Raw genomic sequence first — 133,468 nt, 5'->3', positions numbered from 1 at the left:
GTGTTTTCTTCTCAGGTAGTCCACAGCTTCAGAGCTGTCACCAAAGGGTATTAACAAAGCAGGGGTAGTTACAAGTATATGCTGTCCCACTTGTAGTAAGTGGTTAGCAAATAGGCATTATATATAGTCACTCTCAATTTTGTTCATAATGTGGTTGTAATTGCGTTTCATCCCATGTAACCCAAAGTCTTCATTGTTCTAAAAAGGTATGCTGTGTATCAGCATCAAGACATACATTATTTTTGTTATTTTTCTGTGACTTTCAGGTGGCATTTACACATTGTATTAAATTGCAATTCCATTTTTTGAGTTGTCTGGATCCTCAGTATTGAATTTGGCATGCACTGTGCAAGAGCAACTTACTGTTCATGGTTTCATGGGGTTCAGGTATTGACAATTAGAATGTGTGCTTCTGCAAAGACTTTGCATTGCATTTTTTACATGTATTTCTGGTGGGGGTTTTTTGTTTTGGTCTGGTTTGGTTTTGGGTTGTTTTTTTTTAGTATATATATTTCTGTAGTACTTTTTGTGCTCATTTCTCCTATTTGTGCCAGACAATGTTTTAAAAGACTACTTAATAGCAATGATAAAGGATATTAGGAGTTCCTATCAGATGCTGTGGACATCATTCCAGTTTTGCAAAAAGCTTTAAATGACCCTAAACTGACAGTATGTGTCCGTGGCATTCGAGGAAAGACAACTTTGTAAACTGTAGATGGAAAATCATCTTACTTTTACCTTAAAGTGCCTTTTCCTTTCCTGTCTTTTCCTTTTTTTTTATTAATTGATCTATGAACATCTTTGCCAGTTTCTTAGGGCATCATTTCCTAAGTGCAAATAGGTCTGTGTTTGACTCCTTCTCTGAAGGGAGTAGCAGAATATAACCATAACATACTCTCCAATCCCACACTAAAAGCTGTAATGCTTTGTGTAACTGTTTCATCAACTGTTTGGGTCAGGGAAGTAATGAAGCACCGGGGAACTTCATCTCTGTTGTTTAAACTGCTTGCTTCAAAGTTTGGTTTGAATGTCTGTCATAAACCCAGAGAAGTTCTCTGTTTTCTCCACATGCTCATCAAGCAGTTTCTGTCTTGAAAATAATGAAGAGGCCCTCAGCAAGAAATTTGTGTTTCAGAAGTCTTCTGTACCAATGTTAGATACCTGTTCATCAAATGATTCACAATTCTTTATCCTTTCCAATCCATTCATCCAAATCACTGCTGCTGATACTGCTTAGCAGATTATATATTAGTGTTTTTCAGATTGGTAGCTGGAAGAGGATGTATCTTTTTGACAAATTCTTCCCCAACGGCTGGTTATGTAAATGCCATTTTTCCTGGGAGTAATGAATACTGACTCCCAGTTTGACTTTTGGTGGTGTAACCTTGCACTTTGACAGCTGAATGTGAGGGGATCGCAGTACCATTACAAGTTGAATCTTGCTGAAGTCTAGTTAATCATCATCTGTTAACATCATCTCCCTCTCAGATGGTGGGGCTGTAGTGCAAAAAGGGAGCTTGTGACAGGAAAATCAAGGGTAGAAGGACTATGAGGAAGATGTTAGAAGAAAGCTCCCTGAGAGTTGTGGAGACAGTAGTTTATAGGAGTGAAGTGGACTTCCCCTTCAAATACGCTGTGGATCTCACAGATTCCCCAGTGCTTGGCTTAGGCTCTGAAGCCTAAAGGGAGAGAATGGTCAGAAGGGAGTTGCAAGAGTGAAGAATCAAAGAGAGAGTGTTCTGGGGCTCTTCATAGCAAAACATGTCTGACTCGCACTGCTGCTGAATTGTAGTTCTTAGTGCAGTTGAGGCAGAGGTTCTCTACTGCGTGTGTCCTGGGTTCAGCAGCAGCAGTCATTTTTCTCCTTCTTGGTAGGTGGTGCAGTGCTGTGTTTTGACTTTCGGCCTGGGAACAGAGCTGATATCAATGATGTTTAAACCCAGTGACTGGGTTTAAACCACGACAGCGTGCTAGTTAAAAGCAGGTAATAAAATCACAGCAACTAGGTAAGCACAGTGGCTTAATACACAGGTATGGATTGAGACAAGGAGGTACAAAAAGAGATGTAAACCTTTTTAAGTAAGTAAATTCAGTTTTAAGTAACATGAAGTTTGAGGGCTTTGTAACAGAAGCAGTGGGAAATAACAGAGGTACATGTTTCACAGAAGAAAAAGTAGAGTGCAGCTGAAGAAGAACATAATGAGAATCCTTGTAGTAGGTAAATCGTAGTTGGTGTAGGTTTATGTCCTTATGACCTTAGTACAAAAATAAGGGTAAGAAAAACAGGACGTGTGGATAAAGAGTATCTGAAACCAGAAGGTGTCCAGGATGGGCTGCAGCTAAGCTAACTGAGAAGCAGAAGGACAGGATGGTTATGTCTGCAGTGTTAACAAACCGAGTAAGCTGGTGGAAGCAGCATCTACTGCACGTGCTTCGGAGGATGCCAGAAGCGATGAAGATTGTTGGAAGAAGTCAACGACCCCCAGAACAGCACTACCACGTTGTGGTGCGCGTGTGGAAATGAGCGCGGGATTATGTAAACTGCGTCTCGGGTGGTTAATGAATATGCAGGACCTTTAATGAATATGCACGTCAAGCAAAGATCTAAGCACGGTCTGCTTGAGGTTCGGCACAAACACGCTAGGTGGAGCTGTGCCCCTGCAATAAAGAACGCCCGCTCGTCGACTTGAGCCTTGTTGGCAAGTTCTGAGCGAGTCAGGATCCCTGGGATCCCCCCCAGCACCAGTATAGAATACACTGGGATTCCTCCCAGTATGGCTATGGGATTCCCTGGGATCCCTCCCAGCACCAGTATGGAATACACTGGGATTCCTCCCAGTATGGCTATGGGATTCCCTGGGATCCCTCCCAGCACCAGTATGGAATACACTGGGGTTCCTCCCAGTATGGCTATGGGATTCCCTGGGATCCCTCCCAGCACCAGTATGGAATACACTGGGATTCCTCCCAGTATGGCTATGGGATTCCCTGGGATCCCTCCCAGCACCAGTATGGAATACACTGGGATTCCTCCCAGTATGGCTATGGGATTCCCTGGAATCCCTCCCAGCACCAGTATAGAATACACTGGGATTCCTCCCAGTATGGCTATGGGATTCCCTGGGATCCCTCCCAGCACCAGTATGGAATACACTGGGATTCCTCCCAGTATGGCTATGGGATTCCCTGGGATCCCTCCCAGCACCAGTATGGAATACACTGGGGTTCCTCCCAGTATGGCTATGGGATTCCCTGGGATCCCTCCCAGCACCAGTATGGAATACACTGGGATTCCTCCCAGTATGGCTATGGGATTCCCTGGGATCCCTCCCAGCACCAGTATGGAATACACTGGGATTCCTCCCAGTGTGGCTATGGGATTCCCTGGGATCCCTCTCAGCACCATTAAGGGGTTCCCCATGGTCCCACTATAGGACATACTCCCTGCCACCCCCATGATAGGAACCACTGGCTTCCCTCCCAGTACGATTAAGGCATCCAGCACCATCATTCCCAGTCCCTGTATGGAATCCATGGGCATCCGTCCCGGTCCCTATATGGGATCCATGGGTATCCCTCCCAGTCCCTGTGTGGGATCCATGGACATCCCTCCCAGTCTCTGTATGGAATGCGTGGGCATTCCTCCCATTCCTTGTATGGGATCCAAGGGCAACCCTCCCCGCCCCTGTATGGAATCCATGGGCATCCCTCCCAGTCCCTGTACTGGGTCCATGGGCATCTCTCCTTGCCCCTGTATGGGATCCATGGGCATCCCTCCCTGCCTCTGTATGGGATCCATGGGGATCCCTCACACCCATTGGGGACCCCAAGTCACCCCCCATAGGAGACCCAAGGGTTGGGGGTACCCCAGTGCCCCCATATTAAACACAGGGATTCAGGGGACCCCCCCCAAATCCTCCCCCATACAGAATCCCCAGACCACCCCCAGTGGACCCGAGTTACCCCCCATAGGAGACCCAGTGGTTTGGGCGACCCCCAGCCCCCCATATTGGACACAGGGATTCAGGGGACCCCCAGTCCCGCATACGGAACCCCCAGACCCTCCCCCATGGGAACCCAACCCCCCCCCCCATAGGACCCAGGGGTTGGGGGGAACCCCACTGCCCCCCTTAGGGACCCCCCATTCACCCCCATAGCGGGCCATAGGGGGCGTGACCTCGGGAGGGGGCGTGTCCGTCACCTGCTGACGTAACGAGGGGGGGCCTCGGGGGGGGGGGTGAGCGCCGCTTTTTCCCTGCACCGTTTCCTGGAGCGCCTGTGACGTCACGCTTCCGGTTCACACACCCCGTTGACCCCTCCATAAGCCCCTCTGTAGCCCGTATAGACCCCACAGACTCACTATAGACCCCCTATAGACCCCATAGACCCTTATAGACCCCACAGACCCCCATAAACTCCATCGAACCCCTATAGACCCCATCGACTCCCCATAGACCCCCTCTAGACTATATAGACCCCTTATAGACTCCCGTAGACCCCTTTAGACCCCACTGACCCCCATAGGCCTCATAGACCCCATAGACCCCCTCTAGACTCCCTTTAGACCAGTATAGACCCCCATAGATCCCCTATAGACCCCATAGAACCCCCATAGGGCCCCCCAGAGCCTCACCGAATCACCCAAAGACCCCTATAGACCAGACAGACCCCTCCCATACCCCCCCCCCCCGTGGTATCCCTTATAGACACCATAGACACCCCCCTCCCAGTAGCCCCACAGAGCCCCCCTACAGACTCCATAGACCCCCTATAGCCCCTTTGCTCCCTGTATCCGCCCTATGATCCCCATCCCCTCCCCATCCCCGCTCCCTGCCCCGCCGGTCCCGCCGCTCCGGGCGGGGCTCCCTCCCTCCCTCCCTCTCGGGCCGGACCGGCCGGTTCCGCCGCGTCGCCCCGAGCCCCCCCCGGCCCCCCCCCGGGGCCACCGGGACCGGAAAGACGGGACCAGGGAACCCCCGGGACAGGAGCGGGACGGGAGTGGCCGCGGACAGCGGAGACAGGGGCAGGGGACAGCCCATAGGGGACACAGGAACGGGGACACCACATAGGGGACACAGGGACAGCCATAGGGGACACAGGGACACCACATAGAGACAGGGGCAGCCCACAGGGACAGGGAATACCCATAGGGACAGAGGCACACTCATAGGGACAGGGAACACCCCTGGGGACACAGGGATGCCCTATAGGGACAGGGGATACCCCATGGGGACACAGGGACACCCCATAGGGACAGGGGGACAGCCCATAGGGGACACAGGGATACCCCATAGGGACAGGGGACACCCCATAGGGACAGGGGGACACCCCATAGGGGACACAGGGATACCCCATAGGGACAGGGGACACCCCATAGGGACGGGGGACACCCCAGGGGGGACACCACATAGGGACAGGGGGACATCCCATAGGTGACACAGCAACACCCCATAGCGACAGGGGACACCCCATAGGGGACACAGGGACACCCCATAGGGACAGGGGGACACCCCATAAGGGACACGGGGATACTCCATAGGGACAGGGGACACCTCATCAGGGACTCCTCACAGGGCCAGGCGCACACCAACAGAGACAGGGGACAGCCCATAGGGGCAGTGGACGCCATATAGGGAGAGCAGGACACCTCATAGGTGACACAGCGACACTCCATAGCGACAGGGTACACCACATAGGGGACACCATATAGGGACAGGGGGACACCCCATAGGTGACACAGGGACAGCACATAGAGACAGGGGACACCCCATAGGGGACACAGCATCACGGGGACCCCCAGGGGACAACAAGAGACCTTGTGACCCTCCAAAGGGGGGATCCCTCATGTTCCCCATCCCAATGTTCCTATGTCCTCTTTGTCACAAATGTCTCCCCATGTCCCCACATCCCTCATGCCCTTGTCCCCGTGTCCCATATCCCCATGTCCCCGCCCCCTGTCCCCGTGTCCCCCTCCCGCTGTCCCCAGGCCGGGGTTGGGCTCCCCCGTTATTTCCCAACGCGGCGCCCGACCGACCGGCTCCGACACCGGCTCCGGCACAACCGGTCGCACCAGTCCCGGCACCGGCAACACCTCCCGGGGCGGGACCGGCGGGGCGACGCTCGGCAGCGGCACGGACACAGCGGCACGGACACAACCGGCACCCGACGGCGCCCGACGGCAGCCGGTACCCGGCGACACCCGGAGCCGGGCAGCGGTGCTGAGACGGCGGCACCGCGGTGACAACGGTGACACCCGGAGCCGGGAGCGGCCGGGAGAGGGGATGGACTGAAAGCGGGACCGAGCCGGGACCTGGGGTGGGAACGGGCCAAGGGATCGCTGATGCTGAACCCGAGCGAGGATTGGGGATCTGGCAGGAAAAGCGGCTGGGAATCCGGGATCCGGCACCAGGGCTGAGCAAGGATTTGGGAGCAGGCAGCAAACCCCAGCTGGGAGCTGGTGCTGGAATTGAGCAAACAGCTGGGATCTGGTGTCAAAATCGACCCGGAATCTGGGATCCGACATCAAAATTAACCAGGAATCTGGGATCACCATCGACCAGGAATCTGTGATCTAAAACCAAAATCAACCCTGGAGCTGGGATCCAGCACTAAAATTGACCAGGAATCTGTGATCTGGCACCGTTATTAACCCAATTATCATGTTCTGGGCTCACAACTGAGCAGGGATCTGGGATCCATCCCCACCTTCCATCTCAAGCACTGGGAATCCAGTACCAAAACCCATCAGAGGCCAGTGAATCCCTTGGGATCCCGATTGGGATCAGGGCTGGAACATCACCGGGTTCCATTTGGATCCATCGGGACCCATCAAGATTTATTGGGACCTATTGGGAGCCATCAGGATCCGTCGGGATCGGGCAATGCCTCGCGCCTTCCTGGTGAAGAAGCCGAGTGTGGCCTCGGCCAAGCGCAACTGGAGCGAGCTCCCGGATGAGCAGCGTGCGGAGATCTACGTGCCCAGTATGGGGGAGCCCCGAGACGGGGGGGGGGGGGGGGGGGCAGGGATCGGGGGGGACTCGGGTGTCATGGGGGGAACCCAGGAATCTGGTGGGAAATTGGAACTGCGAGACCGAGGCATCCAGGCACGACCTCGGTATCTGGGGGGACCCGTTGCTGGGAGATGGGTACTGGGGGGCTCCAGGCTTTTGGCGGGGATCCCCGTGTTTGAGGGGGTTCTGGTGTTTGGGGGGGATCCAGGTATTCGAGGAGCCCCAAGGTTTGGGGGGAGCCCAGTGTTGGGGGGTGAGACCTGGGTGTTTGGGGTGGTGGCAGCATCCAGAGGGGATTCATGTGTCTGGGGGTGGCCCAGGCTTTTGGGGGGGACCCCCGTGTTTTGGGGTTGGGCAGGAATCCAGTGGGAGATGGGTACTGGGGGGGGGGGGCTGAGGCATCCGAGGGGATCACAGTGTTGAGAGGGGACCCTGGTATGTGGGGACCCCAGCTTTGGGGGGGCCTCGGGTGCTTTGGGGGTACCCAGGCTTTGGGGGGACCCCGATGTGTTGGGAGGGTCCGAGGATGGCTCCGGCTTTATGGGAGGACCCTCGGCCTTTGGGGGGGAGGGGGGGGGCTGTTTACCCCGTGCCGCCCCCCCCCGGGCTGTGGGGGGGCCCCAGGAAGCGTCGCGGCGATGATTAACCCCCGTAATGACAGAGTCGGGGTTTGGCCCCGCCCGGGTGGGGCAGGAGACACGCGGCCGACACCACCCCGGGGGGGGTGCCCAAAGCCATGGGGCACCCCTCAGCTATGGGGCACCCCCAAAGCCATGAGGCACCCCCAATCATGAGGCACCCCCAGAGCCATGGGCCCCCCAAACATGGGGCACCCTCAAAGCCCATGGGCCACCCCCAGAGCCATGTAGCCCTCCACAAAGACTATGGTGTCCCCCCAAAATCATGGTGCCACCCCTAAACCATGGGGCACCCACAAATCATGGGGCCCTCCGAAAACCCATGGGGAACCCCCAAAGCCCTGGGAGGGGCTATTGGGGTGTCTGGACCTCAAGGGGGGGGGAATTGGGGTGTCCGGGGGGTGGGGATCGGGGTGTCCGGATTCCCGGGGTGATGCAGGAGGGGTGTGGGGGGTGGCGTGTCCCCCCCCAGGGCCCACGCGGGTGACACCCCGTAATTTGGGGTGTCGTGGCCAGAGCCGTTGGACCGGTTGGGGGAACCCCAAAGAGGCGGGGGGGGCGGGGAAAAGGGGAGCCCCCCTCGGGTCCTGCTGCAACGGGGTGGGGGGACCTATTGGGAGGTTATATCGGGGGGGGTCACATTTGGGGGTGCCCCATTGCAGGGTCAGAGGACAGGGGGTCTCCATTGGGGTGCAAATTGGGGGGCATTAAGGGGGTCACTTTTAGAGGTGCTCATTAGGGGGAGTCCAATTTCGGGGTACCTATTATGAGGGGGCCATTAAGGGGGTCCCCATTACAGGGTCCCTATTGTGAAGGTGCCCACTGGGGGGGTCCCACTGGGGGCTCCCATTAGGGGCTGCCCATTGGGGGGGTCCCCATTACAGGGTCCCCATTGGAGGGGGTCACCTTTTGGCAGGGTCCTATTAAGGAGGTCCCCATTATGGGGTGCCCACTGGGGGGGTCCCATTGGGGGTCCCATGTGGGTGCTATTTGGGGGTGCACCTCCCCTCACCTCTCTCCCCCCCCCCCCCAGTCTTCCTGGGGGGCTGCCCCCTGCGCAGAGACCCTGAGCCCGCCCTGGGGGAGGCCCCCGCATCACCCGTGTCCCCCCTCGACATGACGCTGCCCCCCCCGGCCCCCCGCGCACCCCCCGGCCCCTTCCTGCACCCCAAGGGCAAGGTAAGGGGGAGGTCCAAATGTGAAGGGGTCCTGGAAGTTGGGGGAGGGAATGTGTGGGGGGTGTCCCCAATATGAGGGGATCCTTAAGGCTGAGGGTCCCCAGTATGGTGTGTCCCTGATGTGGGGGATCCCCAGAACTTGTTGTCTCAATGCTTGGGGGGGGGGGGGGGGATCCCCATGACTGGGGGGCCCAAAAGTGAGGAGATCCCCATAACTGGTGGTGGGGTTCACCAAGGTGGGGGGTCCCCACTATGGGGGGGTCCGCATAACCAAGGGTGCCCAGGCTGGGGAGTTCCTCATGACCTGGGGGTCCCCAATGTGCGGGTATCCCTAAGGCTGAGAGTCCCCATTATGGGGCATCCCTATGGGTGAGGGTCCCCAAGGGGGGGGGGTCCCCATGACTGGTCTTTGTGTGTGTACATCCTGGGTTCAGCAGTAGCAGTCATTTTTCTCCTCCTTGGTAGCTGGTGCAGCGCTGTGTTTTTGACTTTCAGCCTGGGAACAGTGCTGATAACACCGATGTTTTCAGTTGCTGCTCAGTGTTTACCCTGGCCATGTTTCCCCTGACCATGTTTCCTCTGGCCATGTTTCCCCTTACCCCCTCATGCTCTGCCAGGGAGGAGGGCTACTGCTAAACCTAGGACAGTGTATCCCCTCAATTTACACCCCCGTCCCCTCCTTCGGCAGGTCCCCCCCAGCCCTCTGGGTGCCCCCATCCCCACGGCTCTCCCCATGGTTGGGGGGGTCCCGGGGGGGGTGCCGGTGGCCGGGGGGGTTCCGGGGGGAGCCGAGCTCTTCTCCTGCCCCGTGTGCCAGAAGAGCTTCGGGTTCCAGCGGATGCTGAACCGGCACCTCAAGTGCCACAGTGAGGTGAAGCGGCACCTCTGCCCCTACTGCGGCAAGGGCTTCAATGACACCTTCGACCTCAAGCGTCACGTCCGCACCCACACCGGTGCGATGGGCGGGATAGGGAGGGAATGGGGTGGGATAGGTTAGGATGGGGATGAGGATGGGGGTGGGATGGGATATGGATAAGGATGTGATGGGATGGGGATGAGGACGGGGGTGGGATGGGATACGGATAAGGATGTGATGGGATGGGAACAGGACAGAGGTGAGGTGGATGTGGGACAGGATGAGGGTGGAATGAGGTTGGGGATGGAATGGTGGCAGGGATGGGATGGGGGTAGGAATGCAAATGGGATAGAGACAAGGAAAGGATGGGAAGGGAATAGGAATGAGAGTGAGATGGAGACAAGGAAAGGATGGGATGGGGATAGGAATGAGAAAGGGATGGAGACAAGGAAAGGATGCGATAGGGACAAAGATGGGATGGGATGGGATGGGATGGGATGGGATGGGATGGGATGGGATGGGATGGGAAGGGTTGGGATGGGATGGGATGGAATAGGATGGGTTGGAATGGGATATGACAGCATGTGATGGGACGAAGAGAGGACAGAGATGGGACAGGGATTAGGATGGGGACAGGAATAGGATGGGGATGGGGGTGTGACAGGGATGGAGACAAGGAAAGGATGGGATGGGGATAGGAATGAGAAAGGGATGGAGACAAAGAAAGGATGGGATGGGGATAGGAATGAGAGTGGGATGGAAACAAGGAAAGGATGGGATAGGGACAAAGATGGGACGGGATGGAATAGGATGTGTTGGAATGGGATATGACAGCATGTGATGGGACGAAGAGAGAACAGAGATGAGACGGGGATTAGGATGGGGATGGGGGTGTGACGGGGATGGAGACCAGGCTGTGGGTTGCGATGGGAGGGGATGGAGATGGGGCCGTTCCCTATGGGAAGACCCCCCCCTCACCTCCCCCCCCCAGGCGTGCGCCCCTACAAGTGCAGCCTGTGCGAGAAGGCGTTCACGCAGCGCTGCTCGCTGGAGTCGCACCTCAAGAAGATCCACGGCGTGGCGCAGCGCTACGCCTACAAGGAGCGGCGAGCCAAGCTCTACGTGTGCGAGGAGTGCGGCGGCACGGCCGAGAGCCAGGACGGGCACATCGCGCACCTGCGGCAGCGCCACCCGCACAGCCCCCTCCTGGCCAAGCTGGCGCGCAAGGCGGCCACCAACCCCCCCCCGGGCCCCCCCCGCATGGCCCCGCCCCCTTGATGTGGGGGGGGGGGTGTGAGGAAATGGGGGGATCCCCCCCAACACACACACACACGCAACCCCCCTATGTGGGGTGCTGGAGGGCTCTACATCGCTGAGGCCACGCCCCCGTTTGGGGCAGGGACACGCCCACTTGGGGAGGGGTGGGGTGGTGGGACCCCCCCCACCCATAGGGGTTAAGCACAGACCACGCCCCTCAATGGGGAAGCTCCGCCCACCGCGGGGCGCTCACCACACCCCCTCCCCGGCTGGCCCCGCCCCCCCGGTGTATCCATAAAGGTCGAGATCGAAAAGAGCTTCTCGAGGTGCTGTGGAACCCCAATAGATGCCTACAGACACTCCATAGTCCCCCATAGCCCCTATAGGCACTCCATAGTCCCTCATAGCCCCTATAGACACTCCATAGTCCCCCATAGCCCCTACAGACACTCCATAGTCCCCCATAGCCCCTACAGACACTCCATAGTCCCCCATAGCCCCTACAGGCACTCCATAGTCCCCCATAGCCCCTATAGACACTCCATAGTCCCCCATAGCCCCTATAGACACTCCATAGTCCCCCATAGCCCCTATAGACACTCCATAGTCCCCCATAGCCCCTACAGGCACTCCATAGTCCCCCATAGCCCCTATAGACACTCCATAGTCCCCCATAGCCCCTATAGACACTCCATAGTCCCCCATAGCCCCTACAGACACTCCATAGTCCCCCATAGCCCCTACAGACACTCCATAGTCCCCCATAGCCCCTATAGACACTCCATAGTCCCCCATAGCCCCTATAGACACTCCATAGTCCCCCATAGCCCCTACAGACACTCCATAGTCCCCCATAGCCCCTATAGACACTCCATAGTCCCCCATAGCCCCTATAGACACTCCATAGTCCCCCATAGCCCCTATAGACACTCCATAGTCCCCCATAGCCCCTATAGACACTCCATAGTCCCCCATAGCCCCTATAGGCACTCCATAGTCCCCCATAGGCCCTATAGGCACTCCATAGTCCCCCATAGCCCCTATAGGCACTCCATAGTCCCCCATAGCCCCCACAGACACTCCATAGTCCCCCATAGCCCCTACAGACACTCCATAGTCCCCCATAGCCCCTATAGACACTCCATAGTCCCCCATAGCCCCTACAGACACTCCATAGTCCCCCATAGCCCCTATAGACACTCCATAGTCCCCCATAGCCCCTATAGGCACTCCATAGTCCCCCATAGCCCCTATAGACACTCCATAGTCCCCCATAGCCCCTAGAGACACTCCATAGTCCCCCATAGCCCCTATAGACACTCCATAGTCCCCCATAGCCCCTACAGGCACTCCGTAGTCCCCCATAGCCCCTATAGACACTCCATAGTCGCCCATAGCCCCTATAGGCACCCCACAGTCCCCCATAGCCCCTATAGACACTCCATAGTCCCCCATAGCCCCTATAGACACTCCATAGTCCCCCATAGCCCCTACAGGCACTCCGTAGTCCCCCATAGCCCCTATAGACACTCCATAGTCCCCCATAGCCCCTATAGACACTATAGAGCCCTCTCCATAGACCCCAGAGTCACCTAGACCTCATACAACTCTACTTTAGTTGCCTTACACCCCTTACAGACATCCCATAGCTCCCATACCCCTCCTATAGACACCCTATAGCCCCTACAGACACCTTAGACCCCCTCATAGCCCCTATAGACACCTTAGACCCCCTCATAGCCCCTATAGACACCTTATAGCCCCCTCCATGTACCCTCGAGACACCTAGACCTCCTATAACCCCACTTTAGTCCCTTTAGCCCTTTGCAGACATCCCATAGCCCCTCTATAGACTCCCTATAGCCCCTTGCAGACATCCCATAGCCCCTCTATAGACCCCCTATAGCCCCTATAGACACTTTTTAGCCCCTCATAGACACATTACAGTCTTCCCCATAGCCCCTAGAGACACCTATAGAACTCCCACAACCCCTGGAACTATATGACTATAGCCCCCATAGCTGCCCCATAGCCCCTTACAGACACCCCGCAGCACTCATAGGCCCCTATAGCCCCCACAGGGTGCATGTGTTAGTCCAGTCTTTATTACCCGCGACCCCCCCCAGCGCGATGGGGGTGGGTGGGAAAAGGGGAGGCCGGGGGGGGGGGGGGGGGGGGGGGTGTCACCCTCACCCCTCCCCCTTCCAGGTTTGTTCCCATCGTCCAGTGTCATTCCCGCCCTTTGGTCACAGGCTTCGGCTCCTCCCCCACCCCCCCATTGCCCCCCCCATGGGTGGGGGTGGGGCGTTTGGCAGCAACGAAAGGGGGGAGGGGCAACAACACTCCCCCCCCCCCCCGAAATCCGGGTTCCCCCTAAGGCAGCATGGCAGGGACAGGGTTAATAAAGGGGGTGGGGCTAAGGGGGGACAGAGGCTGGGGACCCCCCCAGTGTGAAGGAACCCCCAAATGGGTGAACCCCCAAACAGGGGGACCCCAATTGTACCTCCAATTAAGTGATGCCCCCCCCAATTAAGACGTGAGCCCCCCTCAAATAAGGGCTGATCTCCCCTAAATGGGTGACCCCCCCCCAAGTTAAGCAATGACCCCTCCCAATTAAGGGGTGCCCCTACTTATGGGTTGGACCCCCCCTAAAATGGGGTGCCCACTAATTGAGTGATGCCCCCCCCAACTAACAGGTCACCCCCTCAGAGGGGTGACCCCAACTAAGTGCTCACCCCCCATTAATGGGGACCCCCAACGAAGGGGTTCCCCCTAGTTAAGCACTGACCCTCTTAATTAAAGGGTGACCCCCAATTAAGCTCTGAGGCCCCCTAATTAATGGCTTCTCCCCTGTTGTCCCCCCTCGCTGTACCGCTTTCCGCCACCAGGTGGCGCTACCGCGCTTAGGCCAGGGCGCGGTGTTGGGGGGGGGGGGTCAAGTCGGTCTTAAAGGGACAGTACTCCCTTTAACAGAGGCGTCATTTCGGGCGGGGGTTTTGGGGGGTCGGTGGGTTATTAGGAGGGGGGATGCAAGGAGAAAGTTTGGGGGGGGGTCCCTGTGCACCCCCCTACTTGATTTCCAGGATGAGATCGTCCCCTTCCAGGCTCATGCCGGGGCGCACGTGGACCCGGGTGATGGTGCCGGCCATGGGGGCTGTCACCACGGTCTCCATCTTCATGGCACTCAGGACACAGAGGGGGTCCCCCTTGGCCACCTGCGCCCCCTCTTCCACCCGCACCTCCACCACCTCGCCCGGCATCGGCGCTCCGACCTGGCCCTTGGCCCCGCGGTCAGCCTTGGGGTGCACGTGCATCTCCTGGGGGGGGGAGAGATCAGGAAGAGAGGGGGGGGTGAGGAGTCCCCAAGACCCCCCCATGTCCCACAGGACCCTCCCTGTATTCTCCTCCCACAGCCACCACCAGGATCGCTGGGATCCCACAAATTCCTAGCACTCCCCCATGGTTCCTGAAGCACCTGCAAGCCCCTCATCATGCCCCATTGCCCCCCCCCAACTGCTTCTTCAGCCACCTAAACACCCCCAAGCCACTTTAACAACCCCAAGTCCTCCCAGATGCTCCCAACCTTCTCCTAACCCCACAAGCCCCAAAACCCCCTTCAAAACACCCCAACCCCCCCCCAAACCCCCTAAATCCCCCATTAATCCCAACCCCCCCCAGCCCCTCCCCATGCCCACCCCCCCACCTTCATGGCCTGTGTGTCCCGCACGAGGATGGAGCGCAGTTGCCCGTTGAGCTCGAAGAAGACCTCGCGCTGCCCCGCGGTGTTGAGGTCCCCCAGCGCCAGCGCCTTGATGTGCAGCGTCTTGCCCCGCTCCAGCTCCACCTGCGTGAGAGGGGGACACGAGGGGTCCCGGGTGCGTTGGGAGGGGTGCAAGGGGGAGAAAAGGCTGTTGGAGGGGTGCAGGAGGGTGTGCGAAGGATGCTCAAAGCTCTGCCCAGAACAGCTCCCACTCCAGGCTCTGTTTTGTTGCCTCCCAGTAACACCCAGTTCCCTCCCAGTGTCCCCAGTCCCCCCGCGCTGCACCTCGAACTCCTCGGCGATGGTGGGCCCCTCGAGGAAGAGGCGGGTGCCGAGGCAGGACACGGGCCCGAAGGTGCTGGTGAAGGTGCGGAACTCATCATAGACCTTGGGGTAAAGCGCGGCCGAGAGCAGGTCCTCGGGGCTGGGGGGGGCCCCGTGGCGGGACCCCAAGTCTTGCGCCAGAGCCTCAAAATCCAGCGGTGGCAGCGATGCCCCTGGGCGGCCCTCGATGCGGGGCAGCTCCTTCAGCACCTGGGGATGGATTACCATGGCAACAGGGGGGTAGTCATGGCAACGAGGGTGAAGCCACGGTGACCAGGGGGTGGAGGCAGCAAGAGGGACCACAGCATCCTGTTGCTAGGGGTGTTGCTAGGGATATGCTGCTATAGGGCTTGGTGCCATGCCAGCTGGTGCTGGGAGCCATTGGTAGGGTTGGCTGCCATGGCAACCAGGCATAGGGACCCATTGCTAGTGGCAGGTGTAATGGCAACCATTGTTAGACCTGCTGCTATGGGGCTGTTGCCATGGCAACTGATACAGCAATCTGTTGATAGGGGTTGGGTGCCATGGAAACCATCATTAGACCTAGGGTTGGGTGGAATGGGGACACCTTACTATGGAGCTGTTGCCATGGAAACTAGTGCTGGATCCTGCTGCTAAGGATCCAACACCATTATGATGGATGGATGAGGGATCCATCACTATGGAGCAGGTGCCATGGCAACCACCACTAGGACCTGTTGCTAGGGCCCAGTGCCATGCCTAAAGCCTCCAGGAAGCCCTCCCAGTCCATCCCAGTGCTCCCCAGTGCCTCACCCGGGAGCGGAAGGGCTCGGGGAAGCCGCCCGGGGGGGTGCCAATGTATCCCTGCAGGAATTCCACCACAGAGAGCGGGAAGGAGAGCTCGTCTGCGCGCGCTTCCACCTCCTCCCGCGACAGCCCGTTCTGCACCATGAACTGCGCCAGGTCCCCCACCACTTTGGAGGACGGGGTCACCTGCAACGGCCCAAAGGTGTCACCCTGTAGTGTCACCCAATGGTGTTACCCAGGGGTGCCACTCAGGGGTCTTGCTTGTGGAAAACCCAACCCATGGAGCATCCAATCCACGGAGAATCCAACTCATGCAGCACCCAAGACATGAAATACCCAACTCATGGAGCACCTGAGTCATTAAGCACTCGAGTCATGGAGTTAATACAACACATGAAGTACCTGCCCCATGGAGCTCTCAACCCATGAAGCACCCTATCTATGGAGCATCCAGCCTATGGAGCACTTCACTCACGGAGCACTCAACACATGGAGTCCATTCCACCCCACGGACATCATCCTATGGAGACCACCCACTCCATGAAGACAATCCCATGGAGACCACCCACACTATGAACACAACCCAATGGAGACCACCCACCCCATGAAGACCCCCTATTCCACATCAACTGCCTCCATCACCACCACCCCATGAAGAACCACCCACCCCATGGAAACCACCCCATGGAAACCACCCCATGGAGACCACCTCATGAAGACCGACCCCATGAAGACCCCCACTCCCTCCCTTACCTTGATGAGGTCCCCAAGGAGCTTGTTGGCCTCGGCATAGGCCTTCTTGACCTCCTTGAACTTGTGGCCCAGCCCCATGGCGTGGGCCTGGAAGTGGAGGTTGGTGTATTGCCCCCCAGGGATCTCATTCTCGTAGACGTCGGCGTTGCCAGACTTCATGGTGGCCGTGCAGTCGAAGGCGGCGTAGAGCGCCCGTGCGCCCTCCCAGTACTCGCTGTACTCAAACACCTTCTCCAGCGAGATGCCTAAGGCAGGACATCCCCCTTGGAGCCACCAGTGCCTGGGGACCTCATTGGGGCCACCACGGGCAAGGGTGGTGGTGGTTGGGTGTGATGGGTGCGGTGGTGGCACTGTGGGTGTAGCGGTGATGCTGGGAGTGTGGTGGTGGGGTTGTGGTTTATGTGTGCAGCGGTGTGGCTGTGGCGGTGTTGCTATGAGCATGGTGGCATCAACATGGTCATGGTGCCACTGGTTAGACCATGGTGGTGTCATCGTGGTCATGGTGCCATGGTGCCTACTCTGTAACTATACCCCCACCTCCCTGACCATGTTCCCATTACTAAGACCACGTTGCCATTGCCAAGACCATGGTGGCACCTCCACCTCCTTGACTACATTGCCACTACCAATACCAAGGTGGACCTCCATAATTACGTCCCACCTCCCTGACCCCACTGCCATTACCATGACCACGGTGCCACTACCAACACCATGGTGGACCTCCATAACTACGTCCCCACCTCCCTGACCCCACTGCCATTACCATGACCACGGTGCCCCTACCAACACCATGGTGGACCTCCATAACTATGTCCCCACCTCCCTAACCCCACTGCCATTACCATGACCACGGTGCCACTACCAACACCATGGTGGACCTCCATAACTACGTCCCCACCTCCCTGCCCACGTTGCTACTACCAACACCATGGTGGACCTCCATAACTACATCCCCACCTCCCTGCCCACGTTGCTACTACCAACACCATGGTGGACCTCCATAACTACGTCCCCACCTCCCTGCCCACGTTGCTATTGCCACGGCCGAGGTACCTGTGTCAAGAGGGGTGCCGCGGGCGCAGGCCACCAGCGCGCCCATGCTGGGCTGGGAGGTCATCCCAGCCATGGCGTCCACGGCCACGTCCACCACATCAGCGCCAGCATTGGCAGCCGCCAGCATGGAGGCGACGGCGGCCCCGGCCGTGTCGTGCGTGTGCACGTGCAGAGGAACCTCTGGGAAGCGCTCCCGCAGCGCCGTCACCAGCACCCGTGCGGCACCTGGGGTCAGCAGCCCCGCCATGTCCTGCCCCACAGAGGAGTCAGAGAGGGGTCAGGGAGGATAGGGAGGGGTTATGGGGGGCACGGGGCACATGGGGACATGAGGGGGGCAGCGGGGATATGTGGGGCATTGGGGTCATAGGGGGTAGGGGGGATAGGGGAACATAGCATGGGGGGTCATGGGGCCCCTCATCTCATCTCAACCTCCAACTCCCACAGTAGCTGCTGTGTCGCATTCTGGGGGTGTTGGGGGCCTGAAATTCACCCCTCAGCCCCTCCAGCAACCCCCAGTTCCCATCTCATCCCCTCTAGCACCCCAAATACCCCCCCAATCCCCCCTCCCATCCCCAAACTCCCCTCTCTGTCACCCTAAGCTCCCCCCATAGACCCCTCCTCACCTTGATGCAGAGGATGTGAGTGCCGGCAGCCACCAGCTCCCGCGCCAGGTCCAGGTAGTACTGGAGGCTGTACTTGGTGCGGGTGGGATCAGCCACGTCGCCGGTGTAGGAGAGCGCGGCCTCCACCACGGCGCCTGCTCGCCCGGCAGCCTCTATCCCCAGCACCAGGTTGGGCAGGTAGTTGAGGGCGTCGAACACGCGGAAGATGTCCATGCCGTTGGCCACGGCCACCTCACAGAACCTGGGCAGCACCAGAGGGGTTATGGGGGTCCCTGAGCACCTGCGGGCTGGTGGCACGTCCCGTGGTGACCCACTGTGTCCTCATGGGTGCTCGTCACACTGGGTATATGTCCTGCCATTGCTCCAAGCGTCCCCATGTTCTTCATGTCCCCCAAGTCACATCATCCCCTCATGGCCCCCATGTCCCATCATCCCTCCATATATCTCTATGTCCTTCATGGTCCACCTACACCCATCCCTTCGTCCCTCATTTCCCCATGTCCTCCGTCTCACCATATCCTTCATGTCTCCTTATCCCTCCATGTCTCCCCACGTCCACTGTGTTCCGTCTCCCCCCATCCGTTCACCCCTCCATGCGCCCTCACGTCACCATATTCCCCCATGTCTCCACGTCTGCTCATCCCCCATGCCTGCTCATCCCTTCACATCTCCCCATGCTCCAACAGGCCCCCCCGGTGTCCCCCGGTCACCGGTTGACGACGTTGTCGGGGTAGTTGGTGTAGCCGACGGCGTTGGCGCCGCGCAGCAGCATCTGGAAGGGGATGTTGGGGACGAGGCGCCGCAGCTCCCGCAGCCGCTCCCAGGGGCACTCGTGCAGGAACCGCATGGCCACGTCGAAGGTGGCACCTGGGGGGCAGAGGCTGAGCGCTGCTGCACCCCCCCCCCCCCACCTTGAACACCTTCACCCCCCTTCCCACCTCTGCCCCCAGTGTTAAGGGCTCCCAGGGCAAAGCCCCGCCCCCTTTAGGACCCAGAACTGCTGCAGCCACGCCCCCCACACCCAGGCCACGCCCCTTCCCCCTGCCTCCCATTCCCCACGGTCATCCATAGAGAACCCCCCCCCCGGCCACCCCCATTCGCAGCTCCCCAGATAAGCCACGCCCACTTTTGCACACGCCCCATTCCGACCACGCCCCATTCGACCACTCCCATAAGAAGCCCCGCCCCCTTTTGCACCCTCCCCATTCAGACCACGCTCCCCCTTCGAAGCCCCGCCCCTTCGGCCACTCCCATTCCCTGCTCCCAATAGAAGCCCCGCCCCCTTTTGCACCCTCCCCATTCCGACAACACCCCCCCTCGAAGCCCCGCCCCTTCGACCACTCCCATTCCTACCAGCTCCCCAGAGAAGCCACGCCCCCTTTTACAACCTCCCCATTCACGCCCCCGCCCTTCGAAGCCCAGCCCCCTGAGCCATTCCCATTCACAGCTCCCACAAGGGAAGCCACGCCCCTTTATAGGCCCCGCCCCTCTGGGCTTCACCCGTTCCCGCCGTGCACCCCCATGACCACGCCCCCCCCCCCGAGGCCCCGCCCACCTCCCCACGTCTCCATGCTGCAGAGGCCGCTGAGGCTGTGCGCGGCGAAGGGCGCCACGCGCGCCAGGTCCCTCGTGCGCACGCGCGTGGCCAGCAGCGACTGGTGCGCGTCCCGGAACGTGGTGTCCGTGAGCAGCAGCCCCCGGTGCGCGCGCAGCGCCCGCGAGAACGCGCCCGGTCCCTCCCGCTGCAGCACGGCCCGGAGCCCCGGCGGGGGCGGCCCTGGAATGGGGGGGGCACGGGCACGGTGAGCGTAGCGCGCGCGCGCACCGTGCACGCGGCAAGCACACGTGGTAACGCGCGCGTGCGCCTTAGTACAGGCTATGTCATGCCAAGCACATGCCAAGCGCATGCCAAGCACGGGGCTCTCACCCATGGGTGTCGGGGGCGGGGTGGGCTCCATCAGCGCTGCCTTCGCCTTGACTGGGAGAGGGGTGCTGGGGCCGTTCACCATCACGTGACCTGGGGGAGGGTGCATGGTTGGGGGGTTTGGACCCCCCCAAGGGACTCCTTAGAGCCCCCCAAGAACCCTCCAAGGACCCCCCCCAGGAGCCCCCCAGGACTGCCCAAGAACTCTCCCAAGCCCCACAGGGACCCCTTAGAGCCCCTCAAACTGCTTTCAAGCACCCAGCGCCTCCCCCAGGCCCCCTCCCAGCCCCATACCCAGGTAGTGCAGCAGCTTCTGGGCCCGGTTCTGCCCGGGGCGCAGGTGGAAGAGTTCGGGGTTCTCATCAATGAACTGGGTATCAGCGACACCCCCCAAGAACTGGGGGTGCGCCAGGACGTTCTGCAGGAACGGGATGTTCGTCTGCGCAGGATGCGCCCGTCAGTGGCTGAGGCATGAGGGGCACCAGCACCATCCTCGTGCAAGGCACAACGGGGGCACCGGCACCACCCTCGTGCAACACACGAGGCCCACAGCACCCTGACACCATCCCCATGTAATGCACAAGGGGCACAGCACCCTGACACCTTCCTTGTGCAATGCACGAGGCCCACAGCACCCTGACACCATCCCCATGTAATGCACAAGGGGCACAGCACCCTGACACCTTCCTTGTGCAATGCACGAGGGCCACAGCACCCTGACACCATCCTCGTGTAATGCACAAGGGGCACGGCACCCTGACACCATCCTCGTGTAATGCACAAGGGGCACGGCACCCTGACACCTTGTGCAATGCACAAGGGCCACAGCACCCTGACACCATCCTCATGTAATGCACAAGGGGCACAGAACCCTGACACTTTCCTTGTGCAATGCACAAGGGGCACAGCACCCTGACACCATCCTTGTGCAGTGCACGAGGGCCACAGCACCCTGACACAATCCTCATCATAATGCACAAGGGGCACAGCACCCTGACACCTTCCTTGTGCAATGCACGAGGGCTACAGCACCCTGACACCATCCTTGTGTAATGCACAAGGGGCGCAGCACCCTGACACCATCCTTGTGTAATGCACAAGGGGCGCAGCACCCTGACACCATCCTCGTGCAATGCACAAGGGGCGCAGCACCCTGACACCATCCTCGTGCAATGCACAAGGGGCGCAGCACCCTGACACCATCCTCGTGCAATGCACTGGGATGCTAGGACAGTGCACAACCCCATCATGCAGTCCACGAGGGACCTCCCACCGCCCCCCACACTCCATGATGAGGGGAGTCACACAAGACCCCCCTGCCGTGCATTGCCCAAGTGGCTCCAACAGCCCCTTGTGCACTGCATGAGCACCGCAGCGTGTCAAACACCCCCAACCCAGAGCACCGCACACCCCAGCCCCTGGCACACTGCACAAGTGCCCTCCAACTCCTTGTGCATTGCACCAGGGCCTTCGTGCACCAGAGCAGCGCCCCTCCAACCCCCCCATGCACCACACACGAGCCCCTCAAACCCCCTTGTGCATCGCACACGAGGCTCCCATCCCCTTGCGAACCACACAAGAACCCCCACCCATCCCGGTGCCCCCCATCCCATCACCCTGCTCCCCCGCCCCTCGGGGGCCGACCTTGACACCGCGGATGCGGAACTCAGCCAGGGCACGGCGCATCTTGGCGGCGGCCGCGGGCTGGTCGTGGCCGTGGGCCACCACCTTCACCAGCAGCGAGTCGTAGTGCGGCGAGATGAGCGCGCCCTGGAAGGCGGAGGCGCCGTCCAGGCGGATCCCCATGCCCTCCCCGCTGCGGAACACCTGCGGCGGCACCCGGGGTGCCGAGAGACCCTTCAGAGGCTGCTGTGGGCGCTGGGGTGTCCCAATGGGATCGTCCCAGTGGGGTGCCCCAGGCGCTCACCTCGATGCGGCCGGTGTCGGGCTGGAAGCCACGGGCTGGGTCCTCGGTGGTGACGCGGCACTGGATGGCGCAGCCGTTGACACGGATCTTGTCCTGCTCCAGCCCCAGCTCCGGCAGTGACCGGCCCGCGGCCACCTGCAACTGCGCGTGGACCAGGTCCACGCTGACGGGGGGTCACAGGGGGGCCCAAGAACCCCCAGTGCTGACCCACACCTCCCCACAGGGCAGCCATGGACCCACATCTCCAACAGCCTCAGCAGATGGAGCCACATCTCCCACCGGCGTCTTCCCAAAGACCTGGCACCCAGGTGCCCCCCTCATCCCTTTGCACTCCCCAGGACCCGGTTTTGGGGTGTCCCCCCCGCACGCACCCCGTGATCTCCTCGGTGACCGTGTGCTCCACCTGCAGGCGCGAGTTGACCTCGATGAAGTAGTAGCTCCCGCTCTGATCCACCAGGAATTCCACTGTTCCTGCGTTCTCGTACCCCACCTGCAGCCCCCACACACACCTTGTCAGGCCGGAAACGGGGGCACCCCCAAAGGCCTGGGTGCCCCTTTGGGTGCCCGTTGCCCTGATGATGGGTGCAGCCCCTCACATGGCTCTTGGGTGTTTCCCCAATTCCTGTGTCTCCCCCATGTTCTCCCGGGTCTCCCCATGGATTCTGGGTGACCCCCATGGCCTCCTCCCTCCCAGTTCTTGTGTCCCCCCATGTTCTCCCCTCGTGATGGGTGCAGGTCCCTTCCGAAACTCCTGCGTCTCCCCATTTTCCCTTTACATCCTCCTCCCCCCCAACTCCCGGGTCTCCCCCATGGATCCCTTGGTGTCCCCACATTCTCCTGGGTCTCCCCACGGATTGCGGCGAGACCCCATGGTCAAACACCCCCCCCCCGGTTCCCTTAGGTCCCCCTCATGGGTTCCTCCCAATGGGTCTGCGGCGCCCCCGTGCGGCGGCGCTCGGTACCTGCCGCGCCAGGCGCACGGCGTCGCTGGCGAGGCGCTCCCGGAGCTGCGGCTGCAGCCGCGCCGCGGGCGCGATCTCCACGACCTTCTGGTGCCGGCGCTGCACCGAGCAGTCCCGCTCGTGCAGGTGCACCACGTGCCCGTGCTGGTCCCCTGCACCGGGACCGGGCCGGGGTCACACCGGGACACGGGCACCCCCCCCCATCCCAGCCCCATCCCGACACCCCAAACCCCGCTTTGGCTCTGGGGACACCCCCGAATCCAGGAGCAGCCGCAGAAAAAGCTCCCAGGTCCGTAAGGACCCCCCAAAGACCTCCCCGAAAGCCCCAAGGACCCCCAAAGACCTCCCCAACAGCCATAAAGACCCCCTAAATGCTCCAAAAGACACCCCAAAGTCCACCCAGACACCTCCCCAACAGCCATAAAGACCCCATAAATGCTCCAAAAGACACCCCAAAGTCCCTTCAGACACCTCCCCAACAGCCATAAAGACCCCCTAAATGCTCCAAAAGACACCCCAAAGTCCCCCCAGACACCTCCCCAACAGCCATAAAGACCCCCTAAATGCTCCAAAAGACACCCCAAAGTCCCTCCAGACACCTCCCCAACAGCCATAAAGACCCCCTAAATGCTCCAAAAGACACCCCAAAGTCCCCCCAGACACCTCCCCAACAGCCATAAAGACCCCCTAAATGCTCCAAAAGACACCCCAAAGTCCCTCCAGACACCTCCCCAACAGCCATAAAGACCCCCTAAATGCTCCAAAAGACACCCCAAAGTCCCCCCAGCCCACCCAAAAGCCACAAAACCCCCTCCAAATCCCCAGGTAACCACCAGAAAGCCCCCAGAGACCCCCTCAAAAGCCCCTCAAAAGCCCCAAGGAGCCCCTAAAAAGCTCCAAAGACCTCCCAGATCCTGCTCAGATCCCATAGGGATCCCCCTGGACCCCCACCCCCCCACTCCGTACCCAGGATCTGGACCTCGATGTGCCGCGGGCGCTCAATGAACTTCTCCACGAACAGGTCCCCGTTGCCAAAGGCGGCCAAAGCCTCGGAGGAGGCGCGGGAGAAGCTCTCCTCCAGCTCCTGCAATGGAGCGTGGCTGGGACAAGCCTGGAATGCCGGGAGACCCGCGGGCCCAGCACCCCCACACACAACGGGGGTGCCCTGCATCACCCACGGGTGCCTGCGCGCACCCCACATGGGTCCTCCTAAACCCCGGGGAGCATCCCAGGGATTTGGGGATCCATGGATTTGGGGGGGGGGGGTGGGGGTGTCCCTTGGGATGTGGACATCGGGGTCCCACGGGGGGGGGCTCCTGTGGGGGAGGCTCAGGCCGGTACCTGCGGTGCCCGCACCACCCTCATGCCGCGGCCGCCGCCGCCGTGCGCTGCCTTGAGGATAACGGGGAAGCCGGCGTCCAGCGCGAAGTCCCGCGCCTCGGCCAACCCCGACACCGGCGATGGCGTCCCCGGCACCACCGGCAGCCCTGCGGGGGGGGCGGGAGGGGTCACCCGCCGCACACAGCACCCCCGGCACCCCCAGAGCGCCCTATAACCACCTCCAGCATCCTGTAACTCCCTAGAGCACCCTATAATCACCTATAGCATCCTATACCCCCCTAGAGCACCCTATAATCACCTACAGCATCCTATAACTCCCTAGAGCACCCTAGGGAGCACCTATAGCATCCTAGAGCACCCTAGAGCACCTATAACACCCTAGAGCACCCTAGAGCACCTATAGCATCCTATACCCCCCCTATAGCACCCTATAACCACCTATAGCACCCTGTAACTCCCTAGAGTGCCCTATAACCACCTACAGCATCCTGTAACTCCCTAGAGCGCCCTATAACCACCTACAGCATCCTATAACCCCCTAGAGCACCCTAGGGAGCACCTATAGCATCCTAGAGCACCCTAGAGCACCTGTAACACCCTAGAGCACCTATAGCATCCTATAACCCCCATAGCACCCTATAACCACCTATAGCATCCTGTAACTCCCTAGAGTGCCCTATAACCACCTACAGTATCCTGTAACTCCCTAGAGCACCCTATAACCACCTCTAGCATCCTATACCCCCCTAGAGCACCCTATAACCACCTATAGCACCCTGTAACTCCCTAGAGCACCCTATAATCACCTACAGCATCCTATACGCCTCTATAGTGCCCTATAACCACCTATAGCATCCTATAACTCCCTAGAGCACCCTATAATCACCTATAGCATCCTATAACTCCCTAGAGCGCCCTACAATCACCTATAGCATCCTATACCCTCCCAGAGCACTCTACAACCACCTATAGCATCCTATACCCCCCTATAGCACCCTATAACCACCTATAGCATTCTATATTCCCCTAGAGCATCTGGTAAACCTAGCGCCCTATAACCACCTATAGCATCCTATACCCCCTTAGACCATTCTATAACCACTTATAGCATCCTAAAACCACCTATAGCATCCTATACCCCCCTATAGCACCCTATAACCACCTACAGCATCCTGTAACTCCCTAGAGCACCCTATAATCACCTATAGCATCCTATACCCCCCTATAGCACCCTATAACCACCTATAGCACCCTGTAACTCCCTAGAGCACCCTATAATCACCTACAGCATCCTATACGCCTCTATAGTGCCCTATAACCACCTATAGCATCCTGTAACTCCCTAGAGCACCCTATAATCACCTATAGCATCCTGTAACTCCCTAGAGCGCCCTACAATCACCTATAGCATCCTATACCCTCCCAGAGCACTCTACAATCACCTATAGCATCCTATACCCCCCTATAGGACCCTATAACCACCTATAGCATTCTATATCCCCCTAGAGCATCTGGTAAACCTAGCGCCCTATAATCACCTATAGCATCCTATACCCCCTTAGAGCATTCTATAACCACTTATAGCATCCTATAACCCCCTATAGCACCCTAAAACCACCTATAGCATCCTATAACTTCCTAGAGCACCCTATAACCATCTACAGCATCCTATAACTCTCTAGAACACCCTACAATCACCTATAGCATCCTTTACCCCCCTAGAGCATCCTCTTACCACCAATAGCATCCTGTAACTTCCTATAGCACCCTACAACCACTTTTAGCATCCTATACTCCCCAGAGCACTCTACAACCACCTAGAGCATCCTATACCCCCCTACAGCGCCCTATAACACTCTGTAACACCCTCTAGCCTCCCAAACAATCCCATACCGCCCCATAACCCCCCCCAATATCCCCCTTAATGTCTCAAATAACCCCATAGCCCCCCCAATAACCCCTTTACTCCACTACAGTCCCCCCAAACAATCCCATAGCCCCTCAGTTGAACCCCTATCCCTCTATATGCCCCAAATAACCCCTTTGCCCGTACATACTCCCCCCAAATAATCCCTTTACTCTCACATACACCCTCCAAACACCCCATTTACCCCCCTATACCCCCCCAAACAACCCCATACCCCCCTATAGCCCCCCCATGCCCCCCTCCCATGCCCCCCCATCCCCACCAGCAGCGATGGCAATGGCTCGAGCCTCCACTTTGTCCCCCATCTGGCGCACGACGGCTGGGGGGGGCCCCACAAACCGGACCCCCGCGTCCAGGCAGGCCTGGGCGAAGGCAGCGCTCTCGGACAGGAACCCGTACCCCGGGTGGATCGCATCCACCCCATTCTCCTGCCATGGGAATAGGATGGAGGGGGGGAACAGGGATGGGGGGGACAGAGGGAATGGGGGGGGGAAACATTGATTGGGAGGGTCATGGGGATACCCCAGGCACATCCCTATGGGCCCCCCATATGTACCCCACAGCAGACCCGGGTACATCCCAATGGAGCACACGTGTCCCCCTCATCCCATGGGACCCACGTATGCCCCCCCAAAGGAACCCAGGCCCATCCCTATTGTGCACATGTGTGTCCTCCTACCCCACAGAACCCAGATATACCCCCACAGGGCACCCAGGCCCAACCCTATGGATCTCCCATGTGTCCCCCCATAGGGCACCCAGGCACATCCCTATGGAGCACATGTGTCCTCTCACCCTATGGAAACCAGATATGCCCCCATAGGGCACCCAGGCACATTCCTATGGGTCCCCCAGATGTACCCCCATAGGGCACTCAAGCAGTTCCCTATGGGTCTCCCAGATGTACCCCCATAGGAGAGCCAGGCACATCCCTATGGGTCTCCCAGATGTGCCCCCATAGGGGAGCCAGCCACATCCCTGTGGGTCTCCCAGATGTGCTCCCATAGGGCACCCAGGCACATCCCTGTGGGTCTCCCAGATGTGCTCCCATAGGGCACCCAGGCACATTCCTATGGGTCTCCCAGACGTACCCCCATAGGGGAGCCAGGCACATCCCTGTGGGTCTCCCAGATGTGCTCCCATAGGGCACCCAGGCACATCCCTGTGGGGCACACGTGCACCCCCCACCCCATAGGGCTGCCCCCCGTGCCGGGTACCTGTGCCACACGGATGATGTCGGGCACGTGCAGGTAGGCCTGCACGGGGGGCAGCCCCCGCCCCACCAGATAGGCCTCGTCCGCCTTCTGCCGGTGCATCTGCCCCGTGTCCTGCTCCGAGTACACGGCCACGGTGCGGATCCCCAGCTCCGTGCAGGCCCGGAACACCCGGATGGCGATCTCACCTGCGGGAACAGCCCAGCCCGTTGGGGACACCCCACTGGGGACATCCCTACCCACTGGGGTCATCCCATCCCATTGGGGACATCCCATCCCACTGGGGACATCCCTACCCACTGGGGTCATCCCATCCCACTGGGGACATCCTTACCCACTGGGGTCATCCCTACCCACTGGGGTCATCCCATCCCATTGGGGACACCCCATTAGGGACATCGCATCCCATCGGGGACATCCTATCCCATTAAGAACACGGGGACATGGGGAACAGCCCAGCCCACTGGGGACACCCCACTGGGGACATCCCTACCCACCGGGGTCATCCCATTCCATTGGGAAAACAGAAAAAAGGGGGATAACCATTGGGGACACCCATTGGAGACATTCCAACCCCTTGGGGACATCCCATCCCATTGGGAACACCCCACTGGAAACATCCACTGGGGACACCTTGGCGCAGGGGGGACATCGGGACCCAGTGGGGACACCCCATGGGGACACCCGGGCTGGGGGAGGACCCAAGGGCCATGGGGGGATGGAGGGGACAAAGTGTGGACCCAGAGCACAAAGCTCAATGGGTGCGAGGGTGCCCCGGGGGCCATGGGGGGGTCCCGGGTGTCTGCACTCACCCCTGTTGGCCACCAGCACCTTGCGGATGGGCTGGTAGCTGACGGGGCGCCGGGCGCCGGGGGGGCCCCGCAGCAGCCGCAGCCCCAGCAGGGCCCGGCCCCCCCGGGGGAGGCACAGCTGAAACATCTGGGGGGAGGGAAGGGGGTCACAGACACGGGTTGGGGAGGTCACGGGTCAGCGCTCCCCCCTCAATGGCACAACCCCATACGAGCCAGTGGAGAATCTCCCCCCCCTTTCCCCCTCCTCCTCTTCCCCCCCCCCCCCCCCATTTCCCAGAATGGATCCAAACATCACCTTTCCCCCAGTGCCCTTTGACCTCCCCCCCCACCCCCCATCCCGGGCACAACCCCTATAGGAGACAGCAGAGAATCTCCCCCCTCTCTCCCCCCCTCCCCCCGACCTTTCCCCCACTGCCCTTTGACCCTCATCCGGGACCCCCCTCCCCCTCCCCTTTGCACAACCCCTATAGAAGACACCAGAGAATCCCAACCCCCCAACATCCCATAAAGAACCTGGATCTCCCCTCAGCCAGCGTTAATGGGGGCGGGGGGGAGGCACGGGACAGACACGGGTGTGCAAACCCCCCCTTGCACAAGCATCTCCTTGCACAAGTGGCTCTTGCCACGAGCACAAGGACCCCTTTGGCACAAGCACCTCTTGCACAAGGACCCCTTGCACAGGCACAGCACCTCCATCGCACCCCTTTGGCACAAGCACCTCTTGCACAAGAACCCCTCCAGCACAAGCACCTCTCTTGCACAAGCACCTCTCTTGCACAAGCCCCCCCCCGTACATTCACATCACCTTCACTGCACCCCTTCGGCATAAGCACCCCCTGCACAAGGACCTCCCTTGCACAAGGACCCCTCCAACACAAGCTCCCCCCATGCACACCCACACCCACCACCTCCATCGCACCCCTTTGGCACAAGCACCTCTTGCACGGCCCCCCCTTGCACAAGGACCCCTCCAGCACAAGCACCCCTTGCACACACACTCACCCCCTCCATTATGCCCCTTTGGCTCAAGGACCCCTTGCACAAGGACCCCTCCAGCACAAGGACCCCTTGCACAAGGACCCTTCCAGAACAAGGACCCCTCCAGTACAAGGATCCTTCCAGCACAAGCACCCCTTGCACAAGGACCCCTCGCACAAGGACCCCTCCAGCACAAGCCCCCCCTTGCACACGCACCCACCACCTCCATCGCACCCCTTTGGCACAAGTACGTCTGGCACGCCCCCCCCCCTTGCACAAGATCCCCTCCAGCACAAGGACCCCTTGCACAAGGACCCCTCCAGCACCAGCACCCCTTGCACACGCACACCCCCTCCATCGCGCCCCTTTGGCACAAGCACCTCTTACACAAGGACCCCTTGCACAAGGACCCTTCCAGAACAAGGACCCCTCCAGTACAAGGATCCTTCCAGCACAAGCACCCCTTGCACAAGGACCCCTTGCACAAGGACCCCTCCAGCACAAGCCCCCCCTTGCACACGCACCCACCACCTCCATCGCACCCCTTTGGCACAAGCACGTCTTGCACGCCCCCCCCCTTGCGCAAGCACCCCTTGCACAAGGACCCCTCCAGCACCAGCACCCCTTGCACACGCACACCCCTTCCATCGCGCCCCTTTGGCTCAAGCCCCTCTTGCACGCCCCCCCCCCCAACCCCTTCTTCTTCACAAGCACCTCTAGCACGGGCACCCCCCCCCCCGCACGGGTACCTCTGCCCCACCGGTCCCTCGCTGCGGCTCTGCCCGCTCCCTGCGCACGCCCGGCCCCGGCTCCAGCCCCCGCTGCCCCCCGGGTGAATCATTGACCGGGGGGGGGCAAAGTCCACGCGGACCCAGAGAGCCCCACAGGGACCCAGAGAGCCCCACAGGGACCCGCGCGGCCCCGTAGGGACCCCTCATTCAGCCGCATGGAGCACGTGCAGCCCCAGAGGGACCCCGCACAGCCCATAGGGCACACATGGGGTGCATATACACCCATACAAGCCCATATAACCCCATGGGGCGCACCCAGCCCCACGGGATCCCACACAGCCCACATAGCCCCATAAGGACCCGTAGGGCACATACAGCCTCACATGACCCCCATGGGGCACACGCACCCCACAGAGCCCCACATGACCCTATAGGGCACATACACCCCATACATCCCCACATGACCCCATGGGGCACAGGCCCCCCACAGAGCCCCACATGACTCCATGGGGCACACGCAACCCATACAGCCCCACATGATGACCCCATAAGGCACATTCACCCCATACAGCTCCACATGACCCATAGGGCACATTCACCCCATACAGCTCCATAAGGTCCCACATAACCCCACTCAGCCCTGTATGGCCCTGTGAGGCACATACAACCCTGTGCAGCCCCACACTGCCCCACTGGCCCCATAGATGAGCTGCCCAGTGGGGCCAAACTGGCGGCACTGGTCCATACTGGGCTCTGGGGGGGTCCCAAGCCCTAGAGGGGCTCCGGGCCCTATGGGCGATCCGGTCTATGGGGGGCACCAGCCCCTATGGGGGGTCCCGGGCCCTAAGAGGGGATCCTACGGGGGGAAGGGGTCACGCGGGGCCGTGGGTCACGTGATCCCCGGTGTGTCTCTCCCTCTCTCTCCCCCCGTCAACTCACCGCTGCGCGACCGCAACCACCGCTTCCCCCCGCGTCCCGCTAGCCCCGCCCCCCTAGCCTCCTATTGGTCAGCCCTCGACACGCCCCCTTCGTACCGCTACTTGCCCCGCCCCTTTACCGGAAAGAACCTCTTCTTATTGGCCCTCCCCTCCGAGCCCGCTCTACTATTGGTTAAAAGCTCTGCCATCCCGCCGTAAGACCCCGCCCACCGCACGGCTGCGTCACGGTCGGCCGGAGGCTCTGCTGCCGGCGCTTGATTGGCTGAAGGCCGAGCGGTGGGCGGGGCCACAGGGGAGGAGGGGGCGGAGCTTTGTGACCGCAGCAGTGCCCCCCGCCCCCCCCGTTGTCCCCTATAGGGGCTGAGGGACGCTCCCCCCACCACATGGGGGCGCCCTACGCACGTGCTCGTCTCTATAGGCCCCGGCCCGCTTTCGGGGGTCACCGACAGCGAGCGCTCCACGGCCTGGTTTGACCGACTCTGTATAGCCCCACTATATAGCCCTATATAGCTATAGGGCCTGGCTACCCTATAGCTCCCCCCACCGCCCTTAATCTGTAAGGGACATCATCTGACTCACAGCAGCCTCTAAGCCTCACCCATGCCGTCACCCTACCCCCCTCTAGAAGGCACCCTATGGCGCTATAGGGTAGTCTATGGGACCCCCTCATACCCTCTTTGTCCCTATAGGTCGCAGCCCCCTATAGACACCGCGCGCAGCGCAGGACTACAGCTCCCATCATGCCCCGCGCGCCGGCAGCGTGGTTGCCATGGCGACGCCTTGCCGGCCGCATGCGTAGAAGCGCGGGGGCTGCGGCGGGCGGGAGGCGACGTGCGCATGCTCAGGGTGGGGGGGAGGCGCATGCGCGGTGCCGCCGGCAGTCGGTGAGGGACGGAGGCGCTGAGGCGCGGCTCCGCAGCGCCGCCATGGCCGAGCCCGGCCCGCAGTCCCCGCTCGTGTCCTCGTCCTCCGAGCCCGGCCTCCCGCAGCCCCATCGCGGCGGCTGCGGCACCGCCGGAGCCCTGTCGTGCGCCGGTAAGGGCTCAGCGCGGCTTGCGGGAGCTGTGGGCGTGAGGGAACTGCCGGGGCGGTGCGGGGGGGGGGTAGATGGGGCGGAGGAGGGGGATGAGGGGAGCTCTGAGGGGGAAGAGGCGTTGGGGAGAAAGATATTGGGGCAAGGGGCGTGTATGAGGGTAGGTGCAGTAGATGGAGGGTTATGGGGGGTAGATATGGGGAGCAGAGGCCTATATGGTGCAGCTGGAGGGGAAAGAGACCTATATAGGGGTAGACATAGGTGAAAGAGGCCTATATGGGGGAAGGTATAGGGAAAGAGGTCTAAATAGGGGTAGGTATAGGTGAAAAAGGCCTATATGGGAGCAGGTGTAGGGGAATCAGGTTTATATGGGGGCAGGTATAGGGGAAAGAGGCCTCTGGAGGGCCAGATACGGGGTAATCAGGCCTTTGGGGGGGTAGATATAGGGGAAAAAGGTCTATATGGGGGCAGATATGAGGGGAAGAGGCTTGGGGGCAGATACGGGGAGGAGAGGCCTTTGGAGGGCCAGATACAGGGGAAGGAGGCCTATGAGAGAGCAGATATGAGAGAATGAGGCCTATATAGGAGTAGATATTAGCGAAAGAGGCCTTAGAAGGGGTAGATATACCAGATAGGGGGCTGTAGGGGTGCAGATGTGGGGAGCAGAGGCCTTTGGGGGACCAATACAGGGGAAAGAGGCCGCTGTGGGGGCAGATATGAGATGAAATGGTCTTTAGGGCTGCAGATGTGGGGAGATGGAGCTTTGAGAAGGCAGATATAGGGGGAAGAGGCCTTTTGGGGGTAGATATAGGGGGCAAGAGGTCTTTTCATGGTAGCCATAGGGGGCAGAGGCCCATATGTGTCAGCCATAGGGGGCAGAGGCCCATATGTGTCAGCCATGGGGGGCATTGGCATATCCCCCCCCTCATCGCTCAGGATCGGGGTGAAGTGGGGCCGTTGCTGCAGGTTTTGAGGTGTCTTGGGCTGCTCCGTCCGTCTGCCCCGTGGGGGGGGAGGGGAGTCCCTTTGCCCCCCCCCTTGAGCCCTCTCCCGGGGTCCCCAGTTGCCGCCGTTGCGCCCCAGTTCCTGTCATTTCCCCCCCCCCTTTTTCCCCTCTGGATACCCCAAACTTTGGGGTTTCACCCCAGATATCGCCTGGGGGGGATTCAGCGCCGAAAGCAGGGGGGGGAAGTGGGGGTTTGGGATGCCCTGATGCTGTTTATGCTCCGGATCCCTGCTGCAAAAAGGGGGAACCCTCCCCCAGGTTTGGTCAGAGATGGGGCTCCATTGATGGAAGAGACACGATGGCATCTCAAAAAGGGGGAAAACCTGGATTTCCCCCCCCTCCCCGAACCCCCCCAGGAGCCTCCCATTGCATGGGGACAAGCATGAAACCACCGGCACCGCCTTAATGTGGGATAAACCGATGGAAAAGGGAACTGAGACTCCAAGCAGGGGGTTTAGGGGTTCTCAAGCCCCCCCCCCTTCCACTTAATCTGCCCATTTTGGGAGTGAAGAGGCAACGCTGGACCCATTTTGGGGGGGCTTTCACGCCAAAACCCCATAGATACCTTATAGAGACAGTGGAGACATGGAGGTGGAGCTGCGCCGCAATGAAGCCTTAGGTGGGGGAGGAGGTTGGGAGGGTTCTGGGGGGTCGGGTTTGGGGGGACCCCCGCAGGGCTCTCACCTCTGTGTTCTCTTGCAGATCCCCCCTCTGCTTCCTCCTCCTCCTCTCAGCCCGTTTCTCTCTTTGCAACCGCACCAGGCAAGTGCCCCCCTCTGGACCCCTCCTGCCCCCCAAGATGGGAAATGTCGGGGGGGGGGGGGGGCAAAGCCTGAACCTTTAAACCAAACTCCCCTGGTTTGGGGTTCCCAGTGACACAGCTTGGGGGTGTGGGTGGGGGCTAAAATCTGCCCCTGTTTGAGGGGGCTTTGCTTGGGGCTCATTTTGGGGGGGCAAGGAAGGGTCCTGAGACCCCCCCCCAAATGTTTCTGGTGGGGGAAGCCCCCCCTCCCCCCCCAAAAAAGGGACATTTCTCTTCTTTGCTTGCTGCTTAACGCTGTATCTTCTGCTTCTTGGGGGTGCTGCCCCACAACTTCCCTCCCCTCCTGCCCCGCAGCTTCCCCCCCTCTTATCCCCTGGCTGCTGCTGGTGCTTTGCAACCCCCCCACCCCCCCACCCCAGGGTCCCCCCAGGAGGATTTGACCGTTTCTCCATGGTTTGGCCTCAAACCCCATTGGAGGCACCTGCGCCGCGACCCCTGCCCACCCTGTGCATGGGACTGGGGGGACATGGGAATGGACATCCCAAAACCCGCCTTGGATCAACCCAAAACCCGCTTTGGAGACTCCAAAACCAGCCCTGGATCAACCCAAAACCTACCCTGGAGACCCCAATCCCTTCTCCCCACCTTGGAGGACCCCAAAACCAACCATGGATCAACCTAAAACCCTCCTTCAAACCCTGGAGCACCCCAGAACCAACCTCCCAACCTTGAAGCATCCCAAAACCCATCTTGGACACCCCAAAGCCACCTCCCAACCTTGGAGGACCCCAAAACCATCTTTAGAGCACCCCAAAGTCCGCCTTGGAGTGCACCAAATCCCTTCTCCTAACCTTGGAGCCCAAAACCAACCTTGGATCAACCCAAACCCCTCCTTCCAACCTTGGAGCACCCTAAAACCCACCTTGGAGATCCCAAAACCCATCTTGGAGGACCTGAAAACCTGGCTTGGAACACCCCAAACCTTCCTCCCCACCTTGGAGGACCCCAGAACCAGCCTTGGATCAATCAAAACCCTCCTTCCAACCCTGGAGGACCCCAAAACCAACCTTGGAGGACCCAAAATTCCTCCTCCCCATCTTGGAGGAGCCCAAGCCCTACCTTGGAGACCCCAAAACCCACCTTGGATCCACCCAAACCCCACCTTCAAGACCCCAAAACCAACCTTAGAGGACCCCAAATCCTTCTCCCTGCCTTTGAGCCCCCCAAAACCCACCCTGGAGCACCCCAGAGCCTGCCTTGGATCAACCCAAAACCTTCCCTTCAAACCCTGGAGGACCCAAAACCCCTCCTGCCCATCTTGGAGACCTCAAAACCAACCTTGGAGGACCCCAAAACCTGCCTTGGAGACCCTAAAACCAACCCTGGAGCACCCAAGCCCTCCCATCCTGCCCCAATAGCAGTGGTTGGGGGTGGCTGCGCCCATACTGGGGTCCCCCCTCCCCATCCCTGCAGCCCCAATTTGGGTGTTTTTAGCCCCAAATCGAGCCTCCCCCATCTTCAAGGCCGGTTTTGGGGTGGGAAGGGCCCCCTCTTTGTGCCGGCGCAGGACCTGCTGCCCCCCCCCCGCATGGCTGCACCGATGGACGGGGGGGACCCCCCCATGGGGTGCATGCGGGACCCCCATTCCCGGAATTCCCACCCTCCGTCTGACGTTTCCCCCCCCCTCTCTCCGGCCCCAGCGGCTGCGGGGGGCGAGGAGGAGCCTTTGTCCCAACCTGCCCCCCCTCATCCAACGGGATTCCCGCTCCGAAGGAACTGGATTCCCCGGAATCGCCCTTTGAGGTGGTGCCGGATCGCGCCGCCTTCGACCGGGAATACGGCCCCGGGAGCATCCCGATGGCGGAACGGGAAGTGCTGAGCCAGATCCCGGAGGATCGAGTCTGCGACTTCCCGGTGAAAGCCCGCACAGGGAACGGCATTCCCGGCCTTCCAGCCAAGCTTCCCACTGGATTATCCCGACAAGCATCCGGCACGGCCGCGGCCTTGGAGGAGGTGTCCAAGTGCGTGCGGGAGATGCACAGCTTCACCAGCGAGCTGCTCAGCTGGGATTTAGTGGAGAGGAATGGGGGGAACGGGAATAGCGCCGGGAATCCCGGCCCCGCCGAAGCCGACAGCTCGGGCGACTCGGACGACACCGTCATCGAGGAGGCGCCGATGGAGGAAGCGCCGATCCCGATCCCACCCGGAGCCAGCCCCGTTCCCAACCCCGTTCCCGCGGCCCGGGACTGGGAGGAGGAGCGCCTCACCCTGAGGGCGCTGCAGGAGCTGGGGGAGCCCCCTCGGGTGCCCCCCGATCCCAGCGGGAATGTGGCTGAGCCCCGCCCCGCCGCGGGGCGGCCGCTGCTCCTCCAGCCCAGCCTGGCAGGTAAAGCACAGCCTCCGGCCCCCAAACCAACCCTTTTAGACCCAAAACAGCGCCGAGTCACCCCCAAAGCAGCGCGGGGGGAAGGGGGGCTCCAGCCCCATAGTGCTGCCTCTTAAGGGGGGTGGGAGGGCGCCTGTGTCTGCCTCGCGTTTTGGGTTGAAAAAGGGGGATTTTAGGGTCCAACCCGCCGCTAGATTGGGGGGCATTAATTAGTGCCTGTGATTGGGGGGGGGGTATTTAATACCTATAATGGGGGTGGGTAATTAATGCCTGTAGAGGGGGGGTTATTAATGCCTGTATTGGGGGTTGTTAATTAATGCCTGGGGGGGGGTATTAATGCCTGTAATGGGGGGGTGTTAATTAATGCCTGTAATGGGGGGGGTGTTAATTAATGCCTGTAATGGGGGGGGTATTAATGCCTGTAATGGGGGGGGGGTGTGTTGTTAATGCCTCTAATGGGGGGGTGTTAATTAATGCCTGTAATGGGGGGGTCATTAATGCCTGTAATAGTGAGGGTTACTTAAGGCCTGTAATGGGGGGGGTAATTAATGCCTGTCGGGGGGGGGGGCAGTTAATTAGTGCCTGTGTTAATGAGGTACAAAGGGGGGGGTCGCTGTGGGTCGCTGTTTCCCGCTCCATGTCCCGTGTCCCCTCCCCCTTCCCCGCAGCGCGGGAGCTGTTGCTGTGGCGGGACCCGCGCCGCTCCGCGCTCGTGCTCGGCGCCAGCCTCGCGCCGCTGCTCTCCCTCGCCGCGCTCAGCGCCGTCAGCGTGTGCGCGCACGTGGCGCTCGCGCTCCTCTGCGTCACCGTGAGCGCGCGCGCGGCGCGCGGGCTGCTGCAGGCCCTGCACCGAGCCGAGGAGGGGCACCCCTTCCGGTGAGAAGCACTTCCGGTTGGTTTTTTTTGGGGGGGGGGGTGTCAGCGATGGGGACCCCCCCATTTACCCTCGAGGCACCCATAAGGTGCTGGGGCGCCCCTCTGGGGTGGGTGAAGGGTTTGGGGGGTACGAAGGGGGGAGCTGGGGGGTCATTGGGGTGCGAAGGGGGGGCATCTCAGAGCTGGTCCCCAAGGCCTTCCACTTTTGGGGTGCAATGGGGGGTTGGGGTGCAAAGGGGGCTCTTAGGGAGTGGAGGGGGTGTTGGGGTGTAGGAGGATTCATGGGGGGTTAGAAGGTGATTTTGGGGTGCAAAGGGGGGGGGTAGGGTGTGGAGGGAGGTGGATGCAAAGGGGGATTCAGGGGGGGTTAAAGGGTGATTTTGGGGTGCAAAGGGGGGGTTAGGGTGTGGAGGGGGGTTCTGGGGTGCAAAGGGGCATTCAAGGGTTAAAGGGTGATTTTGGGGTGTAAAGGGGGGGTAGGGTGTGGAGGGGGGTTCTGGGGTGCAAAGGGGCATTCAAGGGGGGTTAAAGGGTGATGTTGGGGTGTAAAGGGGGGGTTAGGATGTGGAGGGGGGTTCTGGGGTGCAAAGGGACATTCAAGGGGGGTTAAAGGGTGATTTAGGGGTGCAAAGGGGGGGGTTAGGGTGTGGAGGGGGGTTCTGGGGTGCAAAGGGGCATTCAAGGGGGGTTAAAGGGTGATTTTGGGGGTACAGGGGGATTGGGGGTGCAGGGGGTGCAGTTGGGGTCCCCCCCTCCCCTAACTCTCCCCTCCCCTTGCAGCACATACCTGGAGAAGGACATCACCGTGTCCCAGGAGACGTTCCGCGCCGTGGTGGCCGCCGCCACCCCCCCACTGAACCGGGCCCTGCGCCTGCTGCTGCGCCTCTTCCTGGTGGAGGACCTGGTAGATTCCCTCAAGGTAATAGCCCCCTCTGGGACCCCCAAATCCCTCCTTTACCCTCCGGGACCCCCCCACCCTCCTTTAACCCCCAGTACCCCCCAAATCCTTCCTTCCCCCCCCCCCCAGGAACCCCAAATCCTTCCTTTACCCCTAGGGACCCCCCTACACTCCTTTACCCCCCAAATCCCTCCTTTACTCCCCTGGGATTCCCAAATCTCTCCTTTACCACCCCGGGACCCCCCAGATCCCTCATTTACCCCCCCTGGAACCCCAAAATCCCTCCTTCCCCCCCAGCTGGCTGTGTGCATGTGGCTGCTGACCTACGTTGGAGCTGTCTTCAATGGCATCACCCTCCTCATCCTCGGTAAGAACCGGGCTCTGCCCCCACTTCCCCCTCAAAAAGACTCCCCCAAGTGTGTAATGTAGGAGGGCAATAATAACATTATGGGGGGTTCCTTCCCCCTTGGTGATACTGAACCCCCTTTTCCTCTCACAGCTGATATCTTGGCCTTCAGCCTCCCACCCCTCTATGAGAAGTACAAGGTGAGCCCCAAAGTGACCAAGGAACCCCCCAAAATACACCTGGAATGGCTTCAAAAAGAAAGGGGATGCCCCCAAAATGAAGGGGGACCTCGAAATAAGGGGGGGGGTACAATAGAACTGGGGGCTCCCCCCTCAAACTCTCCCCTCTTCCTCCCCAAAGGTGCAGATCGATCAATACATGGCCATCGCTCGCAGCCGTAGCAAGGACCTCATGGCCAAGTACGTGATGATGGGGCCCTCCCAAACTGTGCCCCCCGCCCTTTATCCCCATGGCCCCCACTATCTCCCAACCTCACCTCTCTCCTTTCCCCTTTCCCATAGGATCCAGGCGAAAGTCCCGGGCTTGGCCAAGAAAAAGCCGGAATAAATCCCCCCGGGGGGGAGATATTGGGGTACCCCCAGTTGGTGCCCCCCCCAAGCTCATTGCCCCCCCACCCCCCAAGCTCGTACAACCCCTCCGTATCTCACAGTGGCGTCCGTTTGTCCCCCCACCCCAGCACCCCCAAACCTTGGACTTGGGGCCTCTCTGTGGGGCTATTTGAGGGGGGGCCACACTCCAACCCCCACCGCCCCCCCCCCAACGCATCCCCCCCTTATTTTTTTAATGTTGATTAAGGTGAAATGTCTGTAACTGCTGTAAACGGGGGAGGGAGGGGGGCAAAGCCCTTCCCCCGCCCCCAAATCGCACTGCGCCCCCCCCTCCCCCCCAAACCTCCAAATCTATGGGGGGGGAGGGAATTGGGACCCTCCCCCAGAGCCGCCTGTGGGGACGTGGCATCAATAAAGCACCACGATGGGTGGTTGTGCCCCCCTCTTGTCACTGTGTGGGCCCAAATGTTCCCCCCCACCCACAGGTCAGTCCGTGTGGGGACGAGTTTATTATGGGATGCATGTACAAAAGGAACACATACACATAAATAGAGTGATGCTGGGGGAGGGGAGGGGCAGTGACACTGGGGGGGACACACACCCCCATAGGTGCCACTTTGTGGGGGGGTCTCAGTGCCACCTCCCCCCCCAGTGTCCCTGCCCCGGGCTCTCAGGTGCTGCAGGCCGGGGTGGCCCCTGGGTGCAGGGACAAGAGGGGGGGGCCCCGGTGGCCACAGCCCCCCCTTGCACCCCCTTCCTCTTCCTCAGCAGTGGCTCCTTCCTCCTGCTCAGGGCTGGGGGGCTGCAGTGCTGCGGACACAGCGCCTGTGGCCCCCCCACACCCCATTTACCACCGGTGACCCTATTGCTTCTCATGTCCCCATAGCTCCCGAGTGTCCCCATTGTCCCCATATCCCCACAGCTCCCACTGCCCTCATGTCCCCAACAACCCCAGTGTCCCCATAGTCACCTGTATTCCCATTGCCCTTGATGTCCCCATGTTATCCCCATTGTCCCTAGTGTCCCCCTTGTCCCCAGTTACCCCTGGTGCCCCCATATCCCCACAGCCCCCACTTCCCTCATGTTCCCAACACCCACAGTGTCCCCATAGTCACCTGTATTCCCCATTGCCCCTGATGTCCCCATTTATCCCCAGTGTCCCCATCAGCCCCAAGGTCTCCAGTGTCCCCCTTGCCCTCCCCGCGCTCTGACCCGCTGGCGCTCGGCGCTGCCGCAGGGCTCCGGGGTGCGCGGCCAGGACGTGGCGCCGGATGTCCCCGAGGTGCAGTGAGGGCAGGGCCCGGGCGCACAGGAGGCAACGCAGGCGCCTGCCCCCCGCCTCCAGGTCCAGGAGCAGCTCGGCCCGGAGCCACCCCCGGAGCGAGTCCCCGGTGCCCGCGGAGGGGACCCGGGCACCGCCGGCGGGGGCTTTGGAAGCGCTGGGGCGGGAGCGGGGGGCTGCGGGGATAGGGGCTGGTGCTGGGGACACAATGGGGACATCGTGGGGACACGTGGACGGCTTTGGGGACACCTTCGGGACGTGGTGGTTTGGACGGGGGGCACCGGGCTGGGACGCGTTGGGGGCTCCGTTGGCACGGAGTGGGGGGTTTAGGACCCAGCGCATCCCTTGGAGCGGGTTCAGGCGGGCCGGGGGCGGAGCTAAGACGGGGTGGGCGTGGCCGGTTCGTGCCGGGGTGGGGCTTGTCTTAAAGACGTACTAAAAGGGGGCGTGGTCTGGGTAAAAGGAGGTGGGGGCGTGGCCAAGCTGTAAGTGGGTCTGTACTAAAGGGGGCGCGGCTCAGATGGAAGGGGGTGTGACCCCACCTATGGGGAGGCGTGGCCTCTGCTAAAAAGGGCATGCAGCAGCTTGAGGGGGCGTGGCCACATTTAAAGGGAACGTGGCTCCACTTTAGGGTTCCCCCCATTTAAAAGGGGTGTGGTTCCACTTTGGGGTCCTTCCATTTAAAGGGGGTGTGACTCCACTTTAGGGTTTCCCCCTATTTAAAGGGGCCACGGCTCCACTGTAGGGTCCCCACATTTAAAGGGGCTGTGCCTCCACTTTGGGGTTCTCCCCATTTAAAGGAGCCATGACCACACTTAGGGGTCCACACTTCTAAAGGAGATGTGGCCACATTTATAGGGCCCCAGCTCCAGGGTCCCCCATCAGCGCTCCCCACATCTTAGGCTCCTGCCACAGCCCCCCATTACCTGTCCCAGCGCCTCGGGGGGGTCCCTCAGGATGGGGGTGAACCCCCAAATGTGCCTCCCAGGAGCGGAGCACGAGCTGCTTCTCGCGGGGTCCCCAGGCTCCGGAATAGGGATGCTTCTGCCGGATGTGGCGTTTGATGGTGCTGAGCTTGAGGGTGGCGAGGGCGCTGCCGCACACGAGGCAGAGCATCCCGTGCCGCGCCGCATTGAACTCCATCAGGTACTCGGCACGCCACCGCTCGTGGTAGTACCGGCGGTGATCCCGGCCCGGGATCCGGCTCCGACCCGGGCGCGAGGCTCGGGCGTCGCAGTGATCCAAGCTCCGGCGGCCTCCCCGCGGGCCCGGTGCTGGCGGGGAGGCTGCACAGGGCAGGAGGGAGAGGGATTTGGGGGTGTCTGTGGGGATGGAAGGGATGTGGGGCCTCAATGGATGGGGTGGGGAGGAGATTTTGGGGGGCTGCATGGACTCGTGGATGTCATGGATGGGGATCCCCAGGGAGGAGGAAACGTCTGAGAGTCCCTGGGGGTGTTTTGGGGGGATGCTGATGGGGGAGGTTTTGGGGTCTTCCAGGACAGCAAAGCCTTGGGGGTGTTGGGGGGGATTTGGGGGGGCTCTGGGGCTGGAAGGGTCTCGTGGGGTCTTGAAGGAGAAAGAGGGGCTCTTAAAGGGGCAGCGCACGTGAAGGGGCGGGGCTTGTCAAGGGGGATTTAAAAGGGGTGGGGCTTGTCAAGGGCGGGGCCCTTAAAGGGGCAGGGCGGCAGGGATGTGGATGGTTAAAGGCGAGGATGCCTTAAAGGGACAGCAGTACCTCAAAGGGACAGGAGCATCTTAAAGGGACACGGGTATCCCAAATTGGATGGGGCATCTTAAAGGGAGAGGAGCATCTTAAAATGACAGAAGCATCTTAAAGGGGCAGGAGCATCCTAAGGAGACTGGGGCATCTCAAATCGGATGGGGGTATTTAAAGTAGCACCTTAAAGTGAAAGGGGTATTCTAAAGACATCTTAAAGAGGCAGGGCATCCTAGATGATGACAAGGGCTGTCAAAGGGATGAAGACACCCCCAGGGCCGGGGCATGTCTTAAAGGGCCAGCATCGCTCCCATTGTGCATTAAGGGGTCTCCTTAAGGGGTCCGCACCCCCCTCTCCCCCCCACCCCATCTCACCTGGGGGGTCCGGGCGCGGGCCCGGGCCGGGGCCGGGGTGGGGGCTCGGGGGGTCCATGGCGGGGCCCGGGGCGGCAGCGGCGGCGGCGGGCAGGGGCCAACCGGGGTGGGGAAGCCGCCGTGGGGCCCCTGGGGCTCCTTTAAGGGCTCCTGGGTAAATTTAAAGGGGCCGCACGCCTTTCCCATCCCCCCCGCCCGCCCCCCCCCCCCCCCAATAAAACCGCCACTCCCCGGGGGGCTGTGGGGAAGGGGGATGAGCGATGAGTTGGAGTCCGGTCTCTGCTCACCCCCTCCCCAAAGAGCGTGGCCTCTATAGAAAGGATTTTAAGGGGGGGGGGGCCAGAAGGGAGTGGGGGGAGCCCCTGGATGCTCCCCCCCTGCAGCCCCCCTCCATCCCCACGCCGCCCTTCCCCGCAGCATCGCACGCGGTCCTTGGGGAGCCAAAGAACGGGGAAAAACACCGGAATTCCCGAACCCCCTCCGCGGACCCCCCCATTCCCCACTGGGGTCTCCAGTGAGAACGGGGAGGGGGGATTCGGCTCCGCTCGGGTTTTTCCGTCAGTGAGCGGGCAGCCCCGATGGCAGCCGAGGGGTGTTCGTGTCTTTACGGATCCACTCGGGGAAGGGCGGCGGAGGCGGAGCTCGGCTGTTTCCGCCGCTGTCAGCGGAAATTGCCGAAGGTGGCTTCGAGTCTTTGCGCGGGGCGGGGGGAGGCATCGGATGAGCCGACTGTCTCCGGAAAGAGCCGAAGAGCAGCAGGAGGCGTGTCGGGTGTTTCCGGCGCGGCGGCGGAAATGGCCGAGGGCCGGCGGCGGCGGCCATGTTGGGAGCCGCTGGGTGCTGCTGAGGAGGCGCCGGTGTGAGGCGGCCGCGCCGGGCGCACCCGCCGCCCGCTCCCCCCCTTCCCCCGTTCTCCGCTCCCGGTCCCTGCCCCGACCCCCCCCATGCCGCTGGCCTGGCCCCCCCCCGCTCCCTGAGCGCGGCCCGGGCTTCCCTTCCCTCTCCCCCCCCCCCCCCTCCCCGCACACCGCCTGCCGCGGCTTCCTTCTCCCTATCGCGATAGTCGCCGGCGGCTGTGGCGGGGGGGGGCTCGCCATGTCGAGCAGCGGTCGCAGCCCTCTGCCTACTGTCAACGAGAGAGACGCGGAGCAGGTACAGCCGGGGGTGGGCAGGGCCCCGGGGGGAGCGCGGTCCGGCGGGGCTGGGGCCGTTCCCGGGGGCGATGCGGGCCTGGGGCCGGGCTGTGAGGGGAAAAGCGGGGATCGAGGGGTCCGGGAGCCTTTTATGAGGGGAAAGCGGGCTCGAGGGAGGCGAAGGGTCCGTTTTGTGAGGGAAAAGTGGGGCTCGAAGGGGTCGGGGTCCGGTTTGTGAAGGGAAATGAGGGTCTGGGGGGCTCCGGGGTCTGTTTTGTGGGGTGTGAAGGGGCGAGGGGGGCTTTGGCTGAGGGGAAAGGGGCTCTGAGGGCGTTTTGTGAGGGGAAAGGGGGATCTGAGGGGCTCGGGGGTCTCCTTTGTGGGGGGCAGAGGGGGATTTGGGGTGGTTTTAGTGAAGGGCAGGGGGGGTCTGGGTGGGCCCGGGTCTGTTTTGTGAGGGTGAGGAGAGGGCTCTGAGGGGAGCCGAGTGATTCTGTGCGGTGAAAAGCGGGTTTGGATGGGAGCCGGGCTGTTTGCGAGGGGAAGGAGGGTCTGAGAGGGGGAAATAGGGGTCGGGGAGGGGGGCAGGGAGGGCTCTGAGGGGCCCCTGGGCCATTTGGTGAGGGGAAAAGGGGGTCCCGGGCTGTTTGCTGAGGAGAAAGGGGGTGGCTGAGGGGCTCTGGGCCGCCTTATGAGGGGAAAAGGGGCTGAAGGGGCCTGGGGGGTTTTCTGAGGGTAAATGGGGGCTTTGGGGGGGCCCTGGCGCCCTCCATGAGAGCCCAAAGCGGGGTCTAACGGTGCCCTGTGCCCCCTGCAAGGAGGGGGTGGGGGACAGCTCCTCACAGCCCCCCCCCCATGGCCCAGACCCCCATGAGGGATGTGGGGCCAGGGCTGCCCCTTGGGGGCTCCGCTGTGGGACCGGGGGTGCTTTGTGGTGTCCCTGAGGGGCAGAACAGAGGCACCCCCTCTGTTATGGGGGGGGGGCACAGGTTGCACCCCAAAGATGTGGGGCAGCTGGGGGGTGCCTGCCCCACATATTGCCCATAGCGGTGGGGTCCGGTGCGTGCTGTGGGGTTCGAGGTTTGGGTTTCACCGTTGTCACAGCCTCTGTGTGTGTCGTGTTCCCCCCCCCCCCCCGTGAGCGCTTCAGTGGCTGCGCGAGCGGGGTGTGGGGGTGGGAGCCCACCCCCTTCCCTGCTGTGCCCCCCCAAAACGGGCTGTGGGGGTGGCAGCGCTGCACAGCACAGGGGCTGGGGGGGGGGGGGAAGGGGCTTGGGGGAGGGTACCCCAAAGGGATGTGGGGGCATCGGCACCGCTATTGATAGAGGAGGGGTTCACCCTCAATGTCTGTTGGTGGGGGCAGTGAGCCCCAAATCCCTTTGGGGGGGCAGTTGGAGTGGGGTGTCCCCCCCTTGGGTTTGAAGCTTCTCATTTGGGGTGACCCCACTTATGGCTCGGGGGGGGTGGGTACAGCTTCCCCAGAGCTGCACGGCACCCCCAGTTTGGGGGGGGGACACCCCAAGTGGTGGTGAAGGACCCCGTTGTGATGCTGCATTGGGCTTGGGGGAGGATTTTATGGGTGCCCCCATCTACGAGGACAGAGGTGGTGCCCCCCTGGCCCCCCCCGTCCGCCCCCAGCTCCGTGGCCATCACCATGGTGTTGGGCCACCCCCTCCTTGCTTTGGGCCTTTTCCCTGTTTTTCCCTGCTGTTACATAAGGAACAAGAGGAATGATTTCTGGATGGGGAGGAATTGGGGAGGGGGCAGCAGCAAGGGGGGGGGGGGTGTCTGTGTCCGTCCCATCCCCCAACCAGAGCTGGAATTGGGGTGTCTTCCCCCAGCTCCCCCCGTGAGCTCCATCATGTACTATGGGCTGGGATGTGAGAGAGACCCAAAAATAACTGAGTTGTCTGACATTTAGCACCAAAGCTTCTCTAGCATCTCCGGGGGGGCACAGGGACCCCCATGAGCTGCTCCAGCACCTCTGGTGGGGGGACACAAGGACCCCCCAGGACCTGCTCCATCAGCTCTGGTGAGGGGGCACAGGGACCCCCCCCCCAAAGCTCCTCCAGTGGGGGCAACACAGGAACCACCCCCCGAGCTGCTACAGCACCTCCAGCTGGGGGGCACAGGGATCCCCATGAGCTGCTCCAGCACCTCCGGGGGGCATAGGGACACCCCTAAGGCAGCTCCAGCACCTCCTGGGGGGGGCACAGGCGCAACCCAACCCGGTGCTGGTGCCTGGTTACCGGCATCTCTTCCTGCTGGGATCTTTAGATCCAAAGGGTGACATCACCCTGGCCCCGGTGACATCACCCTGGCCCCAGTGACATCACTTACAGGCACAGTGATGTCACTCCTGGTTCCTGTGATGTCACCCAGGCACCCATGACGTCACCTCCCATCACAGTGACATTGCCCCTGACCCCTGTGTTGTCACTCCCAACCCCCGTGACATCACTTCCACCTCCAGTGACGTCACCCTGGGCCCTGTGATGTCACCCCAGCTCCAGTGACATCACCCCTGGACCCTGTGATGTCACCCCAACCCCAGTGACATCAGCTCCAGTGACGTCACTGTGACCCCTGTGATGTCACCCCAGCCCCTTTGACATCACCCCTGGCCACTGCGCCATCACCCCCCCCACCACTCCTTTGCCAATTCCCACCACTTTGCCTCCAGCTCCATCCTCTTCCTGCCCCAACGTGTCTCTTTCCCTTTTCCCACCCCATTTTCACCCCAAACCCCCCCCCAACCCCTGCTTCCCGCCCCATCCGGCGTCATTCCCAACCGGTCAAGCCGGTTCGGCGCTCCCGGCGCTCCGTGGGGAGCTGAACTCCCGGAGCTTCCGCCACGGCCCCTGGGCAGCGCCCGCACCGCCGCGGGCTCGGCCGCCTTGGGGTCGCCCACGGTGAGTCCCCCCATGGAGCCGGTTGGGACAGGACGGGACAGGGGGAAACTGAGGCCCTGGAGCGCCACGGCCCCCACCCGGGAATGGGGGGAACGGGTGCCAGCGCCGCCGCACGCCCCTGGCTCCGGCAGATGGTGAAGCGCTCTCCCCGCCCCGTTGCCACGGCAGATTTTTGGCACAAAACCCCCGTTTTCCTTCACTTTTTCCCAGCAGCCTCAAGCAAAGTGTTGGATCTGGGGGGGGAGGGGGAAAATCCCGCCCCCCCCCCCTTCAGCCCAGACCCCAGAACAGCCTCTTTTCCCCCAGATCCGGGTGCCCGGTTGTGCCATTGCCCGCTCTGGCCACCCCCCCTTACCCCTCCCTCCTGCAGGTTCCTTCCCAGGGAGGGGGGAGCACCCCAAGACTGTGCCCTCCCCCATCCCCAGCGAGGTCTGGGGGGGCTACGATGTCCCTCATCCCAAAGGGGGGGTTGGCTCCACTTCCTCACCCGCTCACGCGCTCCCGTTATCTCCGGTGTCACCGGAGTGGTGACAGCACGAGGGGGGGTGACACCGCTCGGCGCTGGCGCTTCCCTCCCCATGGGGGCACCCCCATAAAGTGCCCCTAAACCCGTGTTTACTGTGGGGGGTGCTTTTGGGTTGCAGCGTGGTTGAGGTTTGGGGGTTCCCCCTTGGTGGAGGTTTGGGCTCCCCACCTTGTTTTAGCCATGGGTTGAAGGTGCCGCCGTTCATTTTGGGGTGAAATGAGGGTGTTTTGAGGAGGGGGCAGCCATGTCTTTGTGTTCCCCCTTCTGAAGAAGGGGGTGAGACCCCATTGCCCGACCCCCCCTCCGTCGTCCCCCCAAAACCCCCCAAAGTCAGCCCGAAACCACGGCGCTTGCGTCAGGTATCAGGGGCGGCTCCCGGCCTGCCCGGGCGCGGCACATGGACACGGCATTCCCGGACTTTGCTCCTCCAGCCCCAGCACCACCGCCTCTGGAACCCCTTTGGGAATCGTACGGGGGGGGACACACCAAACCCCCCCCCCCCCCTTCCCAAGTTCATTGTCCCATCGGTGTCCCCGCAGCCCGGGGAGGGGAAGGGCGTCGGGAAGCCCAACATGCTGCGGGGCCGGAACTCGGGCAGCGCGGCAGAGGAGCAGCCCCACATTGGCAACTACCGGCTCCTCAAGACCATCGGCAAAGGCAACTTCGCCAAGGTCAAGCTGGCCCGGCACGTCCTCACCGGCAAGGAGGTGAGTGCCAGGGACAGCGCTGCTGCTGCCACCGTGGCACCGGGACCGGCGCCTGCGCCTCGGCCGCGAGTGGGGACAGCCCTGGGCTCGTGGTGCTCGCCTTTTGAGGGCCACCGCTGGGATGGGTTCGTGGTCCTTGGCCTGTGGGTGCCACCGCGGCGTGGGGACGGTTATGGGCTCCTGGTCCTCACCCTGTGAGTGCTGCCACAGGGATGGGCTCATGGTCCTTGTCCTGTGAGTGCCACCATAGTGAGGGGACAGCTCTGGGCTCCTGGTCCTTGGCCTGTGAGTGCCACCATGGGATGGGGATAGTTCAGGTGGTTCTCATCCTGTGGGGACAGCTCTGGGTGCTGTGAGTGCCGCTATGACACAGAGATGGGCTCCTGCTCCTCAGCAGTGAGTGTCACTGTGGTGTGGGGACAGCTGTGGGCTTCCAGTCCTTGCCCCATGAGTGCCACCACAGGGATTGGCTCGTGATCCTTGTCCTTTGAGTGCCACCACAGTGTGAGGACAGTTCGGGTTCCTAGTCCTTGTCCCATGGGTGCCACCACAGGGATGGGCTCATGATCCTTGTCCTGTGGGTGCCACTACTCGGTGGGAACACTTGTGGGCTCCTGGCCCTGAGTGCCACCGTGGTGCAGGGATAGCCCTTGCCCCGCAAGTGCCACCACAGTGTGGGGACAGTTCTGGGCTCCTGGTCCTTGTCCCATGGGTGCCACCACAGGGGTGGGCTCGTGATCCTTGTCTTGTGGGTGCTACCACATGTGGGGACAGCTCTGGGGCAATGCTGCTCCCCTGCCCCTCACCTCTCCAGCGCCAGCACAGTGTGGGGATGGCTGGGGATATCCCTGACACACACACCCCACACTTCCCCCCACCCAGGTTGCTGTGAAGATCATTGACAAGACGCAGCTCAACTCCTCCAGCCTACAGAAGGTCAGAGTGCGGGGCCTGGGGTAGAGGGGGCACAAGGGGGATATTGTGGCATCTCCCACCCCCTCATCCCCCCTTTTCCTCCCTGTTTACTCACAGCTCTTCCGGGAAGTGCGAATAATGAAGGTCCTGAACCACCCCAACATAGGTGAGCCGCCCGCTACCTGCGCACCAGCACTTCCTGTGTCCCCCCATCACACCCCACCGCCCTTGGGGGGGGTCTCCCCTTTCTTCAGCCCCACTTTGTCCCCTTTGCAGTGAAGCTCTTCGAGGTGATCGAGACGGAGAAGACGCTTTACCTGGTCATGGAGTACGCCAGTGGGGGTGAGCAGCAGGGGGGCAGCAGGCAGGGAACCGGCAGAGGGGGTGCAGCAGGCAGGGACCAGGCAGAGCTGCCTCTCACCCCCGTTGTGCTCCCCCCCAGGTGAGGTGTTTGACTACCTGGTAGCCCACGGACGCATGAAGGAGAAGGAAGCCCGGGCCAAGTTCCGACAGGTCAGGAGGGGAATGTGGGTGTGACACCCCCCCAGCAGGGTTTGGGGACCCCCCTGTGTCCCCAGGGGGCTGGGGATCCCCCCCCTGACACCCCCCTCTCCTGCAGATAGTGTCAGCCGTGCAGTACTGCCACCAGAAGTTCATTGTCCATAGGGACTTGAAGGTGAGGAGACCCCCACTTGCACCCCTTGACACCTCGGGATGTCCAGTAGCACCCAGGGTGCTCCTGACCCCAGGGTGGCATCTGGGTGTTCCTGGGACCCCCCCAGGGCAGCACCCAGACATGCCTGAGACCCCCATGGCTGCACCTACGTGTCCCTGGCACCTGCTGGGAGGTGCCAGCAGCACCCAAAACCCCCCTAACCCCCTTTTGGGTGCTCTCCTTCTGGGCCAGGCCGAGAACCTGCTGCTGGACGCCGACATGAACATCAAAATCGCTGATTTTGGCTTCAGCAACGAGTTCACGTTTGGGAACAAGCTGGACACGTTCTGTGGGTCCCCCCCGTACGCAGCCCCCGAGCTCTTCCAGGGCAAGAAGTACGACGGGCCTGAGGTGGACGTCTGGAGCCTGGGGGTCATCCTCTACACCCTGGTCAGTGGCTCCCTGCCCTTCGATGGGCAGAACCTGAAGGTAAGGCCCAGTTTTGGGGGTCCCGGGGGGATCCCTTGGGGGGGTTGTGGTGTTCCAATGGGTGTTTCCCACCTCAGGAGCTGCGGGAGCGGGTGCTGCGGGGCAAGTACAGGATCCCCTTCTACATGTCCACCGACTGTGAGAACCTGCTCAAGAAGTTCCTCATCCTTAATCCTACCAAAAGGGGCACCTTGGAGGTGAGGGGGGTGGTGGGGTGGGCAGGACAACCATGGGAGCACCCCCAGCAGGGTCCTGGGCACCTCCAAGAGCACCCCAAGACCCCCAGCATGGTGCAGGTGCATCCAACAGTATGGTCCTGGGCAACCTTGAGACCTCCAGGGCACCCCCAGCATGGTCTTGGGAACCCTCAACGTGGTGCTGGGACCCCCCAGAGTGGTCTTGCATGGTCCTGGACACCCATAGCACCAACCAGGGACCCCCGTGTGATCCTGGACACCTGTGGGACCCTCCAAGCACCCTCAGTGTGGTCCTGGGGACCCCCAACTTGATTCCAGCTACCTTGGACACCCCCAACCCCCCCATGTGATCCTGGTCACCCCCAAGAGCACTCGGGACCTTCTGGTCACCCCATGGTGGTTCTGGGACCCCCAAGCCCCCCCTTTGGTGTCCTGCCCCTCGCTTGCAGCAAATCATGAAGGACCGCTGGATGAACGTGGGCCACGAGGACGATGAGCTGAAGCCCTACATGGAACCTGTGCCAGACTACAAGGACCCCCGGAGGACAGGTAGGGACCCCCCCCACCGTGATGTTTTGAGGGGTAGGGGGTCCCCCATATGTGGGGGTCCCGTTGAGGCCTGTGTCCTCCCCCTCCCAGAGCTGATGGTGTCCATGGGGTACACGCGGGAGGAGATCCAGGAATCCTTGGTGGGGCAGAAGTACAACGAGGTGATGGCCACCTACCTGCTGCTGGACCACAAGAGCTCGGAGGTGCGGGGCCAGTGGGGACACCACAGGGGTGCAGGGGACATGGGGACAAGAGGGAGAGGTGACCCAGGGGAGAGGGGATGTGGGTGGGATGGAGCAGAGGGGGGACATGAGGAGGGACATGGGAATGACAAGGGACAAGGAGGGGACATGAGGGTGATGGGGACAGAGCAGGGGATGTGGAGGGGATCTGGGGACAAGGAACATGGGAATGACAGAACACGGACGGGAGCACAGTGAGAGCATGGATGGGATAGGGAGCAGAGGGGTTGACATGGGAATGACAAGGAACATGACAGGGCTGGGGGGACACGGGGACAATGAGGACAGAGGCACGAGGAGTATGGGGACATGGATGTGACAGGGAGCAGAGGGGCTGACATGGGAATGACAACATGATGGGGCTGAGGGGACACAGGGACAATGAGGACGGAGGCACGAGGAGTACGGGGACATGGATGTGACAGGGAGCACAGGGGCTGACACGGGAATGACAGCATGATGGGGCTGAGGGGACACAGGGACCATGTGGCACGAGGAGTGCGGGGACATGGATGTGCTGGAGCAGAGGGGCTGACACGGGAATAGCAAGGAACATGATGGGGCTGAGGGGACACAGGGACCATGAGGGAGGCATGAGGAGTGCGGGGACATGGATGTGCTGGAGCAGAGGGGCTGACATGGGAATGACAACATGATGGGGCTGAGGGGACATAGGGACCATGAGGCACGAGGAGTGCGGGGACATGGATGTGCTGGAGCAGAGGGGCTGACACAGGAATAGCAAGGAACATGATGGGGCTGAGGGGACACAGGGACCATGAGGGAGGCACGAGGAGTGCGGGGACATGGATGTGCTGGAGCAGAGGGGCTGACACAGGAATAGCAAGGAACATGACAGGGCTGAGGGGACACAGGGACCATGAGGCACGAGGAGTGCGGGGACATGGATGTGCTGGAGCAGAGGGGCTGACATGGGAATAGCAAGGAACATGACAGGGCTGAGGGGACACAGGGACCATGAGGCACGAGGAGTGTGGGGACATGGATGTGCTGGAGCAGAGGGGCTGACATGGGAATAGCAAGGAACATGACAGGGCTGAGGGGACACAGGGACCATGAGGCACGAGGAGTGTGGGGACATGGATGTGCTGGAGCAGAGGGGCTGACATGGGAATAGCAAGGAACATGACAGGGCTGAGGGGACACAGGGACCATGAGGCACGAGGAGTGTGGGGACATGGATGTGCTGGAGCAGAGGGGCTGACACAGGAATAGCAAGGAACATGACAGGGCTGAGGGGACACAGGGACCATGAGGCACGAGGAGTGCGGGGACATGGATGTGCTGGAGCAGAGGAGGGGGTGAGCCCCGTGGGGCCAACAAGGGAACATTGAGGGAGCAGTGGGGGGGGGGGGGGGGGGGTGTCACCACCCTGCCCGTGCCATCACGTCCCTGTCCCCATCCCCAGCTGTGCCCGGTGCCAGCGCGTCCCTGGCCCTGCACGTGTCAGGTCCCCATCCCAACGCTCCCTCGGTCCATGCTCCCCCATGTCCCCACGTGTCCCCCTGTGCCCCCCCCATGTCCCAGTGTACCCCCTTGTCCCCGCAGCTGGAGGAGAGCCTGTCCCTGAAGCCCCGGCCTGCCCCGGAGGTGGCCAACAGCTCGGGGCCGTCCCCGGCGCACAAGGTCCAGCGCAGCGTCTCTGCCAACCCCAAACGCCGCGTCAGCGACCAGGGTGAGCCCCGCCACGGGGTGAGGGGGGGGACAAGGGGGGTACCCCCATCCCATGGTGGAAAGGGGGGCTCCCAGGTATGGATCCCTTGGGAGAAGGGGGTCCTGGAGGTGCAGAGATGGGAGGTCCCTATGGGGTGGGGAAGCGCACATCCCTGAGGGTTGGGGTGGGGGTGAGGCGGGAGGTCCAAGTGGGGTGATGTCCCCATGGGCCCCCCCCTCATTTTACCTTCCTCCTCCCCCAGCCGGCCTCTCCATCCCCACCTCGGCCTCCTACTCCAAGAAGACGCAGGCGGCCAACGCGGAGAACAAGAGGGGGGGGACAGAGGAGGAGGGGGGGCGCCGGGCGGGCAGCACAGCCAAGGTGCCCCCCAGCCCCTTGCCCGGCCTGGAGCGAGCCAAGGGCACCCCATCACCCTCTACGGTCAGTACGGGGGGGGGCACCCATGTGTGGCACCGGGTGGGGTGCGGGGGGAGAATCCTTTGTGTGATGGGGCCGCACCCCTGCAGAGTGCCCTGGTTCCCATGAGGGACCCCAAACACCCAAGTCCTCCATTGGAGGGGGGGTCCCCATACCACCCCCTCCCCCCTTTTCATGTCTCCATCATGTGACCCTCACCATGTCCATCCCCCCCCAACAGAACAGCGTCCTCTCCACTGGCACCACACGGAGCCGGAATTCGCCACTACTGGATCGAGCCAGCCTGGGCCAGAGCTCGCTGCAGAACGGCAAGGACAGGTACAGACCCCCCCCGCACCCCAAACCCTCCCGACCCCCACACCCCATCCCACCCCCAGCCCCCGCTTTTCTCTCCTAGCCTCCCCACGCCGGGCTGCCGGCCCTCACCCGCCGCCCCCCCGGCCCCCGGCGCCCCCCCCCGCGCCCGCCAGCACCCGAAAGCCACCGACGCCAACTGCGACCCCCCCCGGCCCAGGCAAGGCCCCCCTCCCACCTCCTTTGTCCTATGGGGGGGTCACCCTCTAGGGGGTTTTGGGGTGTTGTGGGGTGGCAGTGGTTCCCTCGGGTGCTGTGGGGCACCTGCATGTCCCCAGGGTGCTGTGGGGTGCCAGCATGTCTCTAGGGTGCTATTGGGTGCTGGCATGGCCTCTGGCTGCTGCTGGGAGCAGTGGGGTACTGTGTGTCCTTGACAGGTCCCCAGGCGGCTGTGGGGTGCCAGCACATTCCCAGTATGCTGTCAGGGGTCCCTGGGGTGCAGTGGGGTGTCCTTGAGATTCAGTGAGATGCTACGGGGTGCAGTGGTGTGAACCCGGGGTGCTGGTGTGGCCGTAGGGTGCTATGGGGTTCTGTGGGGTGCTCGTGTCCTTGGGGTGCTGCTGTGTGCTATGGGGTTCAGTGGGTGTCCCTGGGGTGCACTGGGGTGCTGGTGTGTGCTATGGGGTTCAGCAGGTGTCCCTTGGGGTGCAGTGGGGTGGTGGTGTGTGCTACGGGGTTCAGTGGATGTCCCTGGGGTGCAGTGGGGTGCTTGTGTGTGCTATGGGGTTCAGCGGGTGTCTCTGGGGTGCTTGTGTGTGCTATGGGGTTCAGCGGGTGTCCCTGGGGTGCTGGTGTGTGCTGTGGGGTTCAGCGGGTGTCCCTGGGGTGCTGGTGTGTGCTGTGGGGTTCAGCGGGTGTCTCTGGGGTGCTTGTGTGTGCTATGGGGTTCAGCGGGTGTCCCTGGGGTGCTGGTGTGTGCTGTGGGGTTCAGCGGGTGTCCCTGGGGTGCGGTGGGGTGCTGGTGCGTGCTGTGGGGTGCTGTGTGTTGCCAACCCCTCCCTGCTACATGTTGGGGTCCCCGGGCTGCCGTGTTGCTCCCCTTGCCCCCCATTAACCCCCTTCCCTTGCCCGCAGCGCCCCCGGGCGGGTCCCGGCCGCCTCCCCCTCTGCGCACAACGTGAGCCAGGCCGGGGGGGAGCGGCCCAGCTTCCCGCGGGGGGTCTCGAGCCGCAGCACGTTCCACGCGGGGCAGCTGCGGGGCCGCGAGCAGCCGGGCCTGCCCTACGCGCTGCCCCCCGCGCCCCCCGGCCTCGGGCCCCCCCCATCGCCCTCCGGAGCCAGCCAGGGCCGGCGCGGCCCCCCCGGCTCCAGCCTCTTCAGCAAATTCACCTCCAAGTTCGTGCGGAGGTGAGCACCTGGGGGTGGGAGCGATGGGGGCAGCCCCGTGTGTGTCCCCCCCGTGTGTGGCTCCTCTGCCTGTGACCCCCGGGCTGCACACGTGGACCCCTGCGGGCCCTCTCTGTGCGTGTGTCCCCTGCCCCGTGTCCCCTTGTGCCTCCAGGGCTCCTCTGTGCATTCCCTTGTCCTCATGTGCGTCCGCTCCATGTGTGTCACCGGACACGGCACCCTGGGGACCCTCCGTGTCCCTTAAGGGGTCCTCTGTGTCCCTCTATCACCCGTCCAGGGCCCCTCTCATGTCCCCCCCCCGGGGATGCTCTGTGTCCTCTCCATGTGTTCCCTTGTCCCCATGTGTGTCCCTTCCGTGTCCCTGCCCTGCCCCAGGGGTCTTCTGTGTCCCCTCTGTATGTCCCTCGGGGGGGGGGGGGGTCTCTGTGTGTCCCCATGCTCCTGCATGTGTGGCCCCCCCCAGGATTCTTCCATGTCCCTTGTGTTCTCCCCAATCCCCTCCTATCACCCCACTGTGTATTCCCCCCCCATGTCCCCTCCTCCCACCCCTTTGGGGACGCCCCCCCCCCCCATGTCCCCTCCTGTTCCTGGGTCACCCCATAAAGCCAGGGAGGTGACAGCTTGGGGTTGTGGTGGGGATTCATCCCAGCTTCTCCTGCTGCCCCCTTCTATTTGGGGTGGAGGGGGGGTGCTGAAATGAGGGTGGGGGGGTGACATCCAGATTGGAGGGGTCCCTCCCCTCTTCCCTCCCTTCCCCCCCCCCCCCCCAACGTCGCCCTTCTCTTCTGTTTGTCGTTGTAGAAATCTGTCTTTCAGGTTTGCCAGAAGGTAGGGTGCTGGGTGCTGGTGTCCCTGTGGGTGCTGGTGTCCCCTGGGTGCTGGTGTCCCTTGGGTGCTGGTGTCCCTGGGTGCTGGGTGCCACCCCCCCGCATGTCCCCCAAGCCCCCCCATTGTCACTGCACGGCCCCGCATGGCCCCGGCCCCGCTCGGCTGCTGCTGTTGTGTCCCTGTGTGTGTGTCCGTGTGTGTCCCCCTTGTCCCATCCCCTGTCCCCACCCCCGTGCTGTCTGGGTGCTGGGTGGGGGGGAGCTGCTCCCATTCCCTCCCCCCATCCCCCCCCTCATTGATTTCACCTCCCCCAAAATTCTTGTTTCTCGAGGAACCCGCACGAGCCCGAGAGCAAGGACCGGGTGGAGACACTGAGGTGAGCGGGGGGAGGACGTTGAGGACACCCACAGCACCTCCATAGTGCTACTGGTGCCATCCATGGGGCACCCAGGACCTCCGTAGTGCCCCTGGTGATGTCTGTGGGGCCCTTGTGCCACCCAGGGGTTTCCATAGTGCTCCTGGTGGCATCCATGAGCCACCCAAGGCCTCTGTACTGTTCCCAGTGACGTCTTTTGGGTCCCCAACACCTCCATACTGGTCCTGGTGTCTGTGGGGTCCTTGTGCCACCCAAGGAGTTCCAGTCCCTGACTCCAGGGAGTCACGGTGACACCCAGGATCCTCCATACTGCTCCTGGTGCCATCCGTGGGCCACCCCATTGATCCTGATGCCGTTGCCAGGCTCCACCACCCCCCTGATCCCATTGTCCCCCCCCTCGCAGACCCTCGGTGGCTCCGGACAAGGACCCGCGGGACGGCGCCAGCCGCGACGTCAAGCCCCGTTCCTTGCGCTTCACGTGGAGCATGAAGACCACGAGTTCCCTGGAGCCCGGCGAGATGCTGCGGGAGATCCGGAAGGTTCTGGATGCCAACAGCTGCCGCTGCGAGCCCCAGGAGCGCTTCGTGCTGCTCTGTGCCCACGGTGCCCCCGGCCACGACTCCTTCGTGCAGTGGGAGATGGAGGTTTGCAAACTCCCGCGGCTTTCCCTCAACGGCGTCCGCTTCAAGCGGATCGCCGGAACCTCCATGGCCTTCAAGAACATCGCCTCCAAAGTGGCCAATGAGCTCAAGCTCTGAGCCCCCCCGAGGGCGGACACGGCAACTGGTGTCAAGCACCATCGACCAGCGGCAGCAGGCGGCAACCGGTGTCAACTGGCATCGACCAACGGCAACTGGTGTCACCCACCCCTCGCCTTGGGGATGACGCCATGGCTCGAGGAGGAAGGGAACCTCCAAGGGACCTCTGGGGCCGTTCTGGATGGATTTTGGGGACCTCTGGGGCCGTTGGGGCATGGGATGGGGCCATCCCGAGCGCTGGGGGTGGCTCCAGGGGGCCTCCTTGGTGGTCCAGGGACCTCCTCGAGCTCATCCCAGGTGGCCGAGGCACCGCTGGGGACATTGTGACATAGGACGGGGCTACCTGGGGACTTGTGGGGACATCCTCAAGAGACCTCTGGGGCGTTGTGGGTTTTGGTGGCTGAGACCCCTAAGGGGCCACCCCCGTGGGCATCCCTGGGGGCCCGGGGACATCTCGCATGGTCCAGGGCCTCGTGGGGGTACCTTTGGTGGCCCAGGGCCATGGGGGGGATCCTGGTGGCCCAAGGCCAAGGGGGAGTGCTCTGAGGTCACGTGGGGACAACCCAGAGTCTCCCTGTCTCCAGGTGACCCCACGGTGGCCTTGGGGGGTCCTGCCCTTCCCTCTGCACTCAGGAAGGCCCCTGGGGGGGGGGGTGGGGTGGGGTGTGATCACGTGACCTGCTGTAGCCCCGCCCCCCTCCGCAGGCCCTGCCCCTGCCCGGCCCTGGGGGGGGCAGGTTCTAGAGTAAAACCTTTCCAGAAAGATCCTTGACTCTGAGTGATGCCACCAGTATGGACCAGTACAAACAAGGGCTCCCGGTACTGGCCCAATACAAACCAGTGCTTCCGGTGTAGATCAGTACGGAACAACGCTCCCATGTTGGACAAAGACTCCCAGTACAAGCCAGCACTGCCACTGCAACCCAGTGCTCCCAGTTCATCCCAGTCCCCTCCCAGTGTTCCCAGTGCTCCGGCTCTAGTAAAATACCTTTATTGCAAACACACGCTGGGGGTCCCCCCGCCCAGCAGGGGGCGCTCAGCGGGGCGGGGCGTGCCCGGCAGCGGGGGGGCGTGGTCTGGTGGCGGGGGCGTGGCCAGGCCGGAGCAGAGGGGGCGGGGCCCGGCCCAGCGGGAGCCCCGGCGGGGGGGGAGGGGCCGGGCGGAGGAGGGGAGGGGGGGGCTGCGGGGGGCGCGAGGGGGACGGCGGAGGGGGCGGGGCCGGGCGAGAGACCCCGGTGATCTGCACCTGCGGGAGAGAGGCGGGGTCAGGCGGGGGCAGGACGTGATTGGCCCCCGCTGGGGTGGGCGGGGACGGGAGCGGGGTAGGGAGCGAATGGGACAGAGCCTGGGGGAGGAGCCAAGTCACAGTGGGCGGGAAAGGAGCGAAAGGGGGCGTGGTCCCCATTGGGCGGGGCTTGTCCCTGTTGGGGGTGAGCCGGCGCAGAGCCACGGATGGGGCAGAGGCGGGGCCATCATCTGAGGGGGCGTGGCCAGGACTGCACCCCGCTCCCCCCACAACCCTCCCCCTCTCACCTCTTCCTCCTCCTCCTCCTCCTCCTGCTGCTGCCGCCGCTGCCCCTGCAGGGGGGGCCCCGCGGGGGGCTCGTCCCTGTCCCCCCCACGGAGCTCCCGCAGCAGCCGCGTGAGGCCCAAGCGGCGCCGGGTGCCCCCCACGAAGCTCCGGACCTGGGCCGGGGTCTTGTTCCCCAGGACCCCCGCCACTGCCGGGAAGTCGCGGCCGTAGCGGCGCAGGGCTGGGGGGGGGGGGGGAGCAGTGGGTCAGGGTGGTAAAAGGGGGCTCAAGGGGGTCAATGAGGGATGGGGGGGGTCCGTTAGGACAAGGGGGTCAATGAGATTCATGCATCAAGGAGGGTCTCACCCTGCACCACCAGGAGCTGCTCGTCCATGGTCCAGCGGGAGCTGAACTTGCCAGTGCCCTGCGGGGACAGGGGGAGTGTGGGGTGATGTGGGGCAGGACCGAGGGGACACCGTGGAGCACATGGGGACACCCAGGCACCCCCAGGCCCACCTCGGGTGGGCGCAGCCCCTCCACGCCGCCCTCCAACGCCTGCTTGAGGCCGCTGTTGATCTGCTTGATCCGTTGCACCTATGGGGGGGGGAACGGACACACACAAACCCCAGGAGTCACCCCCAGCTTAGGGGGCACCCCCTGGATCCCGGGGGGGGGTCAGGTCCGTACCTGCCGCTTGAGGGACACGAGCTGGCAGTCGAGCTGGCGCAGGCCCGCGGCGCCCAGCTCGGGGTTGGAGGTGACGCCGGCCACGGCCTCGCGGCTCAAGTGCATCCCGCGGGGGGGGCGGCGGCGGTGCCGGGGGGGGAGGTGGTGCCGGTACTGAGCCTCCTTCCGGGTGCAGGGTTTGGGGTACGGTGGCTGCAATGGAGGACGTGGGGGTTCAACGGGGGACACTGGGACACCCCCGAACCCCTTGGGACCCATTGTTCCCCCCCCCGCCGCCTTCAAACCTCTTTTTTGGGGTCCACTGCCTCCATGTCCCCATCGAGAGCGGGGTGGGGGTCGTCGGTCTCGTCGTTGCTATGGAAATGAGGCCAAAAAGGGGGGTTTGGGGGGACTGGGGACGGGTTTTGGGTGCTGGGGGTGGATTTTAGGGTTGGTTTTGGGTGCTGGGGGAGGGGGGGGTACCTGTCTTCCCGGTCCTTGCGCCCCAGCAGCCTCCGGGCCTGTCTGTCCATGACGCTGGTTCGGGAGCGGGTCTTCTTCCAGGAGTAATAATACTTGACCAGGCTCGGGATGAGCTTGTCGGGAAGCTGGGAATGGGCAACGGGATAGGGGGACGTGGGGGGGGGTGGGGGGTGAGTTTTGGGGGGGTTGGGGTGAAGAAGGGGAGGGGAAGGGCTTGGAATGGGGGGAGCCCCATGGGAAAGGGGGAGGAAGCCACCTGAAATCGAGGGGTGGGTTTGGAAGATGGGGGGACCCCATAAATTACAGAGGAGAAATGGGGGAACCCTCTTAAATGGAGAAAAAGGGGTAAAAATAGGGGGCGAGCCCATAAATAAAGAGAGGGGAGATGGATGGAACAGGAAATATGGGGGGGATAGAAATGGGGGTGAATCCTCTAAAAACAGAGGGGGGGAAATGTGGACCCCTGGAATTGGGGGAGGGGCACCTACAGAAATGGGGGGGGCACCACTTGGGGCAGGGCCAGGGGGTGGCATGTACCATCTGCTGGGGGGGGGGGGCAGGGGATGGTATTTACCCCATGGGTGGCATTTACCATCCGCTATGGGGGTGGTTCTAAGGTTGGCAGGTACCATGTCCTAATGGGGGGGCAAGGGGTGGCACCCCCTATGGGGGGGTGAGGGTGGCACCTACCACCCCTAAAGGGATGGGGAATTGGGGCGGCAAGAACGACCTCAACCCCATGGGGGGTGGGGGGGCCCGGTGGGGTCCCATAGGGGTAGTGACCCCCAGCCCAGAGCCATGGGGATGGATCCAAACCCCGTGTCCTCCCGTAGGAAGGGAGGTGTGGGTTTGGGGGGTGAATGGGGAGGGTTGGGGTGAATGGGGGGGTCTTGGGGTGAACGGGGGTGTTGGAGGTCCCTCACCATTTGCTGGATGCGGGCAAAGCTCTTGCCATGGAAGCTGAAGGCCTGCTCGAAGAGCACCTTGTCCTCCACGGTCCACTCGTCCGGGAAGGGGGTGAAGTTGGCCAGGTCAGCCAGGGACTTCTCCACATCGTGCTTGTGCCACAGCAGCATTCCCAGAGCCTGGAAAAGGCCGGGGGGAAGGGGGGTCAGGAAAGGGTTGGGGGCAGCACCCTGGGGGGGTTTGTGTGGTTTGGGGGGGGGCAGATGTACCTGCTCGATGTTGTAGCCGTGTTTGTCCTTGGCCATGGCGATGTATTTGTCCACTGAGGGGTTAACGGGGGGGTGAAAGAGGGATTAAAGGGGGCGTTAGGGGGTTATGGGGGGGGTCATGGGGAAATAGGGGAGGTAAAGAGGGTTTTGGGTGGGTAAATGTGGGGGAAGGGGGGCTAAGGGTGGGGGGAAAGGCGGTTTTGGGGGTTATAGGGGGATTTATGGGAGGTTTTGGGGGGTTTATGGGGGGCTTACAGAGGTAAAGGGGGCGTTCAGTGGGTAAATGAAGTGGTTGGGAGGGTGAAAGGGAGGTTGGGAGGGGGCAAAGAGGGAGTTGGTGGTAAAGGGGGGGTCAGGGGGTGGGAAACGTCCCATAACCGCCCCCGCCCCCCCCCTGCCGCCGAGGAACCTCCGGATTTGCTCTGGGAGGGGGCTCACGTTTGGCATCAGAGACGCAGTGGTTGGGGGCCCACACCAGCATCCCCTTCAGCTCCTTGTTGCTGTAGCGAGCCGGGCTCTCTGGGGATGGGGGGGGGGACAAGGTCAGAAACGGGGACACCCCCCCCCCCACCTTGTACCCCCATAACCCCCCCTCCCCCGATGGTCCCTACCTGGTTTGCAGTCAGGAATCACCGCTTGGTAGTCAGCCCCGACCCGGATCATGCTGTCTGGGGAGGGGGGGGAGAGGGAAAGGGGGGAAATATGGGGGTTAATGGGAGGGAACAGGGGTCCGGGGGGGGATTCAGGGTTAAAGGAGGGTCACCCTCACCCCCCCCCCAAAGATCTGGGGGTCCCAGCACTGGGTCCCCTCCCCCCCCAGCAAACAAAGGGGGTGGCCGGCGCACACGCGGGCGCTGGGGACAATGGGGCCGGGGCTTTGTTCCCCCCCATATCCCTATAAGTGGGGGGGACCGGGGGGGGGCGTGACACGGTGACACGGACATCATCATCCCCCCCCCCATGCACACACGTGTGCTCCTGCACACGCGTGGGGCGTGTTCGGGGGGGGCTGTTTGGGGGGGTCCAAGCGCGTCCATGGGGGGGGGCACTCACCGTGGCTGCGCTCGTCCGCGCTGTCCTCGTCCTCGGAGGGGGGGGCGCCGCCGGGCACGGCTCTGGCGCGGCTCCGGGACAGGATTCCCGAGGGATTCTCCATCACCGACGGCATCGCCTGCGGAGCACGGGGGGGGGGGGGTCGGGTGAACCCCCCCCATCAATGGTGCCCCATAAGGGAGGGGGGGGGGCGCTCAGCCCTGCTGCCCCACAGCAAACTTGAGCTTAGGCTGCGCTATGGGGAGGGGGGGGGATGAGGGGGGTCAGCCAGGACCCCAGAAAGGAGGAATTTCACCCCAAAATCAAAGGGGGGGGATAAGGGGGGGGCAGGGGGAGGGGGGCTTGGGGGGGGGGGGGTCTCGGCACCCACCGGCACCCACACAAAGCGCCGCCGGCTGCTCCCGCCGCCTGATGGTGCCAAAGTAGTTCCAGCTCCCCCGGCCTCAGCACAACCCCCCCCTCCCGCCCCCTGCGTACCCCTCCGCCGGCGGCACGGGGGGGGGTTGGGGGGCCCGGCCCCACACAGAGCCCACGGTGGGGCTGGGACCCATAGATGGGGGGGGGGGGGCGCAGGGGCTGTGTAACCCACCACCCCCCCCACCACCCCCCAGAGCGTGGCTGATGGGAACAAAGGGCTGGGGGGGATAAAGCGGCTGCTGTGGGGCTGGGTAAGGACTATGGAGCTTAGGGCTCTGGGGCTGCTGTAGGGCTCATATGGGGCTGCTGCGGGGCTTTGGGGTGTCCTGCTATGGGGATTCCCCCCCCCACTCCCTGCCTCACAGCTCCCTGTCACCCCCTGCTTCACACCCACACCTATGGGGGGTCCTGGGGGTGCAGCAGTGTTGGGGGATGGGCTATGGGGCAGGCTATGGGGCTAGCTGGGAGCTGGGTATGGACTATGGGACTTAGAACTATGGGGCTGCTGTGGGGCAGGGCTCAGGGGTTGGCTGGGGGCCATGGGGTGGCACGAGGGCTCTTAGGCACGGCTGTGGGGACAGGCTATGGGGCAGACTGAGGTCTGTGCGGCAGGGTCAGTTATGGGGCAGGGTTATGGGGCAGTCCAAGGGCTGCGGGGCAGGGTAATGGGGCAAACCAAGGGCTGTGGGGCCAGATGTGGGATAGGGCTATGGAGTCAAGCAGTGGGGTGGGCTGAGGGCTGTCAGGAATGGCCATGGGGCCAAACTATGGGACAGCCTGAGGGCTGTGGGGCAGGGTTATGGGGCGGGCCCAGGGCTTTGCAGCCAGACTGTGGTGTAGGGACACAGAGCAGGGTTATGGGGCAGGCCAGTGTTCTTGGGCCTGTACTATGGGGCCATGCTGTGGGGCAGGGTTACGGGCTGCAGGGCAGGCTGAGGGCTGTGGGTCCGGGCTATAGGGCAGGCTGTGGCCCATGAGTCCATGCTATGGGGCAGGGTTATAAGGTGGAGTTATAGGCTGTGATCCTGGTCTATGGGGGAAGCCATGGGTCTGGGCTATGGGGCAGGCTGAGGGCTGTGGGTCCAGGCTATGGGGCATGTTTATGGGTCATGGCCCGCTCCATGGGGCAGGTTTACGGGTCATGGCCCGCTCCATGGGGCAGGTTTACGGGTCATGGCCCGCTCTATGGGGCAGGTTTACGGGTCATGGCCCGCTCCATGGGGCAGGTTTACGGGTCATGGCCCGCTCCATGGGGCAGGTTTACGGGTCATGGCCCGCTCCATGGGGCAGGTTTACGGGTCATGGCCCGCACTATGGGGCAGGTTTACGGGTCATGGCCCGCTCTATGGGGCAAGTTTACAGGTCATGGCCTGCACTATGGGGCAGGTTTACGGGTCATGGCCTGCTCTATGGGGCAGAGCTATGGGGCAGACCTGTCCGCCGCCTCCCCTCCATGGCGCCTCTCCCCTCAGCTCCCCACAGCCCCGCCCCCTCGTCCCTCTCAGCCAATCAGCTCCGAGCTGCCTTCGCGCCCAAAGGCGCCTCCACGCGCCGGCTCCCCCTGCCCTCCACTGCGCACGCGCGGCCCCTCGCTCCGCCTCCTCTCTCACTCCGACACAACGCGCATGCGCATAACGGCGCTCTTCCACCATCGCCCCCCCCCCCCCCCCCCCCCCTATATATAGGGCGCGCTCCCGCGCGCGTCCCCTCAGTCTGCTCCGCGCCCCCGCCGCGAGAGGAGCCGCGCTCCGCAGCCATGGGGGTGAGGGAGGCCTCGGCCCTTCCGGGGGGGGGGCTCGGGCTCCTGGGGGTCTCTCTGAGGCCTTGGGGGGGGGATCTGGGGCTTTGTGAGGCCGCTGGGGCCTCCCCTGCGGGTCCTTGGGGGTTCGGGCGCTCCTGGGGGGGGGGGGTTCCCGTGAGGAGATTGAGGACCCTCGGAGGGGGTTGGGGGGCTCCTGCGTGGAGGTTTGGGAGCTTGCGTGGGGATTTGGGGCTCTTCGGGAGCGTCTGAGGGCATGTGGGGCCTTTCAAAGGGTCTGCGGGCTCCTGTGTGGAGAGGGAGACTGTCTGAGGTGATTTGGGCTCATCTGAGGGCTTTTGGGGCCACTTCGAGTTGTTTTGGGACCCTTCAAGGGCTCCCGTGAGGGAATGTGGGACCCTTCTAAGGGGTTTGGGATTGCAAGCACCTTCGTTTGCCTTTGGAGCCCCTATAGGTGTGCTTGGGGGACACATACCCTGTGTGCCCCCCCCCCAGCCCTTCTTTTCCCTGTGAAACCCTCACTTTTGGGGCTCCTGATCTTGGTTGTGCCAGGGGCAGAGCTCAGGAATCCCCAGACCTGCTGCAGTGCCCCATAGGTGTGGGACATGCACCCAGTTTGGAGGGATCCCACAGCATTAGGGGCTTCCCCCCTTCATTTTGGGGTAAAACCCCCATCTTTGGTTCATTTGGGGGGACAAACTCCTTAAGCTGAAGAGAAACACTTAAAAACATGAACTTTATGCAGATGCCATCTCATTGAGCATTAAACCACCCAAGATTTTGAGGCAAAACCCTGCTCATTCAGTTATGTTAGTGCTAAACAGATGGTTCAACAACACCCCCCCAATACACTCATCAAACCGCTGTTTTTTAACCCAAAATCACTTCTATTCCGCAGATTTTAGGGCAGACTCTGCAACTTGCTCGGTTTTCTGTGCCTGGGCTTTAATTACTGTGAATTCCCAGATGGATCTTTGGGGGGGGGGGGGAGGGCGAGAGGGGTGTTTTTGTTAAACTAGCCCCAAATTGAGTGAAATTCCCTGGGTTTTTTTCCCCAGAGGAAATCCAGCAAAGCCAAGGAGAAGAAGCAGAAGCGCCTGGAGGAGCGGGCGGCCATGGCCGCTGTGTGCGCTAAGGTGGAAGCTGCCAACAAAGTGAGTGTCCCGGGGGTGGAAATGGGGTGAGACCCCCCCACGTTGGTGCAAACCCCAATGCTCTGTGTGTGTGTGTGTGTCCCGGGTTTGGGTTCTCTTTGGTTCCCTTCCAGCTCCAGGATCCCCTTGAAGCTTTCCCAGTGTTCAAGAAGTACGACCGCAACGGGTAAGTGTTGGTGCCCCCGACATTCCCGGGCTGTTCCCGGGGTATTCCCGGTGCCGACGCTGTTTTCCACCCGGCATCTTCCATAGTTTGAACGTCGCCATCGAGTGCAAACGTGTCTCCGGGCTGGAACCCGCCACCCTGGAGTGGGCCTTTGAGCTGACCAAGGCCAACATGCAGACACTGTGAGTCCCATCCCAAGGGAAAGAAGGGATTTGTGCCCCCAAATCCCACGGGAGCTGCTGGGATTTCGGGGGTCTCTGCTCCCAAATCATGGCTCTGAAGGGGGTGGCTTTGGAGCTTGGTTTTGCGCTAAACTTGTGGTGTTGGTTTATTTCTGCGCAAAATTGGTGGGGTTTAGGTCTGCAGACCCAGAATTGTCAGAGCTTGGTTTTAATGCCCCAAAATTGGGGACCCAAATTAATTTGGGTTCAGGCTTTGCCCCATAATAAGTGGTTTAGGGTGTTCTAGAGCCGCAGGACGCTGAGGTTCAGGTTTTATCCCCCTACATTTGGGGTCTTTTAGGACTTCAAAATCACTGGGGTTTGGGTTTAACAACTCCAGATTGGGGGAATTTAGGGCCTCAAATTGATAGAATTTGGGTTTAGTACCCCCAAAATGGGTGGTTCTGTGTCCCAAAACTGTTGTGGTTTGGCTTTTGCCCCCCAAAACTTATTTGGGAGGTTCTAGGGCCACAAAATTACTGGGATTTGGCTTTTTTTCCCCTAAATCAGTTGGGATTTGGGGTTTTTCTGCACCTCGTGGTTGTCTTTGACTCAGATCCTGCTTTTTCCTTCTAATCCAGGTATGAGCAGAGCGAGTGGGGCTGGAAGGAGCGGGAGAAGCGGGAGGAACTGCGGGATGAGCGGGCCTGGTACCTCATTGCCCGCGAGGCCGGGGCCGGCCCCATTGCCTTCTCCCACTTCCGCTTCGATGTCGAGTGTGGCGACGAGGTCCTTTACTGGTGAGCCCCAAAATGGGGTGAACCCGTCCCAAAACTGGGGTGAACCCCCCAGAATTGGCGGGAGCCACCCCTGGAATGGGATGACCCCGTCAAAACCAGAGTGGAACCTGCTAAAAGCGGAGTTAACCACCCGCAGAATGAGATGAACCCTCCAAAATTGGGGCAAACTACCCCAAAACTGGGGTGAAATCCCCTCAAAAGTTGGATGAAACCCCCAAATCAGAGTGAACCACCCCAGGATGGGATGAAACACACACACAAAAAAAAAAGGGGGTGAAATGGGCAATGAAAATGAAAAGATGGGATGAACCCTCCCAAAATGGGATGAAAGCTCCCCAAAACCAGAAAGACCTCCCTCTAAAAGGAGGATGAAACCCACCTAAATGGGGTGAGCCCCCTGAAAATGAAGTGAACTCAAAAACAGTCCATGTCGTCCGTGTCCCCCCCCCCGCATGGGGTGAAACCCTCCAAACCAGATGACCCCCCCAAAACTGGCATGAAACCTCCCTAAACAGGGTAAAAAGCCCCCAAAAGTGTGGTGAACCCCCCAGAATGGGATGAACCCCTCAAACACTGGGGTGAAACCCCCTTAAATGGGCTGAACCCCCTGAAAGGGAGCAAGAGCCCCAAAACTGGGATGAGCCCCACTGAAATGGGATTCTCCACCCCAAAAATGCATTGAAACCCCCCTGAGAAATGGGATAGACTCCCTGAAAAACATGATGGGCCCCCCAAAATGGGATGAACCCCCCCCAAACCCATTGCTCCCATTTCCCTCCTGGGGTGTTTTTGTCCCCACAGCTATGAGGTGCAGCTCGAGAGCCGTGTCCGGCGGCGAGGTTTGGGCAAATTTCTCCTCCAGATCCTCCAGTTGGTGGCCAACAGGTGACAACAGGGCTTGTTTTGGGGGCAAAACAGGCGGTTTTGGGGGTGACCACCCCACCCTGAACCCCTATTTCCACATTCCCCCCCCCAGCACCCAGATGAAGAAGGTGATGCTGACAGTCTTCAAGCACAACCATGGCGCGTACCAGTTCTTCCGTGAGGCGCTGCAGTAAGTGCTCCCCAAACACCCCCAATTCCCGGGATTTCACCCCGTTTTCCAGCCCTGGGGACTGTTGGGGGTGGGGGGGGGATGCTGGGGGTGTTGTGGGTCCGACTGTAACACGTTGTTCTCGCACCACTGTCTGCTTGCAGTGCGCTCACAACGTGCCGGGGCCGGGCGACACGGGCAGGCGGGACAGGGGCAGCCCAGAGAGGTGGGTGCTCGGGATCCCCCCCCCTCGGCGCCAGCTCCCAGTGGGATTTGAGCCCCTTTTCCAAGGGTTTTTTACCCCATTTTCCAGAGGGATTTTTGCTCTTTTTCCCAGGGGGTTTTAAACCCATTTTTTGGGGGGGTTGTCTTATTTGTAGGGGGTTTTGCTGCTTTTCCAGGGGGTTTAACTCCTTGCTCAGTATTTTTGAACCCTTTTCCTTGGTGCTTTCCAGGGGGAATTTTGCCCCTTTTCCAGGTGGTTTTATGTAATTTTCCATGTAGTTTTAGCCCGTTTTCCAGAGTTGTATTTTTTTAATCCTTTTCCAGGTGTATTTTAAAGTGTTTGAATTACTTTCTTCATGCTTTGGGGTTTTAACCCCATTTTTCCAGGTTTTTTTTACCCTGTTTTCTAGGTGTTGTGTCCCCCCCCCCCCATTTTTTCACCCTTTTCCCAGGAATTCAGAGGGATTTTAATCTCATTTCTGGGCATTTTTAGTGTGTTTTAACCCCATTTTCCAGGCGTATTTTTACTCTTAACCCCTTTCTGGGTTATTTTTACCCCATTTTCCAGTTGTTTCCCCCTCCCGGGGCTATTTTAATCCCTTTCCCATATATTTTTAGGGATTTTCATCCCTTTTCCATATGTTCCACTCTCCCATTCCCCTCCCCACACCAGCCGGGGGGGGGGGGGGGGGGTCGGGGTGACAGAGGGGGCATGGTCAGGGTGAAGGGGGCGGGGTGAGTGTCTCAAGAGGCGGGGCCTGGGGCGGGGCTAGGGTAACTCCACCCCTTTCCCCCCCCCTCGCAGGTTCGAGGTTGATGCCACCTCTCCCAGCGCCTCCGGTTGCTGCGGGGACGATTCCTCCTATGAGATCCTCAGCCGCTGCACCAAGTATGGGGAGAGCCATCCCCCCCCGGGGCTGGGCACGGGACCTTGCAGCGGCTGCTGCCACTGAGCCCCCCAAATCCCACACTTTCACCCCAAACCCAGCGCCTCACCTCCGAGGAAGCCACCCCATGGACCCGCTGCACCCAATGGGTGACGGGGCACCCCCGTGGGGGCCCCTTTCTGGGGGGGGGTTGGGGGTGGAAAGGGGATTTTACCGATTTGGGGTGGTTTTGGGCCCTCGCAGGAGTCGAGGCCCCTCCCCCCTCCCGTTTTTTGGTTGTTTTTCTGCGTTTTGTTTGTATGTAAGGAATAAAATGGTTCAAAAGCTTCAATTGGGGCGTGGGGGTGGGGCCTGAGCGCAGGAGGCGGCTTGTGATTGGCTCTTCCTGCGGGGGGTCGTGGTCTCCGGGTGGGAGGCGGGCTCTGATTGGGTGTAGGTTTGAGAAGGGGGCGTGGTTTACCTGAAGGAGGCGGGGACAGGCGTATCCTGCCCCGGAAGTGACGTCTGGCAGCCACTTCCGTCGCCATGCCGCTCGCCGCGCACCTCGCCCGCTCCCTGCTGCGCTCCGCGGCCCGGCCCGGCCCGGCCCCGCGCGGCCTCATCTCGGGGCCTCCGGAGGAGCCGCTCGGGACCGGGGTGAGCCGCGGGGCTGGGGGAGGCCGCGCACCACCGGGGCTCGGGGTGACCTTGGGGCGGTGCTGATGCCGCTGTGCCCGCAGGAAACCATCTTTGGGTTCACGGCGATCTTCATCTCCTTCCTGGCGCCCACCGCCTGGATCCTGAGCCACCTCGAGGACTACAAGAAGCGGGAGTGACCCCTCCGCGGACACCTCCTCCTCTTCCCCGCGGGACCAGCGCTCTCCGGGACCAGCCCCCGCCGCGCACGGCGCCCTCCGGCTCCCTCCAGCACCCCAATAAAGCCCGTTCCAACCTGAAACCGCTTGGATACTTCCGGCGTGGGGAGAGGGGTTGGGGGGAGCGGGGACCCCTGTTGTTTGGGGGGTTGGGGGGTGTTGCTAAGGGGCGGGGCCTGTTGCTAGGGGTGGGGCGGCTCTAATCCCTTTCATAGGCACGGCCCGTTGCTAGGCAACCACTCCCGTGAGAGCACTTCCGGGATCCCAACCTATGGAGTTCAACTTCCGGCAGACCTACGGGTCACGTGATAGCCGGAAGAGACGTGGCAGTGACGTCAGCGCGGCCGGTGGATCCCGGTAACGGCGCCAGGCCCCGACCCGAGCCCCGGTGAGCGCGCGGGGAGGGGGAAGGAGGCGGGGCTTAGCGGGGGTGGCCACGCCCCCAGCGGCACTTTGCCGCCTTCTGGTGGAGCGGCGGGGCCGAGGGGGTCCCGGTGCTCACCCCCCCCGTTCCCCGCAGCCGATGAACGCGCGGCGCCGGCACGGCTCCAGGCAGCGGGACCCGGGCGTTTACGTGGGGCCGCCCCAGACACAAACCGTGACCCCCCCGCACACCCCCCCTCTTCCGCCGCCACCGACGGTTCCCGCCGCGCTCCCCCCGCCGGGCCCGGACGTCATGTCGTGTCGCGACAGGACCCACGAGTTCCTGTCCGCTTGTAAATCGCTGCAGGGCCGGCAGGTGAGTGCCTCCCCCCCCATCCGGTTTCGGGGTGTGGGGGTGTGTGTGTTTGTCGACCCCCCGGGTCTGACCCCCCCACCCCCGTTCTCCCCCGCAGGACGGGGCCCAGTCCGGGAGAGCGGCACCGGGGGCCGGGCGGCAGCGCAGCGAGTTCAGCCTCATGGCCAAGTGAGGGGGGGCACCCCATGGCGGGGGGAAAAGGGGAGGGGGGAGACCCCAATGGGGAGAGGGATGGGATGGGGATTCGGGGGGTCTTGGGGACCCCATGGTGGGGTGCAGAGGTGGGGGGGACCCATAGTTTGGGGGGGGGGGGGCAATGGGAAGGGTTAAGAGGCCCTCACATTGAATGGGAATGGTGGGGGTTAAGGGCAGGGGACACATAACAAGGGTGGGAGGTGGATGAGGGGGGATTTGGGGCCCCCCCATCACTGACACCACCCCCCCCCCCCACCCCCAGGCGCATCGGGAAGGACCTGAGCAACACCTTTGCCAAGCTGGAGAAGCTGACGATCCGTGAGTGGGGGGGGGAAGGAACTTGGAGGGGGGCGATCACAAAGTGGGGGTGCCCTGATTCCCCTCCATTTCTTCATTCCCCCCCCCACCAGTGGCCAAGAGGAAATCACTGTTCGATGACAAAGCCGTGGAGATTGAGGAGCTCACCTACATCATCAAACAGGTCTGGGGGGCCCGGGGGTTGGGGTATGGGGGGGGGGTGTATTATGGGATGTTCCTGACCCCCCCCGCCCCCAAAACCCCTTCCATTGCAGGACATCAACAGCCTGAACAAGCAAATCGCGCAGCTGCAGGAGGTGGTGCGGGCGCGGGGGGGGCAGAACGGGCGCCACGTCCAGACCCACTCCAACACCGTGGTGGTGTCACTGCAGGTGGGGACATGGAGCAGGGGAGGATATGGAGGGGGCACATAGGGGCAAATGCATATTCCACATACACACACCCCCCCCGGCTCATTCTTCTCCTTCCCTCCTCAGTCTAAACTGGCTTCCATGTCCAATGACTTCAAGTCGGTGCTGGAGGTGCGGACGGAGGTGAGGCACTGCCCCCCTTTTTCCTTAGATCCCCCCCTTCTCCTTGGGCCCCCCCCTTCTTCTTACATCCCCCTGTTTACCTCCTATCCCCTTGTTCTTCCATCCCCACTTTTGCCCCCCCCCGTTTCTTTCCAACAATTTCTTATCCTGAATTTCCCCCCCATTTCTCCCCCCACCCTCCTGAGTCCCTTTTCCCCCCACTCTTCCCACTTTCCCCCCTTTTCTCCCTCTTTTCTCCCCTTTTCCCTCCGCCATTGCCCCCCAACCTCTTCCTTCCCCCCTTGTCTCCCTCTGACTCCCCCATTGCCCTCCAGTCCCCTCCAGCTGCCTTTTTTTCCTCTCTTTTCCTTCCCCTTCCCCACAACTCCCCACCTGCCCCCCCTTTTCCTCCCCAACATCCCTCTTTCCCCCCCCTTATCCCCCTCATGACTCCTCCTGTGTTACCCAGCCCCTCTTTGCCCCATTCCCCCCCAGAACCTGAAGCAGCAGCGCAGCCGCCGCGAGCATTTCTCCCGTGCCCCTGTGTCCGCGTTGCCCCTCGCTGCCGGCAACATGGGTAAGTCCAGGGAGAGGTTGGGGGGCCGGGAGTGGGACATGGGGGTCTTTACCCCCCACACACCCCATGGACCCCCCCATCTCCCCATAGGCAGCTCCGCGGTGCTGCAGGATGAGTCCCCGCGCGCCGGCTCCGTGGCCATTGAGATGGACGCACGGACGAGCCAGCAGCTCCAACTGATCGATGAGCAGGTGGGGGCATGGACAATAATGGGCCCTGGTGTCATGGGGGGGACAGTGAAATGAGCTTGGAGAATGATGCTCCCGCTGTTGTCCTGCAGGATTCCTACATCCAGAGCCGGGCAGACACGATGCAGAACATCGAATCCACCATCGTGGAGCTGGGCTCCATCTTCCAGCAGTTGGCTCATATGGTGAAGGAGCAAGAGGAGACGATCCAGAGGTGCCAACCCCCGTTTCCCACCTGCTCCGTCCCCATCCATCCTTTCTGTCCATGCCCCCCTTCACTGTGCCCCATCCCATGGCAGGATCGATGCAAGCGTGGAGGACGCGCAGCTGAACGTGGAGGCGGCTCACGGGGAGATCCTCAAGTACTTCCAGTCGGTCACGTCCAACCGGTGGTTGATGATCAAGATCTTCCTCATCCTCATCGTCTTCTTCATCGTCTTTGTTGTTTTCCTGGCCTGAGGATCTTTTTCTTTCCCCTGTCCACCGGTTGGGACAGATGGACTTGATCCGTGCTCTATGGGGCTCGGATATGGACACTGCTGCGGGGATGGGGTCTGCTGGGACCTGCCCAAGTGCCCCCGAGGACCCCCCCGTTGTCCCCCCCAGGCTGTGGGGGGCAGCACCAGCTCCCCACCCTGCAGGTCCCGCAGCCTATGCTGAGGCTGGTCCCTGTTCCCAGCCAGTCATGGTGGCTGCAGACCCCTGCTGGGGGGCCCGGGAATGCTGCCACCCCCTGCCCCCAGAGTGGCTGCAGCCCCCTTTTAAAGCTGTGGGGCACCCTGGAGGGGGGCTGTGGACCCCGGTGGGTCCCCTGGGGTGGGGGGGGGGGGGTGCTGAGGACCTCCATGAAATACTTGGGACCCCCATGGGGAGCTGCAGAACCCCTTAAAACTGTGGGACCCTCGCGGAGAGAGCTGTGGACCCCGGTATGGGGCTGAAGACCCTCCCTTAAACTCTTTGGACCCCCTTAAAACTGTGAGACCCCCCTGTGTGGGGGGCTGTGCACCCCAGTAGGGCCCCTGGGACCCCCCATTAAACCCCCTGGACCCCCTCTGGGGGGTGTTGCAGTCTCCATTAAAGCTGTGGGACCCCATGGAACTGATGGGGTCCCCCTCCCGAGTTTCCGTGTTCTTCCGTGAGCGGGATTCGAACCTATGACGTCAGAATGGTTTGGGGGAGAGGGTGGTGACTGCGCACGCGTGTAGGGAGGCCGAGAGCTTCGGGCGGAAGTGACGAAGCGGGGGCGTGGCCCGGCGGTGAGGCCGCGGCTGCCGGTGGCGGCGATGGCGGAGGAGGCCAAGGGGGGGTTCAGCGGTGAGCGGCGGGAAGGGAACGGGAACGGGAACGGGAACGGGAACGGGAACGAAGGGGAAGGGGAAAGACGCCGGTGGGGGAGCGGGAGTGGGAGCGGGGCTCTGCAGGCCGCGGGGCTTGGAGGCGGCGCTGGGCCCGGGCTGTGGGCCTGGAACGGGCCGGGAGGGGAATGGGGCCATGGGGGTAAGGGAGAGCGGATAGGGTCAGAGGGGGGAGACGGGCGTCAGGGGGACATAAAGGGGGTGAGGGAACGGAGGTCGGGGATAGGGCCTGGAGAGAGGGGATGGGGGTCGGGGGGAGGAGGTTGGGGTCAGGAAGGGGGAATGGGGTCAGAGCGGGGAGACGGGAGTCAGGGGGACATAAAGGGGGTGAGGGGACGGAGGTCGGGGATGGGTCCTGGAGAGAGGAGATGGGGGTCGGGGAGAGGAGGTTGGGGTCAGGAAGGGGGAATGGGGTCAGAGGGGGGAGATGGGCGTCAGGTAAAGGGGGTCTGGGTAAAGGGATAGGGGTTGTGGGGAGGGGAACGGGGCTGGAGGGAGGAGATGGGGAGAGGGGAGTGGGGATCAGGGAGCTGATGGGGAGAGGGGGGCTGGAGAGAGGATAAGTCGCTTGGAGTGGTCCAGGGGAAGTGATGGGAGTTGGAGGAAGGAGATGGGGGTCCGGGGTAATGGGAGTCACGGAGGGGAGATGGGGACGGTTCACAGAGGGGATGGGGGTCAGGGACAGGGGATGGGGGTCAGAAGATGGGGCCCTGCAGAGGGGTCCTGGGGGTCCAAGGCTCAGGGCTTCCCCCCCCGAGCGTGGCTCCCGGTGCCCCCGGCAGAGCACGATGACCGGGTGGGCGGGCGCGTGTTCTCGGGCCGGCGGAAGAAGGGCCGGGGCCCGTTCCGGGGCAAGATGTACAGCGAGGTGACCCCGCGGGCACGGAGCCGCGGCGGCCCCGGCGGGCGCCCGCGCCCCGACGACGACGACGGCGACGTCCCCATGAGCGACGCGCACGACGGCCCCCGCGCCCGATAGTGAGTGCTGAGGGATCCCCCCTTGCTTCCCCGGCGAACCGGGGTAACGGGCTTTGCCACGGGTGCCTTGGCTCCACTCTTCCCTGCGTTCCCAGCTTGCCCTATGGGCCCCGGCCCAACCGCACGGCCAACATCCACATCACGGTCCGGAGGGATCTGCCCGCGCCGGAGCGGAGCAGCGGATCCAGCCGGGAAGGGGGGCGCAGGAACTGGTTCAAAATCACGGTGAGTGGGGATGAGGATGGGGGCACCTGGTTTTCCATGGCACAGGAATGGGATGGGGATGGGGCACCTGGTTTTCCATGGCACAGGAATGTGATGAGATCGGGGGCACCCGGTTTTCCATGGCACAGGAATGGGATGGGGGCACCTGGTTTTCCATGACACAGGAATGTGATGAGATCGGTGGCACCCGGTTTTCCATGGCACAGGAATGCGATGGGGATGGGGGCACCTGGTTTTCCATGGCACAGGAATGGGATGGAGACTGGAATGCTGTTGTAGAAGGGCAAGGGAGCAAATGGTTTTTCCAAAGGCTTGGGGTGAAGGAAAGCAGTCTCGTGTTCCACTAGCAGAGCTTTAGGTGGGATATCGAGAAGAATTTCTACTGGAAATAGGCTGCCAAGGGAAAGGGTTGGGATGTCATCACAGGAGGGATCTGAAAAGTATATAAATTCCTGGAATAGGGACTTAACCCACAGAAAAGGGGAATGACACCTGGAAAACAGGTTAAATCCATTGGGAATCGCAGCTGAACCAGCTATGGGAGACGTTGCCAGTTGAGGCCCAAAAGAATTCCAGGTATTCCTGGAATAAGGATGAGTTATATAACGCAGACATGGTGTGTGTCATGGAATAACCCAGTGGAGAGCACCCTTTCCCTTCGGGACAGTGCTGAAACAATCCGGATCATCCCTCCCGCTCGTTGCCAACTGGAATAGCGCGGTTTAGCCCAGTCTTTCCCAGTTTCTCATGGTCTTTCCTTGCCTGCCACTGGGTTCGTGCCTTTTCCAGATCCCCTATGGCAAGAAGTACGACAAGTCCTGGCTGCTGAGCTCCATCCAGAACCTCTGCAGCGTTCCCTTCACCCCCGTCGAGGTGAGGGGGCCGGGGGGGAGCCCTTCCTTCCCGTTTTGGGGGGATTAGGATGATTTGGAAGCTGAATCCCAACCTTTCCCAGTTCCACTACGACCACAACCGGGCTCAGTTCTACGTGGAGGACGCCACCACCGCCAGCGCCCTCAAGCAGGTCTCCCGCAAGATCACGGACAGGGATAACTACAAGGTGAGAGGCTCCTCCGCGGCTCTGCTTCCCGTGGGAATGCTCCCGGGGCACGGAGCCTGCTCCTTCCCTCAGCAGGGGCCCGGTCGCAGCTCTCCACTGTTGCAGGTGGTGATCGTGATCAACGCCTCGGCACCGCCTCAGTCCCTGCAGAACGAGCTGAAGCCGGAGGAGGTCGAGCAGCTGAAGGTGAGGATGTGGGGAGGGGAAGAGGAAGGGGAAGGGGAAGCACCTGCCTGGTCCTTCCTCTTCACCCTCTTCCTCCCGCTCGCACTGCCCCAGCTGTGCATGAGCAAGAGATACGATGGCTCCCAGCGAGCTCTGGACCTCAAGAGCCTCCGCGGGGACCCAGGTGAGAGGCACCAGTTACCCTGGGGACACCAGGGGCTGGGGCTGTGGGGAGCTGGCTCCCACCCCTCAATTTCTCCCTTTAACCCCTTCAGTTTCCCCCCTAAACCTCTTCACACCCCAGTTTCCCTCCTGATCCCCCCAATTTCTGCCCTCAACTCCAACTTCCCCCCATAAAACCCCCAGTTTCTTCTCTGACCCCCTTAATTTCTTTCTTCACCTTCTGATTTCTCCCTTTACTCCCCTAAATTCCCCCCTCACACTGCACAATTTGCTCTCTGATCCCCTCAATTTCCCCCCACGATTTCCCAATTTCCCCCTCTAAAACCCCCAATTTCCACTCGTATCCCCCCCAACTCCCCCCCTGATCCCCTCATTCCCGTCCCCCCCCCCCAGACCTGGTGGCGCAGAGCATCGACGTGGTGCTGAACCAGCGCAGCTGCATGCTGGTGGTGCTGCGCATCATCGAGGACAACATCCCTGAGGTGAGCCCCTCCTCGGGGAGCCCCCAATCCATTTCCCCCACACACAGTTCCCATTCCCACCCCCCCACATCCCTGTTTGCCCCCCTGCAGCTGCAGTCCCTAAACCTGAGCAGTAACAAGCTCTATCGCCTCGATGACCTTTCCGAGCTGGCGCAGAAAGCGGCCGGGCTCAAGATCCTTGACCTCTCTCGCAACGAGGTGGGTGCCCCCCCTCTTTATGTGTGCCCATCCCCCCCTTTATGTGGGGCCCTTCTTTGTGTGCCCCCCTTTTATGTGTCTTTTCCTTTATGTGCCCCCCATGTCCCAAGTGCCCCCGCTCGTCTGTGTGCCCCCCATCTTTATGTGTGCCCCCATCTCCTCTGTGCCCTGCCTTTTATGTACCCCCATGTCCTGTGTGCCCCCATCTCCTAAGTGCCCCACCTCATCTGTGTGCCCCCATCTTTATGTGTGCCCCCATCTCCTCTGTGCCCTGCCTTTTATGTACCCCCATGTCCTGTGTGCCCCCATCTCCTAAGTGCCCCACCTCGTCTGTGTGCCCCCATCTTTATGTGTGCCCCCATCTCCTGTGTGCCCTGCCTTTTATGTACCCCCATGTCCTGTGTGCCCCCATCTCCTAAGTGCCCCACCTCGTCTGTGTGCCCCCATCTTTATGTGTGCCCCCATCTCCTGTGTGCCCTGCCTTTTATGTACCCCCATGTCCTGTGTGCCCCCATCTCCTAAGTGCCCCACCTCGTCTGTGTGCCCCCATCTTTATGTGTGCCCCCATCTCCTGTGTGCCCTGCCTTTTATGTGCCCCCCTGTCCTGTGTGCCCCCATCTCCTAAGTGCCCTTCCTTGTCTGTGTGCCCCCCATCTTTATGCGTGCTCCCCTTTTTCTGTGCCCGTTTTCCATGTGCTCCCATGCTGTGTGGTTCTTCCTTCATGCTTGCCCCCATGTCCTGTGTGCTCCCCTTCTTTACATGTGCATCTCTCTTCTGTGTTCCCCCAATGTTCTGTGTGACCCCCTCTTTATGTGCCTCCCCCTTGATGTACCTTCACCTCGTCTCTGCCCCCCTTCTGTGTGCCCCTCTCTTTGTGCCCCCTATCTCCTGTGCACCCCCCTCTTTATGTGTGCCCCCATGTTCTGTGTGCTCTCATCTTCTAAGTGCTCCGTCTCCTCTGTGTGCCCCCCTTCTTTATGTGTGCCCCCATCTTCTGAGTGACCCCTCTCCTGTTTGCCCCCTTTCTGTGTGCCCCTCCCTTTCTGTGCCCCCCATCCTCGTGCCCCCCTCACCCCATTCCTGCCCGCCCCATCCCCGCAGCTGAAATCCGAGCGGGAGCTGGACAAGGTGAAGGGGCTGAAGCTGGAGGAGCTGTGGCTGGATGGGAACCCCCTGTGCGACGCCTTCCGGGACCAGTCCTCCTACATCAGGTCAGTGCTAGGCCTGGGGCGGCCCCAGGGGCCCGTGGGCCGCCCCTGCTCCACGGGGGGCACCACGGCAGGACCAGGAGAGGCCGCTTCCACCACCCCCCCCCCCCAGTTCCACTCAGTGGTGCCTGGATCCCCCCAGTTCCCATCCCGAGGTTCCCCCGGAGCCCCCGGTCGTGGTGCGGAGCCGGGGCCGATGCGTTCCAGCTGCTCGGAGCCCTGCTCCCTCCTTCGTGCTTCCTCCTCATCCCCCTGCTTCCCTCCTCATCCTCCCCCTTGCTTCCCTCCTTCTGTCCCTGCTTCCCTCCTCATCCTCCTCCTCCTCCCTTGGGAACACACAGCCTCTTCTCCCCAGCACTCCCTGCCCGCTGCTCCTGCCCTCCTGCCGTGCAGACAGGGCTTTGGCCAGCGCTCCCCTCCACACCCCCACCCCCCCACACACACACCATTCCAGGGGGATTTTAAGGGGTGCAGGACCCGATGCGGGGCAAAATTCCCTCCTGCCCCATGGAGCTGCCTCCCCCCACGCCCGCGTTCCGCCCTCGACGATGGCTGGTTAGCCAGAGACGGGTAAGATTCCTCACGGGAGGAACAACCTAAGACAGGCACAGCCGTGCAGTGGCCGAACGCCGCCGCCTCCGCTGCGGTCGGCCTGGGCTGGGGATGCTCCTCCAGCGCCTGCAGCTCGCTCCGGGCAGGTCCCCCCGTGGCATTCCTGGGTTTGCCTGCGCCGGCTCCCAGCAACGGATTCGGGATCTCGGCTCCGGATGCGGCTCCAAACCAGAGCCGGGAGGGAGCAGCACTAAGGAGAAGAGGCTCTGCCCTGGGGGTCCCCATCCCTCTGCCCCTCCTCACTTTCGCTTCACTCCTTCATGGCTCAATGGGGGGGGGGGCTCCATCTCCCCCCCCCCTCCCTTTGCCCCCCCAGTCCCATTCCCCCCATCCCAAAGCAGCAGCTCCACAGCTGTAAACAGCTGGATCGTGCCAATGGTTGTGCCACGGCCGGTGGGAATCTCCCTCTTCCCCCATTTCCCTCCTCCGGGCACCTGCACCCAGGTGAGTATGAGCCAGGTAAGACCCGAGCTGGGTGCGGGGACCCTCAGAGACCCCCCCAAAGGGGCAGGGGCAGCCCTGGGGTGGGGGGGTGGGGATAGAACCAGCGTCCCCCCCGCGGATGATGGGGAGCAGCTTTGGGATGCCCCCAGTGCCATGGACCCATGGGGAGGGCAGGGAAAAGTTGGGGGGGGGGGGGGGGTGGTGTACAGGGAGGGGGTTGGGGTTTGCTGTGGGGGGGGATCCTGGGCACCAAAGTGACTCCGATCCCTCTGCAGCTCCGTCAGAGAGAGGTTCCCGAAGCTGCTGCGGCTGGTGAGTTGGGGGGGGGGGAGGGGGAAGAGGCTTGGGAAGGGGGTAAGGAAGGGACTGGGGGGGCAGGAAGGGGCTGGGGGGGCAGGAAGGGGATTCTCTTCCCCCAGCCCCATGTTTCCTCCCCCCAGGACGGGCACGAGCTGCCTCCTCCGATCGCCTTCGACGTGGAGGCACCGACGACGCTGCCACCGTGCAAGGTGGGGACATGTGGGGGGGGCACACGACCCTGGGGGTGTCTGTGTCCCCATCCTGGCCTTGGGGCTGTCACTTGGGTGTCACCATCTTTGTGTCCCCCCTTTCCAGGGCAGCTACTTTGGCTCCGATGACCTGAAGGTTTTGGTGCTGAGGTTCCTGCAGCAGTGAGTGGGGAGGTTGGGGGTTGGGGTGTCCCCCCCCCTCTATTCCCACTCCTCTTCATCCTCACGCTCATCCCACCCCATCCATAGGTATTATTCCATCTACGACTCCAGCGACAGGCAGGGGCTGCTGGATGCCTACCACGATGGCGCCTGCTGCTCCCTCAGCATCCCCTTTGGACCCCAAAACCCACCTAGGTACGGTCCCCTGGGATACCCCCCCCCTTGCCCCCCCGTGGCCTTGGGGTGGCTTCTACAAGTGCTTGTCTCACAGGAACAGCTTGAACGAGTACTTTAAGGACAGCAGGAACGTGAAGAAGCTGAAGGATCCCAGTAAGTCCAGCCCCATTGTGAGGAGGCTCCCCAAGGAGGGCTGTGGGCTCCGTGTGGGGCGAGGAGGAGAAAGAAGGGAGGAGGAGGAGAGAGGAGGAGAAGAGAGGGAGGAGAAAGGAGGAGGAGAGAGGATGAGGAAGGAGGAAGGAGAATGGAGAAGGAGGAGGAAGGAGAACGGAGGAGGAAGGTCTCGGCCTCCATCTCCCCCCAGCCATGCGCTTCAAGCTGCTCAAGCACACGCGGCTCAATGTGGTGGCTTTCCTGAACGAGCTGCCCAAGACCCAGCACGACATCAACTCCTTCATGGTGGACATCTGCGCGCAGACGGTGAGAGAGGGGAGGCCCCGTGGGGCCCTCACCCTCACCCCCTTCCCCAGAGCCCTCCTCACCGTCCCCTCCCTTCCAGAACACGCTGCTCTGCTTCGCTGTCCATGGGATCTTCAAGGAAGGTGAGTTCCAGCCCACACCCCACCCACCCCCCCCCAACTTGGGCTTCAGCACCAGCTCCCCCCCCCCTCACCTCCTCCTCCTCTTCCTCAGTGGATGGGAAATCCCGGGATTCAGTACGAGCCTTCACACGGATGTTCATCGCCGTGCCCGCCGGCAACACCGGGTAAGGGCCGGCGGCCACCTCCGCCTGCGTTTTGCTGTTGGAAGATGGGGTTGGGCCCTTGAGGGGGGGTTTAGGCCATCTCCAGGTTGGTTTTCACCTCTGGGAGATGAGTTTGAGTCACCTCGAGATGGTTTGGGCCGCTTCAAGGTGGTTTCGGCTCTTGAGAGATGGGTTTAAGGTCGTCTTGAGATGGTTTTGAGCGTTGAGAGAGGGGTTTGGGCCATTGGGAGGTGGGTTTAGCTGTTGGGAGATGTTTTTAGGCCATGTCTGGATGGTTTTGGCCATTAGGACATGGGGTTTGGCCAGCTTGAGATGGTTTTGGCCATTGGGGGATGGTTTTGGCCGCTTCAAGGTGGTTTAGGCTCTTGAGAGATGGGTTTAGGTCGTCTTGAGATGGTTTTGAGCGTTGAGAGAGGGGTTTGGGCCATTGGGAGGTGGGTTTAGCTGTTGGGAGATGTTTTTAGGCCATGTCTGGATGGTTTTGGCCGTTAGGACATGGGGTTTGGCCAGCTTGAGATGGTTTTGGCCATTGGGGGATGGTTTTGGCCGCTTCAAGGTGGTTTAGGCTCTTGAGAGATGGGTTTAGGCCATCTTGAGGTGATTTTGAGCGTTGAGAGAGGGGTTTGGGCCATTGGGAGGTGGGTTTAGGCTGTTGGGAGATGTTTTTAGGCCATGTCTGGATGGTTTTGGCCATTAGGACATGGGGTTTGGCCAGCTTGAGATGGTTTTGGCCATTGGGGGATGGCTTTTGCCTGTCTCCAGATGGTTTTGGCGGTTTGAAGATGCTCTTAGGTCATCTCAAGATGTGTTTGCTTGTTGGGAGATGGTTCTGGCCACTGGGAGATAGGTTTTGGCCATTGAGAGGTGTTTTAGGCCATCTCCAGACGGTTTTTGCCTCGGGGAGATGGGTTTAGGCCATCTCAGTGTGGTATTGGCCATTGGGGAATGGGTTTTGGCTGCTGGGAGATGCTTTTAGGCCATCTCCAGATGGTTTCGGCCAATTAGGACATGAGTTTTGGCCAACTTGAGATGGTTCTGGCCATTGGGAGATGGGGCTTGGCCACTGGAAGGTGGGGTTTGGCTGTTGGGAGATGCTTTTAGGCCATTTCCAGATGGTTTTGGCCACTGGGAGATGGTTTTAGAGCCCACTGGAAGATGGGGTTTGGCCATTGAGAGATGAGTTTTGGCCATTGAGAGATGGGGTTTGGCCATTGAGAGATGGGGTTTGGCCATTGGGAGATGGGTTTTGGCCATTGGGAGATGGGGTTTGGCCATTGAGAAGTGAGTTTTGGCCATTGGGAGATGGGGCTTGGCCATTGAGAGATGGGTTTTGACCACTGGGAGATGAGTTTTGGCCATTGGGAGATGGGGTTTGGCCATTGGGAGATGGGGATTGGCCATTGAGAGATGGGGTTTGGCCATTGAGAGATGCGTTTTGGCCATTGAGAGATGGGGTTTGGCCATTGGAAGATGGGTTTTGGCCATTGAGAGATGGGGTTTGACCATTGGAAGATGGGTTTTGGCCATTGAGAGATGGGGTTTGGCCATTGGGAGATGGGGATTGGCCATTGGGAGATGGGGTTTGGCCATTGGGAGATAGCGTTTGGCCATTGAGAGATGGGGTTTGGCCATTGGGAGATGGCGTTTGGCCATTGGGAGATGGGGTTTGGCCATTGGAAGATGGGGTTTGGCCATTGAGAGATGGGTTTTGACCACTGGGAGATGAGTTTTGGCCATTGGGAGATGGGGTTTGGCCATTGAGAGATGCGTTTTGACCATTGGGAGATGAGTTTTGGCTATTGGGAGATGGGGTTTGGCCATTGGGAGATGGGGATTGGCCATTGGGAGATGGGGTTTGGCCATTGAGAGATGGGGTTTGGCCATTGAGAGATGGGGTTTGGTCATTGGGAGACGGGGTTTGGCCATTGAGAGACGGGGTTTGGCCATTGAGAGGTGAGTTTTGGCCATTGGGAGATAGGGCTTGGCCATTGAGAGATGGGTTTTGACCATTGGGAGGTGAGTTTTAGCCATTGGGAGATGGGTTTTGGCCATTGGGAGATGGGGATTGGCCATTGAGAGATGGGGTTTGGCCACTGAGAGATGGGGTTTGGCCATTGAGAGATGGGGATTGGCCATTGAGAGATGGGGTTTGGCCATTGAGAGATGGGGTTTGGCCATTGAGAGATGAGTTTTGGCCATTGGGAGATGGTGTTTGGCCATTGGGAGATGGGGATTGGCCATTGAGAGATGGGGTTTGGCCATTGGGAGATGCGTTTTGGCCATTGGGAGGTGGGGTTTGGCCATTGGGAGATGGCGATTGGCCATTGGGAGATGGGGTTTGGCCATTGAGAGATGGGGTTTGGCCATTGAGAGATGGGGTTTGGCCATTGGAAGATGGGGTTTGGCCATTGGAAGATGGGGTTTGGCCATAGGGAGATGGGGTTTGGCCATTGAGAGATGGGGTTTGGCCATTGAGAGATGGGGTTTGGCCATTGAGAGATGGGTTTTGGCCATTGGAAGATGGGGTTTGGCCATAGGGAGATGGGGTTTGGCCATTGAGAGATGGGGTTTGGCCATTGAGAGATGCGTTTTGGCCATTGGGAGATGGATTTTGGCCATTGGGAGATGCTTTTTGACCACCTCAAGCTGCTTTTGCCCCCCTGGGCGCTGCTTTATGGCCCCTGCCCAACCCCGATCCCCATCCCCTGCGCTCTCCCCCCAGGCTGTGCATCGTGAACGACGAGCTCTTCGTGCGCAACGCCACGACGGAGGAGCTGCGCAAAGCGTTCCTGCTGCCCGCGCCCACCCCCTCCTCCAGCCCCGTGCCCACGCTGGCGGCCGAGCAGCAGGAGATGCTGGCGGCCTTCGCCATGCAGTCGGGCATGAACCTCGAGTGGTCCCAGAAGTGAGTCCGGGGGGGGTTAAATGGGGTTTAGGGAAGGTCAGATGGGGTCTGGGGGGGTTCAATGAGGGTGGGAGGGGTCAGATGGGGTCTGGGAGCAATGAGATGGGGTCTGGGGGGGGGGGTCAGATGGGGTCTGTGGGGGTTAAATGGGGTCTGGGGGGGGTTAAATGGGGTCTGGGGGCGGTCAGATGGGGTTTGGAAGGGTCTGGGGTGGGTCAGATGGGGTTTGGAAGGGTCTGGGGGGGATCACATGGGGTTTGGAAGGGTCGGGGGGGTCAGATGGGGTTTGGAAGGGTCTGGGGGGGTCAGGTGGGGTTTGGAAGGGTCTGGGGGGGTCAGGTGGGGTTTGGAAGGGTCAGAGGGCTCTGGGCAGGGACCCCTTTGCTCCATGGGGTGGTCTCCAATGTCTCCTCCATCCTCTCCCCTCCCAGGTGCCTGCAGGACAATGACTGGGACTATGGCCGTGCTGGGCAGGTCTTCACCCAGCTCAAGGTGCATGGGGGGGTCCGAGCCCCCTTTGACCCCCATCTGCCCCCCACTAAAGCCCCTCTGAACCCCCCATCCCAGACCCCCTCTGACCCCTCTGTTCTCTCTTGCAGCTGGAAGGGAAGATCCCGGAGGTGGCGTTCCTCAAGTGAGCGCCTCCCCTCCCCCCCCCCCCCCCTCCCCCCACCCGTTCCTAGCGTTTTATTCCTCTCGTTTTGTAAATAAACCGTTCCCGGCCCCGTTCCAACGCGGCGCGTTCTGGGGGCGCGGCGCCTTTAAGAGGGGGGGGAGTCGAGGTCAGAGCGCGGCACAACGATGGCGGCGGAGAGCCGGAAGTGAAGGGCTGAAAGGAACCGGAAGTGGAAAGGGGTCAAGATGGCGGCGCCCAGGAGCCGGGCTGCCGCCGCCGCCGCCTTAGCGCTGGAGGTGGCGGCGGCCCCGCCGAAGGACGTGGTTCTGTTCCGGCACGACCGGGACCGGTTCTTCCGCCTGGCCGGTCTCTTCTGCGCGGGGCAGGCGCTCTTCTGGGGATACCTGGCTCATTTCGCTTTCACGGCGCTGCGGCCTGCGCCCGGCCCCTCGCCGGGCCCCGAGGATCCCTTCCGGCCCCGCGATAACAAATGGCGCTTCGGCTTCACCGCGTCCTGCCTCACCCTCGGTACCGGCGGGGAGATGGGCAGGGACCGGGCTGAGGCTGGGGTTCAGAGGGCAGGACCGGGCTCAAACGGGGTCCGGGGCAGCGGGACCGGGTTTAAAGAGGGTCTTAAGGGGGCAGGTGTGGGCTCAGCCCGGGCTGAAGAGCACCGGACCGGGCTCAAACCGGGTCCAGAGGAGCGGGGTCAGGCTCAGAGCGCGCCTACGAGGGCAGAATCAGGCTCAGGGGAGCGGGACTGAGCTGAGACAGGGCTCAGACCGGGGGGCACGGGAGTAGGGATGGGCTGAGACGGGAGCCAGGGCAACGGGACCGGGCTCAGACTGAGCCCAAGGGAGCAGGGACCCGGCCCAGCCGCAGCCTCGGGCAGTGGGGCTGGGCTGAGCCTCCTCCCGCCCCGCAGGCTCCGTGATCATGGCAGCTGGGTGCCTGTTCCCGTTGCGCGCCGTGCGCAGGGTGACGCTGCTGCGGGGCGGCACCGACGTCTCCATCAGCACCCACGGGCCGCTGGGGCTGGGGCAGGGCCCCACCATCACCGTGCCCCTGCGCCACGTGTGCTGCCGCTCCCACCGCTCCGAGGTGCCGGCCGCCATCCCCCTCAAGGTGAAGGGGCGCCCCTTCTTCTTCCTGCTGGACAAGGAGGGGCAGGTCTGCAACCCCCGGCTCTTCGATGTCACCGTCGGCGCTTACCGCAACCTCTAGGCCGTGGAAACGCTGGCTCCCAATAAAGCTCCATCCACCACGTGTCCTGCTCGGTCACTGGCAATGCGGGGAGCCCCCAGCACAGAATCCCTCCTCCATAGACTCGGCTGTGTTGAGCTCCATCGTGCTCTTCCTCCTCCCCAGCACGTTGGTCATCCCTAAGGGCAGCTGGAGCCGCTGTGGTGGCTTCAGTGGAGCCCTCTCACCTCCTCATTAGCCTCAATCATCCCATTAACTCCAACTCCCCCCCTCCTCTGGGATCCGTGGGCACTTTCACCCTTGCCTCCTCATCCTCGTGCCCATCCTGCAGGACCGGTTCCTCCCCAAGGACACATCTGGGGCATTCTGAAGCCATTTGGGGTGCGGGGTTGGGGCCAGCAGAGCTGCAGATTGGGGAGCGGTGTTGGGAAAGGGCTCAGAGCACTTTTGGGGTGTGTAAAGGGCTAATCCTGGGGTCTGAGGTGGGAGCTCCCCCATTGCCCCCGCTCCCAGCCGCATCCCCGAGGCCAGCGAGGGGTGGAGCTGGGCCCCCTTCAACCTGCAGGACCCCTTTGAGCTGAGCCACAACGTGGCAGCCAACGTCAACAAGAAAACAGCGTCGCGCTCTGGGTGCTGCTGCCACGCCGCCGCCAAGTCCTGCGGTACCGGCAGGAAGCCAGCAAGGGTCGGGCCTGGGGGCTCACACGGCTCTTCCAGCCGGGAGCAGTGGAGCCGGGAGCAGGGAACGCCGGCGCTTTCCTCCTCAACATTCCCCTGGGCTCCACTGGAGGCCCCGAGCAGCTCGGCCGGGAGCCCCGTGGCCGCGGCCCATGGTTCTGGGAGGTCTGTGCCGCCATCGGCTTCGTGTTGAGGGACGTTCTCAAGTGCAGCTGCACCGCAGGGAACGCACCGGGAGCTCCCGGCGAGGAGTTGGGGCTCTCGGGGGACTCAGCGCTGCCTGAGGAGCCGCCAATGGGCCCGGACGCAGCGGAGGAGCCGCTGGCAGTGGGCTGCAAGCGTCGTGCTCCCGAGGCACCCAACGGCACCGCGTGGCACCGGGTGTGGACGGGCCGACGCCGCGGCCACCGGCAGCTGCAGCACAGCGATGGCTCGGAGGGCGATGAGCTGGACCTGGAGCAAAGGGTGTCAGAAGCCATCGTGCAGCGCACGCTTTGAGGCCAGCGCACGGGTGGGGGGCACCCGGTGGGTGCTGCTGCGCCTGCTCCCGTCCCCAGCTCCCCCTCCCGGGGCTCTGTTTCGGGGCTTTTTCCACTTGGTTTTCTCCCCGCCGCGGTGCGGAGGCGCCTGGGCCGGGGGCTGCGGGGGGGTTCAGGCCCCCAGGACGGGGGGGACCAAGGGGAGGTTTCTACACCCTGATGTGGGTTTGCTGCAGTAAAAGATTTGGTTTTGACCGTAGAGGTCGCGAGGGGAGAACCGGGGGGAGGATTTAGGGGGGGGGGGGGGGGAGGAAATAACGGAGACAGTTAGGAAACGGGGCGCGATGGCAAAGGGCGGGGGCGTGGCATGCAAATGTAACATTAAAATAGAGACGGGTGTGGGCGTGGCTATGCTAATTGACAGCACAAGGCGGGAAGGGGACGCCGGGAGACTCCGCTTGGGAAGGGTTCCTGGAGCTCGGGGGGAGTCGGTGCCCACGGAGCCGGGACGAGCGGTGCGGGAGCAGCGGGGGAAAACGGAGGGGGAAACGGGAGGGAGCGCGGAGCGGGGTGGCCGTGATGTGGGGCGGAGCGGCCGCCGTTGGGGGTCATGGTGAGAGGTGATGGAGGTATCGCTTCTCGGCCTTTTGGCTAAGATCAAGTGTAGTATCTGTTCTTATCAGTTTAATATCTGATACGTCCTCGATGAGAGGACTTTATATTAAACGGATTTTTGGTCGTGGGAGTCGGAGGCGGAGCTTGCTCCATCCGCTCCGCGCATCGTCCCGGTATTGCAGCGCCTCCGGGCTCGGTGCACCCCTGCGGGGGACCTTGTGGTGGTCAAAGACAGAGCGGAGCCGTGGGGCCGTGGTGGGTTCGCAGCGCTCTCCGTGTGCTGTGGGTGCTGCTGCTCCGGTCGCGGTTAACTCGTACCCGCTCTGTGGGTAGACCTCGTGTCCCGGCCACGGTCTCCGGAGCAGCTCCCACAGGAGCCAGGCTGAGAGCATTGGGGCTGGAGAAGAGAAGTTGCGAGGAGAGCTCAGAGGCTGAAGGGGGCTGCAAGGATGCTGGGAGGGACCTGCAGCAGGAACTGGAGCGATGGGACAAGGGGTGATGGGGTCAGACTGGAACAGGGCACATTTAGGCTGGATTTAAGGAAGCTCTTCCCTGTGAGGGTGCTGAGGCGCTGGCACAGGGTGCCCGGAGAAGCTGTGGCTGCCCCATCGCTGGCAGTGCTCAAGGGCACAGGGGCTTGGAGCAAGCTGCTCCAGTGGAACGGGTCCCTGCCCGTGGCGGGGGCTGTGATTGGAAGAGCTTTAAGGTCCAAGACTTCATAATGCTTGGCTCTGTCTTTAACCAAGATAAGAATCCCTCCTCCACAGACTCAGCTGTGCTGAGCTCCATCGTGCTCTTCCTCATCCCTAAGGGCAGCTGGAGCCGCTGTGGAGGCTTCAGTGGAGCCCTCTCACCTCCTCGTTAGCCTCAATCACCCCATTAGCTCCAACTCCCCCCCTCCTCTGGGATCAGTGGGCACTTTCACCCTTGCCTCCTGCGCTGGTTTAAACCCAGTCAGCCATAAATCACGCAGTCGCTCTCTCACTCCCCCCCTTTTTGCCCTTCCCCAGCTCCCGGAGGGATGGAGAGGAGAATCAAAAGAATGCAACTCCCCTGGGTTGGGATCAGAACAGTTTAGTCACTAAGGTATAACACAGATCACTGCTGCTGCCACCAATGATAACAATGATGAAGGAGATAACAAGGGAAGAGAATACATCACCTCACCAGCACCCAACTGATAACTCGCCCCAGCCCGTCTGACTGAGCACCAACCCATACCTGTACCACCCCGCAGTGCCCCAGCCCTTCCGGCTAACTCCCAGTTACATCCTGTTCATGACGTGCTGTGCTATGGAATACCTCTTTGGTCAGTTTGGGTCAGGTGTCCTGTCCCTGCTTCCTCCCGGCTTCCCCTCCTCCCTGGCAGCGCAGGAGGCTCACAAAGTCCTCGGTCAGACCAAACATTTGAGCAGTAACTGAAACACCGGTGTTATCAGCGCTGTTCCCAGGCCGAAAGTCTGCACCAGCTATCAAGGAGAAAAGTGACTGCTACTGCTTAACCCAGGGCATCATCCCATGCCTATGATCCCAACAAAGCTCCATCCACCGCGTGTCCTCCTCGGTCACTGGCAATACGGGAAGCCCCCAGCCCAGAATCCCTCCTCCATAGACTCGGCTGTGCTGAGCTCCATCGTGCTCTTCCTCCTCCCCAGCACGTTGGTCATCCCTAAAGGCAGCTGGAGCCGCTGTGGTGGCTTCAGTGGAGCCCGGTCACCTCCTCATGAGCCTCAATCATCCCATTAACTCCAACTCCCCCCCTCCTCTGGGATCCGTGGGCACTTTCACCCTTGCCTCCTCATCCTCGTGCCCATCCTGCAGGACCGGTTCCTCCCCAAGGACACATCTGGGGCATTCTGAAGCCATTTCGGGTGCGGGGTTGGGGCCAGCAGAGCTGCAGATTGGGGAGCGGTGTTGGGAAAGGGCTCAGAGCACTTTTGGGGTGTGTAAAGGGCTAATCCTGGGGTCTGAGGTGGGAGCTCCCCCATTGCCCCCGCTCCCAGCCGCATCCCCGAGGCCAGCGAGGGGCTGGAGCTGGGCCCCCTTCAACCTGCAGGACCCCTTTGAGCTGAGCCACAACATGGCAGCCAACGTCAACGAGAAAACAGCGTCGCGCTCTGGGTGCTGCTGCCACGCCGCCGCCAAGTCCTGCGGTACCGGCAGGAAGCCAGCAAGGGTCGGGCCTGGGGGCTCACACGGCTCTTCCAGCCGGGAGCAGTGGAGCCAGGAGCAGGAAACGCCGGTGCTTTCCTCATCAACATTCCCTTGGGCTCCACTGGAGGCTGTGAGCAGCTCGGCCGGGAGCCCCGTGGCCGCGGCCCATGGTTCTGGGAGGTCTGTGCCGCCATCGGCTTCGTGTTGAGGGACGTTCTCAAGTGCAGCTGCACCGCAGGGAAGGCACCGGGAGCTCCCGGCGAGGAGTTGGGGCTCTCGGGGGACTCGGAGCTGCCTGAGGTGCCGCCAATGGGCCCGGACGCAGCGGAGGAGCCGCTGGCAGTGGGCTGCAAGCGTCGTGCTCCCGAGGCACCCAACGGCACCGCGTGGCACCGGGTGTGGACGGGCCGACGCCGCGGCCACCGGCAGCTGCAGCACAGCGATGGCTCGGAGGGCGATGAGCTGGACCTGGAGCAAAGGGTGTCAGAAGCCATCGTGCAGCGCACGCTTTGAGGCCAGCGCACGGGTGGGGGGCACCCGGTGGGTGCTGCTGCGCCTGCTCCCGTCCCCAGCTCCCCCCCCCGGGGCTCTGTTTCGGGGCTTTTTCCACTTGGTTTTCTCCCCACCGCGGTGCGGAGGCGCCTGGGCTGGGGGCTGCGGGGGGGTTCAGGCCCCCAGGACGGGGGGGACCAAGGGGAGGTTTCTACACCCTGATGTGGGTTTGCTGCAGTAAAAGATTTGGTTTTGACCGTAGAGGTCGCGAGGGGAGAACCGGGGGGAGGATTTAGGGGGGGGGGGGGGGGAGGAAATAACGGAGACAGTTAGGAAACGGGGCGCGATGGCAAAGGGCGGGGGCGTGGCATGCAAATGTAACATTAAAATAGAGACGGGTGTGGGCGTGGCTATGCTAATTGACAGCACAAGGCGGGAAGGGGACGCCGGGAGACTCCGCTTGGGAAGGGTTCCTGGAGCTCGGGGGGAGTCGGTGCCCACGGAGCCGGGACGAGCGGTGCGGGAGCAGCGGGGGAAAACGGAGGGGGAAACGGGAGGGAGCGCGGAGCGGGGTGGCCGTGATGTGGGGCGGAGCGGCCGCCGTTGGGGGTCATGGTGAGAGATGGTCGAGGTATCGCTTCTCGGCCTTTTGGCTAAGATCAAGTGTAGTATCTGTTCTTATCAGTTTAATATCTGATACGTCCTCGATGAGACGACTTTATATTAAACGGATTTTTGGGCGTGGGAGTCGGAGGCGGAGCTTGCTCCATCCGCTCCGCGCATCGTCCCGGTATTGCAGCGCCTCCGGGCTCGGTGCACCCCTGCGGGGGACCTTGTGGTGGTCAAAAACAGAGCGAGGGCTTCGGGCAATGGTGGGTTCGTAGCGCTCTCCGTGTGCTGTGGGTGCTGCTGCTCCGGTCGCGGTTAACTCGTACCCGCTCTGTGGGGAGACCTCGTGTCCCGGCCACGGTCTCCGGAGCAGCTCCCACAGGAGCCAGGCTGAGAGCATTGGGGCTGGAGAAGAGAAGTTGCGAGGAGAGCTCAGAGGCTGAAGGGGGCTGCAAGGATGCTGCGGAGGGACCTGCAGCAGGAACTGGAGCGATGGGACGAGGGGTGATGGGGTCAGACTGGAACAGGGCACATTTAGAGTGGATTTAAGGAAGCTCTTCCCTGTGAGGGTGCTGAGGCGCTGGCACAGGGTGCCCGGAGAAGCTGTGGCTGCCCCATCCCTGGCAGTGTTCAAGGGCGCAGGGGCTTGGAGCAAGCTGCTCCAGTGGAAGGGGTCCCTGCCCGTGGCGGGGGCTGTGATTGGAAAAGCTTTAAGGTCCAAGACTTCATAATGCTTGGCTCTGTCTTTAACCAAGATAAGAATCCCTCCTCCACAGACTCAGCTGTGCTGAGCTCCATCGTGCTCTTCCTCATCCCTAAGGGCAGCTGGAGCCGCTGTGGAGGCTTCAGTGGAGCCCTCTCACCTCCTCGTTAGCCTCAATCACCCCATTAGCTCCAACTCCCCCCCTCCTCTGGGATCAGTGGGCACTTTCACCCTTGCCTCCTGCGCTGGTTTAAACCCAGTCAGCCATAAATCACGCAGTCGCTCTCTCACTCCCCCCCTTTTTGCCCTTCCCCAGCTCCCGGAGGGATGGAGAGGAGAATCAAAAGAATGCAACTCCCCTGGGTTGGGATCAGAACAGTTTAGTCACTGAGGTATAACACAAATCACTGCTGCTGCCACCAATGATAACAATGATGAAGGAGATAACAAGGGAAGAGAATACATCACCTCACCAGCACCCAACTGATAACTCGCCCCAGCCCGCCTGACTGAGCACCAACCCATACCTGTACAACCCCGCAGTGCCCCAGCCCTTCCGGATAACTCCCAGTTACATCCTGTTCATGACGTGCTGCGGTATGGAATACCTCTTTGGTCAGTTTGGGTCAGGTGTCCTGTCTCTGCTTCCTCCCGGCTTCCCCTCCTCCCTGGCAGCGCAGGAGGCTCACAAAGTCCTTGATCAGACCAAACATTTGAGCAGTAACTGAAACACCGGTGTTATCAGCGCTGTTCCCAGGCCGAAAGTCTGCACCAGCTATCAAGGAGAAAAGTGACTGCTACTGCTTAACCCAGGGCATCATCCCATGCCTATGATCCCAACAAAGCTCCATCCACCGCGTGTCCTGCTCGGTCACTGGCAATACGGGAAGCCCCCAGCCCAGAATCCCTCCTCCATAGACTCGGCTGTGCTGAGCTCCATCGTGCTCTTCCTCCTCCCCAGCACGTTGGTCATCCCTAAAGGCAGCTGGAGCCGCTGTGGTGGCTTCAGTGGAGCCCGGTCACCTCCTCATGAGCCTCAATCATCCCATTAACTCCAACTCCCCCCCTCCTCTGGGATCCGTGGGCACTTTCACCCTTGCCTCCTCATCCTCGTGCCCATCCTGCAGGACCGGTTCCTCCCCAAGGACACATCTGGGGCATTCTGAAGCCATTTCGGGTGCGGGGTTGGGGCCAGCAGAGCTGCAGATTGGGGAGCGGTGTTGGGAAAGGGCTCAGAGCACTTTTGGGGTGTGTAAAGGGCTAATCCTGGGGTCTGAGGTGGGAGCTCCCCCATTGCCCCCGCTCCCAGCCGCATCCCCGTGCACGGCCAGCGAGGGGCTGGAGCTGGGCCCCCTTCAACCTGCAGGACCCCTTTGAGCTGAGCCACAACATGGCAGCCAACGTCAACGAGAAAACAGCGTCGCGCTCTGGGTGCTGCTGCCACGCCGCCGCCAAGTCCTGCGGTACCGGCAGGAAGCCAGCAAGGGTCGGGCCTGGGGGCTCACACGGCTCTTCCAGCCGGGAGCAGTGGAGCCAGGAGCAGGAAACGCCGGTGCTTTCCTCATCAACATTCCCTTGGGCTCCACTGGAGGCTGTGAGCAGCTCGGCCGGGAGCCCCGTGGCCGCGGCCCATGGTTCTGGGAGGTCTGTGCCGCCATCGGCTTCGTGTTGAGGGACGTTCTCAAGTGCAGCTGCACCGCAGGGAAGGCACCGGGAGCTCCCGGCGAGGAGTTGGGGCTCTCGGGGGACTCGGAGCTGCCTGAGGTGCCGCCAATGGGCCCGGACGCAGCGGAGGAGCCGCTGGCAGTGGGCTGCAAGCGTCGTGCTCCCGAGGCACCCAACGGCACCGCGTGGCACCGGGTGTGGACGGGCCGACGCCACGGCCACCGGCAGCTGCAGCACAGCGATGGCTCGGAGGGCGATGAGCTGGACCTGGAGCAAAGGGTGTCAGAAGCCATCGTGCAGCGCACGCTTTGAGGCCAGCGCACGGGTGGGGGGCACCCGGTGGGTGCTGCTGCGCCTGCTCCCGTCCCCAGCTCCCCCCCCCGGGGCTCTGTTTCGGGGCTTTTTCCACTTGGTTTTCTCCCCACCGCGGTGCGGAGGCGCCTGGGCTGGGGGCTGCGGGGGGGTTCAGGCCCCCAGGACGGGGGGGACCAAGGGGAGGTTTCTACACCCTGATGTGGGTTTGCTGCAGTAAAAGATTTGGTTTTGACCGTAGAGGTCGCGAGGGGAGAACCGGGGGGAGGATTTAGGGGGGGGGGGGGGGGAGGAAATAACGGAGACAGTTAGGAAACGGGGCGCGATGGCAAAGGGCGGGGGCGTGGCATGCAAATGTAACATTAAAATAGAGACGGGTGTGGGCGTGGCTATGCTAATTGACAGCACAAGGCGGGAAGGGGACGCCGGGAGACTCCGCTTGGGAAGGGTTCCTGGAGCTCGGGGGGAGTCGGTGCCCACGGAGCCGGGACGAGCGGTGCGGGAGCAGCGGGGGAAAACGGAGGGGGAAACGGGAGGGAGCGCGGAGCGGGGTGGCCGTGATGTGGGGCGGAGCGGCCGCCGTTGGGGGTCATGGTGAGAGATGGTCGAGGTATCGCTTCTCGGCCTTTTGGCTAAGATCAAGTGTAGTATCTGTTCTTATCAGTTTAATATCTGATACGTCCTCGATGAGAGGACTTTATATTAAACGGATTTTTGGGCGTGGGAGTCGGAGGCGGAGCTTGCTCCATCCGCTCCGCGCATCGTCCCGGTATTGCAGCGCCTCCGGGCTCGGTGCACCCCTGCGGGGGACCTTGTGGTGGTCAAAAACAGAGCGAGGGCTTCGGGCAATGGTGGGTTCGTAGCGCTCTCCGTGTGCTGTGGGTGCTGCTGCTCCGGTCGCGGTTAACTCGTACCCGCTCTGTGGGGAGACCTCGTGTCCCGGCCACGGTCTCCGGAGCAGCTCCCACAGGAGCCAGGCTGAGAGCATTGGGGCTGGAGAAGAGAAGCCGCGAGGAGAGCTCAGAGGCTGAAGGGGGCTGCAAGGATGCTGCGGAGGGACCTGCAGCAGGAACTGGAGCGATGGGACGAGGGGTGATGGGGTCAGACTGGAACAGGGCACATTTAGAGTGGATTTAAGGAAGCTCTTCCCTGTGAGGGTGCTGAGGCGCTGGCACAGGGTGCCCGGAGAAGCTGTGGCTGCCCCATCCCTGGCAGTGTTCAAGGGCGCAGGGGCTTGGAGCAAGCTGCTCCAGTGGAAGGGGTCCCTGCCCGTGGCGGGGGCTGTGATTGGAAGAGCTTTAAGGTCCAAGACTTCATAATGCTTGGCTCTGTCTTTAACCAAGATAAGAATCCCTCCTCCACAGACTCAGCTGTGCTGAGCTCCATCGTGCTCTTCCTCATCCCTAAGGGCAGCTGGAGCCGCTGTGGAGGCTTCAGTGGAGCCCTCTCACCTCCTCGTTAGCCTCAATCACCCCATTAGCTCCAACTCCCCCCCTCCTCTGGGATCAGTGGGCACTTTCACCCTTGCCTCCTGCGCTGGTTTAAACCCAGTCAGCCATAAATCACGCAGTCGCTCTCTCACTCCCCCCCTTTTTGCCCTTCCCCAGCTCCCGGAGGGATGGAGAGGAGAATCAAAAGAATGCAACTCCCCTGGGTTGGGATCAGAACAGTTTAGTCACTAAGGTATAACACAGATCACTGCTGCTGCCACCAATGATAACAATGATGAAGGAGATAACAAGGGAAGAGAATACATCACCTCACCAGCACCCAACCGATAACTCGCCCCAGCCCGTCTGACTGAGCACCAACCCATACCTGTACAACCCCGCAGTGCCCCAGCCCTTCCGGATAACTCCCAGTTACATCCTGGGCATGACGTGCTGTGCTATGGAATACCTCTTTGGTCAGTTTGGGTCAGGTGTCCTGTCCCTGCTTCCTCCCGGCTTCCCCTCCTCCCTGGCAGCGCAGGAGGCTCACAAAGTCCTCGGTCAGACCAAACATTTGAGCAGTAACTGAAACACCGGTGTTAGCAGCGCTGTTCCCAGGCCGAAAGTCTGCACCAGCTATCAAGGAGAAAAGTGACTGCTACTGCTTAACCCAGGGCATCATCCCATGCCTATGATCCCAACAAAGCTCCATCCACCGCGTGTCCTGCTCGGTCACTGGCAATACGGGAAGCCCCCAGCCCAGAATCCCTCCTCCATAGACTCGGCTGTGCTGAGCTCCATCGTGCTCTTCCTCATCCCAGCACGTTGGTCATCCCTAAGGGCAGCTGGAGCCGCTGTGGTGGCTTCAGTGGAGCCCTCTCACCTCCTCATGAGCCTCAATCATCCCATTAACTCCAACTCCCCCCCTCCTCTGGGATCCGTGGGCACTTTCACCCTTGCCTCCTCATCCTCGTGCCCATCCTGCAGGACCGGTTCCTCCCCGAGGACACATCTGGGGCATTCTGAAGCCATTTGGGGTGCGGGGTTGGGGCCAGCAGAGCTGCGGATTGGGGAGCGGTGTCGGGAAAGGGCTCAGGGCACTTTTGGGGTATAAAGGGGCAATTTCGGGGTCTGAGGTGGGAGCTCCCCCATTGCCCCCGCTCCCAGCCGCGTCCTTCATCCCCGTGCACGGCCTGGGGCACGGGGTGGGCGTGACCGATCCGAGGGGCGGGGCCATGCAAATCGGCGCCGTGAGGGACGTCTGAGGTGTGATGCAAATGAGGCTCCCCAGGGCCGCTCAGGGGGCGGGGCTATGCTAATGAGACATCACCTGCCTCGTGGGGGCTGCCGGGAGCTCCGCAGCGGGCGGGTTCCCGGGGCTCAGCGGGGTTCGGTGCCCGAGGGATGAGGACAGCAACGGGGGACGGTGCGGGGAGAGCAGCGGGCAAGGAGCCGTAGGGCGGAGCGGGGTGACCGTGGTGTGGGTGAGTGCGGGCCCGCTTGCAGCGGGGGTCATGAGGGAGGTTCCGGTATCGCTTCTCGGCCTTTTGGCTAAGATCAAGTGTAGTATCTGTTCTTATCAGTTTAATATCTGATACGTCCTCGATGAGAGGACTTTATATTAAACGGATTTTTGGTTGTGGGAGTCGGAGACGGAGCTTGCTCCATCCGCTCCGCGCATCGTCCCGGTATTGCAGCGCCTCCGGGCTCGGTGCACCCCTGCGGGGGATCTCATTGTGGTTAAAAATAGAGCGCAGCCTTTCGGTAGGGGTAGGGTCCCAGGGCTACGACACCGTTCCCTGTCCCCGGAGTAGGGGCTGGAGCAGCTCCCACAGGAGCCCGGCTGAGAACATCGGGGCTGGAGAAGAGAAGCCGCGAGGAGAGCTCAGGGCAGCTTCCAGGGTCTGAAGGGGGCTGCAAGGATGCTGAGGAGGGACCTGCAGCAGGGACTTGATAGGACAAAGGGGTGATGGGGTCAGACTGGGACAGGGCACATTTAGACTGGATTTAAGGAAGCTCTTCCCCGTGAGGGTGCTGAGGCGCTGGCACAGGGTGCCCGGAGAAGCTGTGGCTGCCCCATCCCTGGCAGTGTTCAAGGGCAGGTTGGGCATATTTTTGGGTGACCGGGTTTACTGTGTGGTGTCCCTGCCTATGGCAGGGGTTGGAACTGGATGAGCTTCTGGTCCTTTCCAACCCTAACCATGCCCAGATTCAATCGGGTGTACCCACAGAGGGGATGTCAAGTCAGCCCAAACGAGGACCAGCAGCACCGCATCTCAGGATTGGGCTGAGGGACCGGTCACTACTCGTGGTAGAGGTTACCCGGAGTCTTCGTTCTGTCTTTGACCAGCACAAAAGACAGAATCCGATGGAATCGGGGCATAGTTGGGGTTGGAAAGGACCTGAAGCTCATCCAGTTCCACCCCCTGCCATAGGCAAGGGCACCTCACACTAAACCATGTCACCCAAGACTGTTCAACCTGCCCTTGAACAATGGGGCGGCCACAGCTTCTCTGGGCACCCTGTGCCAGCGCTTCAACACCCCCGCAGGGAAGAGCTTCTGCCTTAGATCCAACCCGAACTTCCCCTGCTCCAGTCTGACCCCATCACCCCCTGTCCCATCGCTCCAGTCCCTGCTGAAGGTCCCTCCCAGTATCCTTGCAGCCCCCTGCAGACCCTGAGCGAGTTATGCCCGAGGGAGCAGCAGCAGCCACAGCGCAAAGCCGAAATCAGGAGCGCATCCACAGCACCCGTTAAAGGTTCCCGGTTTCTTCGCTCTGTCTTTGACCACCACAATGAGATCCCCCGCAGGGGTGCACCGAGCCCGGAGGCGCTGCAATACCGGGACGATGCGCGGAGCGGATGGAGCAAGCTCCGTCTCCGACTCCCACGCCCAAAAATCCGTTTAATATAAAGTCCTCTCATCGAGGACGTATCAGATATTAAACTGATAAGAACAGATACTACACTTGATCTTAGCCAAAAGGCCGAGAAGCGATACCGGAACCTCCCGCATGACCCCCCCTGCAAGCGGGCCCGCACTCACCCACACCACGGTCACCCCGCTCCTCCCTACGGCTCCTTGCCCGCTGCTCTCCCCGCACCGTCCCCCGTTGCTGTCCTCATCCCGCGGGCACCGAACCCCGCTGAGCCCCGGGAACCCGCCCGCTGCGGAGCTCCCGGCAGCCCCCACGAGCCAGGTGATGTCTCATTAGCATAGCCCCGCCCCCTGAGCGGCGCTGGCGAGCCTCATTTGCATCACACCTCAGACGTCCCTCACGGCGCCGATTTGCATGGCCCCGCCCCTCGGATCGGTCACGCCCACCCCGTGCCCCAGGCCGTGCACGGGGATGAAGGACGCGGCTGGGAGCGGGGGCAATGGGGGAGCTCCCACCTCAGACCCCGAAATTGCCCCTTTATACCCCAAAAGTGCCCTGAGCCCTTTCCCGACACCGCTCCCCAATCCGCAGCTCTGCTGGCCCCAACCCCGCACCCCAAATGGCTTCAGAATGCCCCAGATGTGTCCTCGGGGAGGAACCGGTCCTGCAGGATGGGCACGAGGATGAGGAGGCAAGGGTGAAAGTGCCCACGGATCCCAGAGGAGGGGGGGAGTTTGTGTTAATGCGGAGACTGGGGCTCCTGGCTTGACTTCGGGACCGAAGCTTTGGGCAGGGCTTTACCCCCGCTTCCTGCAAGCGTGCTGATGACTGAAAAGGCCAAAGTGGGACAGGCAAATCCGGGTGCAAAGAGCGCAGCGCAAGGTGCCCTGGGGTGGTACGGGCGGGCGCGATTCTTTCTCCTTCCCCTTTTCTCCTCGCACTAGCGCTGCGTGAGCTCTCAAAGCAGGCAACGGCGTTAACGGAGCCACCCGAGGCCGGAGCCGCCCACGGGGTGTGGGGCTGGGACCGCGACTCCCAGTGCCCCCGATCGCCTGCCGTTTGGGCCCTCGCCTCTCGCTGCAGGGCTTCGCAAGCGTGGGTAAACCCGTCGGGGGTGCCCTCGGGGGTTTTAGGTGAGGGCAGCGTGCATGGAACTGACCCCATCCTTTACACCTGAGGTTTGTCTGCCAGGGCCGAGGGAGCTTGGACGGTGACAGCAATGCCCTCCGGTCGCGGGTTTGGGTTGAGTGTCCTTCTCTTAGATGGATGGCCTTAAGGGCTAAGCGAGCTGCGTCTGCCCGGGTTTGAAGTTAGAGCTGTCCTTCTAGGATGGCTGCCTGAAGGCTGGCGAGCCCATCCTGCCATGGACACGCTTTGGCTGCCCCTTCAGTTGAGAGCTGTCGGGCATGGGAGACCCTACCGGCAGCATGTGCCACCGCCAGGATAGCTCCCAACCCCACAAGTGCACGCAAGCTCTTCCCCCACGACACGGGGGTGCTGTGAAAGAGCAATTGAGGCTAATGAGGAGGTGAGAGGGCTCCACTTAAGCCACCACAGCGGCTCCAGCTGCCCTTAGGGATGGGGAAGAGCACGATGGAGCTCAGCACAGCTGAGTCTATGGAGGAGGGATTCTTATCTTGGTTAAAGACAGAGCCAAGCTTTATGAAGTCTTGGACCTTAAAGCTCTTCCAATCACAGCCCCCGCCACGGGCAGGGACCCCTTCCACTGGAGCAGCTTGCTCCAAGCCCCTGTGTCCTTGAGCACTGCCAGGGATGGGGCAGCCACAGCTCCTCTGGGCACCCTGTGCCAGCGCCTCAGCACCCTCACAGGGAAGAGCTTCCTTAAATCCAGCCTAAATGTGCCCTGTTCCAGTCTGACCCCATCACCCCTTGTCCCATCGCTCCAGTCCCTGCTGCAGGTCCCTCCCCAGCATCCTTGCAGCCCCCTTCAGACCCTGGAAGCTGCCCTGAGCTCTCCTCACAGCTTCCCTTCTCCATTCTTGACACGCGGATTGACCCCACAACCCGTTCGTTGTAAAGCAGGAATGCTTTATTCAGCGCTGAGGCGCACGGGGGGTGCTCCTCCAAAAGCATGCGCGCCCCCCTTTGCCACCCCGTTTGTTTATACCCCATATAATGATGGCCTAAACATGGGATTGCTTCACGCCTCATACATATGCAAAACCTATCCCCGTCTAATATTATAATTAGTTTTCCGGCGTTCGCCCCATTGGTGCGCCTGCGCAGTGCCTCCTGGTGGTGGTCGTGAGGATGAAGGCCTGCAGCTCCTCTTCATCACCGCGAGTAACCTCTTGCTTTCACGGGGGCTCAATGGGGTTTCGGCTCCTGTCCAAACCTCACGTTCGGTACGAGCCGGTTTTGTGTTTCTTAAAGCAGGAACTTGTGAGGTTTGTAAATGTTGTTCCTCCGGGGGTCTTTTGTTCCTTTTCTTCCTCTGGATGCTGTTGGAACAAGAACGTCTTCAATGTTAAGCTATGAATCTGATCTGCTACAATTCTGCCTGGCAGCCCTAACTCCTCCGGTTCTGCTTCCCCATTGGAGCGACTTTGACTCCTCCGGTTCTGCTTCCCCATTGGAGCGACTTTGACTCCTCCGGTTCTGCTTCCCCATTGGAGCGACTTTGACTCCTCCGGTTCTGCTTCCCCATTGGAGCGACTTTGACTCCTCCGGTTCTGCTTCCCCATTGGAGCGACTTTGACTCCTCCGGTTCTGCTTCCCCAAGCACAGCGCTCAAGCAAGCAGGCACAACGTTAACCCTTTATTTCCCGGTTCCAGCCGGAGCAGCCCCAATGCTCTCAGCCTGGCTCCTGTGGGAGCTGCTCCGGAGACCGAGGCCGGGACACGAGGTCTACCCACAGAGCGGGTACGAGTTAACCCCGACCGGAGCAGCAGCACCCACAGCACACGGAGAGCGCTGCGAACCCACCACTGCCCCACGGCTCCGCTCTGTCTTTGACCACCACAAGGTCCCCCGCAGGGGTGCACCGAGCCCGGAGGCGCTGCAATACCGGGACGATGCGCGGAGCGGATGGAGCAAGCTCCGCCTCCGACTCCCACGACCAAAAATCCGTTTAATATAAAGTCCTCTCATCGAGGACGTATCAGATATTAAACTGATAAGAACAGATACTACACTTGATCTTAGCCAAAAGGCCGAGAAGCGATACCGGAACCTCCCTCATGACCCCCGCTGCAAGCGGGCCCGCACTCACCCACACCACGGTCACTCCGCTCCTCCCTACGGCTCCTTGCCCGCTGCTCTCCCCGCACCGTCCCCCGTTGCTGTCCTCATCCCGCGGGCACCGAACCCCGCTGAGCCCCGGGAACCCGCCCGCTGCGGAGCTCCCGGCAGCCCCCACGAGGCAGGTGATGTCTCATTAGCATAGCCCCGCCCCTAACGCGGCTCCGCCGGACACGCCCCGCGTCTCTAGGGGCGTGGCTGGTTGTTAGGGGCGTGGCCGACTCGCTGCCGTGCGGCAGCTAGGGGCGGGGACTGTCTCTAGGGGGCGTGTCCTCCCGCCCAGTCTGGCTGCTGATTGGCTCTCCCGGCGCCTGTGGGCGGGGTTAGTGGCTGAGCGGCCCCGAGAGCTTCCGGCGGGGCGGCTGTTGCTCCGGAAGCGGTGCTGGCGGCCGCCGGTGACCCGGAAGCGCTGCGCGGGGCGGGGCTGCGGCGGATGATGGCGGCGGAGGAGCCTCAGCAGCAGCCGGAGCCGCTCGGCGGCGACGCGGACGGTACCGGCGGGACCCGGCCCCATAGCGCCCCATAACGCCCCATAGCTCTCCTGTGGCACCCTATAGCGCCCCGACACAGCCCCACAGTCGCCCATAACCCTCTATAGCGCCCCATAGCCCCCCCTAGCACCTCTGTAGCGCCCATAGCCCCCACATAAGGCCCCCATAGCCCCCCGTAGCACCTCTGTAGCGCCCCATAGCCCCCACATAAGGCCCCTATAGCACCTCTGTAGCGCCCCATAGCCCCCACATAAGGCCCCCATAGCCCCCCCATAGCACCTCTGTAGCGCCCCATAGTCCCCACTTAAGGCCCCCATAGCCCCCCATAGCACCTCTATAGCGCCCCATAGCCCCCACTTAAGGCCCCCATAGCACCTCTGTAGCGCCCCATAGCCCCCCATAGCACCTCTGTAGCCCCCCATAGCCCCCACATAAGGCCCCCATTGCTCCCCATAGCACCCCCATAGTGCCCCAATCTCCTCCTGTACCCACATAGGCCATCCCAGGACCCCAGTGCCCCCCCTTTCATGCCCCCCCCATGCCCCATAGGGTCCCTTTAGCCCCCCAACCCCTCCCCTTCCCCAGACCCAATTTGGGGGTTCCCACAGGGGAGGGTGGGGCAAAGGCCCCAAGGCCATGGGGGTCCCCTCTTGAACCCCCCCCCCCCCCCATAGGTGTGAACTGCCTGGCCTACGATGAGGCCATCATGGCCCAGCAGGACCGGATCCAGCAGGAGGTGAGACCCCCAAACACCCCCCCCCTTTGCCCCCCCCCCCCCCAAGTGCTTGAGGGGACCCCAAACCCCACTTTGGGGCTCCCCCCCCCCGTTCCCGGTGCAGATCGCGGTGCAGAACCCGCTGGTGTCGGAGCGCCTGGAGCTGGCCGTGCTCTACAAGGAGTACGCCGAGGACGACCACATCTACCAGCAGAAGATCAAGGTGGGGCCCCGCCGTGGGGCTGACGGGCACCAAAGGGCTCCGCTATGGGGCTGGGGGGGGGGCTCCTGCTGCCCCTCTCCTCTTCACCCCCTCCTCCCCCCCCCCCCCATTCCAGGACCTGCTCCAGAAGTATTCCTACATCCGGAAGACGCGGCCGGACGGGAATTGCTTCTATCGGGCCTTTGGCTTCGCTCACCTGGAGGCGCTGCTGGAGGACGGGCAGGAGCTGCAGCGGTGCGGGACCCCCCCCCAAAGCAGGGACCCCCCCATAGCAGGGACCCCCCCATAGCAGGGACCCCCCATAGCAGGGACCCCCCCCATAGCAGTGACCCCCCCCATAGCAGGGACCGCCCCCATAGCAGGGACCCCCCCCATAGCAGGGACCCCCCCAAAGCAGGGATGCCCCCCAAAGCAGGGACCCCCCCCAAAGCAGGGACCCCCCCCATAGCAGGGACCCCCCATAGCAGGGACCAACACATAACAGGAATTTCCCATAGCAGGGAGCCCCCCATAGCTGGGACCCCCCATAGCAGGAATCCCCCATAGCAGGGACCCCCCCATAGCAGGGACCACCCCAAAGCAGGGACCTCCCATAGCTGGGACCCCCCCCAGCAGGGACTCTCCCCTAGCAGTGACCCCCGCATAGCAGGGACCCCCCCCATAGCAGGGATATCCCCCTAGCAGTGATCCCCCCATAGCAGGGACCACCCCCATAGCAGGGACTCCCATAGCAGGGATCCCCCCATAGCAGGGACCTGCAATAACAGGGACCCCCCCATAGCAGGGACCTGCAATAGCAGGGACCCCCCCATAGCAGGGACCCCGCAATAACAGGGACCCCTCCATAGCAGGGAACCCCCATAGCAGGGACCCCCATGCAAAGACACCCCCCCCCAACCCCCTGGGTGCCCCTTCCCAAATCCTTTGGGTGTTTTTGGTCCTCCCAGAGCCAGGGTCCTATACTTGGGGGTGCCCCCCCATTCTTGGGGTACCCCATGGGCTCCTGGGTGTTCCCTTCCCAAGTCTCTGTGTGCCTGTGGTGCCCCCCCTGTACCTTGGTCCTCCCCATACATTGGGTGACCCCCCCCCACTGCCATCATTGGGTATCCTGAGGTCCCCTTCCCAAGTCCTCTGGGTGCCTTTTGTCACCCCCCTTTCATGCCTGTGGGTCCCCCCCACCCCCCTGTCTCTGGGTCCTGGTGCCCCCCCATGACCCCCCCGTTGCCCCCCCAGGTTCAAGGAGGTGTCAGCGCGCAGCAAGGAGGAGCTGGTGGCTCAGGGCTTCACCGAGTTCACCATCGAGGACTTCCACAACACGGTGGGACAGGGGACACACACGTGTGTGTGACAGTGACACGTGTGTGTCAGTGACACGTGTGTGTGTGACAGTGACACGTGTGTGTGTGACAGTGACACGTGTGTGTGTGACAGTGACACCATGTGTGTGTGACAGTGACACGTGTGTGTGACAGTGACACGTGTGTGTGTGACAGTGACACCATGTGTGTGTGACAGTGACACGTGTGTGTGACAGTGACACGTGTGTGTGACAGTGACAGTGACAGGTGTGTGTGTGACAGTGACACGTGTGTGTGTGACAGTGACACGTGTGTGTGACAGTGACACCATGTGTGTGTGACAGTGACAGTGACACGTGTGTGTGTGACAGTGACACGTGTGTGTGTGACAGTGACACGTGTGTGTGTGACAGTGACACGTGTGTGTGTGACAGTGACACGTGTGTGTGACAGTGACATGTGTGTGACAGTGACACGTGTGTGTGTGACAGTGACAGTGACACGTGTGTGTGACAGTGACACATGTGTGTGTGACAGTGACACCATGTGTGTGTGACAGTGACAGTGACACGTGTGTGTGTGACAGTGACACGTGTGTGTGACAGTGACAGTGACACGTGTGTGTGTGACAGTGACATGTGTGTGACAGTGACAGTGACACGTGTGTGTGTGACAGTGACACGTGTGTGTGTGACAGTGACACTTGTGTGTGTGACAGTGACAGTGACACGTGTGTGTGTGACAGTGACACGTGTGTGTGTGACAGTGACACTTGTGTGTGTGACAGTGACATGTGTGTGTGACAGTGACACTGACCATGTGTGTGTGTGACAGTGACAGTGACACGTGTGTGTGTGACAGTGACACGTGTGTGTGACAGTGACACGTGTGTGTGTGACTGACAGTGACACGTGTGTGTGACAGTGACAGTGACACGTGTGTGTGACAGTGACAGTGACACTTGTGTGTGTGACAGTGACGTGTGTGTGACAGTGACACTGACCATGTGTGTGTGTGACAGTGGCAGTGACACGTGTGTGTGACAGTGACAGTGACATGTGTGTGTGTGACAATGACATGTGTGTGTGACAGTGACAGTGACACTTGTGTGTGTGACAGTGACATGTGTGTGTGACAGTGACACTGACCATGTGTGTGTGTGACAATGACAGTGACACGTGTGTGTGTGACAGTGACAGTGACACTTGTGTGTGTGACAGTGACATGTGTGTGTGACAGTGACAGTGACACGTGTGTGTGTGACAGTGATGTGTGTGTGACAGTGACAGTGACGTGTGTGTGTGACAGTGACACTTGTGTGTGACAGTGACACTTGTGTGTGATAGTGACACTGTGTGTGACAGTGGCCACGTGTGTGACAGTGATGTGTGTGTGTGACAGTGACGTGTGTGTATGACAGTGACACATATGTGTGACAGTGGCACGTGTGTGTGACAGTGATGTGTGTGTGATAGTGACCAAGTGTGTGACAGTGACACTGACCATGTGTGTGACAGTGACATGTGTGTGTGACAGTGACACTGACCACGTATATGACAGTGACACTCTTGTGTGTGACAGTGACCACGTGTGTGACAGTGACGTGTGACAGTGACCACGTGTGTGACAGTGACCATGTGTGTGTGATGGGAACATGTGTGTGACAGTGACACTGACCATGTGTGTGGCACTGACACTTGTGTGTGTGACAGTGATGTGGGTGTGACGGGGAATATGTGTGTGACAGTGACGTGTGTGTGATGGGAACGTGTGTGTGACAGTGACACGTGTGTGTGACAGTGACGTGTGTGTGTGTGACTGACACGTGTGTGTGACAGTGACCACATGTGTGACAGTGATGTGTGTGTGTGACAGTGACACGTGTGTGTGACGGTGACGTGTTTGTGACAGTGACGTGCGTGTGTGATGGGAACATGTGTGTGACAGTGACGTGTGTGTGATGGGAACATGTGTGTGACAGTGACGTGTGTGTGATGGGAACGTGTGTGACAGTGACTTGTGTGTGACAGTGACATGTGTGTGTGACAGTGACACGTGTGTGTGACAGTGACACGTGTGTGTGTGACAGTGACGTGTGTCTGTGACTGGCATGTGTGTGATGGGAACATGTGCGTGACAGTGACGTGTGTGTGACAGTGACGTGTGTGTGATTGTGATGTGTGTGTGACTGTGTGTTTGACAGTGACACTTCTGTGACAGTGACGTGTGTGAGTGTGACGGTCTGTTGGTGACACACGTATGTGTGTGACGGTGACACATGTGACAGAGACGTGTGCGTGACAGTGGTGTGTGTCAGTGACATGTCTGTGACAGTGACACGTGTGACTGATGCGTATGCGTGACAGCGATGCGTGTGTGCGTGACAGTGATATGTGTGTGATAATGACACGTGTGTAACGGTGACACGTGTTTCACAGTGTGTATGACAGTGACGTGTGTGCTGTCCATGTTAACACACGTGTAGCAATGACCCGTGTGTGCCCATGTTAACATGTATGTGTGACACATTACACATCTGTGTGACAGTGACACCTGTGTGCGCCAATGGCCCATGTGTTGCCCATGTTAGCACACATGTATGCACCACGTTCCCCATATGTTGCTGACGTTAACACGTGTGTGCCCGTTACCCATGTGTTGCCCATGTTAACGCATGTGTGCCCCGATACCCGTGTGTTGCCCATGTTAATGCATGTGTGCCCCCGATCCCGTGTGTTGCCCGTGTTAACACGTGTGTGCCCTCATTATCTGTGTTGCCTATGTTAACACGTGTGCCCGTTACCCATGTGTGCCCCTGTTACCCGTGTGTTGCCGATGATAACACGTGTGCCCCCGTTACCCATGTGTTGCCCATGATAACACGTGTGTGTACCCCATTACCCATGTGTTGCCCATGTTAACATGTGTGTGTACCCCCATTACCCATCTGTTGCCCATGTTAACATGTGTGTGTGCCTGTTACCTGTGTGTTGCTCATGTTAATGCATGTATGCCCCCGTTACCCATGTGTTGCCCATGATAACACGTGTGTGTCCCTGTTACCCATGTGTTGCCTTGTTAACATGTGTGCCCCCGTTACCCATGTGTTGCCCTTGTTAACACGTGTGTGCCCGTTACCCATGTGTTGCCTTGTTAACACGTGTTTGTGCCCTCGTTACCTGTGTGTTGCCCTTCGTAACGTGTGTGTGCCCATTACCTGTGTGTTGCCCATGCTAACACGTGTGTGCCCCTGTTACCCGTGTGTTACCCATGTTAACACGTGTGTGCCCATTTCCTGTGTGTTGCCCATGCTAACACATGTGTGTGCCCCTGTTACCCGTGTGTTGCCCATGTTAACACGTGTGTGTGCCCATTACCTGTGTGTTGCCTATGTTAACATGTGTGCACCTGTTACACATGTGACCTCATTACCCGTGTGTTGCCTGTGATAACGTGTGTGTGCCCCCGTTACCTGTGTGTTGCCCATGATAACATGTGTGTGCCCCTATTACCTGTGTTGCCTATGATAACACGTGTGTGCCCCCGTTACCCGTGTTGCCTATGGTAACATGCGTGTGCCCCCATTACCTGTGTGAGGCCATGATAAGACCTGTGTGCCTCATTACCTGTGTGTTGTGCATGTTAACATGCATGTGCCCCTATTACCTGTGTGTTGCCCATGATAAGATGTGTGTGCCCCTTTACCTGTGTGTTGCCTGTGATAACACGTGTGTGCCCCCATTACCCGTGTGTTCCCCATGATAAAGTGTATGAGCCCGTTACCCGTGTGTTGCCCATGATAACACGCGTGTATACCCATGTGCTACCCATGTTCACGTGTGTGTACCCGTGTGTTACCCATGTTAATGTGTGCGTACCCGTGTGTTACCCGTGTTAACATGTGTGTACCCGTGTGTTACCCAAGCTCACACGTGTGTACCCGTGTGTTACCCATGTTCACACGTGTGTGTACCCGTGTGTTACCCATGTTCACACATGTGTGTACCCATGTGTTACCCATGTTCACGTGTGTACCTGCGTGTTGCCCATGTTAACACGTGTGTACCCGTGTTGCACATGCTAACACGTGTGTGTACCCATGTGTTGCCCATGTTCACACGTGTGTGTACCCGTGTGTTACCCATGTTCACACGTGTGTGTACCCATGTGTTACCCATGTTCACACGTGTGTGTACCCATGTGTTACCCATGTTCACACGTGTGTACCCGTGTGTTGCCCATGCTAACACGTGTGTGTACCCGTGTGTTGCCCATGCTAACACGTGTGTGTACCCGTGTGTTGCCCATGTTCACACGTGTGTGTACCCGTGTGTTACCCATGTTCACACGTGTGTACCCGTGTGTTACCCTTGTTCACACGTGTGTGTACCCGTGTGTTACCCATGTTAACGTGTGTGTACTCATGTGTTACCCATTTTAACCCGTGTGTGTGCCATGTGTTACCCATGTTAACACGTGTGTGTACCCGTGTGTTACCCATGTTAATGTGTGTGTACCTGTGTGTTACCCATGTTAACCCGTGTGTACCATGTGTTACCCATGTTCGCACGTGTGTGCCCATGTGTTACCCATGTTCACACGTGTGTGTACCCGTGTTACTAATGTTCACACGTGTGTGTACCCATGTGTTACCCATGTTAACGTGTGTGTACCCATGTGTTACCCATGTTCACATATGTGTACCCGTGTGTTACCCCTGTTCACACGGGTGTACCCATGTGTTACCCATGTTCACGTGTGTACCTGCGTGTTACCCATGCTAACATGTGTGTACCTGTGTTGCCCATGTTAACCCGTGTGTGTACCCGTGTTACCCATGTTCACACGTGTATACCCGTGTGTTACCCATGTTCACACATGTGTACCCGTGTCTTACCCATGTTCGCACGTGTGTGTACCCATGTGTTACCCATGTTCGCACCTGTGTGTACCTGTGTGTTACCCATGCTAACACGTGTGTGTACCTGTGTGTTACCCATGTTAACACGTGTGTTTACCATGTGTGACCCCTGTTCACACATGTACCTGTGTGTTACCCATGTTAATGTGTGTACCCGTGTGTTACCCATGTTAACACGTGTGTACCCGTGTGTTACCCATGTTCACACGTGTGTGTACCCGTGTGTTAACCATGTTCACATGTGTGTGCCCATGTGTTACCCATGTTAACCCGTGTGTGTACCATGTGTTACCCATGCTAACACGTGTGTGTACCCGTGTGTTACCCATGTTAATGTGTGTGTACCCGTGTGTTACCCATGTTAACCCGTGTGTGTACCATTTGTTACCCATGTTCACACGTGTGTGCCCATGTGTTACCCATGTTAACATGTGTGTACCATCTGTTACCCATGCTAACACGTGTGTGTACCATGTGTTACCCATGTTCACATGTGTGTGCCCATGTGTTACCCATGTTAACATGTGTGTACCCATGTGTTACCCATGTTAACACGTGTGTGTACCATGTGTTACCCATGTTCACATGTGTGTACCCATGTGTTACCCATGTTAACATGTGTGTACCATCTGTTACCCATGCTAACACGTGTGTGTACCATGTGTTACCCATGTTCACACCTGTGTGCCCATGTGTTATCCCCGCTAACCCGTGTGTGTCCCCACGTGTCGCAGTTCATGGAGCTGATCGAGCGCGTGGAGCGCCGGGTGCCGCTGCCGGAGCTGCTGGCGGCCTTCAACGAGGCCCAGCACCTCGGATTACCTCGTGGTTTACCTGCGGCTCCTCACCTCCGGCTGCCTCCAGCGCCACCGCCGCTTCTTCGAGCAGTTCCTCGAGGGCGGGCGCAGCATCAAGGAGTTCTGCCAGCAGGTGAGGGCCAGGGCCTTGAATGGGTCTTGAATGGGCCTTGAATGGGCCCTGAATGGGCCTTGAATGGGCCTTGAATGGGTCTTGAATGGGCCTTGAATGTGCCTTGAATGGGTCTTGAATGGGCCTTGAATGGGCCTTGAATGGGCCTTGAATGGGCCTTGAATGGGTCTTGAATGGGCCTTGAATGGGCCTTGAATGGGTCTTGAATGGGTCTTGAATGGGCCCTGAATGGGCCTTGAATGGGCCTTGAATGGGTCTTGAATGGGTCTTGAATGGACCTTGAATGAGTCCTGAATGGGTCTTGAATGGGTTTTTTATGGGTCTTGAATTGGCATTGAATGGACCTTGAATGAGCCGTGAATGGGCCTTGAATGGGTCTTGAATGGATCTTAAATGGGCCTTGAATAGGTCTTGAATGGATCTTGAATGGGCCTTGAATGGATCTTAAATGGGCCTTGAATAGGTCTTGAATGGATCTTGAATGGGCCTTGAATGGATCTTAAATGGGCCTTGAATGGGCCTTCAATGAGCCTTGAATGGATCTTGAATTGGCATTGAATGGGCCTTGAATGGGTCTTGAAGGAGTCCTGAATTGGCCTTGAATGGGTCTTGAATGGGCCTTGAATGGGTCTTGAATGAGTCCTGAATGGGCCTTCAATGGGTCTTGAATGGATCTTGAATTGGCATTGAATGGGCCTTGAATGGGTCTTGAAGGAGTCCTGAATTGGCCTTCAATGGGTCTTGTATGGGTCTTGAATGGGCCCTGAATGGGTCTTGAATGGGTCTTGAGTGGGCTTTGAATGGGTCTTGAATGGGCCTTCAATGGGTCTTGATTGAGTCTTGAATGGGTTTTCAATGGGCCTTGAATGGGCCTTGGATGGGTCTTGAATGGATCTTGAATGGGCCTTGGATGGGTCTTGAATAGATCTTGATTTGGGTCTTGAATGGATATTGAATGGTCTTGAATGAGCCTTCAATGGGCCTTCAATGGGTCTTGAATGGGTCTTGAATGAGTCTTGAATGGGTTTGAATTGGTGTTGAATCGGTCTTGAACGGGTCTTGAATGAGTCTTGAATGAGCCTTCAGTGGGTCTTGAATGAGCCTTCAGTGGGTCTTGAATGAGCCTTCAATGGGTCTTGAATGAGCCTTCAGTGGGTCTTGAATGAGCCTTCAGTGGGTCTTGAATGAGCCTTCAGTGGGTCTTGAATGCACCTCCCATGAGCCTCACCACTCCCCCAACCCACACCAGTGCCCCTCACCCACCCCCTTCCCCTCTCTCTCTCCCCCCCCCACCCCACAGGAGGTGGAACCCATGTGCAAGGAGAGCGACCACATCCACATCATCGCCCTGGCGCGGGCCCTGCACGTCTCCATCCTGGTGGAATACATGGACCGGGGGGAAGGGGGGGCCACGAACCCCCACGTCTTCCCCGAGGGCTCCCAGCCCCGCGTCTGCCTCCTCTACCGCCCCGGCCACTACGACATCCTCTACAAGTGAGCGCCCGGCTCGAGCCAGCCTCGCACGAGCACTGGGGGGGGGGGGGGTCCACAAGTGCACCCCCCCCTCCCCTCCCTCCCCTGGCTCCCCCCTCCTCCCTCCAATAAAGACGTGGCCCCACTCGCTCTGGATGTTGATTTGGGGGGGGGGTGGGACCACTCGGGGGTTGCATTGGGTGTCCAGGCAAGGGGGCTGGGAGGTAGCTGGGGGGGGCATGGGGTGGGAGGGGGCACATTGGGGGATCTATGCAGTGGGGGGGCTCATTGGACCCATTGAGGGGGCACATTTGGGGGTCCCTGCAGTGAGGGAGGGGCTCATTAGACCCCCTTAGGGGGCACATTTGGGGGGTCCATGCAGTGGGGGAGGACATTGGACCCCTTTAGGGGGCACATTTGGGGGGTCCATGCAGTGGGGGGGGACATTGGACCCCTTTAGGGGGCACATCTGGGGGGTCCATGCAGTGGAGGGGGGACATTGGACCCCTTTAGGGAGTATATTTGGGGGTCCATGCAGTGGGGGGGGACATTGGACCCCTTTAGGGGGCACATTTGGGGGGTCCATGCAGTGGGGGGGGGACATTGGACCCCTTTAGGGGGCACATCTGGGGGGTCCATGCAGTGGGGGGGGGACATTGGACCTCTTTAGGGAGTATATTTGGGGGTCCATGCAGTGGGGGGGGGCTCATTGGACCCATTGAGGGGGCACATTGGGGGTCCCTGCAGTGAGGGGGCTCATTGGACCCCTTTAGGGGGCACATTTGGGGGTCCATGCAGTGGGGGGGGCTCATTAGACCCCTTTAGGGGGTATATTTGGGGGGTCCATGCAGTGGGGGGGGGGGCCCATTGGGCTCCTTTAAGGGGCACATTTTGGGGGTCCATTCAGTTGGAGGCACATTTGGGGGATCCATGCAGTGACGGGGGGCTTACTGGACCCTTTTAGGGGGTACATTTGGGGGGTCCATGCGAGGGGGGGGCACATTTAGGGGGTCCATGCAGTGGGGGGTGGCTTATTGGACTTCTTTAGGGGGCACATTGGGGGATCTATGCCGGGGGGGGCACATCTGGGGGGTCCGTGCAGTTGAGGGAGTGCTCATTGGACCCCTTTAGGGGGCACATTTGGGGGTCCATGCAGTGGGGGGGGAACATTGGACCCCTTTAGGGGGCATATTTGGGGGGTCCATGCGTGGGGGGCACATATGGGGGTTCCATGCATTCGGGGGGGTCATTGGTCCCCTTTAGAGGGCACATTTGGGGGGGGTCCATGCGGGGGGGTCCATTGAGTGTCCAGAAAGGGGCAGTTTGGGGTCTGGGGGGGGGGGTCTTAGTGCGTGTGACACATCCTGCCCCCCCCCCCCCCCCCCGCTTCCCCCCGTGTGCCCCCCCTTGGGATCAAACACGGGGGGGGGGGGGGGCAGAACCAGACCCCTCGTACCAGGGCCCCTGTGCAAGCCCCATTGGGGGGCACAAGTGGGGCGGTTCCTCCCCCCCCCCCGCCAGCCCTCGTGCAAGCCCCCCCCCTCCCCCCATCCGCCGTGTCCCCGCGCACCGGGAGGCGGCGCATCCCCCCCCCCCCCCCCCCCTCCGCCGCCTTCCCACGCCCGCAGCCGCCGCCGCCAGCACCGGCCCCATCGCAGCGACCGGCACCGACCCCGGTGAGCGCCCTCCCCCCCACCCCCCCACGGCCGGGACCCCCTCCCCCCCCTCCGGGACCCCCCCTGCATCCCCATCCCCCCCCCCCCCCCCCCCCCCGTGGTACCCATTGATGCTCCAGCGCGGGGGGAGGGGCCGGAGCGGCAGCAGCGGAGCCCATCCCCCTGCCTCCGGCACCACCGGAGAGAATCCCCCCCCCCATCCCCCCCCCCCCCCCGGGACCCCCCCAACCCCCCCTAGGCCCCCCGGAGCCCCCCCAGAACCGCTGCTTCCTCCCCTCCCCCTCCAACGCTGGGGATGCTTCAATGGGGGGAGGGGCCCAGGAGGCCGGGGGGGGGGGGGGGGGGGGGATGGGCCGAGGCGCGCGGGACGCTGAACCCCCCTGCCCACCCCCCCCCCCGAGCCCCTTTAACCCCTCCCCCGAACCCCCAAACCCACTCAACCCCCCCCCCATCCCCAGGGATGCTCAGCCAGGGGGAGGGGCACAGCCAATGGGGGGCGCTCCGGGGGTCCCAGGGGTGCTGTTCCCCCCCCCCCCAACCCCAATGACCCCCCCAGCACCCCCCCACCCCCCCCCCCCCAGGCATGGGTGTTCCAGTTGGGGGGCTGGGAACAGCACCAGGCCCTTGGCTGATGCAATGGTGACCCTGGGGGCACGGGGGTCCCGGGGGGGGCCATGGTGGGGAGGGCCCTCCCCCTAATGAGCTGGTGTTAATTGGGCTGCTTCATTAACGCGGGTGGGTAATGAGCACCCAGGGGGGGCCCCAACACACACGGGGACTGCCCCCCCCCCCCCAAGCTCATGACCCCTTTTCACCATCCCCCCCCCCCCCCCAAAGCGGGCCCCCCCAAGGCGGGGGGGCCATGGAGCACCGGAGCCGGTAGCAGCGGCCTCGTACGAGGACCCGGACCCATTGCGCACAGGTAGGGCCCCCCCCTCCGCTGCCTATGGGGAGGGGTCCTGCCCTATATATGGGGGATAGCGGGGGGGGGAGCAGAACATTGATCTCCTATAGGGGGGCTTGGGGAGGTCCTGCCCTATGGGGTTTATTGGAGGGGGGGCTGCCATATACATGGGGGTCTCGCCCTAGATACAGGGTTGGGGGGGCAGCACACAGGTCCCCTATGTGGGTGTCCCTGTGCTATCTATGGGGGTCAGTGTGGTGTCCCTGCCCTATATATGGGGGTCAATGGAGGGGCAGCACGTAGGTCCCTTATAGAGGGGTCCTGAGCTACATATGGGGCACAATAGGGGGGTCCCTCCTCTATATGTGGGGTTTTGGGGGGATGCATACAGGTCCCTTATAGGGGACTGGGGGGGATCCCTGCCCCATCTATGGGGTTCAGTATGGGATGTCCCTACCTAAGGGGTTGGGGGGGGTTCCTGCCCTACATATGGAGTTCAGTAAGGGGTCCCTGTCCTACATATGGAGTTCAGTGTGGGGTGTCCCTATCTATGGGGCTCAGGAGGGGGGTTTCTGTCCTAGGTATGGGGTTTTGGGGGGGGGTCCCTGCCTTATCTATGGGGTTCAGTGGGGGGGGCAATGTCCTATGCATAGGTTTAGTGTGTGGTGTCCCTGTCTATGTGGTTTGGGGGCAGTGCCCCTGTCATATGTATGGGATCTGGGGGAGGGGGTTCCTGCCCTATATATGGCATTCAGTAAGGGGTCCCTGCCCTATGTATGGGATTTGGGGGTGGTCCCTGTCCTATGTATGGGATATGGGGGAGGGGGGTGTCCCTGCCTTAACTATGGGGCTCAGTAAGGCGTCCCTGCCCTATGTATGGGCTTCAGTGTGGGGTGTCCCTATCTATGGGGCTCAGTAAGGGGTCCCTGCCCTATGTATGGGGTTCAGTGTGGGGTGTCCCTATCTATGGGGTTCAGAGGGGGGGTCCCTGCCCTATATATGGGATTTAGGGGGGATCCCTACCCTATCTATGGGGCTCAGTACGGGGTCCCTGTCCTATGTATGGGGTTCAATGCGGGGTGTCCCTATCTATGGGGTTCACTGGGGGGGGTCCATGCCCTACATATGGGATTTGGAGGGGGGTCCCTGCCTTATCTATGGGGCTCAAGTAAGGGGTCCCTGTCCTATGTATGGGGTTCAGTGTGGGTGTCCCTGTCCTATGTATGGGCTTCAGTGTGCGTGTCCCTGTCTATGGGGTTCCATGGGGGGGTCCCTGCCCTATGTATGGGATTTAGGGGGGATCCCTGCTCTATCTATGGGATTTGGGGGGGGGGTGGTGTCCCTGCCTTATCTATGGGGCTCAAGTAAGGGGTCCCTGTCCTATGTATGGGGTTCAGTGTGGGTGTCCCTATCTATGGGGTTCAGTGGGGGGGGGCCTGTCCTATGTATGGGGTTCAGTGTGGGTGTCCCTATCTATGGGGTTCAGTGGGGGGTCCCTGTCCTATGTATGGGGCTCAGTGTGGGTGTCCCTATATATGGGGTTCAGTGGGGGGGTCCCTGTCCTATGTATGGGCTTCAGTGTGGGGGTCCCTGTCCTATGTATGGGCTTCAGTGTGGGTGTCCCTATCTATGGGGTTCAGTGGGGGGGTCCCTGTCCTATGTATGGGGTTCAGTGTGGGTGTCCCTATCTATGGGGTTCAGTAAGGGGTCCCTGTCCTATGTATGGGGTTCAGTGTGGGTGTCCCTATCTATGGGGTTCAGTGGGGGGGTCCCTGTCCTATGTATGGGCTTCAGTGTGGGTGTCCCTATCTATGGGCTTCAGTTGGGGGTCCCTGCCCTACGTATGGGCTTTGAGGGGGTCCCCGTTTCCTCGTGTGACACCGAACCCCCCCCCCCCCCCCAGGCCCCCTCTTTCCCCCCATGGCCCCCCCTCCCCTTTCCCTCCCCGTCCCCTTTCCCCCCCTCTCCCCCGCTCCTTCCTCCTCCTCCTCCTCCTCCTCCTCCTCCTCCTCCCCTCCGCCGCCCCCTGCCCCTCCGTTTGCCGCTGCGCCGGGGGCCGCGTCTACTGCAACGACCGGGGCCTGACGGCGATCCCGGAGGGGGTCCCCGCGGGGGCGACCACGCTCTTCCTGCAGAACAACCGCATCGGGGACGCGGGGATCCCCGCTCGCCTCGCTCGGCTCTCGGCCCTCAAGGTTCTTTACCTCTACGCCAACGCCTTGGAGCACTTCCCGGCCCACCTGCCCCCGGCGCTGCGGGAGCTTCACCTGCAGGAGAACAACGTCCGCGGGCTCTGCCGTCGGGCGCTCGCCCGCGCCCCGCTCCTCGAGCGCCTGCACCTGGACGACAACTCCGTGTCCGCCGCCGGCATCGAGGAGGACGCGTTCGCCGAGAACCGCCGCTTGCGGCTCCTCTTCCTGTCCCGCAACCACCTGAGCAGCGTCCCCCCGGGGCTGCCGCCGGCCCTCGAGGAGCTGCGCCTCGACGACAACCGCATCCACACCATCCCCTTGCGCGCCTTCGAGGGGCTGCCCGCGCTGCGCCGCCTGGTCCTGGACGGGAACCTCCTGGCGAACCAGCGCATGGCCGACGACACCTTCAGCCGCTTGGGCAACCTCAGCGAGCTCTCCTTGGGTCGCAACGCGTTGGCCGCCCCCCCGGCCAACCTGCCCCGCGCCCGCCTGCGCCGCTTGTCCCTGGCCGCCCACGCCATCAACCACGTCCCCGCCGGCTCCCTGGCTCGGATGAGGGCCCTGGAGCGCTTGGACCTGTCGGACAACAACCTGACCACGCTGCCGCGGGGGCTCTTCGACGACCTGGGCAGCCTGAGCCACCTGGGGCTGCGGAACAACCCCTGGTTCTGCGGCTGCAACCTGGCCTGGCTGCGGGACTGGCTGCGGCGCGGAGCCCCGCGGGGGCTGGAGGTGAAGGGGCTGCTGTGCCAGGCCCCGGCGCGGCTGCGGGGGCTGCCGGTGGGGGAGCTGCGGGGGGAGATGGATGCGTGCGACCCCCCCCCGCACAACGCGGCTACCCCCGGCACCGCCGCCGTGTCCCCGGCATCACCGGCGGCAGCGGAGGGGGGGCTCTGGGTGCAAGCGGCTCCGGGGGGGGCTTTAAGGATCCGGTGGCCGCCGGCTCCCCCCGGCGCGTCCCTGCGGCTCAGCTGGTTCCGGCCGGGGCTGGGCGCGGTAACGGAGACGCTGGTGCGGGGGGACCGGGGCGAGTACGTGGTGACGGCGCTGCAGCCGCGAGCCCCGTACCGGGTCTGCCTCTCGGCGCTGGACCCCGCGGGCGGCCCCGGGGCCCCGCTCTGCGCCCAGGCCCGCGCCGGCGCCGCCCCCCCCGCCCCGGTGTCACCGGGACCCCCCCGCCGCCAGCCGGGGGCGGCTCCCATCGCGCTGCCACCCGCGGCCGCTGCGGGGGGGCGGCGGCGGCGGCGGCCGGGCTGGTGCTGGGGGTGCTGGGGGGGTGGTGGAGGAGGAGGAAGAGGAGGATGGGGGGCGCCGAGAGGGGGGCGCCGCCGGTACCGGCCCACAAAGCGGGGGGGGGCGGGGGGCGGGTGCCGCTGCGGCCCCTGCGGGCCCCCGAGGACGGGGGCATCCGGACCGTGTTCCCTCCCCCCCCCCTCCGCCGCCGCCCCCCCCCAGCGCTCGGGGGTACCGGGGGGGGCGGGTGCCCCACGGCACAGGGGGATCCTGATGGGGGGGGGGGGGGGGGGTCAGGATCCCCCTGTGCCGTGGGGCACCCGCCCCCGGTGTGGGGATGGATCCCAACATACAGATGGGGGGACCCCCCCCAGTGGGGATGCGCCCCACTCTAAGGACATTTGGGGGGGTCACTGGAGGTGTTGGGGGGGGTCAGTCCCCCGTTGCCCCCCCCCGTTTTTTTGGGACATTTTGGGGTTTTTAAGGTGTTTTTTTTCCTGCACAGCTGCTTCTGGGGGGGGAAAAGGTGGATTTGGGGCAGGATGGGGGTTGGGGGGGCCCACGGATCTGCCACCCCATTGACCCCCATTTAGGACAAGAGACCATGGGGAGGGGTTATGGGGGGGGGGTGTCAATCCAGGGGTCTGAGGGGGGGGGGTGTCAATCCTCCGCCCCCCCCTTGCGAGGTGCCTTCACCCCTTCCCCCCCCCCCCCCGCTGTTGGAACTGGGGGGGAAAGGACCAAAATCAGGGAAATGGACCCAAAAAGGCCTCCCCCCCCCCCCCAATAAATCCAGCGGCTCCTTTGCCCGCCAGTGCTTCTTCCCGGGCCCAGTGGGTGGGGGGGGGCTGGGGGGGCCGGGGGGGGGGGGCACAAAGGTGTGAAGGGGGGAGGGGTCACGGGGGGGCTGCCCCAGGTTCACGTCAAGGTCATGGCCCCCCTCCCCCCCCAACCCCCCCGTCTCGGGGACCCCCCGTCGTTCAAGCCCCGCCCCCTTCAAGCCCCGCCCCCCTTCAAGCCCCTCCCCCGTCGTGGCACCGCCCCCGTGCAAGCCCCTCCCCGTCGTGCAAACCCCTTCCCCCTCGTGCAAGCCCCGCCCCCTTCAAGCCCCTCCCCGTCGTGAACCCCCCCTTGCAAGCCACCGCCCCGTCGTGTAAACCCCTCCCCGTCGTTCAAGCCCCGCCCCTTCAAGCCCCGCCCCCTCCAAGCCCTCCCCTGTCGTGCACCCCCCCGTGCAAGCCCCCTCCCCCGTCGTGCAAACCCCTTCCCCCGTCGTGCAAGCCCGCCCCCGTCGTGCAAGCCCCGCCCCTTCAAACCCCTCCCCCGTCTTGCGTCCCCCCCCCGTGCAAGCCCCTCCCCCGTCATGCAAACCCCTCCCCCCGCTCGTTCAAGCCCCTCCCCGCCGGTGCAAACACCGGCGATGCCTCCGCGCCGCCAGGTGGCGCCCTCCCTCCTCCCTCTGCCACTCTTTCTGATTGGCACTGCGCTCAGCCAATAGGAGAGGTGGAAAATTCCAGAACGCGCCCGCACTCCCCACCAATAGGAGGCCAGCGCCGGGCAGCGCTGCCAATCAGCGCCGGGCTGGGGGGCGGGCGAGGGGGCGGGCCCTAGCGCCTTCTTCCGGCTTCCGGCAAGGGTTTGGGGAGGCGGGCGCTACTTTCCCTTTCAGCCAATGGGAAGGAGGAACCGCTGCCGAGAGCCAATGGAGGCGCGCGCGGGGGCGGGCGGGCGGGGCCGACAGCCAATGGGGCGCGGGTGGGCGGGGCCCCGGGGTTCTAGCAGCTTCCAGAAGGCGGCGCGGTAGCGGCGGGAGCGGAGCGGGGCCGACATGGAGGAGGTGGGGGCCGGGGGGGGGTGTGGGGTCCCCATGGGGGGGTTCGGGGGTCCCATGGGCGGGTTGGGGGGCGCGGGGTCCCCATGGGGGGGTTGGGGGGTGCGGGGATCCCATAGAGGGGGTGCGGGGGGGGGGGTTCGGGGTCCCGGGGCAGGGCTGAGGGGATACGGGGTCTCCGAGGCCCTCCTGGAGGGGCCCGGCGTGGGGGGGGGGGGCTCTAAATGGGGGGCGCTGGGACCCCCTTTCCCCACCCCCCCGTGCCCTTCCCCTCCCGTCCTCATCCTCGCGCCCCTTTGCCTTGCTCCCAGGCCCCTCCCCTTCCTCCCGGGGCCCCTCCTCTTCCTCACACCTCCCTCCTCCTCCTCGTGCCCCGGTCCCGGTGCCCAGGCGCAGGCGCTGAAGGAGCGGGGGAACCGGGCGCTGGCGGCGGGGGACGTGGCGGCCGCCGTGCGCCATTACTCGGCCGCCATCGCGCTGGACGCCACCAACCACGTCCTGTTCAGCAACCGCTCGGCGGCCTACGCCAAGCAGGGCGAGTACGGGCGGGCCCTGGCCGATGCCTGCCGCACCCTGGAGCTGCGCCCGGACTGGGCCAAGGTGAGCCCGGAGCACCCATGGGTGCTGCATTGGTTCATGTCTGTGTGTGAGCCCAGAGCACCCATGGGTGCTGCATTGGTTCCTGTCTGTGTGTGAGCCCAGAGCACCCATGGGTGCTGCACTGGTTCCTGCCTGTGTGTGAGCCCAGAGCACCCATGGGTGCTGCATTGGTTCATGTCTGTGTGTGAGCCCAGAGCACCCATGGGTGCTGCACTGGTTCGTGTCTGTGTGTGAGCCCCAGAGCACCCATGGGTGCTGCATTGGTTCGTGTCTGTGTGTGAGCCCCAGAGCACCCATGGGTGCTGCATTGGTTCGTGTCTGTGTGTGAGCCCCAGAGCACCCATGGGTGCTGCATTGGTTCGTGTCTGTGTGTGAGCCCAGAGCACCCATGGGTGCTGCATCGGTTCCTGGGGGTGTGTGAGCCCCAGAGCACCCATGGGTGCTGCATCGGTTCCTGGGGGTGTGTGAGCCCCAGAGCACCCATGGGTGCTGCATCACCTCCTGTGTGTGTGTGAGCCCCAGAGCACCCATGGATGCTGCATCAGCTCCTGTCTGTTTGTGAGCCCAGAGCACCCATGGGTGCTGCATTGGCTCCTGTGGGTGTGAGCCCCATAGCATCCATGGGTGCTGCATCACCTCTTTTGTGTATGAGCCCCATAGCGCCCATGGGTGCTGCATCAGCTTCTGTGTGTGTGTGAGCCCAGAGCACCCATGGGTGTTGCATCACCTCCTCTGTGTGTGTGAGCTAAATAGCACCCATGGGTGCTGCATCACCTCTTGTCTGTGTGAGCCCCAGAGCATCCATGGGTGCTGCATTGGTTCCTGTGTGTGTGTGAGCCCAGAGCACCCATGGGTGCTGCATTGGTTCCTGTGGGTGTGTGAGCCCAGAGCACCCATGGGTGCTGCATTGGTTCCTGTGGGTATGTGAGCCCAGAGCACCCATGGGTGCTGCATCAGCTCCTGTGTGTGTGTGAGCCCCAGAGCACCCATGGGTGCTGAATCAGCTCCTGTGTGTGTGTGAGCCCAGAGCACCCATGGGTGCTGCATCACTTCCTGCGTGTGTGAGCCCAGAGCACCCATGGGTGCTGCATCAGCTCCTGTGTGTGTGTGAGCCCAGAGCACCCATGGGTGCTCCATCACCTCCTCTGTGTGAGCCCAGAGCATCCATGGGTGCTGCATCAGCTCCTGTCTGTGTGTGAGCCCAGAGCACCCATGGGTGCTGCATCAGCTCCTGTGTGTGTGTGAGCCCAGAGCACCCATGGGTGCTGCATTGGTTCCTGGGGGTGTGTGAGCCCCATAGCACCCATGGGTGCTGCATCAGCTCCTGTGTGTGTGTGAGCCCAGAGCACCCATGGGTGCTGCATGAATTCCTGTGGGTGTGAGCCCCAGAGCACCCATGGGTGCTGCATCAGCTCCTATGTGTGTGTGAACCCATAGCACCCATGGGTGCTGCATTGGTTCCTGGGGGTGTGTGAGCCCCATAGCACCCATGGGTGCTGCATCAGCTCCTGTGTGTGTGTGAGCCCAGAGCACCCATGGGTGCTGCATGAGTTCCTGTGGGTGTGAGCCCCAGAGCACCCATGGGTGCTGCATCAGCTCCTGTGTGTTTGTGAGCCCAGAGCACCCATGGGTGCTCCATTGGTTCCTGGGGGTGTGTGAGCCCCAGAGCACCCATGGGTGCTCCATCACCTCCTCTGTGTGTGAGCCCAGAGCACCCATGGGTGCTGCATCGGCTCCTGTGAGTGTGTGTGAGCCCAGAGCACCCATGGGTGCTTCATCAGCTCCTGTGTATGTGTGAGCCCAGAGCACCCATGGGTGCTTCATCAGCTCCTGTGTGTGTGTGAGCCCAGAGCACCCATGGGTGCTGCATCGGCTCCTGTGAGTGTGTGTGAGCCCAGAGCACCCATGGGTGCTTCATCAGCTCCTGTGTATGTGTGAGCCCAGAGCACCCATGGGTGCTTCATCAGCTCCTGTGTGTGTGTGAGCCCAGAGCACCCATGGGTGCTGCATCACCTCCTCTGTGTGTGTGTGAGCCAAGAGCATCCATGGGTGCTGCATCGCCTCCTGTGGGGGTGTGAGCCCCAGAGCACCCATGGGTGCTGCATCAGCTCCTGTGTGCGTGTGTGTGTGTGTGTGTGTGTGCCCTAAGGTGAGACCCATAGCACCCATGGGTGCTCCATCACCTTCTCTGTGTGTGTGTGTGCACCCTAAGGTGAGACCCATACCACCTGTGGGTGCTCCATCACCTTCTCTGTGTGTGTGCATGTGCTTCAATGTGAGACCCATAGCACCCATGGGTGCTCCGTCACCTCCTGTGTGTGTGCCCTAAGGTAAGACCTATAGCACCCATGGGTGCTTAGTCACCTCCTATGTGTTTGTATGTGTCTCAGGGTGAGTGCTGCAGCGCCCATGGGTGCTCTTGTCACCTCCGGTGTCTGTGTGAGCCCCATAGCACCCATGGGTGCTCAATCACCTCCTATGTGTGTGTGTGCCCCAAGGTGAGCCCCACGGCACCCATGGGTGCTCCATCATTCTGTGTGTGTGTGAGACCCGTAGCCCCCATGGGTGCTCCATCAGCTCCTGTGTGTGTGTGTGCCCCAAGGTGAGACCCATAGCGCCTATGGGTGCTCCATCATCTTCTGTGTGTATGAGACCCATAGCATCACCTTTGTGTGTGTGCGCGCCTCAGTGTGAGACCCATAGCACCCATGGGTGCTCCATCACTTCCTCTGTGTGTGAGTGTGTGCCCCAAGGTCAGCCCCATAGCACCCATGGGTGCTCCGTCACCTTCTCTGTGTGTGTGTATGTGCTTCAGTGTGAGACCCATAGCACCCATGGGTGCTCTGTCACCTTCTCTGTGTGTGTGTGTGCCCTAAGGTGAGATCCATAGCACCCATGGGTGCTCCATCACCTCCTATGTGTGTGTGAGTGTGTGCCCTAAGGTGCGACCCATAGCACCCATGGGTGCTCCATCACCTCCTATGTGTGTGTGTGTGTGTGCCCTGAGGTGCGACCCATAGCACCCATGGGTGCTCCATCACCTCCTATGTGTGTGTGAGTGTGTGCCCTAAGGTGAGACCCATAGCACCCATGGGTGCTCCATCACCTTCTCTCTGTGTGTGTGTGCCCTAAGGTGAGATCCATAGCACCCATGGGTGCTCCATCACCTTCTCTATGTGTGTGTGTGTGTGTGCCCTAAGGTGAGACCCATAGCACCCGTGGGTGCTCCATCACCTATGTGTGTGTGAGTGTGTGCCCCAAGGTCAGCCCCATAGCACCCATGGGTGCTCCATCACCTTCTCTGTGTGTGTGTGTGTGTGCCCAAAGGTGAGATCCATAGCACCCATGGGTGCTCCATCACCTCCCATGTGTGTGAGTGTGTGCCCAAAGGTGAGACCCATAGCACCCATGGGTGCTCCATCACCTCCTCTGTGTGTATGTGTGCCTCAGTGTGATTCCCATAGCACCCATGGGTGCTCCATCACCTTCTCTGTGTGTGTGTGTGTGTGCCCTAAGGTGAGACCCATAGCACCCATGGGTGCTCCGTCACCTCCTGTGTGTGTGAGTGTGTGCCCTAAGGTAAGACCCATAGCACCCATGGGTGCTTAGTCACCTCCTATGCGTTTGTATGTGCCTCAGGGTGAGTGCTGCAGCGCCCGTGGGTGCTGTTGTCACCTCCGGTGTCTGTGTGAGCCCCATAGCACCCATGGGTGCTCAATCACCTCCTATGTGTGTGTGTGCCCCAAGGTGAGCCCCACGGCACCCATGGGTGCTCCATCACCTCTGCCTGTGTGTGTGCCCATGCCTGAAGGTGAGCTCTGCAGCACCCATGGGTGCTCTGTCACCTTCGTATATGTGTCCCAAGGTGAAACCCATAGCACCCATGGGTGTTCCATTATCTTCTATAGATGTGTGCATCCATGCCCTAAGGTGGGTGCTGCAGCACCCATGGGTGCTCCATCACCTCCAGTGTGTGTGTGTGTGTGTGTGTGTGTGTATGTGTGTCCAGCATCGACTGGGCCTGCAGTACCAATGGGTGCTGCATTAACTCCTATGTGTGTGTCTGTGCCTATGCTCCAAGCACCCATGGGTGCTCCCTGACCCCTGTGTGTCCCTGCTCTACATGGCAGTAGCACCCATGGGTGCTCCCTGACCCCTGTGTGTCCCTGCCCTACATGACCGCAGCACCCATGGGTGCTCCCTGACCCCTGTGTGTCCCTGCTCTATGTGACAGCAGCACCCATGGGTGCTCCCTGGCCCCTGTGTGTTTGTGCCCCACATGACCCGCATCACCCATGGGTGCTCCCTGACCCCCCCTGTCTGTCCTTGCTCTATGTGACTGCAGCACCCATGGGTGCTCCCTGACCCGTGTGTGTTTTTGCCCCACATGACCCGCATCACCCATGGGTGCTCCCTGACCCCCCCTGTCTGTCCTTGCTCTATGTGACTGCAGCACCCATGGGTGCTCCCTGACCCCTGTGTGTTTGTGCCCCATGTGACCCGCAGCACCCATGGGTGCTCCCTGACCCCTCTGTGTTTGTGACCCACATGACCTGCATCACCCATGGGTGCTCCCAGCCCCACATGACCCGCATCACCCATGGGTGCTCCCTGCCCCACATGACCTGCATCACCCATGGGTGCTCTCTGCCCCATGTGACCCGCAGCATCCATGGGTGCTCCCTGACCCCTGTGTGTCTGTGCCCCACATGACCCGCATCCCCCCTGGGTGCTCCCAGCCCCACGTGACCCACATCACCCCTGGGTGCTCCCTGCCCCACATGACCCGCATCCCCCCTGGGTGCTCCCAGCCCCACGTGACCCACATCACCCATGGGTGCTCCCTGCCCCACATGACCCGCATCCCCCCTGGGTGCTCCCAGCCCCACGTGACCCACATCACCCATGGGTGCTCTCAGCCCCACATGACCCGCAGCCCCCATGGGTGCTCCCAGCCCCACGTGACCCGCATCCCCCCTGGGTGCTCTCTGCCCCACGTGACCCGTATCCCCCCTGGGTGCTCCCAGCCCCACGTGACCCACGTGACCCACATGCCCCCTGGGTGCTCGCAGCCCCACGTGACCCACATGACCCCTGGGTGCTCCCAGCCCCACGTGACCCACATGCCCCCTGGGTGCTCGCAGCCCCACGTGACCCACATGCCCCCTGGGTGCTCGCAGCCCCACGTGACCCACATGACCCCTGGGTGCTCGCAGCCCCACGTGACCCTGCCCCACGTGCCCTGCCCGCAGGGTTACTCGCGCAAGGCGGCGGCGCTGGAGTTCCTGCAGCGGCTGGAGGAGGCCAAGGCCGCCTATGAGGAGGGGCTGCGGCACGAACCCGGCAACGCCCAGCTCCGGGACGGGCTGCGGGGGGTGGAGGCGCGGCTGGCGGGTGAGGGGGGGCAAGGGGGGGGTCAATGATGGGGTTTGGGGGGTCAATGGTGGGTTTGGGGGGTCAATGATGGGTTTGGGGGGTCAATGATGAGGTTTGGGGGGTCAATGATGGGGTTTGGGGGGGTCAATGATGGGTTTGGGGGGTCAATGATGGGGTTTGGGGGGGTCAATGATGGGTTTGGGGGGTCAATGATGGGGTTTGGGGGGGGCAATGATGGGTTTGGGGGGGGCAATGATGGGTTTGGGGGGGTCAATGATGGGTTTGGGGGGTCAATGATGGGTTTGGGGGGTCAATGATGGGGTTTGGGGGGGTCAATGATGGAGTTTGGGGGGTCAGTGATGGGTTTGGGGGGGTCAATGATGGGTTTGGGGGGTCAATGAGGGGTTTGGGGGGTCAATGATGGGTTTGGGGGGGTCAATGATGGGTTTGGGGGGTCAATGATGGGTTTGGGGGGTCAATGAGGGGTTTGGGGGGGTCAATGATGGGTTTGGGGGGTCAATGATGGGTTTGGGGTGGTCAATGATGGGGTTTGGGGGGGTCAGTGATGGGTTTGGGGGGGTCAATGATGGGGTTTGGGGGGGTCAATGATGGGTTTGGGGGGGTCAATGATGGGTTTGGGGGGTCAATGATGGGGTTTGGGGGGTCAATGATGGGTTTGGGGGGGTCAGTGATGGGGTTTGGGGGGTCAATGATGGGTTTGGGGGGTCAATGATGGGTTTGGGGGGTCAATGATGGGTTTGGGGGTGTCGATGGGTTTTGGGGTCCATGTAATCACGGTCGCTGTTGGGTGCCCCCCCCCCAGAGCGGAAGCTGCTGAACCCCTTCAGCGCCCCGGACCTGCTGGGCCGGCTCGAGGGGGACCCGCGGACGCGCGCGCTGCTGCGGGACCCCGAATACCGCCACCTGCTGGAGCAGCTGCGCAGCGACCCCGCGCAGCTCGGCTCGTACGGAGCGGGGGGGGCGATTGGGGGGCGCGGGGTCGGGGTTGGGGGGCATGGGATGGTTTGGGGTCGGGTTTGGGGTGCACGGGGTCAGTTCTGGGGTGCCTGGGGTCAGGTTTGGGGTCAGTTATGGGGTTCATGGGCTCAGTTCTGGGGTGCATGGGGTCACTTTTGGGGTGCCGGGGGGCTGGTTTGGGCTCAGTTTTGGGGTGCATGGGCTCAGTTCTGTGGTGCCCGGGGTCAGTTTTGGGCTGAGTTCTGGGGTGCCTGGGGTCGGATTTGGGCTCAGTTTTGGGGTGCATGGGCTCAGTTTTGGGGTGCATGGGGCTGGTTTGGGCTCAGTTTTGGGGTTCATGGGCTCAGTTTTGGGGTCGATGGGCTCAGTTTTGGGGTGCATGGGGCTGGTTTGGGCTCAGTTTTGGGGTGCATGGGGTCAGTTCTGGGGTGCCTGGGGTCAGGTTTGGGGTCAGTTTTGAGGTTCATGGGCTCAGTTCTGGGGTGCATGGGGTCACTTTTGGGGTGCCGGGGGGGCCGGTTTGGGCTCAGTTTTGGGGTGCATGAGGTCGGGTTTGGGGTCACTTTTGGGGTTCATGGGGTCAGTTCTGTGGTGCCCGGGGTCAGTTTTGGGCTGAGTTCTGGGGTGCCTGGGGTCGGATTTGGGCTCACTCTTGGGGTGCATGGGCTCACTTTTGGGGTGCATGGGGTCACTTTTGGGGTGCCCGGGCTCAGTTTTGGGGTGCATGGGCTCACTTTCGGGGTGCATGGGGTCACTTTTGGGGTGCCCGGGCTCAGTTTTGGGGTGCATGGGGTCAGTTCTGGGGTGCCCGGGGTCGGGTTTGGGCTCAGTTTTGGGGTGCATGGGCTCAGTTTTGGGGTGCATGGGGTCAGTTCTGGGGTGCCTGGGGTCGGGTTTGGGCTCAGTTTTGGGGCTCATGGGCTCACTTTCGTGGTGCATGGGGTCACTTTTGGGGTGCCCGGGGCTGGTTTGGGCTCAGTTTTGGGGTTCATGGGCTCAGTTTTGGGGTTCCCGGGCTCAGTTTTGGGGTTCCCGGGCTCACTTTCGGGGCCCCCCCGCAGGAAGCTGCAGGACCCTCGGGTCATGACCACCCTGAGCGTGCTGCTGGGGGTGGAGCTGAGTGGGGCCGAGGAGGAGGAGGAGGCGCCCTCCCCCCCCCCCCCGCCCCCCCCCAAACCCCCGGCCCAGCCCCCCCCGCCCGAGGAGCTCCCCGAGAACAAGAAGGAGGTGAGGGGGGAGGGGCGGCTTTTGGGGTGCCCCCCCCCAACCCCAGCAGGGGGAGCCTGGAAATGAGGGGGAGGAGCTGGAGGGGCTTCGAGGGCAGGTTTGGGGGGGTTGGGGAGGTTTGGGGGGGGGTTGGGGGGTTTTGAGAGGTTTTGGGGGCGTTTGGGCAGGTTTTGGGGTGTTTGGTCAGGTTTTGGAGGGTTTGGGGAGGTTTTGGGAGGTTTGGTCAGGTTTTGGGGTGCTGGGGGAGGTTCTAGGGCAGGTTTTGGGGTGTTTTGAGGGGGTTTGGGAGGTTTTGCAGTGTTTTGGTCAGGTTTTGGGGTGTTTGGGCAGGTTTTGGGGTGTTTTGGGAGGTTCTAGGGCAGGTTTTGGGGTGTTTTGGTCAGGTTTTGGGGTGCTTTGGGAGGTTTTGGGCAGGTTTTGGGGTGTTTGGGCAGGTTTTGGGCAGGTTTGTGGGGTATTTTGGGAGGTTTTGGGGTGTTTGGGCAGGTTTTGGGGTGTTTTGTCAGGTTCTGAGGTATTTGGGCAGGTTTTGGGCAGGTTTTGGGGTGTTTGGTCAGGTTTTGGGGTGCAGGGGCAGGTTTTGGGTGGTTTTGGGGTGGGGGGGAAGTTCTAGGGCAGGTTTTGGGGTATTTTGGGAGGTTTTGGTCAGGTTTTGGGGTGTTTTGGTCAGGTTTTGGGGTGTTTGGTCAGGTTTTGGGGTATTTTGGGAGGTTTTGGGCAGGTTTTGGGGTGTTTTGGGAGGTTTTGGGCAGGTTTTGGGGTGTTTTGGGAGGTTTTGGTCAGGTTTTGGGGTGCGGGGGCAGTGCCGGGGGTGATTTTGGGGTGCCTCCCCCCCGCCCCCCAGGCCCAGCAGGAGAAGGAGCTGGGCAACGCCGCCTACAAGCGCAAGGAGTTCCCCGCGGCGCTGGCTCACTACACCCGCGCCGAGGAGCTGGACCCCACCAACATGAGCTACGTCACCAACCAGGCGGGTGAGCGCCCCCCCAACCCACAAACACCCCCTTGAATGCCCCCAAACCCCCTCCAACCCACAAACACCCCCTGGAACCCACAAACACCCCCTGGAACCCACAAACACCCCCCCTGAACCCACAAACACCCCCTGGAACCCACAAACACCTCCTGGAACCCACAAACACCCCCTGGAACCCACAAACACTCCCCCCTGAACCCACAAACACCCCCTGGAACACCCAAACACCCCCTTGAATCTCCACTTGAACCCCCAACCCCCCTGAACCCCCAAACACCCCCCCAAACACCCCCTTGAATGCCCACCCCCCCCGAACACCCTAAACCCCACCCTGAAACCCCCAAAACCCCCTCTTGAACCCCCAACCCACCCCATGAACCCCCCAAACACCCCCCTTGAATCCCCAACCCTTCCCTGAACCCCCTAAAACCCCTCATAAATTCCCAACACCCCTGAACCCCCCAAACCCCCCTTAAACACCCACTGCCCCCTTGAATCCCCAACCTCCCCCTTGAATCCTTAAAACCTCCCTTGAACCCCCCCAAACCCCCCTGAACCCCCAAACCCCCCCTTGACCCCCCCAACCCACCCCTTGAACCCCCCTGAATCCCCCAAACACCCCCATTGAACCCCCAACCCTTCCCTGAACCCCCCAAAATGCCTCTTGAACACCCACCCCCCTTGAACCCCCCAACCCACCCGTTGAACCCTCCCAAATCCCTCCAAACCCCCAACCCCCCCTTGAACCCCCCAAAATCCCCCCTTGAACCCCCAAACGCCCCCCTTAAACACCCACCCCCCCTTGAATCCCCCCCAAACCTCCCTTGAACCCCCAACCCACCCCTTGAACCCCCCCGAACCCCCAAACCCCCCCTTAAACCCCCCAAGATCCCCCTTGAACCCCCAAACGCCCCCCTTGAATCCCCACCCCCCCCGAACCCCCAAAATCCCCCTTGAACACCCAACACCCCTTGAATCCCCAAAACCTCCCTTGAACCCCCAAACTCCCCCCTTGAACCCCAACTCCCCCAAACTGCAACTCCCCCTTGAACCCCCAACCCCCCTTGTAGCCCCAAACCCCCCAAACTACCACCCCCCTTAAACCCCCCCAAAAGCCCAAACGCCCCCCTTGAGCCCCAACCCCCCCTGAACCCCAACTCCCCCCTTGAATCTCCAACTCCCCTTGTACCCCCCAAACTCCTAAATCCCCCCTTGAGCCCCCCAGAAGCCCCCTTAAACCCCCTAAAATCCCCCCTTGAACCCACAACCCCCCCAAACCCCCCCTTGAACCCCAATCCTCCCTTGTACCCCCCAACCCCCCCTGAACTCCCAAACCCCCCTGAACTCCCAAACCCCCCCCTTAAACCCCCCAAAACCCCCCTTTGTACCCCCCAAAACCCCCAAACTCCCCACCCCCCCTTAAACCCCCCACAAATCCCCCTTGAACCCCCAAACGCCCCCCTTGAACCCCCAACCCACCCCTTGAAGCCCCCCAAACCCCCCCTTAAAACCCCCAAGATCCCCCTTGAAGTCCCAAATGCCCCCCTTGAACCCCAACTCCCCCATGAACCCCCAAAACCCCCCTTAAACACCCAACCCCCACTTGAATCCCCAAAACCTCCCTTGAACCCCCAACCCACCCCCAAACCCCCTATTGAACCCCCCCAAACACTCCCCTTGAACCCCAACCCCCCCGAACCTCAACACCCCTCTTGAAACCCAACTCCCCCCTTGTACCCCCTAACTCCCCCTGAACTCCCAAAACCCCCCCTTAAACCCCCCAAAACCCCCCTTTGTACCCCCCAAGCCCCCCCAAACTCCCACCCCCCCTTAAACACCCCCAAATGCCCCCTTTGAACCCCAATCCCCCCCGAACCTCAACACCGCCTTGAACCCCCCAAACCCCCCCCAAACTCCCACCCCCCTTAAAGCCCCCCAAAACCCCCCCTTGAACCCCCAAATGCCCCCCTTGAACCCCAATCCCCCCTGAACCCCAACTCCCCCCTTGAACCCCAACCCCCCTTGAACCCCCAAATGCCCCCCTTGAACCTCCAACCCCCCTTGTACCCCTCAAACCCCCCCAAACTCCTAAACCCCCCATTGAGCCCCCCAAAAGCCCCCTTAACCCCCCCAAAATCCCCCTTGAACCCCCAACCCCCCCCCGTACCCCCCAAATCCCCCCGAACTCCCACCCCCCCTTAAACCCCCCAAAACCCCCCTTTGTACCCCCCCACCCCCTAAACCCCCCCAAACCCCCCTTGAGCCCCCAAATGCCCCCCTTGAACCCCAATCCCCCTGAACCCCAACTCCCCCCATGAACCCCCAGCCCCCCCTTGTACCCCCCAAACCCCCCCAAACTCCCCTTAAACCCCCCCCAAACCCCCCCTTGAACCCCCAAACGCCCCCCTTGAACCCCAAATCCCCCCCCGAACCCCCTCTTTTCCTCCCTCCCAGCCGTCTACTTCGAGAGCGGGGACTACGCGCGGTGCCGGGAGCTCTGCACCAAGGCCATCGAGGTGGGGCGGCAGAACCGGGAGGACTACAGGCAGATTGCAAAGTGGGTCCGGTTGAAAAGAGGGGGTTCCCCCCCCTCCTTGCACCCCCAAATCCCCCCCCTCTTGGCACCACCCCCAAACCCCCCCCCCAATAGGGCCTACGCGCGCATCGGGAACTCGTACCTGCGCGAGGAGCGCTACAAGGACGCCATCCACTTCTATAACAAGTCCTTGGCCGAGCATCGCACCCCGGATGTGCTCAAGAAGTGCCAGCAGGTGATGGTGGGGAGGAGGGGGAAGGGGGGGGGGTTAAAACGGGGTGCACCCCCCCTAGGACCCCCCACTTTGACCCCCAAATGGGGCTGCTGCAGGCAGAGAAGATCCTAAAGGAGCAGGAGCGCTTGGCTTACATCGACCCCGAGCTGGCGCTGCAGGAGAAGAACAAAGGCAATGAATGCTTCCAAAGAGGTACAATGAGGGGGTCCTGGGGGGGGGGGGGGGGAGGTCTTGGGGTGGCCCCCAAGCCCTCAATGACTCCCCCTGGTGTGGGGGACCCCCCCCTTTGGCAGGGGATTACCCGCAGGCCATGAAGCACTACACCGAGGCCATCCGGCGCAACCCGCACGAGGCCCGGCTCTACAGCAACCGTGCTGCCTGCTACACCAAGCTGCTGGAGTTCCCCCTCGCCCTCAAGGTCTGGGGGGGTCCTGGGGGGTGCAGAGATTGGGGGTGCAGTTTTTGGGTGCCTCTGACCCCCCCCTTGCTCCCCTCCCCAGGACTGTGAGGAGTGCATCCGCCTGGAGCCCTCCTTCAGTGAGTGCTGGGGGGGTTGGTTTGGGGTCCCCCCCTCTGCTTGTTTCCCCTTCTCTGCCTGCGCCCTGCTTTTGTTGTGCTTGTTTTACCTCTTCAGCTGCCTGTTCCTCTGCCCCCCCTTCCTCTTCTGCCTGTTCTCCCCTGCCTGTACCCTTTCTTCTTCTGCCTGTTCTTCCGCCTGTTCCCATCTTCTCTGCCTGACCCTCTGCTTATTTCCTCCTGTCCACTTGTCATCTCCCTTCCTCCTCCGCCTGTTCCTCTTCTTGTATTCCCTTATGCTCTTCCTCTGCCTGTTCCCTCTTTTCTTGCACATGTTCCTCTGCCTGTTCCCCTTCTCCTCTGCCTGTTCTCCTCCTCCGCCTGTTCTCCTTCTCCTCCGCCTGTTCCTTCTCCTCTGCCTGTACTCCCCTTTCCCTCTGCCTGTTCCTCTCTTCTTGTATTTGCTTATCTTTTTCCTCTGCCTGTTCTTCTTCTCTACCTGTACCCCCCTTTCTCTTCTGCCTGTTCCTCTCCTCTCTGTGTATTCCCTTATCCTCTTCCTCTGCCTATTCCTTTCCTTGTTCCCTTCCTCCTCTCCCTGTCCCCTCTTTCCCTGCCTGTTCCCTTCCTCCTCTGCCTGTTCCTGTATTCCCTTCTCTTCCTCTCCCTGTTCCCTCTTCCTCTGCCTGTTCCCTCTCTTCCCCTGCCTGTTCCCTTCCTCCTCTGCCTGTTCCTCTTCCTGTACTCCCTTATCCTCTTCTTCTGCCTGTTCCCTCTCTCCTTCCATGTGTTCCTCTGCCTGTTTCCCTTCTCCTCTGCCTGTTCCCCTTTTCCAATTCTCCTCTTCTCTACCTGTACCTCCCTTTCCCTCTGCCTGTTCCTGTATTCCCTCCTCTTCCTCTCCCTGTTCCCTCTTCCCCTGCCTGTTCCCTCTCTTCCATTGTCTGTTCCCTTCCTCCTCTGCCTGTTCCTCTTCCTGTACTCCCTATTCCTCTTCCTCCGCCTGTTCCTTTCCTTGTTCCCTTCCTCCTCTCCCTGTCCCCCCTTTCCCTGCCTGTTCCCTTCCTCCTCCACCTCTCCCCACCTCCTTGCCCCCTTCTCCCCCAGTCAAAGGCTACACCCGGAAGGCGGCGGCGCTGGAGGCCATGAAGGATTACAGCAAGGCCATGGACGTCTACCAGCGCGCCCTCGACCTGGACTCCGGCTGCAAGGTGCTGGGGGGTGTCCCCTGTCCCCCCCCCATCATAGGGGTGTTGTTGTTGCTGCTGGGGGGGGCTCACAGCTCGCTGGCCCCCAGGAGGCCGCCGAGGGCTACCAGCGGTGCCTGCTGGCGCAGTACAACCGGCAGGACAGCCCCGAGGAGGTGAAGCGCCGCGCCATGGCCGACCCCGAGGTGCAGCACATCATGAGCGACCCCGCCATGCGCCTCATCCTCGAGCAGATGCAGAAGGACCCCCAGGCCCTCAGCGAGTGCGTGGCGGGGGGGGGGGGGGTCAGTGGGGTCCTGAAGGGACCCCAGGGGGGACTGGGGGGGGTCAGTGAGGTCCTAAAGGGATCCCAGGGGGGGCCTAGGGTGTTATTGGGGTCCTAAAGGGATCCCAAGGGGGGACTGGAGGGGGTCAGTGGGGTCCTGAAGGGATCCCAGGGGGGACTGGGGGGGGTCAGTGGGTCCTAAAGGGATCCCGGGGCGGGCCTAGGGTGTTATTGGGGTCCTAAAGGGATCCCTAGGGGGGACTGGGGGGGGTCAGTGGGGTCCTAAAGGGATCCCAGGGGGGGCCTAGGGCATTATTGGGTCCTAAAGGGATCCCAAGGGGGGACTGGGGGGGGGTCAGTGAGGTCCTGAAGGGATCCCAGGGGGGCCTAGGGTGTTATTGGGGTCCTAAAGGGATCCCTAGGGGGGACTGGGGGGGGTCAGTGGGGTCCTAAAGGGATCCCAGGGGGGGCCTAGGGTGTTACTGGGGTCCTAAAGGGATCCCAGGGGGAGCCAAGGGGGGGTCAGTGGGGTCCTAAAGGGATCCCAGGGGGGCCCTGGCGTGTTATCGGGGTCCTAACATGATCCTGGGGGAGGGAGCCTAGGGTGTTACTGGGGTCCTAAAGGGATCCCAGGGGGGACCGGGGGGGGTCAGTGGGGTCCTAAAGGGATCCCGGGGGGGACTGAGGGGGGGGGAGTCAGTGGGGTCCTAAAGGGATCCCAGGGCATCCCTGGGCTGTCAGTGGGGGTCTCAAAGGGATCCAGGTGGTCCCTGGGGTCTTACTGGGGTCCTAAAGCGATCCCAGGGGGGCCCTGGGCTGTCAGTGGGGGTCCCAAGGGGTCCAGGGGTGTTGTAAAGGGGTCCTAGGGTGTCCCTGATTGTCCCCAGGGCGTCCATGGGGGTTTTAAAGGGGTCCCAGGGTGTCCATGGGGGCTTAAAGGGGTCCCAGGGTGTCCATGGGGTTTAAAGGGGGTCCCACGGTGTCCATGGGGTTTAAAGGGGTCCCAGGGTGTCCATGGGGTTTAAAGGGGTCCCAGGGTGTCCATGGGGTTTAAAGGGGTCCCAGGGTATCCATGGGGTTTAAAGGGGTCCCAGGGTGTCCATGGGGTTTTAAAGGGGTCCCAGGGTGTCCATGGGGGTTTAAAGGGGTCCCAGGGTATCCATGGGGTTTAAAGGGGTCCCAGGGTGTCCATGGGGTTTAAAGGGGTCCCAGGGTGTCCATGGGGTTTTAAAAGGGGTCCCAGGGTGTCCATGGGGGTTTAAAGGGGTCCCAGGGTGTCCATGGGGTTTAAAAGGGGTCCCAGGGTGTCCATGGGGTTTAAAGGGGTCCCAGGGTGTCCATGGGGTTTAAAGGGGTCCCAGGGTGTCCATGGGGTTTAAAGGGGTCCCAGGGTGTCCATGGGGTTTAAAGGGGTCCCAGGGTGTCCATGGGGGCTTAAAGGGGTCCCAGGGTGTCCATGGGGGTTTAAAAGGGGTCCCAGGGTGTCCATGGGGTTTAAAGGGGTCCCAGGGTGTCCATGGGGGTTTAAAGGGGTCCCAGGGTATCCATGGGGGTTTAAAGGGGTCCCAGGGTGTCCATGGGGTGTTGCTGTGCTCCCATAGGGGTTCTGGGGTGTTCTAAGGGGGTCCCGGTCACCCCGTGATGCTCTCAAGGCCCCATGGGGGTCCCCATTGTCCCCCCCTGACCCCCCCCATCCCTCGCAGGCACCTCAAGAACCCGGTGATCGCGCAGAAGATCCAGAAGCTGATGGATGTGGGGCTCATCGCCATCCGGTGACCCCCCCCTTACCTGCCCCACACCCCCCACACCATGGAGGGCTGGGGGAGCTGGGGCTGGAGCCCCTATGGGGTGGAATGGGGGCCCCTGGCTGGAGTCCCCTATGGGGTGGATGGGGCCCTGGGGGCCTGAGTCTCTTGGGGGGGGCCCAAACCAACAACCC

The 133,468-nt window shown here is 61.7% G+C and overlaps 13 protein-coding genes and 6 non-coding genes across 25 annotated transcripts; 14 read left to right on the top strand and 5 right to left on the bottom strand.

Annotated features, from left to right (window-relative positions):
• Positions 1–6,862: 6,862 nt before the first annotated feature.
• Positions 6,863–10,968, top strand: OVOL1 (ovo like transcriptional repressor 1). Its single transcript, XM_061443175.1, has 4 exons — positions 6,863–6,981; positions 8,682–8,827; positions 9,515–9,779; positions 10,674–10,968. Exons 1-4 carry the CDS (start codon positions 6,882–6,884, stop codon positions 10,958–10,960), a joined length of 798 nt encoding a protein of 265 aa, XP_061299159.1. The 5' UTR covers positions 6,863–6,881; the 3' UTR covers positions 10,961–10,968.
• Positions 10,969–13,986: 3,018 nt separating this feature from the next.
• On the bottom strand, positions 13,987–31,097 carry PC (pyruvate carboxylase). Of its 6 annotated transcripts, none has more exons than XM_061443167.1 (21): positions 30,976–31,097; positions 28,328–28,454; positions 27,519–27,703; positions 26,564–26,729; positions 24,375–24,520; positions 24,000–24,117; positions 23,034–23,185; positions 22,443–22,561; positions 22,072–22,234; positions 21,789–21,971; positions 20,439–20,583; positions 20,148–20,237; positions 19,776–19,997; positions 18,931–19,087; positions 18,221–18,461; positions 17,598–17,847; positions 16,545–16,789; positions 15,798–15,977; positions 14,985–15,233; positions 14,643–14,783; positions 13,987–14,256 (listed from the first exon to the last, which is right to left on the bottom strand). In XM_061443167.1, exons 2-21 carry the CDS (start codon positions 28,452–28,454, stop codon positions 14,008–14,010), a joined length of 3,528 nt encoding a protein of 1,175 aa, XP_061299151.1. In that variant the 5' UTR covers positions 30,976–31,097; the 3' UTR covers positions 13,987–14,007. The 6 variants fall into 6 exon arrangements, with proteins under 6 accessions (XP_061299151.1, XP_061299152.1, XP_061299150.1 ...); XM_061443168.1 differs by lacking the exon at positions 30,976–31,097 and adding an exon at positions 30,055–30,071; XM_061443166.1 differs by lacking the exon at positions 30,976–31,097 and adding an exon at positions 29,837–29,875.
• A 4,212-nt stretch (positions 31,098–35,309) lies between these two features.
• RTN3 (reticulon 3) lies at positions 35,310–39,155 on the top strand. Its single transcript, XM_061443186.1, has 7 exons — positions 35,310–36,162; positions 36,831–37,038; positions 37,819–37,957; positions 38,234–38,303; positions 38,436–38,482; positions 38,643–38,701; positions 38,804–39,155. Exons 1-7 carry the CDS (start codon positions 35,634–35,636, stop codon positions 38,847–38,849), a joined length of 1,098 nt encoding a protein of 365 aa, XP_061299170.1. The 5' UTR covers positions 35,310–35,633; the 3' UTR covers positions 38,850–39,155.
• A 366-nt stretch (positions 39,156–39,521) lies between these two features.
• ZFTA (zinc finger translocation associated) lies at positions 39,522–42,419 on the bottom strand. The gene is made up of 4 exons (XM_061443189.1): positions 42,226–42,419; positions 41,060–41,419; positions 40,064–40,309; positions 39,522–39,661 (listed from the first exon to the last, which is right to left on the bottom strand). The coding sequence occupies exons 1-4, from the start codon at positions 42,281–42,283 to the stop codon at positions 39,522–39,524; spliced, it is 804 nt and encodes a 267-aa protein (XP_061299173.1). The 5' UTR covers positions 42,284–42,419.
• Positions 42,420–42,981: 562 nt separating this feature from the next.
• Positions 42,982–133,339, top strand: MARK2 (microtubule affinity regulating kinase 2). Of its 2 annotated transcripts, XM_061443184.1 has the most exons (32): positions 43,007–43,377; positions 47,336–47,503; positions 48,386–48,439; positions 48,536–48,584; positions 48,695–48,760; positions 48,861–48,931; positions 49,038–49,094; positions 49,326–49,562; positions 49,640–49,759; positions 50,209–50,308; positions 50,399–50,511; positions 52,120–52,246; positions 52,488–52,666; positions 52,884–52,981; positions 53,061–53,177; positions 54,092–54,364; positions 55,166–55,192; positions 55,524–55,568; positions 55,972–56,213; positions 118,004–118,215; positions 123,468–123,609; positions 124,415–124,556; positions 125,631–125,796; positions 126,641–126,767; positions 129,224–129,326; positions 129,420–129,540; positions 129,636–129,732; positions 129,834–129,958; positions 130,041–130,077; positions 131,164–131,267; positions 131,354–131,526; positions 133,233–133,339. In XM_061443184.1, the coding sequence occupies exons 1-32, from the start codon at positions 43,321–43,323 to the stop codon at positions 133,303–133,305; spliced, it is 3,822 nt and encodes a 1,273-aa protein (XP_061299168.1). In that variant the 5' UTR covers positions 43,007–43,320; the 3' UTR covers positions 133,306–133,339. The 2 variants fall into 2 exon arrangements, with proteins under 2 accessions (XP_061299169.1, XP_061299168.1); XM_061443185.1 differs by lacking the exons at positions 53,061–53,177; positions 55,166–55,192; positions 118,004–118,215; ... (10 more) ...; positions 131,354–131,526; positions 133,233–133,339 and having other exon boundaries at positions 42,982–43,377; positions 55,972–56,700.
• Positions 57,363–61,743, bottom strand: RCOR2 (REST corepressor 2). The gene is made up of 13 exons (XM_061443174.1): positions 61,587–61,743; positions 61,217–61,334; positions 60,775–60,831; positions 60,602–60,682; positions 60,164–60,216; positions 59,912–60,073; positions 58,989–59,113; positions 58,811–58,880; positions 58,527–58,718; positions 58,356–58,433; positions 58,206–58,263; positions 57,860–58,080; positions 57,363–57,572 (listed from the first exon to the last, which is right to left on the bottom strand). Exons 2-13 carry the CDS (start codon positions 61,329–61,331, stop codon positions 57,363–57,365), a joined length of 1,422 nt encoding a protein of 473 aa, XP_061299158.1. The 5' UTR covers positions 61,332–61,334; positions 61,587–61,743.
• On the top strand, positions 63,350–67,977 carry NAA40 (N-alpha-acetyltransferase 40, NatD catalytic subunit). Its single transcript, XM_061443164.1, has 8 exons — positions 63,350–63,395; positions 64,451–64,546; positions 64,660–64,712; positions 64,799–64,894; positions 65,515–65,673; positions 66,475–66,558; positions 66,650–66,727; positions 67,737–67,977. Exons 1-8 carry the CDS (start codon positions 63,390–63,392, stop codon positions 67,882–67,884), a joined length of 720 nt encoding a protein of 239 aa, XP_061299148.1. The 5' UTR covers positions 63,350–63,389; the 3' UTR covers positions 67,885–67,977.
• On the top strand, positions 68,927–71,838 carry STX5 (syntaxin 5). The gene is made up of 11 exons (XM_061443192.1): positions 68,927–69,060; positions 69,193–69,411; positions 69,509–69,579; positions 69,869–69,924; positions 70,017–70,087; positions 70,179–70,295; positions 70,401–70,457; positions 70,932–71,013; positions 71,104–71,204; positions 71,294–71,415; positions 71,501–71,838. Exons 2-11 carry the CDS (start codon positions 69,196–69,198, stop codon positions 71,658–71,660), a joined length of 1,053 nt encoding a protein of 350 aa, XP_061299176.1. The 5' UTR covers positions 68,927–69,060; positions 69,193–69,195; the 3' UTR covers positions 71,661–71,838.
• On the top strand, positions 72,386–83,356 carry NXF1 (nuclear RNA export factor 1). The gene is made up of 21 exons (XM_061443173.1): positions 72,386–72,515; positions 73,339–73,534; positions 73,630–73,759; positions 74,549–74,632; positions 74,715–74,819; positions 74,925–75,005; positions 75,099–75,168; positions 75,561–75,649; positions 75,740–75,847; positions 76,950–77,059; positions 78,388–78,424; positions 78,553–78,621; positions 78,728–78,783; positions 78,871–78,978; positions 79,055–79,113; positions 79,325–79,440; positions 79,520–79,562; positions 79,654–79,726; positions 82,449–82,631; positions 83,063–83,123; positions 83,231–83,356. The coding sequence occupies exons 1-21, from the start codon at positions 72,485–72,487 to the stop codon at positions 83,267–83,269; spliced, it is 1,848 nt and encodes a 615-aa protein (XP_061299157.1). The 5' UTR covers positions 72,386–72,484; the 3' UTR covers positions 83,270–83,356.
• TMEM223 (transmembrane protein 223) lies at positions 83,491–84,513 on the top strand. Its single transcript, XM_061443171.1, has 2 exons — positions 83,491–83,775; positions 84,173–84,513. Exons 1-2 carry the CDS (start codon positions 83,493–83,495, stop codon positions 84,469–84,471), a joined length of 582 nt encoding a protein of 193 aa, XP_061299155.1. The 5' UTR covers positions 83,491–83,492; the 3' UTR covers positions 84,472–84,513.
• Positions 85,952–89,090, top strand: LOC133263432 (speckle targeted PIP5K1A-regulated poly(A) polymerase-like). Its single transcript, XM_061443187.1, is given in 5 exon segments — positions 85,952–86,183; positions 88,226–88,372; positions 88,375–88,882; positions 88,884–88,984; positions 88,987–89,090. Coding segments are annotated over 5 exon segments (1,092 nt in total).
• On the top strand, positions 86,239–86,429 carry LOC133263440 (U2 spliceosomal RNA). Its single transcript, XR_009741488.1, has one exon. It is a non-coding gene; the product is annotated as a U2 spliceosomal RNA (small nuclear RNA).
• Positions 89,502–89,692, top strand: LOC133263438 (U2 spliceosomal RNA). The gene has a single exon (XR_009741486.1). It is a non-coding gene; the product is annotated as a U2 spliceosomal RNA (small nuclear RNA).
• LOC133263442 (U2 spliceosomal RNA) lies at positions 92,770–92,960 on the top strand. Its single transcript, XR_009741490.1, has one exon. It is a non-coding gene; the product is annotated as a U2 spliceosomal RNA (small nuclear RNA).
• LOC133263437 (U2 spliceosomal RNA) lies at positions 95,119–95,309 on the top strand. The gene has a single exon (XR_009741485.1). It is a non-coding gene; the product is annotated as a U2 spliceosomal RNA (small nuclear RNA).
• LOC133263441 (U2 spliceosomal RNA) lies at positions 96,396–96,586 on the bottom strand. Its single transcript, XR_009741489.1, has one exon. It is a non-coding gene; the product is annotated as a U2 spliceosomal RNA (small nuclear RNA).
• LOC133263439 (U2 spliceosomal RNA) lies at positions 99,462–99,652 on the bottom strand. Its single transcript, XR_009741487.1, has one exon. It is a non-coding gene; the product is annotated as a U2 spliceosomal RNA (small nuclear RNA).
• OTUB1 (OTU deubiquitinase, ubiquitin aldehyde binding 1) lies at positions 100,071–109,834 on the top strand. Its single transcript, XM_061443191.1, is given in 8 exon segments — positions 100,071–100,219; positions 100,894–100,955; positions 101,059–101,157; positions 101,273–101,391; positions 102,391–102,475; positions 108,111–108,179; positions 108,181–108,306; positions 109,607–109,834. Coding segments are annotated over 8 exon segments (816 nt in total). The 5' UTR covers positions 100,071–100,161; the 3' UTR covers positions 109,805–109,834.
• On the top strand, positions 114,348–117,395 carry FLRT1 (fibronectin leucine rich transmembrane protein 1; the record flags this gene model as incomplete). The annotated part of the gene is made up of 2 exons (XM_061443179.1): positions 114,348–115,775; positions 117,177–117,395. Coding segments are annotated over 2 exons (1,647 nt in total), but the record flags the coding sequence as incomplete, so codon positions are not given.
• Positions 133,340–133,468: the final 129 nt, after the last annotated feature.

The sequence above is a fragment of the Pezoporus flaviventris genome, unplaced genomic scaffold (assembly GCF_033815535.1).
Source record: "Pezoporus flaviventris isolate CSIRO_AGI_PZ_B2104156 unplaced genomic scaffold, CSIRO_AGI_Pfla_v1 ptg000317l, whole genome shotgun sequence".
NCBI lineage: Eukaryota > Metazoa > Chordata > Aves > Psittaciformes > Psittacidae > Pezoporus > Pezoporus flaviventris.
The sequence above is the reverse complement of the archived record's forward strand: the minus strand, read 5'-3'. Positions and strand labels throughout refer to the sequence as shown.

Excerpts from the sequence above, each read along its gene's own strand:
- OVOL1 (XM_061443175.1), top strand. The coding sequence starts at position 6,882 with ATGCCTCGCGCCTTCCTGGTGAAGAAGCCGAGTGTGGCCTCGGCCAAG. Across the intron at positions 8,828-9,514 it reads TCCTGCACCCCAAGGGCAAG|GTCCCCCCCAGCCCTCTGGG; the intron begins GTAAGGGGGAGG and ends CTCCTTCGGCAG. Across the intron at positions 9,780-10,673 it reads TCACGTCCGCACCCACACCG|GCGTGCGCCCCTACAAGTGC; the intron begins GTGCGATGGGCG and ends TCCCCCCCCCAG.
- PC (XM_061443166.1), bottom strand. Across the intron at positions 24,521-26,563 it reads AGCCATTGCCATCGCTGCTG|GGCTGCCGGTGGTGCCGGGG; the intron begins GTGGGGATGGGG and ends CCCCCCCCGCAG. Across the intron at positions 18,462-18,930 it reads CCCGACAACGTCGTCAACCG|GTTCTGTGAGGTGGCCGTGG; the intron begins GTGACCGGGGGA and ends GGTGCTGCCCAG.
- RTN3 (XM_061443186.1), top strand. The coding sequence starts at position 35,634 with ATGGCGGAACGGGAAGTGCTGAGCCAGATCCCGGAGGATCGAGTCTGC. Across the intron at positions 37,039-37,818 it reads GAGGAGGGGCACCCCTTCCG|CACATACCTGGAGAAGGACA; the intron begins GTGAGAAGCACT and ends CTCCCCTTGCAG. Across the intron at positions 37,958-38,233 it reads ACCTGGTAGATTCCCTCAAG|CTGGCTGTGTGCATGTGGCT; the intron begins GTAATAGCCCCC and ends CTTCCCCCCCAG.
- ZFTA (XM_061443189.1), bottom strand. The coding sequence starts at position 42,283 with ATGGACCCCCCGAGCCCCCACCCCGGCCCCGGCCCGGGCCCGCGCCCG. Across the intron at positions 41,420-42,225 it reads CCCGCGCCCGGACCCCCCAG|CCTCCCCGCCAGCACCGGGC; the intron begins GTGAGATGGGGT and ends TGCCCTGTGCAG. Across the intron at positions 40,310-41,059 it reads CCCCCGAGGCGCTGGGACAG|CCCCCCGCTCCCGCCCCAGC; the intron begins GTAATGGGGGGC and ends CTATCCCCGCAG.
- MARK2 (XM_061443184.1), top strand. The coding sequence starts at position 43,321 with ATGTCGAGCAGCGGTCGCAGCCCTCTGCCTACTGTCAACGAGAGAGAC. Across the intron at positions 49,095-49,325 it reads TTGTCCATAGGGACTTGAAG|GCCGAGAACCTGCTGCTGGA; the intron begins GTGAGGAGACCC and ends CTTCTGGGCCAG. Across the intron at positions 124,557-125,630 it reads GACCCCGCGCAGCTCGGCTC|GAAGCTGCAGGACCCTCGGG; the intron begins GTACGGAGCGGG and ends GCCCCCCCGCAG.
- RCOR2 (XM_061443174.1), bottom strand. The coding sequence starts at position 61,331 with ATGCCGTCGGTGATGGAGAATCCCTCGGGAATCCTGTCCCGGAGCCGC. Across the intron at positions 59,114-59,911 it reads TTGCCCGCATCCAGCAAATG|CTTCCCGACAAGCTCATCCC; the intron begins GTGAGGGACCTC and ends GCCCATTCCCAG. Across the intron at positions 58,881-58,988 it reads CGCAAGGACCGGGAAGACAG|CAACGACGAGACCGACGACC; the intron begins GTACCCCCCCCT and ends TCATTTCCATAG.
- NAA40 (XM_061443164.1), top strand. Across the intron at positions 65,674-66,474 it reads GGCGACGAGGTCCTTTACTG|CTATGAGGTGCAGCTCGAGA; the intron begins GTGAGCCCCAAA and ends TTGTCCCCACAG. Across the intron at positions 66,728-67,736 it reads TTCTTCCGTGAGGCGCTGCA|GTTCGAGGTTGATGCCACCT; the intron begins GTAAGTGCTCCC and ends CCCCCCTCGCAG.
- STX5 (XM_061443192.1), top strand. The coding sequence starts at position 69,196 with ATGAACGCGCGGCGCCGGCACGGCTCCAGGCAGCGGGACCCGGGCGTT. Across the intron at positions 71,205-71,293 it reads TCCAACTGATCGATGAGCAG|GATTCCTACATCCAGAGCCG; the intron begins GTGGGGGCATGG and ends GTTGTCCTGCAG. Across the intron at positions 71,416-71,500 it reads CAAGAGGAGACGATCCAGAG|GATCGATGCAAGCGTGGAGG; the intron begins GTGCCAACCCCC and ends ATCCCATGGCAG.
- NXF1 (XM_061443173.1), top strand. The coding sequence starts at position 72,485 with ATGGCGGAGGAGGCCAAGGGGGGGTTCAGCG. Across the intron at positions 73,760-74,548 it reads GGAACTGGTTCAAAATCACG|ATCCCCTATGGCAAGAAGTA; the intron begins GTGAGTGGGGAT and ends TGCCTTTTCCAG. Across the intron at positions 79,114-79,324 it reads GAAGAAGCTGAAGGATCCCA|CCATGCGCTTCAAGCTGCTC; the intron begins GTAAGTCCAGCC and ends ATCTCCCCCCAG.
- TMEM223 (XM_061443171.1), top strand. The coding sequence starts at position 83,493 with ATGGCGGCGCCCAGGAGCCGGGCTGCCGCCGCCGCCGCCTTAGCGCTG. Across the intron at positions 83,776-84,172 it reads CGCGTCCTGCCTCACCCTCG|GCTCCGTGATCATGGCAGCT; the intron begins GTACCGGCGGGG and ends CCCGCCCCGCAG.